General features: G+C 39.6%; 3 protein-coding genes and 1 long non-coding RNA gene across 9 annotated transcripts in view; 1 reads left to right on the top strand and 3 right to left on the bottom strand.

Moving 5' to 3' along the window:
* Positions 1 to 2,366, bottom strand: part of OPN5 (opsin 5) — a 36,895-nt gene extending 34,529 nt beyond the window's left edge. For 3 of the 4 annotated variants that reach the window (XM_083830406.1, XM_083830407.1, XM_083830408.1), the window contains exon 1: positions 2,334 to 2,366. The gene's annotated coding sequence lies outside the window, so the exon portion shown is untranslated. The remainder of the gene's footprint in view (positions 1 to 2,333) is intronic. The other variant, XM_083830409.1, reaches the window with a different exon arrangement.
* A 20,897-nt stretch (positions 2,367 to 23,263) lies between these two features.
* On the bottom strand, positions 23,264 to 36,772 carry ADGRF4 (adhesion G protein-coupled receptor F4). 3 transcript variants are annotated; one of them, XM_083828252.1, is made up of 11 exons: positions 34,847 to 36,772; positions 34,522 to 34,750; positions 32,533 to 32,618; positions 31,988 to 32,089; positions 30,648 to 30,684; positions 30,348 to 30,508; positions 29,442 to 29,732; positions 27,308 to 28,672; positions 26,575 to 26,616; positions 26,416 to 26,475; positions 23,264 to 24,223 (listed from the first exon to the last, which is right to left on the bottom strand). In XM_083828252.1, exons 2-11 carry the CDS (start codon positions 34,607 to 34,609, stop codon positions 24,218 to 24,220), a joined length of 2,238 nt encoding a protein of 745 aa, XP_083684378.1. In that variant the 5' UTR covers positions 34,610 to 34,750; positions 34,847 to 36,772; the 3' UTR covers positions 23,264 to 24,217. The 3 variants fall into 3 exon arrangements, with proteins under 3 accessions (XP_083684378.1, XP_083684379.1, XP_083684380.1); XM_083828253.1 differs by lacking the exon at positions 26,416 to 26,475 and having other exon boundaries at positions 34,522 to 36,772; XM_083828254.1 differs by lacking the exon at positions 32,533 to 32,618 and having other exon boundaries at positions 34,522 to 36,772.
* Positions 36,773 to 36,925: 153 nt separating this feature from the next.
* Positions 36,926 to 112,377, bottom strand: CD2AP (CD2 associated protein). The gene is made up of 18 exons (XM_083828255.1): positions 112,141 to 112,377; positions 90,397 to 90,557; positions 72,936 to 73,089; positions 70,241 to 70,341; positions 65,541 to 65,661; positions 63,702 to 63,886; positions 60,426 to 60,534; positions 57,007 to 57,098; positions 56,160 to 56,264; positions 54,602 to 54,638; positions 54,156 to 54,215; positions 52,279 to 52,438; positions 49,971 to 50,113; positions 43,181 to 43,296; positions 42,331 to 42,420; positions 41,489 to 41,679; positions 40,328 to 40,391; positions 36,926 to 39,264 (listed from the first exon to the last, which is right to left on the bottom strand). Exons 1-18 carry the CDS (start codon positions 112,142 to 112,144, stop codon positions 39,223 to 39,225), a joined length of 1,935 nt encoding a protein of 644 aa, XP_083684381.1. The 5' UTR covers positions 112,145 to 112,377; the 3' UTR covers positions 36,926 to 39,222.
* A 2,578-nt stretch (positions 112,378 to 114,955) lies between these two features.
* LOC310896221 lies at positions 114,956 to 123,949 on the top strand. The gene is made up of 3 exons (XR_014581291.1): positions 114,956 to 115,662; positions 116,675 to 116,763; positions 120,232 to 123,949. It is a non-coding gene; the product is annotated as an uncharacterized lncRNA (long non-coding RNA).
* Positions 123,950 to 144,179: the final 20,230 nt, after the last annotated feature.

The raw sequence follows: 144,179 nt of genomic DNA, 5'->3' as shown, positions 1-144,179 counted from the left end.
TAGGATGTGGTACCAATGCAAATGTTGTGAACTGACTGATGAACTACTTTAGCAGGACTTAGTGAAGGTGTAAGACTTACAGTTTCAAGCTGTGGGACAATTTTTTCCAGGAACCTTGGGGGAAAAAAAAAAAAAAAAAAAGACATAGCTGGAAGATAAGTAATCAGGTATGTTCTATTGGCTGGAGAGAACCAAGACGCTGCTGGTCTTCCTAAGCTTGGAAGAACCCAGTTAGCATATTACCTTTCATGTCAAGACTGTCATGAACAGAGAGACGAAAGTCAAAAAGTCAATAATGAGCACGCTTGTAATAACACAAGACTGAATAGTTGATTTAAAAAGGGAAGGGAAGGGAAGGGAAGGGAAGGGAAGGGAAGGGAAGGGAAGGGAAGGGAAGGGAAGGGAAGGGAAGGGAAGGGAAGGGAAGGGAAGGGAAGGGAAGGGAAGGGAAGGGAAGGGAAGGGAAGGGAAGGGAAGGGAAGGGAAGGGAAGGGAAGGGAAGGGAAGGGAAGGGAAGGGAAGGGAAGGGAAGGGAAGGGAAGGGAAGGGAAGGGAAGGGAAGGGAAGGGAAGGAAAACATCATTCAGCTTACCAGTACATAGAAATTTTCTATTTCTAGAGCAGCCTTTTAATGAATTAATAATTTAATACAAAACCCTCAAAAATATTATCAGAATAGAAGGACTTCAGTTACTGGTACACACCAGCACTGTAACGTACTTTTTCAACAAACAGCACGAAGCACAGTGCAGCCCCTGTGAACTGAATCATTTCCAGCACTGTGCAGTGTTCTTGGTGCAGCACATGGAACATCGGTTCAAAGTAACTGTGGCCATGTGCCAAATTCAGGTTGCCTTGCAAGCCTGTTCATTCACATGGTTGTAAAAAAAAAAAAAAAGCGTGCCTTGATGTTTAACATCACACTGATCAGCTGACATAAAACTTAAGTAACTCTGCTCTGCTTATGTAGTTTCAGCTTGGCTACACACAATGGCTTGAGAGAGGAGAATGTGAGTAAAAGAGCCTCATCCATCAGGATGTGTCCATCCTAATTACTCTTAGGGCACTCACACTCTCTCATTGAGAAGTAAATGCCAGGGCTCATTAAAGGGCAAGGCTGTGCGAACCTCCAAGTCATGCATCATGACATGTGACAGAATTAATTAATCCAATGCCAGTGCAGAGCTTAAGGCACAGAAGAGCTCAGTGGTGGTGGGTGCCATTCTCTCTTGGGGCCTCATCTTCTAGCTGCCAAAACACGTTAACTGAGTCATTGACTATGCTAAAGCTACTAGTACCACTCTGGGTGATATTTTAAATATTAATTCTTGGACGCAATTTGTCAAGTGGAGCAATTGTGCACATGTCCAACCCTTCCCTGTTGACGTGTCACTTGGATGAGCTCTAACGCTCCTGACATTGAGATCTTCCCCACAATGACCAACCCACTGAGACACCTTGCACTGCAAAGGATGGTGATGCAAGTGCATCAGTCAGTCTGCTGCTATCAAAATGAAAGCTCTTGAGAGGTTACAGATTTCTGGGAAGGAGCAGATACAGAGTTTTAAAACAATGCACAATAATTTTGCAGAAGGATTTGTATAGGTTGAGAAGACATGGCAAGCAACTCATGACTATATGCAGTGTCCAGTAACAAATTTAAGACACATCCAAAAATTCCTCATCTCCAGAGAGCAGAAAACTTCTGATCTCAAAACTACCCATGAAGTCCTCTCTTGGGAAAGGTGAAGTGTGGAAGACACTAGTCTAAATAAAGAATCATGAAATTAGAGAAAGAGAGAAGGGAGGTGACATTCCCTCCATTTAGAAATACTGTTGAGATTTTTTTTTTGATGAAGAGAAGATCTGAATGGCTAAGCAAACAGAGAAGTGGGAAAAGAGTATGTTTACATTAACAGTCCTAATCAGGAAAAGAATCCACACTCATAAGTAAAAAGGAACAGACTATGTGTATGATAGGAGTAGTGCATCCTTACTGCACCAAAACCCCACAGTTAATTTTCATCCACAGATTTCAGATTAGAACAGCAATATACCACCAAAATCCAATTCTTCATTCATTTGGGATACCCATCTTTCAAATTGTCCCTGTGTTGTGGTTTAACCCGGCTGGCAGCTAAACACCACACAGCCATTCACTCACCCTCCCCCCTCCCTCTCTGGGATGGGGAAGAGAAACGGGAAAGTGAAGCCTGTGAGTTGAGATAAAGACAGTTTATTAAGACAGGAAAATAATAATAACAATAATAATAATAATAGTACTAATAATAATAATGTGTAGGAAACAAGTGATGCACAATGCAATTGCTCACCACCCGCTGACCGATGCCCAGCCTATTCCCGAGCAGCCGGCCCCCCCACCCCAGCCAGCCACCCCTATATATTGTTTAGCATGACGTCAGATGGTATGGAATACCCCTTTGGCCAGTTTGGGTCAGCTGTCCTGGGTCTGTCCCCTCCCAGCTCCTGCTGCACCCCCAGCCTGCTCGCTGGCAGGACAGAGCGAGAAGCCGAAAAGTCCTTGGCCTGGTGTAAACACTGCTCTGCAACAATTAAAACATCAGCATGTTATCAGCGCTCTTCTCATACTAATCCAAAACATAGCACCCTACCAGCTACTAGGAGGAAAATTAACTCTGTCCTAACTGAAACCAGGACACCCTGTGCTGCGCAATTCTCAGCTGAGCATTCAAGTGAACGGTAGGGCTCAAGTCACAGTCCAAAGAAAGTAGACAAAAAAATCAGAATTTGTTCTTTTGGCCTCTAAGGCAAGTTCACACTTCTTTAACAGCCTGTCTTCACCTGCTCATTATATTTTAGCTGCAAGTTTCTTGGTGCAGAAGCTTTTCTTCAAGATTTGAAAATTTGTATCCAAACTACCACTATTATTTGTCAATACACAAACTAAACTCAGATTTCTCACTAATAAACAATCTGACCTTCAAGTTATGAATTGGTCACCTGTAAGTTCTTGAAAAGTTACAAGGGAACTGATAGCATGAAAACTTCAATAAGTTTTGTTCGTCAAAACTGAACTCTCTCCCTCTACTTGTAGGTAACTGCATGTAGTGCCAATTCTTCTGGACAAATAGCTTAAGTCAGATAGAAAGGGAAACTATGTTCTTATTCTTCCATCACCTCAAAAAAATAATATAATATATATATTATTCTTAATACATAATCCTCAAGTGAAGCAAAATATTTTCTATGTGAAAAGAAATTGTATGGATATGATATGGATATATGATTTTCTCCTAACTTGTGCACAGTAGCTATCTCCACTGCTCCACAATCAGCTGAGACTACAGGGGTGCATGTTCCACCACATCTAGCTATGGAGGATTCCTTAATTCCTTTCTTTCTTTCACCTAGAACAACTTTTCTCAGATGTCTTGTCCAAAAATCTCTCAGGCACCTTGCTATGCCTTGAGATGGAACCTACGTACAATGAGCTCATATCAATTACTGCAGATAAACAGATAGTTTAGGTCTCACTACTGCCAAAAGCCATTTCATCTCACTACAAAATCCATGCCTGTCAGGCAAACTGTTTTCTAAACTCTCCGTTTTCCTAGGAGTGGAGAACAAGGTGTAAAACTGGACCTAATTCAAACTTGTTCCATACACATCCCTGCAAAACAACTTGTAGCAACCTCTTCTGCAAATGTGAGCAATGTCTGCTTTAGCATGCCCATCGGAATATTTTTTTCAACTTACTGCATACAAAAATTATGTGATCAATCAAGCCATTAATTCTGTCCCCTGGGCCTGCAGAACTTACCGAAGGTAATGCTTTAAACTAGGCCACTTGCTGACAGTTCACTCTGACCATCTGGTATGTCTCACTTCAACAAAGCCTGTCTCAGCCAAGGACAGCACCTTGGGATCTTCTGATTTTGGCCTGTGGTCCCAAGTCTCCAAAGAAGAGGTACAAAGCAAATAACTAAATAAAAAAGTAACAGCACATCATGCACAGGCAAGCAGACTTCTGGAGTTAATTATATCATATGAAGATGTCATATATGAAGGCTAAGATTCATCTCACCTAGCACGAGTTCATGAAATATTAAATATCTGAATTTTGAACACCTATATGGTTTTTATATTTAAGCATGAGACAAATAAACAGAATATAGCACTTTCATCATGGAAGCATTCAAAAGAGGAAATAGGTTAAAAAAGAAAAATGGAAAAACAAAGTTTTCTCAACATTTTGAAAATAAAATTTCTGAAGTGAAAGGCCTCCTCAGTACTCATTTCTAATCTTTTTATCCCTGAGAATATACACTACTTCAGAAAATCTAATGAAAATTAGGCAGTTGAACTAGTTTCTTGGTCTCTTAAGGAAAAGACGACTACCAATTGCACTGCCCAAGTTTCCCCCAATAAATTTTGAACTTATTAATTCCCTTCAAAATATAAATTAGTAGAAATCTATGATATAAGTATATCCCTTTCAACATTTTGAAAAATGAGTAGGAACATTGATAAAAGACATGCAGAACCACAACTCCCAGGAAAGAAAGGAGGCAAAACCATCACTCGTGTCATTGATAGAGGCTAACGTGGTATCAGCTTTTGTTTAGTGTCCTCACTCTGAGACATTAAACATCTCAGGCAGTAGAAACTCCAATATTTCTGCATACAGGATCTCTCTTTCAACATCTGCTAAGGTTAAGAAGCATGGACAGAAGAAGCAAGATTTGTTTAGAAGGAAGACGTTATGGATAAACAATAATAAGAAATCAAGCTTCACCAATTCCCCTGCCCATGTTAAAAATGGTCAAAAGAAAACATACCGAATGACAAACTGTACTTATCACCTATTTGGGTTGTTTGGCTGGTAGACCCTATTTGTGTTGGTAGGGTTGTAAATGTGGGCAGACCCCCACATATAAAATGAGAGAATAATTCACTGAAGAGTCTAGGAAAAAAAAAAAATAAAAAAAAAATAAAAAGCAACAAGACGAGCAGAGTTGCAGAAAAATACAAGACAGTAAAATAAGAAAAAAAAAGAAGTTGTTAAATCTGAAATGGAAACTATACAAGACAGACCACTGACCAGTGCCAAAATGCATTGAAAAGTGAATAATATTGCTCCCTGCCTGTGCTAGAGAGGACAAGAAGGCAATGAGGATAACATTGCCACAAAAGAGGTTCATACTAGACATCTAAAAACATCTAGTAAACATCTAGTAGAAATAGTTTCAGAAGAGTTAGGGCCAGAGATGGACTCTATGATTTCTCAGATTCCCTACTCTTGTTTTTTTGTGTGTGTTTTTGTTTGTTTGTTTTAATAACACAACATAACTATAACCATTTATGAAAAAAAAAAGAAAAAAAAAAAAAGAAAACAGGGCATATGAAATATTGATGTGACCACCACAGAGAAAGGGGTTGCCTGTCTAAACAAGGAGAGCAAAATTCTGAAATGGATTTTGAAATGTTTTAAATAGCGGAATAGAAAGAACAGGGAACAGTATTTGATTGATCTGTGTCTACTTGCATTTCTCTACTACGTACCATCAGTTTAAGAACGCTTTCAAACACGTGTTGGCAGAGATTAGCCTCACGCGGGCTGTATGTTAGTGAACTAAATGCAGTTCTGGATGGATTTGAAACAAGAAACTTCCTGTTCGAATCTTGACTGCTCAGACTTGGTTTGGACTCCCTCCTCTGCAAATAAATAAAATGTTCCCTTTAAATGTTTCCTTTAATAGAAGGATTTGATCTGAATTTGAAAGCAGACACCCTCCAGCAATTTCAGCAATGATTTTATCTTTTAATTGCTAGAAAGTGTAGCATCTTCGTACTATATTTAGTTTCCCTAGATACAAAAGTGGATTCCAAACACTTAATTCTGCCTACATGGAATTATTAAAGACACTGGTGATAGTCTGATGAGGTGGAAAATCACAACACACCTCAGTTCATAACTGTCCCACATAGACTCTCACCTTCTTCATTGCAAATAAAAATAAAATAAAATAAATCATAGAATCATAACATATCCTGAGTTGGAAGGGACCCACAAAGATCAAGGAGTCCAACTCCTGGCTCCGCACAGCACCACCCAAAACCAGACCCTATGTCTGAGAACGTTTTGCTACCATCTTCCTGAAGATACATCATCTCAGTAAGCTTCTTTGATCTGTTTTCAAATAACTCTGCTGGTCCAGCCTCAATCATATTAAACACAATAGGATTATTCCACTGGTCTTGTTTGCTCATGCGAGTGCACACACACACACACACACACACTTCTCTGCTCTGAGGTTCTCCATGAGTGCATGATTTCGCATCACTCATAACAGGGCACAGAGCTGCTAATTACTGTGCTGTAAAGGTTACACAGCACAGTTAATCCACTGCAAAGTGATCAACAGCAACTATTTGACCTCCTTTCCCATAAGCACAGACAAGCTGGTAGTCAAGTATGTCTTGAACAAAGTTCTGAACTTAAAGGAATATAAACTGTACTTATTACATGAACAACAACAACAAAAAAGAACAAAACCAAAAACAAACAAATGAAAACAAAACAAAATAAAACAAACAAACAAAAAAAAGAATCAAACAAAAGCTCCTTATTCTCAGTTCCCAGGCTCTTTACCAAGTTGCATCACAAAAATCCTCTCCGTGTCTTTTCTCCAAAATACTCACTGTTTCCTCATCACAGAGAACCTCCAAATTTCCAGTCTAAAATGGCTCCAGTCTGTGACAGCAAACCTATGCATCTTTCACTGGAGATAATGTACTTGGGTTTGTACCTGCCATTATTTCAGCTACAAACTTCCCTGTTATTCCTGTATGTTTTTGTTTGTTTGGTTAAGCTAATCTAACTTACACCATGATTTTAGTGAGTAGTTTTGGTAAGATTTCACCCAACATATCACAGTAGGTGTAATTAGGAGAAATAAGTCTCTGCTTGTGCATTGACCACCTCTCCAACACTATCCTTTAGATATAATAAGACTTCAAATTTGTGGTTCTCAGTTTTGCTCCCGCTTGCTTAGTTTTTGAACACATTGGTAACCTGTTGGTATTTGTGTGCCCACACATACAGCTGCATCCTTTTGAGTTGGTAGAGAGGGATTGACAAAAACTTGATGTTACTGATGGAGCCCGATATCACACTGTGTTGTGTCTTCACACATGGGTCCCTGTTTTCCTCAAGTCCACAATACCAGGACTTATCCCCCATCATACAGCATTATAACCAGTTGTACGACACATGTAGAGAACGCAACAATAAGTATACCTCAAAGTTAGCCTTGCTGACAGAAAAAAAAAAAAAAAAAGGAAAAAGTTATCTGGAGCTGTAGCCTAACATACAGAAACCTGTGCAAAAGCAAAGATTTCTCTTGCAACCACAGAGAAAGGGGACAGTCTATTATGCACCTCATTACCAGGTCATTCATACTGTGTGGATGGATTCGTACTGTGTGGATGGATTATTAAAGCTGTTATAACAACTGCTATTGGCTAAACTATAATCACTACTAAAACACTCTGTGATAAACTCTTGATGATTTAAATTTCTTGATGGTAGAAAGCTGGGGAAAAGGAGGAAGGACCTGTCTGTGGAAGAGTTTGTCTGACCTGCACCAATTCACCTAGAATTAAAGGGTCTGGTCACTGGCACTTCCCAGAAGGATTTTGCCCCATTGTGTGCTTCCCTGTCACAGATGAAAGAGTGCATCTTCTTTATATATATACTATATACATTCAAACATTTATATAAGATGTATATATTGAGATCATGTACAGATATTAATATTAATGTATTTAATATGTGATTTATAGAGCTATATAAATATCCAGATGAAGAGGGAACACAGCATTAGAGAGAAAGTTTGGAGCTAGATGATCTCAGCACCCAGCACTTCAGGCAACTAGTATGCAAACTGATGGCAGTCCTTTTTCTGTTGTACAGCTTAGATATTTGTTCCTTTTGCTTTTTCCATGGGCTTTTTCCTGATTCTTACTCAGTGATGAATAGAAATCCTTCTCTAATAACCAATCTGAGTATATACCTGTTTGTTATTACGCTCAATCTGTCCTGTAGATCAGATAACTCTTTCCCCATTCCAGCATTTATTTCCCCAGTGTATTACAGGATCTGATACCATTTCAGCCTTTCTTTTTGCCTTCCAAATAAATGAAGTACCTTCTCTTTCTTTTTGAAGAAAGTCACAGTTCATCACTCTCAGGATCAGCTTTAGTTTATCCATCTTCATTTGGTGTGAGACACTACATCCGAGATGAGTTGCTACATATATCACGTACCTGGGGGATTCATGTTCCCTGTGATTTTTGAAAGACTTCTCTGGCACAATTTAGGAGCACATTCAGCTTTTTGACAGCAGTGGAATGAGGGTCTATATCCAGCTTGTAATGGGTCAGTCCTTCATTCAAGATAAGCTGGGCTTAAACAACGTAATAGCAGTTCCTTGGTGTTATTTCCTAAGGGCATACCTTGCACTTCATACTTATCTACCTCCACCCTCTCCCATCTTTTCAGACTTCATGGTGACTGTTTCCATCAGCCACATTCCTACTAGGAAATTCTTCACCTAAACTTAAGCTGACTGCGTGGACCCCAGAACATTTTCAACCAAGGCAAACTAGAACCCCACCAACAATTTCCAACCATTGTCCAGAAACCATTCCCGGAAAGTACTTTGGATGTGGCCATGCTGTTCTGGAGACCAGATGATCCTCATAGCACCCATGTACTGGATGACATCTGGACCTACAAGCTATCTGCGATCCTGCAGATTTTCCTAGTACCGATGCACTCAACTTGTGATGTTTCAACATCTTTCAGGTGAAGCGCTATCACTGAGAATAGATACAGCCCTGGCTTATTGCTGGTGGCTTAAATCAGATGAAAGCAATATATTTGTCTTTGGACTATGGCCAATTTTTGTCTCTGTAACAATCAGGTATGGACATGAAGAACTATGACAGTCTGTCAGTCCTGAGATAATATTGACAACTAATTTTTAATTTCCCTGTCAATGTGTTTTATGAGAAATGGCTTATGTTAGATGACTGAATACAAATTATTGCAGCATGGCACTGAGGTTGCCCAGAGAAGCTGTGGATGTCCCCTCCCTGGAAGGGGCTGGATGGGGCTTTGGGCAACCTGGTCTGGTGGGAGATGTCCCTGTCCATGGCAGGGGCCTTGGAATTGGTTGATTTTAAGGTCCTTTCCAACCCAAACCTCTCTATTAATCTAGGAAATACACCCACAATAGACCGTATTTAATAAAAGACATAGACCAAAGAAGAGAACCGAGTGACTGCAACACATATAGAAACATACATACACACATAACCAGAAATCATGCCCAAAGAACAGACCCAATGTTCTTTTTTTTTTTTTCCTAAGCCTTTCTTTTATGAGGTTCCAACTGCAGTATAAGTTATACTACCAGAGGGATGTTGAAAACTTCTGTGCAAATAGGAGGGCCCTCTCCACTCAGTGGATTAATTTTACAGTCTTCACACTGTGGTAGCCTAATGTCCCACATCACAACTGAGTAGAGCTTCAGCAAAAACGTGTAACCTGAAGTGTTATCCTCCAAAAATATTTTCTTCCTAAAGGAATAAAAGATTTGGAAACACGCACACCCATGATGTTTTATAAACCTTCATCTTAACAATTCCCAGTATTCAGAAGAGGTCTGTTTATGTATTTGAAATCCCTTGCTGTTCACAATCTCTCTCTCTAAATGGTGATGCATTCATGTTATGATCTCTACTGGGGTATGGGCAGCTCCCAGACAGAGGGCTGGACCTTATAACGCAAAGAAAAACTCAAAATAAAATCTATCCAAGAAGCAGAAAATGATTTAACAGATAGATAAACTCTTCTTAATTGCAAATGCACCATTTTAAGATAGCATCCTCTGGAAGGCACAGAAGGAAAAATGAAAATTAGTGGAAGTTTATCTGGAGCTTTCCCAACTTTGAGAACAAATCCCTTAAGGCTAACATCTTCATACTGAAGCAAAGAGAGTAGGGAAAGACTCAGGTGTTTCATGGCAGGGAATAAGATGCTAACCAGCCATTGCTGAACTTGTTTAGATTATTTCAAGGTCATGAACATAAATGATATATACACTGCATATCTGCACACATGTATGCTGGTAGGAGCTGATGTGATCCGTATTTCCAAAGTCACTGCGCTCTTCTCTAGGAAAAAGTGTTTTGCCATTAAAGTTTGGAGTGAAAAAGGAAAGAAAACATGAGCAAATTCCCTCTCTTATATCAAACCCAGTAAAAACTTGGAATGAATATCAAACTGATCAGAATGGCATGTTGGAATTTCTCTTAGAAACAAAAAAGTTTTCTAATTCTACCAAGCAATATATTTTTTTTCCCCTTTAATGTTCTTAGCAAAAGTGAAGTATACAGACAGAATCATAAAACTACTGGAAAGAGACAAAGCCATGCTTGAATCAAGCATTCAGGAGATATTTTCCTCCACTCCTAAGAAGTGAACCTGAAGAATGTGAACTCAACTTAGTGGTTCAGAGCTGAGACGAGAAGCAATGCCACCAAGGAGAAAACTGAGAAGTGTCCAAATGCCCCACAAAATGCAATAGCAAGACCATGTGTTCATCCTATATTGCCTCAAGGGAGGGAAAATATGCTCAATTGCCCTTCGAGAGAGGCAGGCTCCTCCATATCTTGAATTCAGTAGCATCACTAATGCCTTCCAGCTGCTGAGAATCTTGAGAAAAGTTTGTAGTAGATTTCTGAATACATGCACGTGCATGAAAACACAGAAACCACAACGCAGACTTAGAGCAATATCACACAGAACATGGACAGTATATGTGATTCATTATCAAGGTAATACTAACAAGACAAGAATATTTAGCTGCTCTATTTTGGAAAATGATTGAAATGTCCATTACATTATGAAATACATTGCAATTTTCTATGCACAGCCCTTTTGTCCTCAGCTTGAGCTGGCAGCTTGGGGACAAACAACAAAATTTCCCTGGGGGCTGTGGTGCCCAAATTGGAGTAAAAGCAATCGAACACAATTCATGGGGAGGCACCACTACCACCCCTGCCTCTGTGTGCTAGCATGTGCCACAGTATACAAAAACACATGAAGGGTAAGGAAGTGGACCAACTTCCCTCAAACTTAGTGCTCCAGAAGTTAGGCATCCCGTCCAAGATAGTGCATAATCTCCATAGATAAGGCTGACACAAAGGTACCTCCAGACTGAGGTTTAATACCAACTCAATAGGGAACTACACCAAGATATCCAAAGAGAGAGAGATTTTCCCAAGATTACAGTTCATAAATAAGGTACCATGACACAGGGGGCTCTTGGATGAGCTTGTAAGGAATGCAAACCATTTAAAATATGGAAATATTTTGCTTGTCGTGCAAATGCAATTCCTGCCTCACAAACTCATTAGCTAGGAGGTAGGAATTCATGCAACAATAATTACGTACAGGTACTTCACTGACCTTTTCTTAAATGTGCTTTGATGTGCTTTCTTAATTGTGATTTAATTAAAGACTCACAGACGTTGAAGAAAAATGTTATCTTCTTATAGCCCAAATTAATTTTGAAATTATTTAAGTAATAATTTACTATACTCAAGATAACATCCATTTAATTACAGGCTGCCTGCTTCCCATTTCAATCTCCTCGAGTTTTTTGGAGCCCTGAAATACAGATGAAATATTTCTACATTTCCAAGTCATTGTAGAGAATACTACAGAAGGTGGTATTTGTCTACACTCTTGTGATTGCACTTGGGTTTTCATGATTTTGCTAAACATAATTAAGGTTTGTTTAATTAACAATTTGCCAGCAAAATTAGTGCATGCCAAATTTATGCTAAAGTTCAAGATGATCAGTACATATGGATGATTTTTTGGAGAAAAGTTCACAGTCAGAAATGTTGCCTCGAGAATGTTAATTTAATCAAGTCACACTGACATTTTCCCCTAAAGAGAAATCAGATAATAATAGGAAAAGTCACATCACCTCATATTTCAAAAGAAAACAAATAAAACCCTTCTAATAAAACACTTCTAATACTTTTTAATATAAAAGACTTGGCTGCGCAATACCACCAACATAAAATGTTTAGATGATGCAGCCATTTTACACAACTGTAAAAGTGAAATCATGCATTAACTTGCTAAGACAAAAAGATGTTTCGATTATTCTCTCTGAAGAATTTCTTTAAACATTTTTCCTTAATATGCGATGACATCCTACACCACAACGGACACCCCAATGAAAAAGGATTTCATAAAATCCCAAATAGCACAGAAAACCTAGGGGAAAAAAAATAAGATGGGTGATTATCAGAGAGTATATTTATTCCCAGAAGCAAATCACCAAAATCATGTCTTGATGTAGAAAGAGAGGAGAATGTGACAAGTCTGGAGAGGAGGAACACTAAGGATTAATTAGGAAACATGCAAATTTGTTCAGCTTAGACATACTTTGACTAATGCCTTCATTCAGATACAAAATTTTATGTGGGAAGGGTCTGGAACTAATATAGCTGTCTAGGAAAAAAATGGAACAAAAGAGGAACAGCTGATCAACTGGCTCTCTAAACATCTGTTCTCTGTCCGTAACAGAGAACAAAAGTGGAGGTGACTTTTTTTTTTCCACAAAAGATTGTTTCCATGAAACTGAGCAGGGTCTCAATTTTATCCAGTCAACCTTTTTGTTCTGTCGGATTTTAAAATTTTAATTGTCAATGAACATATAGAAAGAAGACTCATTGGTCTGGTGTTGGACGACATCCACACCAAAAATGAATGAATCCGTATGTGCCAACAGTGTACCTTCTTGTGCAAATGACCCAGGGCTTTCTTCCACTTCCCTCTCCCTGTCTATCATGCAGCGCACTCTGTGGTATCATCAGAGGTACACAGTGAGTATGAACGCCCATGGGAACAAACCGCAGCTACAGCCTGGAGCAAGACCAGGCTCGTTCCGGCAGTAGGACAAGACAGACATGCATTTTTTTTTCTAGGGCAACTGCATTTGGCTTGTATACTGCTGCACAATCACTCATACAGCTGAGGAAGGGAAAGAAGAGCCCTTGACAAAAGAGAGGAAAGCACTCAGCTGCAAATTTCTTCATTTCCTCCAAATTTCCCCATGGGAAAAGGTGATAGCCTTTATGAGAGAGTCCCAGGGAAGAGGATGGCGAGATGCAGAGTGGAGACCAAGTGATTTTTTTTTTTCTTGAGCTGGATGTGGCTTGGGTTTTCGTCTTGCAACCCCTGCTCTAAACAGTTCGGTCAATATTTACATAAATATGTAAACAAAAAGCCAATTTCAGGCATCAGAATTTTGTGGAAGTTGCCAGTAAAACACATCTAAATTTACACAATATACATTTCATACCAACAGTATCAAAATGCTGTATATGAAATTAAAAGTGATCGCCTGTACTTTTGGATAAGTTTGTTGTTTGTTTTTTGTTTTTTTGTTTTTTTGTTTTTTTAATAAATTAATTGGAAGTTATGCTGAAGGGGTGACTATTAAAGACTTTGCAGTGATGAAAATCCTGACATCTTGGTTGAGGATTTGTTCAATAAAGAGGACAAGTTTGGGGAGGGAAGCAGCGTTATCCCTTCAAATATGTATTTTTGTAGCTTGGAAAAAGTACCTTTTGGATTTCCTCGATGCAGACGATAACTGAGGTGGGGGAGCTGCTTTGCAGGAGGGAGATCTCAGAGTTTGCACTACGCATTCCCCATGGGTCTGTGCTAACACTGATGAAAAAAAGGGGAAAATCTATGACATTAAGATGACAGATTCCATTATATTTGCACCTTCAGTGGCTGTCTGGTCAGGAAAAAGAAAGTGTGAATGTGCTGAGCAAGATGACTTTGACTTTTAAAAATTGCTTTTATCAAGGTCATGCAAGCAGCCCAAACTTTTAATTACCACGGGGAAGGTTTCCATGCCTGTAGCTCAACACTGGTTTTACCTGGGAACGACACCAGAGCGTTAGCGAGGTGCTCTCAACGTGATGGAGAGACAGGCTGGCCATTTCCAGAGGTGCTCAGCTCACAACCCAGCTGGGAAATCGTAGAATCAGAGAACGGTTTGGTCAGAAGGGACCTTAAAGCCCATCCAGTTCCAACCCCCTGCCATAGCCAGGGACACCTTCCACCAGACCAGGTTGCTCAAAGCCCCATCCAACCTGGCCTTGGGCACTTCCAGTGTTTTTTATCAACATGATTTTTTGTAAGGAAAATGCTTTAGGTATTTGTTTTCTGTATTGTTTCAATATTTTCACCCTTCCACTTGGTTTCCATTTTAAAAATCCTTCAGTCAACCTTTGGGAACAAATTTTTGTCTTCATCTCGGCCTCTCTGAGAAGATACTGTCTGTTACTCTGATGACAAAAAATTAGAACACGGTAATTCATTTGCACATCTCCTCATCTTTCTCTCACATGAATGCAGGAAGCAAATAGCCTCATTAGTCTGCAGCCCCAGACATGCGTGCTTTAACAGATATCACAAATTTGCCACTGGCCACATATCGGTGAATTTTAATCCTACCAGAGATATTTCACTTCATTGGGTTGGTTGTTTATTTTTAATAGCTCTGTATACCTAGCGCCCTATAAAGCTGTTAAACAGTAGAACTTATTCTATGCACAGCCTCTATTGATATTGCATGGACAGATTTACCCTTTTTTTCCACATATAAAGGTTATATAATGTATTTTGATACATGCACATACATATACTGTTCCTTAAGTCTGGTGATAAAGCCAATGACATACCTTTCATCCATAAATCAATCTAACACTTCCTATCGTTAGAGCATCTTTGTAAAAAAAAAAATAAAGTTAACACATTGGGAAATGTGTTATTTGAGAAAATAAAATCATATGCTGTATCTGAAAGATGCTGCAAAGGTATGCAGCCAGGGACAGCATATTCAAGGTTACTCTTTGGGTGGGAAAAACCTAAACCAGTACTCAGTGAGTATTTCTGAGTGCCTAATCAAATAGCCCTACAACATTGGCTCAGAAGCGAATGTCAATGTGCAGTCAGAACAACTCTGCCCAGGATACTTTGTGGGCCAAAACTTCCTCAAAACTAGCTAAATTGATGACTCTCAATTATCTTTCAATGGCAAAGCAACAGCACAGGAAAAAGGCTAAATCATTACATGGACATCAACTCTGCAAGAAAGGCTCTAGGTTCACTGGGTAGCCCAGGAAAAGACTACAAAACAAGTTGAAATCCAGAAGGAACTTGCCTCAAATATTATTTTCCAAATCAATAATTTGTTACACTGAAATTGTCTTTGTTTTTAACTTACACAGAAACTGGGTCGAACACACACCAAGACAACCTCGATAATAAAAGCAAGATGACTAAGTTTCAGACTTCAGCAGGGCAAAGAAAATATTCTACAAGTGCCCAAGTTTTTCCTTCAAATTTAGAGTTTTTATTTACTTATTAATATGATTGCAACTGTGTACAAATAAAAGAACTGAAGAAAGCCTGTTACTATTTTTTTCTATTTTTGATGTTTACTTGGTTAATATTCATTGCACCAATAAAATAACCTTGTTTTAAAAAATGGAAACAAGTACCACTGAACCCACTTTGTCCGACATTTGTAGACACACTGATGAAAATGAACTTCTTTTCTAGATGTTCACCCAAACATACCTCTCAGCAGTGCTACTTTTAGAAAGTCTTAGCAGTTCAGCCTTCTGGAGTCAGATCTCCAGACAATAATTTAAGAAAAAAAAAAAAAAAAGACTTGCAGATACTAACTATATTTCAAATGTCTCCCTTTATGGTTCTCTACTGCTGTTAACATTTCTATTAGATTGTTGTTTTTTTTCTAAATACATAAGAATTTTGGTGAATAGAAAATCTTGGAAAATCATTTCTGCTGTGAAATATGTTAAGGATGTTGATTTACAATGTATCTTCTTTCTAATGATGACAGGAATTTATTTTGGAAATCATGGGTTTACCCCTAAGAATTATCCAATAACTCATTTCATACTATCTGCTTTTATTTACGTTGTCATAAGATCTGTATCAGACCACATGACTTGTTTTAATACACTGGAAACAATGATTTAGTTACACCAAATCTTATTGAGTTAACCTGAATTCAAGCCCAGATTTCACCAGTTGAAAATAACACAATTTTAACAAAGTTTCTTTCATAAAAATGCATGACTTCAGAGGCAATAAATTGCCCTTTTCCCCTTGCATCAGCAAAATTAACACCTTCCTAAGAGTTAAGAATTTTGGTAAATGATTGTTAATTACCTGATTTCCTGCAGTGAGAGATGACTTCCTTATGGTACTAAACCGCATCACTTCTACTTAGAACTGCACAAGGCAAAGACTTTTTATTAGCAGGTACATATCTGCAAATATGTTTGTCTTACCTGTCACCAACATATTTCAGAGTGTAATTTCATAAACACATGCATAACAAAATATTCAAGAGGAAGCCTTCAGTGTCACTGGCACTACTGTTATTCTGTTATTCACCTATTTTCTGGCATCTTGCAGGATCTTGAGCCATAGTCCAGGACTCCAGCATGCCGAGCTATGTGCAGTAATAGCATGAAAGAAAAACGAATAGCTCATATTCTCAATATTCAAATTTGGTATTTAGGTCAGGGTTGTGTTGCACTGTTTCACCAAGGGAGAATTTAATCAAGGTCAGAAAAATATTGTTCCCAGCGTTGAGACTTTCAGGAAAGAAAAGGCAAGGTTAGGTATGGCATGCCTCAAGTAATCATCCACATCAGTGATTGGACCGACCAACTTTTATGAAAATCAAGTTATCACCAACTTTCACTAATGTAAAATATAAATAGCATGTGTGGATTTTATTTTCAACAGAAGAAAAACAAAATCAATCATATGTAAATGCCTCTAAAAAATATGTAGGTAGATACACACTTGAAAGCATCAATGTCTTGCTACAAAAACAATTAGATTAATTAAAACATTAAGAGTCTGAATGGAGTTAGTATGAGCGGTGGATTGTCCCAGCCCTGGTTGCATGGAGCCTGATGTGGCATTTTCACAATCAGTAAAATGTTTTGTCTTCTTTCCGAAACACTGCCTCCTGACCAGGTGGATACACAGCGTGACAGGACTTGCAGACCAGCATTGGACCTTCCCCATAGCAGTCTGTGGTTGTTGTTGTTTTATCTGCAATATTTTTAGAAAAGGAGGATTCAGGCTTATGTCCCACTCACTTCTTGGGGTGGCCCAAGAGAATTTACACATTGGGAGAAATTAGGACTGACTGACAGCAGTTCAGGTAACCTACGGGGAGAGCTGACTACTCCATCATTGGATCAATTACATTTGGGGCATATTTCAGCTGAAAGTCATGCTGATTGTACTTACAAAACTTTCCTGTATATTTTTCACCTCCCTACGAACTAGTCATAGAAGAGCTGGAAGGAACAACAGTGCTTCTCACACAACACATCTCCTTTCTCCCCTCTGGCTCAATTTCCATTTCCATTTCCATAAAGCACATTATTTTTAAGAATCTTGTGGTAGCTCACGTGATCAGGAACACATGCCAGCTATTTATTCAGCTTTGTAATTTATATATCCAGGCCTGCGTCCAGCAAGAAGGGCAACTAACATTCCTTTAGATGGAAGCGATCATGCATGCATCAGGCGCATCCTATCTTGCATATGCAAATGACACTTAATTGCAAAAATGCCCTCAAGGAAATAAATTCCATAATTCCTTGCAAACCCTCAGTGGTAAAGTGTCCTACAAACAGACTGCCTTCTGCTGCTGATAAACCGCAGAGCTCCAGATAACTGGGAGAGCAGCCTTTGGACATCTCATCAACTTCTGCTCCGAGTTTTTGGCAGCTGTTATCTCCCATTGCCACATACTAAACCCTAGATGTCGCAAATGCCTTGGGACAAAGACCATGTGAAGATCTCCATGGCAGTACTTGCTAATGGGCTTTCCACCCCCGCCCCACACCTTCACACCAGTGCAACCTCTGTAGGTCTCACCATAAAATGGGTCTGGCGCAGTAAGAACTGCAGTGCTGTAGGAGGAACCACACGACACGACGTGGGTCAGAACAGCCCAACGGGGAGCTGCATGATGGCACGTACTCATGCGAAGCCACCTGACGGCTAAAGCCTGGTGTCCAGCTACTATTTGGCTATTAGCAGGACCCAGATGGGGCTTGAAGGGCTGGTTGCTGAACCACAAAGTCTCCAATGAGGTAGTAAATAAATAAATAATAATAATAGTTTTGCAGCCATTTTCTTTATCACCATCACAACTAAGTTGTCTTGTGTCTGTTTCAGATGACAGTCACTAATTTTTACGGGTTTCATTCCTGTATTTGCAGCTTAATGCCCATTAACCAAAAGTCTTTTTCTTTTTTTTTGGTGGGTTTTCACACATGTTCATTAAAGGAAGCAGACCCATATAACTATAACTAAATAACTATTAGTTCAACACAGCTTGTAACCTGACGGATGCATCCGTGTACTAAATTAGTTCTTCCACCTACTAGCAAGAAAAAAAAAAAAGAAATCAATACAAATTTAATACTATGACTCCTCTTCTGAAAGGAAAAAGGCAGGTCAATCTATCTTGGTTGCACAAAAAAAGGTGGAAAGCTTATTTGATCACATCTGAGGGAAAGCTCTAGTCAGCCTCAACAGTTTCTTCTAGATTAAAAATATTAATAAAAGCTGATTATATATATATATATATAAGTGAAACTTTTCCCAAGAACAGGTACTTCCAAGACATTTATTGCTTGGCAGCTCATTGTAAGTCAGTGAGAATTTTACTACTAATGAGCACGCTGCCAAGTCAGCCTTCAAATCTTGTCTTCAGCAGATCTTTGGGCAGATCCTGACACATTATGCTCAAGTAGCTTGACAGCTTTTTGATAAAAAGGTCAAAATCCTCTGTTCTACTGTCCTATTCCTGTTATGCACAGCAGCACTTACCTTGCAGTACAGGAGATAAAGGGAGATTTTCTGCCATATCTCTCCGACTGCCAGAGATTAACATAACATTTTGTAATAACGCAGAAGCTAAGCTGGAAATCCAGGCTGCCCCAGAACTCCCAAGCCAACCATCCCAGCAATGTGAGAGATTTTCAGCCACCCCACGACAGAAACGAAGGTTGCATGAGTAAGCGTCATTAACTAGAAGAAATGAATCCTCAGTGGTGGAAATAGCAATTACTCAGAGACACTCATCAGTGTTACGGATCTAACATGATTTAGACAGGCGAGGGGTACCCCACCTCTGCTCTCTCGTACCATTGGGGGTCAGGATTAACTACTGACGTCAGGGGAGTATTTCTGGAAGGAAAACACTCCAAGATGTGATGTGGACCAAAGCTACTACTAACAAATAGCAGGGTTTATTAAGAAGGTTGGCACTGATATGAGTACACTGGTGCAATTATCCCACCTTATTTTTCGTAGGACTGCCATAAAGGTGCCAGCTAAAGCAGAGAGCTCTGCCTGGGGATACCTACAATACCAGGTATTCACATCTGGCTACTGATACCAATGCAAAGGAAAGAAAGGCCTAGGATGATTACCAAGCATTAAGGCCAGAAGGAACTGCTTTACAGGCTGGAGAACTGCTTTTCACACCACTGTTCTTATCGCAATAATTAGAGTTTACCAAAAGCCTGATGTAGCAACACCAGAGAAAGGAAAATCCTCTGCTTCTCAAAATACTTTGTTCCACTACTAACTTACCCTTCTTACAGAAGACTAGTCGAAGCCAGATAAATTCAAGCTAAATATAGCTTGATCTTCCAAGAGCCCACTAATTGGAACAGTCTGCCTGTTCCCTGACCAGGGACACTGCAGCATGAATAAGAAGTAAATTATAAACCTCGACTTGCATTCCCAAGGGTTGGAATGGTCCTTCTGATCAACCCATTGTTCAACACAATCTTCAAATTGCCCAAATAGATGACTTATTATTGGTCTCAACCTGAAACAAAAGTATCCAAAGGATACACATATATCTTTCATGGGGGCTGAAGGACTGTAATTAAACACTGATGCTTAAGCAAACAGGAGAGCACTTGGGCTTCTCAAGTTTAGCACTGCTGAAAATAAAAGTGAAAAATCCATTTACCAGCTGTAGCTAAGTAAATAAATTAGCAGATGACGACTTTTTCCAGTTGTGAAAGAGAATGACCACAGCACATGGCTGCAGCAATTAGCGACAGATGAGCTAGTTTTGTAGAATCAGAACAGAGCCGACCAAGCCCCAAGTGAGAAGGCATTACTAAAGTTGGGCTGGGCTTCCCATACAATGGGAGCTGGAAGGACCCAAAGGGGCACAGTGACCAACCAAATTTGACCTGCAATGAAGATTACACATAAACAAGCTTGCAAACCTTACACCATTAGAAAGTTTTTTCTTTGTTAAATAGAGATGGAAGCCATTAAAAACAAACAAAATCTTTAACTACAGAAAAACCACGGAAAGAGTTGATTATGTCAACAGATAAGAGAAAAGCTAAAATTATATACAACCCCAATGGCAAATCAATATTATTTATATCCTCCTTAAGAGAATGAATAAATAAAAAGCTGTCTGATAGTGCAGAATATATAGGAAATGGTAAACTAAATCAACTGATGCGACACTGCTTGCATCACTGCCTACAGGACACAAATGGGACATCTGACCTGGAAGCCAGGGAAAGGAAATACTGTCCTTTTTAGGATTTTGACCAGATCACAGACAGGCTGAAAACACATTCACAGGTGAGTATAGGAAAAGGAAAAAAAAAAAAAAAAAGGAAAAAGGGAAAAGGAAAAAGGAAAAAAAAAGAAAGAAAAGGAAAAAAGGAAAAAAAAAGAAAGAAAAAAAGGAAAAGGAAAAAAGGAAAGAAAAAAAAGAAAAAAGAAAAAAAGGAAAAAGGAAAAAGAATAAAGAGGTCTTAAGAAAAGTTCATTTTTATCAGATTCCCATCCAAAGTTGTAATACAAAGTGCGAAGGAAGGAGTTTTTCTGATTTCAGCATGACCCTCCCACCTGCGGGCAGTCTCTCTGATCCAAAAGACAAGAAGTCCGGACCTTGCGTTTGTGGATCTTTCCCCAGAAAAAAAGCAAATCTCGGCACACAAGCCTCGCTCCGGTATTTTTCTGTCATCTGTCCAGGGTGAGGCTGCAATTGCCATCATTGCAGCTACCTGCTGCCACACTGCACAAGGCAGAAGGTCACAAGGGGACCATGTCTCAGCCTTCAAAAAAATGGAAGATGGGCAGGAGCAAAAGACAGACAGACGGACAGTAGGAAAATGAAAGGGAAGAAAACCCAGAGAGATAGAAAGCGGCAAATTTTGCAGTGGAAAGAAGGTTGTGAGAGGAAACTCCAATCACTGGGAAGGTAAGAAAGAAAGAGTTGAAGAAATGTTGCGCATCCAAAACTGTGCTTCTTTCCATAGCCTGAAACATGAACTAACTTCAGGAAGGATATTATCCTACTACCCCTACTTGTCTAGGGAAACATACTGTTGACATTGAAATCCAAGCAAACCACAAGGCAGCATCCGAATGCATCTTTGCCAAGTGACATTTCCACAATTAAATCACTTCCTGATGCCCTGCAGAGCATGACTGCCTAGATGCTTTTGTAGGCAGCAGAGGGACTTCTCCGCAATGTGGATAAATTAAGATTCTGCCCAATAACTTGTTTTGGCTTCAAGCTTGATGCAAGAGAATTCAATTTGACCTACCCAGCCAATGAGCTCTGGTATTTGCCTATACTTGGCCGTGCAATCAACATTGCAGGTCCAGGGGAAACTATGGTTTGTCCTATTAATTGCAACACCTGGTGAAGAAGAACACTTCAGGTTTTCAAGTCTGACCACATTGGCAGGCCTGCTGAAACAGCTCCAAAACAAACTGCTGTACATTAATGGGTCTATCTCATAATAATTGGCATGACATTAATCTGTTAAAACAGAATTTCAACTCTAGTGGTTTTTCTTCCCCCTCCAGCTAGGATTAGAACTTAGCCATCAGCTCACAACACTTACAAAAAATTACCATTTCACAATGCTTAGAGGACAGCTACAGCTTTCACCTCTCAAAAAACATTCATGAAATGTCCTTGGTCAGTTTAATTTGGGGGCATAAAAAATAAATCTTCAGTCCTTACCCTCCTCCTGTACCATTAACTGGTTCTCTATAAAACCCCAGCTATTCTTAATTAGCTAAAGGATAATAAAACCCAGGGCAAAATATTCTGGTTTGTGCCATCTTCTGCAAATCCACAGCTGTAAAGAACTGTGGTCTGACACACACCTGGATGTACATATGAGGGAAGGGCAAGGTGTTCGGTTGAGGCAAGTCCTGTTGTGTTTGCAGGTACTATAAAAATCCCAATGTTTCATTAATAAAATTTCACTGTTAACAGGAAAACAAACAAGTGAAAACAAAACAACCAAAAAAAAATCTGAGTTAAATGCAGCCCTGGAAAGAAAGCCAACAGGAAAGAGAGGTGTTTTTAAATATATTGCACAACTCCATAACACATGCAACTTGCAGGGGGGGAAGAGGGGAGGTAGGCAAGGAGTAAGTTCTATAATTGCTTCAAGAAGAGAAATGTCAAGCACAGAAGATGCTGCTTGACACTAAGAAGTGGACTTTGGGGGCAATAGTCTTTTTAAATTTACGTTACACAGGATCCCAATTTTATCTCGATTTAATCAAAGCTCTCCAGCATGCAGATACAATGTAAAAAAAAAAAAAAAAAGGAGCAGGGGTAGCCTCTTATAATGAGTCTATGTACAGACAACACAGGAGTGGAAAATGCAAAGCAGCAACTGATTCCTGGGAACAAGAGCAACCATCTCACGGCCCAGACCAGGGCTCTGCCCTACAGATCACCATCTTCACTGTCCCAGCTTCTCTCTGTGATGCTAGCTGTGGGTTTTTCATAGTATTTTATCACATGCCCCACAACCCACAGTTCATCTGCCAGGATATTTTTCTCCCTCTTCAGTAAAAGGGTGCTGATGACATAAGCCAGCAGTATGCTAATTAAATCAGCTATATTTCAAACGTATATGAAGAACTGTAGAAGTCAGAATAGGAAGAGACATTTTTGGTTTGAGTAATATTAGCTAATTATAAAGGGTGTTTGTCTACATCTTTTGATAGAGGAAGATAAGGACCACTTACTAGAAACAATGACAACATTTCAACTTTATTTCCATTTGAAAGCATCAACTTGTCCTGACAAGAGACAACAACGTTTCTATCAGTCTTCATTATTAAAGGTTTCTTTCCAAGGACTTTTATTTCTTTCTAATAAAACCAGATATACAATCATCTATGGATGAACTGTTTCCTTGGTTAGTACACCACATGTGATATGGGAGATCTCCATCTACCTGATTCAACTCCGAATCATATTCAAAGCTTGCTTTCCCATATCTGAAGAGGGAAGCTAGATATTTGCAGAGGGCTTTTCCTTCTTCATCTGTCCATTTGTTGCAGGACTAGAAAAAGAATGAAAATTCTGTCCTGAAAGACTAAAAAAAAATGTTTTCTACATTTCCTCTGACATAGAGGTACTGAGATGGAGAACAGAGCTGTAACACAGAAACAGAGTTATGCTATCCCTCAGCCTGAGAGTACAGACATCGGATGAATACAGTGCCCACCTAACAGAATTACTTGTGGTCAAGGACAAACAAAAATAGCTATATAACACTCAAAGTTATTTCATTTTTAATGTGATGTACAAACGTTCGAACAGCCCCACATGCTGTACAGCTCCTTATTGCACTGATGTGGAGAAAAAACAAAACAGGAAGAACTTGAAGCACTGAAATGGCAAATGAGGACAAACTCTCCTCACAGCAGTTTTCACAAAGGTGAGAAACAACTTTTACATGTCACCGTGCTTTCTCTGAGGGTTGCAGCAACGCTGATGGTTTCTTGCTCCTGACAGCAGGTTCAGGACCTTTTCTCTTCTGGTTTTCACGATGCTTCCTGTGGTCATGCTCCAAGACAGTGCTGTCCACACTCTGAACTGGTCACCACTAAGGCTCATCTCAAACCAGAATTTCTCTGCAAGAGTTGCTCCTTGTCCTCTCACTGGTCAGATCCACTGAAGACAACCGTCCACTGCTAGGACTAGGAGAAAAGAAATCAGCAGCTCAGATTAGATGTATCTTCCTTATAGGTAGAAGCTCCACTTCAAACAGGAGGTGCCTTAAAATCCTCTGAGAAACACCACAGTTAGCTTAAAATCTGAACCAAAAGAAATGAAACGCTAGAAGACCTGAAGTAAGTCTGGGGTGCATCAAGCACAGCACTGCTAGTCGGCTGAGGGAAGTGACTAACTCACTCTACGCTGGTGTGGCCTCACCTCAAGTACTTTGTACAGTTCTGGGCACCGCAATAAAAGGAGGACATAAAACTATTAGGGAGTGTCCAAGGGAGGGCTACGAAGGTAGTGAAGGGTCTGGAGGGGAAGGTGTGTGAGGAGCAGCTGAGGTCCCTGGGTTTGTTCAGCCCAGAGCAGAGCAGGCCGAGGGGAGGCCTCATGGCGGCCTGCAGCTCCCTCACGAGGGGAGCGGAGGGGCAGGCGCTGAGCTCTGCTCTCTGGGGACAGCGACAGGACCCGAGGGAACGGCATGGAGCTGGGACAGGGGAGGGTCAGGCTGGGTGTCAGGGAAAGGTTCTGCACCCAGAGGGTGGTCGGGCACTGGGACAGGCTCCCCAGGGCAGTGGTCACAGCAGTGAGCTGCCGGAGTTCAAGAAGTGTTGGGACAACGCACTCAGTTTAGGGTCTGGTTTTGGGTGGTGCTGTGTGGAGCCAGGAGCTGGACTCCATGGTCCTTGTGGGTCCCTTCCAACTTGCCATATTCTTTGTTTCTACAGGAGTCTGCATAACCCTAGACGTTTTAAATATTCACCACTAAGACTCCAGATATGTAGTCCCATTCTGAAGCTCTCTGAAGCGTCTTAGAAGAAAAAAAAATAGAGAGAGAAATGTACCATGACAAACTTTTCCAGCTTTGGTGAGTCAAGCTCCATACTCACAAACAACTTTACAAGTGAGTAACTAACATTTTCCACCCCTCTCTGTTATGCAATGGTAAATATTTACATGCGGTCTCTTCCACCAAAGTGAGTGACAGCATCAAACCAAGTGCTTAGCCAAATGCAGTTACGGCTTCCACAACCAGTTTTGCTCAATGAGATAACACCTTTAGCAAGTGTTGCTCAGTCATGGGATTAGTGTTATTTCCACCTCTTTTTTCCAGAATATTGTTGGTGGTGACTTGAGTGGAATTTTAACTTTCAAACCTGACCTAAAGCCTCATAGGAGGATTTACATCATCAGTTATTCAGATCCTGGGACTGAAAAGCAGGAATTGTAATCTGAGTTTATTAAATAAGGAGCAAATCAGGCATTTCCCTTCTTTTTCTTGTTAGACAGGGAAATAGTTAACTTTAGCAGAACTATTTTATTTTTTCTTTTTAAAAGGGGACCTTCTGCACTGCATTTAAACTTAGCACATAACAGCAAAGCTGGATGCAAGCGAAGACTACATTGCAGAGGAAGGATGCAGTGAAGTCCCAAGTTGCACAATCAGCTTCTCTAACACCAAATGACCCAAAGCACACCAGCAACGCTAGTAGCATGAAGGAAGTATTATCTTTAGTGCCTCTAAAGCCTTCATAACGGAAGGTCTCTATTTAACAACAGACAAAAGTTTTCCAGCAGAGGTAGGAAATACTAACTCAATGATGTCAACACATCTATTCTGTCAACATTTTCTTAGGAAGCTACTGAAACACAGTTGTTTCCTTTGGGTTTAAACATTTCCTTTAAATAAATTGCCTTGATACTAACAACATTAATTAGCACCAGATATGCTGGCTGAGCTCTGAGTGGTTTCCTGAACTGACATTCAGCTGGAAGCAGAACAACCTTCTTGACACACTAGAGATGCTGTCATAGAGATATTTTTGTGAAGAAAGCAAACAGGTCGTTACATAAGGATTTTGGATTCCTAATTCTATATCTTACTTTGTAACCTCAAGATAGATCCATTCTACTGAAGGGAAAAGTCATACATATTCTCTTTCTAAAGCACTTTGGTATCTACGTGTGAAGAGAGAAAACCAAAATACTACTTTTAATTTTGTAAAAACAACAGGAGGTTATGTAGAGGTCACAGATTGCCACATCTACTGTTTAATACCTTTACCTGCAAAATACCTTCCATGTACAAATGAGCAGGTGATATAAATTCTACTTATAGAATTGGCATAAATCCTAAATTAAGCCTCTAAGGGGTGGAAAAAAAAATTACCTTTGCTAGACTACACTTCCGCTTTGATGAAAGGCAGTTTTTCTTTAAGGCTTCTCTGGTCTGTAAATTAAAAACAACCCCCTAAAATTAGAGGTTACAGTTTCTAAGTGTAGAAAATATTCATATAATCCAGGATTAGAGTCGAAATGACCCAAGTACCTTTCTGTCCAGAAGTGTCCCAAACAACAGGATGAAGAATCCCTAAAAAAATTGGAGATAAAAAACAGTTACAAAACACCATAACCACATGAAGTTTCTTAAATACTTCTTATAGCATAGATAAAATAATGCTTTTATCAGTGCAGAACATCTCATCATCTATGACAATGACAGCAATGCCCCACATGAGTTTACCCACCCAGGTCACATGGACTATCCAGGAATGCCAAGAATGGATATATAATTCATGCTAATTCTCATTACAAACTGGACTGATGGGTTACATACCAGAACTTTTTCAACATACTTAATAGCAGCATTAGCCAAGAAGAACCAAGGCAGTATGGATATACAATGGTATGTCAGGTAACATTAGACTTTGACACTGGTGAGTTAAACGAAACTATCCTTAATGGCAAGTAAGATTTTCTGAGTATTTGTTGGGTGATAAGGATTAGATATCTTTGCAGTTACTCGACATTAACCCATGTATTTTAATGTAAATTCTTCCTCTTAATTTTTCATTAGACTTTGTATCAACTCGTTTGTTCTATTGCCCATCTGCATCCATGTCAACGCAGAATACCTAGTGCAGCTACTGCGTTAAATAGATAAGATGCAAGGAAAGCCTGCTTTTCAAGCACAGCACATGCTGCCAGCCCCTCTTCAATCTGCTACCTTTTCCCAAGGTCAAAGTTTGAGAGGGCACTATGCCCAGACTTGCTGGGTTTACCTGGAAGGCGTTCAGTAGTGCGAACGTAACATGGAATGCCAGAGAGTGACTATCAATGATTATTGCTAATCCAAACCCCCAGGTGAGGCCCAGAAGAGGTGTCAAAAGGGCAACGTTTTTGCTAATTCGGATCATGTTGCTCAAATCTTGTGACTTGCAGCCATCTCCAATAGAGGGTCTTCCCATCTTCACCACAACCACCACCACCACCGCCAAATTGACAACAATGATGCCCAGAGCAGGTACGACAAAGGCCAAAAGGGCTTTCGTCTCATACCAGTTGAGCCAGCAGGCTCCACTCCTTAAATATCCATTTTTAGGTTCAGTAATAGCAACAGTGAGGATAGATATGAGTAATGGACATCCATATCCAATAGAGAATGCTGTAGCTATGAACGCAGATCTTGTTATCTTAAAAAAAACTAGTAACAATCCATAGAGAATCAAGAGACCCAGGGTAAACATCCAAAAAAACAAGGCAAGATAGAAAAAGTGAAGGAAAAAAGTGGCTGCTACACACAGCCGGTAGTTTAGGGCTGTGTTGTGCACAATAGCTGCTACGATGAATAAAATATCAGCAATAAGAAGTGACGTAGCTATGTTCACCAAACAAAAATGGCGCATGTAGGTTATCTCAGTTTTTGTAACGTGATGCCAGACAACAGTCTCGATGGTAAGGCACAGAACCAAGCTGAAAATAGAAAGGCCTAACCCCACACACGTAATGTAATCCAACACCACGTTTCGCAGCATGGTGGGGGACATCAAAATGGAGAAGGATTTGAACGTCCGGCGGTGGTGCTTGCACATACAAACAACGCTGCTGATGTTGTCTGACTTCATTTTGCATGCCTTGCTATCCCATCTCCTCTCAGCAGAGTGCCATCCAACGCACTGAGCCTTGACGTTCTCCAGTTTATTCACCTTTTCAAAGGTGAGCAAAATATGCTGAAGCTCTTCTGGAAGAGACACAGATAAAACCATTCCGTTCACAAAAACAGGGTCCGAGCGGCTGGTTTCTATAATGGCTCCAAGTGTGGGAAATGCAATGCTGATTGCTTTGGAAGTCCTAGGCAACTTCAAAAGTTCTTCTTCTGGAATGGCCACGCGCCCACTTACATTGCTTGTCTTATTTAACTCCATAGAAAAATCAAAGCTCTTCCCTGAAGTATTTTTATATATGCTGTAGCCTTTAGTAGAGATGAAGTGTTCCTGTATACTTTCCGACCCATTCCTTAGAAGAAGTTTGCCAGCAAATAAGTTCACTGAGTCCAGTAATGTTGAACTGGCATTTCTGTCCCTGACAAAAGCCCAATTGGAAATGATGGAGCTGTTCAGAATATGGTTTGCTATCCTGCTATAACTCTGAAACAAAGAAGAAAAATAAGTTAATTTTCATGTTAAAAGAAAAGTTCTATTATTCCATTGGCACAGTCTGCAAGAAAAAAAAAAGCTAATTTAAATTCAAGATTAATTTCTACAAAGTAAATATATGTCTTTGTCAATAAACAGGTTCACATGACCCATCTCAGTCAAGCCCAAACATCTCACTGGCATGAGTCACCAACAGAATTGTACTATCCTCTTCACATCAAAGCTCAAAAGGTACTGGGAAGAACGATAAAAAATAAAAAAATAAAAATAAATATGACACCACTTCTGTTTCAGATTTTGACCTGCAATGTGGCTCTGTTTACATCTCCCTCTGCACAGTTCTTCCCCCACCTCTCTGATTTCTGAGTTCGTCAGGGAAAGATTTCAGTTTTTATCGTGCAACGTGTGAAAACACAATCGTGATCAGCATCTCCAACACTGCTTTTTCTGCCATGTAATACTTTAAAAATGAAGTCTTCCTTGTACTGCTCTCCCAAGTCTATAAAACTGTTGCTGCAAACATTTGCTTTTAAAGAAAACAAATTCCGCCAATGGGAACTGGAGGATTTCTGCCATACGTGAACAGATGAAACATTTTCTCTGACAGCAAAACATGGCCCCCCTTTGGAAACTCGTTCCAGGTGATCTCCATGTGTGACTTGCAGCTACCACTTCTTTGGAGAGTGCCTGCAAAGTAAGAAACTGCACGGCTGCTCTGGCAAGCTCAGATCCAACTCTTCAAACCCATAAAAGTAAATACCTGCATTTTTCCTCTATTGACATTTTCTGACAACATCAGGGAAATATTCTTTAGCAGTTCCACTATATCAGCAATGTTTCCTGGAATTGCTGGTGAAGACAGGATATCTGGGATGATGCATGAAAAATCAGCTTGGCAGTTGCTATTCCCATGGTCATCAGCACCAAAATGTTTTGCTTCATCTCCTGGCTTCCCGTGCACTGGTTTTCCTCCTCCTACAAAGGGCAGGTGTCCTCCAGCAACACTAACATGTCCTCCAGAACTTGGAAGAGGTTCATGTTCAGAAATCCTCTAGAGGGAGAAAAATAAATTTTGGAGAATTAATGAACAGAATCAAAATGATGCTACTGCTACAACCTGCAAACTGTACAGTGCTGGTGTGTTTAACTAACATGCAGAAAGACCTGAAAACCAGGACCAAAGCTCCACTGAGAAAAGTTTCTTTCTTGCACAATGCATTTGGAGGAAGGGGCAAGAACTGAATATATTGCCTTACTCTTCAAGTGACTTGGAAAAAAAGTTTTTTATTTTGTAGTTGGGGAAGAATTTACTAGAAATCATCTAATTATTATAGGCCTTTGTAGTAATTAGAATTTGGAAGCGCTTTTGTACAGCTGTTCTCTCAGGTTCATCCTAGAGTATCATTGTCTTGGTTTAGATCTGTGTGAAAAACATTAATCAGGTGAAGAAGATAAGTTCATTTCTGAACTGTTTCAACATTGGAAGTGAATTTGGGAAATTCCTATTACTTAATTTAAGATGAAGTCAAAGCTTCACAGTAATTTGGTTTCTAGGATCCCATCTTCTTCCCTTTGCTCAAAATTTAAAGTTTGCATGGGAGGGAAATGTGTCTTCACAACAAATTATGACCACAGGGGAAAGTAGATGCGTAACTGTTAATATTACCTGAAAAAGTGACTGAACATCCAGATTTGCACAGGCATCTATGAACATTTGCCACTTTCTATCTTTGCAGACAAAACTCATCTCTCCATGGAAGGAGGGAGAACAAGGCTGAATACAGATAGCTCCGCTAACTTCACAGGGAATCAGATTTATACACCCATCTGGAAAAGAAATCAAGCAGATATTGTTCTAATGCGCATGACAGCATACTACGATCCATGAGGCGAGTATCGGGGGCGTAAATACTGATAATGGATAACATTTCAAAAAAATTACAAGACACGTAGCTATTCACTGTACCTTGCAGATTGCCAGTTTTTGACTCCTTGCTGAGAACCTGAAAAATAAGGTAAAGTGGAATGTATATTGAATGTGAAAATAAATAAAAGGCGACTACCTGGAACAAACTAGAAAGGTGACTTCAATGGTAGAGTGGTCCTTCTGAGGTCCAGAAGACTTTTTAAGATACAGAATAGATTGTTTATGGCCCATCAATCATACAGAACAATTCAGAACTCTCTATTAATGTTTTGTCTCTACATTAAGCCTTCACAGTTGTACTTTTCTACTAAAGTGACAATACCGAGCTAGTGGTGAAGATCATACATGCCTCCAGTAGTTATCTCTGAGTGAAAAAGCCTGTATTGATTTTAAGGTCTCCAGCATTCTCACACTGATGTACAAGGATCTGTGTGATTTGTGCCATAAGATGCAGCTACAGCTGTACAGAATACCACCACCAAAGCCTCTTTGTTCCAGTCCTGATTGGAAAGCAACACCAAGGCAGACATGCCATGCTCAGCTTAAGGACACTCGCTGGGACTGCGTGTTGTACAGGCAGACTCAATCCAGAGCAGTTGCTCAGATCTGGCTTTCACTTCTCGGTCAAACGGCTTATCTGCCATCAGCCAAACGCCGTCTGGAAAGAAACGTTGGCTGTGTGATGCATTAGAAATCACACTGCTACTGCTATCTAACAGTCCGAGAGTTGTGCCGGGGGCTGCTTGGCACATTGAGTGTATTGAATATTGTAATGTTTCCTCCCAGACCTACTGATTTGACTAATTCTCTCACTGCAGGCATCTCTGCTTTGCCACCCTGAAAGCCAGCAAGGAACTTTTACCAGGAGAGCTCTCCAAGACCTTACAGCCTCTAGTCCTCAGGGAGAGGCATCTCTTGTCATCTCATGCTTTGAGGTCCCAAAGCAACAACCGTGTTCCTTGCCTACAGGTGTCTGTACAGAAAGAACAACCCGTAAAAAAAGTGGAGAGGAAGGTATTTTATGTTTCCATCAACTATCATAAATCCTTGGAAGAGATTTGTATCTCACTGGCTCAGATCTACTTTGAATAAGCACAGTACAACCAGACCAGAAAAATTCTGGATGCATTATCCAGACTGCCTAGTAGATCCATGGGAATTCTGGTGATAAATAAGATAAATATAAGCTGTAGCATTCCTGATATGAAAGAAGAGATTTTTTCCTTTTACTGGTACGTAAAACTCAATTCTGAATAACTCAAGTGAACAGGTGATTCCCCCCCCATTAAAATCAAATGTTGCAGGTTTCTGTGCCAGAAAGCTCTGGAGTCCACGGCCTCTCACGGACGCAAGGTCACCAACTTCGCTCACCAACTCACCCTGGGAGCAACGCGTGGTGCAGCCGGGAAGAAGTGCACAGCCCAAAGGAGCAGGCAGTGGGCCACCCTCACATCCATTGCCTCGCATTTGCTGCTTTTCTCCTGGAAGAAAGATATGCTGAAGATGGCAACATCTGTTTTCCCTTCTTGAACATAGTCCAGTTGCTAGTACGTGAGCAGCTAAACCCATTTCAAGCACTGTCCTCGCTGGGCATGCAAAGTGATTTTCAGACATTTATCAACTTTTTACTGAAAATGATTTGTGCACTTTTATTTAAAACAAACAAAAAAAACTGTTCAATATTAGAAGTTACTGCATTAATATTTACTGTAAACTGCAAGGTGAAGAGCTTAAAGCATTTCAGCCTGTGGGTGCCTTTTGAAGCAGTTTCACACAACCTCGTCTCTACGGAGTCTAACTTTTGCTACTCTCCTCGGGCAGGCCCTGATGAGAATTGCCATGTGAGATGGAAAACTCAGGCCCTTGGGCCTCAGATATCCAATTATGAGCACTGAGAGCAGATGCTGCCTTCAGCAGGCGCTACCTTTGATTCAGCACATGGCAAACTGTCCAGAGGTGGCAGCCAGCCTTGGCAGAGCACACAGCCGTTATCATCAACATCATAGGACGCTGAAAAATATATATTAAACAGTTTTAAAGTTAGGTTTAAAGCTAGTGACCATTAGCTCTTCTAAGGACCAAAACTGATAAAGATAAGCGAACCACAAGACTCAGATCAACACTGCTGAGGAACAGGAGATGACCAGGAAACACCTAAAGATATTAGGTAAAGGATTGTACCAACTTCTTTTCAGATTTCTGCAGTCATTAAATAATATTTATTGTATGCTCTTAGCCCTAATTCCATTTCGCATTTGGGAATCCTTGAGTTCGTCATGTTTCATTATTAGTTCATATCCACTTTGTATTTATACACTTATGGAACTCCACCTAGGGCTGTTACCTCTAGGTGAGGTAACAGCCTGGGACAGCTCCAGGTATCTGAGGCTCATGGAGATAATGAGCCATGTTACTGGTGAAGCACAGATCTCGTTCAGTCGCATTGCTTCACTCATCATGGAAACTACCCAGCCTCAGCACTGCAAGAACATGCCAAGGTTACTACTACACATCAACAGAAACATAAAGCAAGGCAAGTAATACAGCAAGAAGTCAGTCACTTTCGGGAAAGAATATGGATATGCTTATAGAAGTACATAGGCTTGCAGGTATCTCCTGCCCAGCTCAGGAGATGGTCACCAGATGCTGTATCTCCTCCTCCAACTAATTTCATTTGGTCATAGCACCCCAGGAGGGCAAAGGTCCCAGCAGAAGGAAAAGAAGAGCGAGGAATGAATGTCTGGACAATGGTTAAAAGAAGAGGAAAAAAAACTCTTAAAATAGTAGAAAAGGTAAACTGATAATCTATTTAAGAAGTAATTCAAATTTAAGGTAACCAGTTTATGAAGTCCTTATCTCTGATTTCTGCTAGTTTATAATGGAAGCATTCTGTAGAACCTACAAAACTTTCCCTCCTTACTCCATGCCCAAGGACTCATCGCGAGGCAATCTGACCTTGCATGATCACAGCTATAAGAGGACCCCACTTGAAAAACAACAACATTGGGAACTACACCCTCAGACTGGTGGACCCAAGGTTTCTGGCCAAAGGGTTCTCCATCACCTTAGGTTACAGCTTTCCCCTCTCTGCTACCCCAGAAGCAGAACTAGAGAGACATACCTATTCCTTTATAGGAATTCCTTAATAGGAATATCCTTTATAGACATACCTATTCCTTTATAGGAATAGGTATCCAGCACAGAAATTCCAAGCACATATTGTGCAAAAAGACATTTTACATTAGGCTTGTCTATTCAGCTATACAATTTTATTTCCCCAAACATTCACTGCAGACTTGTGCTACGTGTATGCAATATCTGAAAAAAAAATATTAAATCCTTAGTTATGGAACTGAATTCTTTATTTGGGGCTTGAATGCCTACATGTTTATGTTAAAATCCAAGCGGTTCACAAGCCACCATATGATCACTCATACTGCTAACTGTTGCATGGTATGTTAAAAAGGCTACAGCAAGAGTCCTCAACGTGGTCATTTAAGGAAAAAAAATAAGGCTCTTACTTATACAGAGGCTTGGTTGGTATTAATTACTTTTATAAAGGGACACAGGTGGAAAAGGTGAATTTAAGTAAAGCAATTTAAGTAAAGCAAGTTCCAAGAGGAGAGTGATCTTTACAATAACTTCATAAGAAAATCTGAATTTTTCTGAGAAGTGACAACATTGTGACTAGAGACCAATCACAAAACTCCAAGCAAAAATCAGAGGTTAATTAAGATGTCTAATTACTTCCACAGACACAAGGAGCAAATATAAAACTGAGCAAACAAGTGCAAAGTTAAAATAGCCTAAAGCAGTTAGATTTAGTTTAGTCATCTGATTTCACAGATGACTTCAGTTCCCTCACTGATAGTTTTCGAACAGTTCTGGCAAAATGTTTCGTGATGGTACTCACCGTTTTCAGGAGTCTGGGTTAAACTGTAAGCAAAATTAACAGAGCCAGAGATCCTCCAGATATGACGGGTTAGCATCCAACCACTCATCTGCCGCCATCTTGCCCCAGTCTCGCTATTATGGCCTTACCCTGAGTTGCTTCTTTGCTCTGATTCATTCATCCCATGAGGAAATAACCTTTGGCATCGGCCTGCTTTTTTTCTTGTCTGACTGGATCAACGGCGAGGAACCTGCAGATGACGATACAGGTATTGCACTGAAAAATGCCAAAACAAGTTGCAAACGCCCACAAAACTGCTGGATTGCCACCTGTCAGGAGTCCTCACCAGTGAGTCATGCCTGTGTGGTTTGCACCTTCCATCCCAGAGGAGGAGGCACCGTCTGCTCTGCTGTATTTAACAGGTCTTCTTCAAAGATGAAAAGAATTCACAATCAAAACTTAGCCAAGTTAACGCATTATGCTTCGTAAATCAAAAATGACACTACTGATAATACTCTGTGCAGCTAAAAAGCTGTGACCAAGTGATCTTTTCCTTATGGACTGCACAGAGAGGGGGCTACAGCTGCCTGCTGAAGTTTGTGCCATGTTCAGCGTTAGCTCTCTTAATATTGGCTCACCATCATTCCTGCTTTTCTGAGGATTGCCAACAGCCAGTAATGTACAGCATGCAGTTTCTCATAACAAAGACCACTTCCCACTGCTCTACCCATGGGACTGTTTCAGATGAACTTCGGCCAAAAAAAAAAAAAAGTTCTTGAATCCTGCAATATGTTTGTCATGAGTTTTTAGGGTTTCCAAGTCATTTTGTTTGCTACCACAACTTAAGCCAATCACCAGCCACAAGACAGGTCTCATTTTAGCCCAGAGGTACGCATGATTTATTGTGCTATTTTGATACAGACAGCATTGCATCTCATGTTGGTATCAAGCGGGAATTAAGCCAAGCACAATTAAACAGCCAACATAACCGACCTGGGGACGTTAAATGATTTGCACTTGATACAGTACCGGGTAAAGAAGAATTAAAAGGTGGCTCCTTAGCTCGCCTTTAAGTCAAAAGTAAAGGGGTGAATACCAGATCACATCAAAGTATGGGCAAGTTTTTAAGACACTTTTTCTTGGTACCTGGAGTTATCCTTCTACACACACCCAGAACCTTTGCTGTGGTGACAACTGAACACCCCTCAATTCTCAACCCCCCTCAACCTAAGCATCTGTCCTCTGAAAGACACGAAGGCTGACATTTCAGCACAGACATACATGCACACTTCTCCCAGAAACAAAGAGGTATAAGTCTGTGCTCCCTGGGGCTTAGAAAGACACTCAGATCATGACTTTCCACAACCAGGGCAAGTGCTCTGAACGTTAAATGAGCAGCATCAGTCTCACCCTTCACAAGTTGGTCGAGGCTGTTTGGATCTTCAAGATGGGAGGTATGTGCCTGGACATCCCAAAGGGAGTGGTTTGTCTTTTCAGCTCTTGCAAAACCCAATTTCCCAAGATAGATGAGCAGCTGTTTTGACACTGCTCTGAGAAAGCGATCAGGAACATCTTAGAGAACTTTAGTAACAGACAAAAGTAAGGCAGCTACAAAAACCTGTTTTCATCATTTCCTTTGGAAAAAGATGAGAGACTTCTGCTAAATTATGACTTTAAATAAACGCCTTCTATTCATTAAAGTTCACCGTGTTTTTTTTTTTGCTAAACAATTCAAAAATCAAACCTTGCAATACGTTAAAGTTTTTCACCAGACTTCATTCCTTTAAAGCAACATTCATGAAAAATGTTATCTTCTTCATGATTATTTGAATAAAAAAAGCAGACATGGACCTGTAAGTTTTTCCAAAACTGTATGCAGACAAAAGCTTTTTACAGAATATGAAAATGGAATAAAATATTGCATTTTTAAAATGCTCTTCTGTTGTTCTGTTCTTCATTTGCCTTTTTCCTTCATCCATAACCCTTTTAGATGTTGTAATCTCAGTCTTTAGTTCTCCACTTTGTATTTAAGAAGAGACTCAAACATACATTTATCCATGTTACTGGGTGGCATCAGGATCTTAAAAATAAACTGAAGATGCACAGAAAGGTCAGTTTGGACCAACAAAAAATGAAAAAAGAAAGGAATAAGAGTTACTAAAAAGTTGAGGCTTCCAGTCACAATTAAAAACAAAACAAAACACCAACAGTAAGCTTTCCAACTGTTGGGATAACTATCCTGTAAGTCAGGAACCAGAGTATCCTAGTGAGTAAATTCAAATACGAAAGATGAAAGTCTCCAGGGGTGAGCTATATGAATGATAATGAATACACGTTTTCCACCCAATCTCCTTCTGCAAAGTTGTTTTGTTTGGTTTTTTTTAACGTATAATATGAAACATTTCTGAACATAACCGAGCAGACATTTCAACAGTTTTAAATTATTTTATTTACTGAGTTTGGATAGCATGCATCATTTTACAGCACCAGTAAACAAGTCAGAGAAGCATACTGCTTTTAGGAACTTGTACTGTGGAATGTCTTCAAAACCATTACTCTCTTCTCATCCACTCTAGTACGTAACACTAGCTGAAGACAAGACAGACATTTATTAGGGTAACTTCCTTATGGCTAAAAATACTAATAGCAGCGACTTTTAAAAGAGGGTTTTATTAAATCAAGTCATTGCACTTGGGTCATTTATTGCTATAGCGAACAAAGGCCATTAAATAATTAACACCTTTCATTTGTGGTTTTAACTGATTGTCTTGTTCTGTTTGTCTGCTACAAGCTTATATGCAGACTATTTCTGTAGAGCAATCCATTACAAGGTTTGTTTCATGCTCTAATCATGGTGAAGAGCTTGTATAATGAAATCTGCTATTCCACTAGGCTCAATTCTTGCTCTTCATCATCTGACTTAGAAGTATGAATTCTAAGTAAGAGCTTAGTGTCTGACAAAAAGCACTACTGCTGCACATTAGTCCTCAACATAAAGATCAGGTTCAAGTCTTCATTTGTGATGCATCTAGGCAATTAGAAGTTAAAAGCATTAATATCAAATCAGCTTATTAGTGATACGACTAGCAAATATTACCTAATACCTGCATAGTATATTAATGAAATCTTACAGAAACTTTGATCAGCAACCAAGAAACAGAATCCAACTGAATTTTTGACATTTGCTTTTTATGATGCATCAACTGTGGAGAAAGCATATTCTTAAGAATATATCTCACTTCCGTATCTCTTGCTCGAGTGACATAGTAAATAATTACTATATTTATGGCTATTCCCATGAATAGAAATTTAATTCTTTCTCTTATTGGTGAAGTTGTCAACTAATATGGTATGTTTTTGTCATTTAAATTCTAGTAGACCAAAAGGAGATAAGGTTGTTCCTAACAGAAGTAACACATTTGACTGGCTTTTTAAAACCGTTTTTCATTCTTTTATCAAGTGAATAGAGCAATAAGTATAATTGTCTCCCACAACTTTGAATATTATTTGTATATTATTCTGGTGCACAGTGTTGAGCTCAGGGGTTAAAGATAATGGCAGTCCACAAGATTTCAACCATTTTCTATAAAAAAAAGTGAAAGATGCTGTCTTAGATGCCAGCACAGTGCTGTCAAAGCAATCATTCCAATCACTCGTTAAATACAAAGATGTAATTAAATTTAGAAGTACACAATATACTGAGAAAGTTTATAGCATAAATATATAAATATTGAGACATTTTGAGAGTAGCAAAGTTCCAAAGTGATTTATTTGGAGCCATATTATAAACAAAAACTGACTATTGTAAAAACAGATCAAAATTCATACTTAACCAATAGAAAGAGTGATGACTTCAGTTTAGGTACACACAAGCACAGACACTGTGAGTTAAGGTTTACTTTTTCACGTTGTGTTCTGCAGTATTTTAGGCACAACAGGTTCAGTTAAGACTGGATTCTAGCCTTGTTTCTGTGTTTCTTGCATTTTGTAGTATTAAGAGTTACTTTTGTTGTAACTTTGTGATGCAGTCCTAAATCCCTTTTTAATCCAATAGTGCAAGTGACAAAATGTTCTGCTAAACTACTCTGATTAGGTCATCCTTTCTTACTACAATGCATAGGTGTGTCATCCGATTCACTGCATTAACAAATTCCTATCTCATTGCTCAACTTATAAACAGCATATTATTAGTATTCTCACTGCAGACAGGCACAACAGCATAACCCTGGGTAAGACTGCCAAAATTAAAAAATATACAAATATTCCCTTTTTGCATGTAGGGGAAAAATAGTGACTACAATTATGACACAGCTATTCCGTCCCTCCCAATAGATTATTTTACAGATTACTTGTAAAGATAGATCACCCTATTTATAGTATAGATCTCTTTAAAAATTAAGCTACAGGTATTTAATAAAAATCTATTAAGAATTCCCTCTCCTTTTTATACAGATTCAGTAGTATTTTCAAGCAAACCAAAAAATAAAGGTCTGCAATTCCAGCACAGTAAGAAATAAGGCCTCTTTTATATTGGCAAAAAAATTACACCATTATTCTCTTTTGTTTTCTTATCTCTGAATAAAAGACTATATTCCTCTGTTACTATATTTTTCTTTAAGACTGTAGAACACCAGCATTCATTATTACAAAATAAAAGAGTCAGTTCTGCTTGTGTTCAGCTTGAATTCCTGGCAAGTTAAAGATAGCAAGTCCATGGGTGTCTCATGTAGACATCACTGCTTTCTTCAATTTTTCTATTTCAACCTGGAAAACAGATATTTTGAAAAGTCAGTAGAGTAGCAATAATCTAAAGTTTCCAGAGCTTTCACCAAAATTATAACCTTGAAATCTCAGATGTTTAAGCAAACAAAATGGAAGCATTTGACAGCTCAATATTTACAGCTGATTTTATGTTAGTATGTTGCTTAATAAACAAGAATTTATTGGATAATCTCACTCTGAATAGTCATTTAACAAAACTGAGTTGAGGAATCATTTAACAAGTCTCTGCATAACAATGCATCATCTCAGACTAACTTCCTGAGGCAGCCCTCATGCAAAATATTATGACATGATTAATCTTTATTTCTTCAAATGGATTTTGAAGATACTAGGAAGTACTTTTCATTCCCAGCACATATTCCAGGCAACTTCATAGATTGCTTTAGAGATGCCTTAAAAAGAGAACTTGCCAGAAGTTGTTCTCAAGTTTTTAAAGTAGCTTTGAAGTCAGTAAAAAGTACTCTTTCACAAATATAATGCACTTTTGTATCCAACTCGAATATTTTTCTATAATGAGTTCAACTTATTAACCACTTAACAGCATTATACAATAATGCAGGTAGCCTTCATGAAGAAACTAAGGGGGTGGCTTTCGTCGTGAAGAAAACTTCAGATGCGTTCTATTCTTTTTGACTTTATTTAGACAGATCATAGAGAATTAAAGAAAGATGACTTTCTTCCTATTTTTCTTTTGATTACAAAAACTAAATTTGTCCTTTAAAATCCACAAAAGCAAAATATTCATCATCTCTCGTAGTAAATCCAGTTGTGACATATTTCTAGTACAACGCAGAATCTAGCAACACTAAACTGACATCCCAACACACATATAACTAAAAATAATTATTTTGCAGGTAAACAGAACTGAACTAAGATGAACTGTGAATATTCTTAATACTTGCCTTATGAGGCATTCATTCAACTACACAAAGCAGTACAAAAAAGATTGAGTATGTCCATTAAGACTTTCCTTTAACATCAAGTTCTTGAACACTATATATATATGCTTCTAATTTTTTTTCTCCTTGTAAGTTGCTAATATTACCTCCAGAATACTTCGCTTCAGCTTTTCTTCTTCCAAATCCTTTCTTATTTTTTCCAGTTCTCTCCTGACAGTTGTTAAGATAGCAGAAATCCAAGTTAGAGAAGAAAAATATATTACTGAGAACAGGAAGCATAGGCCTTCTTTAAATTTTACAAGAGGGATGAACGTAAATCTAATACTACATCTTATAAAGAAAACATAAAATTACAGGCCCACTAGCGGACTGGTATTTAAATTTGTTGGACCAGAAGCTTCCAACAACTCTCAACACCTCTTAGCAATCACCATGCAACTATCCCTAACTTTTAATCACAATTTTTAGTAGTGTAGTTAAGAAATGTTTTTACAGTTATCCTCTACTTGGAGAGAGAAATTCAAAGTAACCCAGCAACTTCTATGTATAGAACAAATTCTTTAGAATAGGAATTTCCTATTCTGTTTTACTTCATAACTGGGGTCAGATAAGAAAATATTAAGAATGATCATCATGTCACTGAAAAATTAATACATTAATCTCCTGAACTCATAATTTACTAGTTTACTGTGGAAGCCAACTGATCCAGATGCTTTACAGCCTCTCACCTGGTTTAGCTAGCACCAGACATCATTCAAATAGTACAAGAATGAATGCCTGTGCTCTACAACCAAAGACAGAAAAATACAATTTCTGCAGATTGGTCTTTACTGTGTTTAGGCAAATACCAATTTTCTTTTACATCTGCCAAACACAATCCTGCCCACATGCACACATGATGGGGACATCATGACTGAATTTAAAAGGCTCAGTAATCTTTTCCCTCCTACCAGTCATGTCAGTGCTGCAATTATTACAGTGCAGTTATTACACAATGCCAGCACATGTACTTACACTACATACCACAAGAATTATCTAATTTTCCTTACAATGATAGTACCAACTGCTTAAGAAATATTTTCAAAAAGCAGTAATGAACGAAGGAGCACAAGGTAGAATAGAAAAAGGGTTACAAATTCCAAAAATACTTTGACAACAAATCGGTATATATTTAGGTCATTTAGTTGGATCAACTTCTAGAGGAAGAAGTTCTGAACGTTAGTATTAATACACGATAGCTTTATCTTTGTTTGTCATTAAAGATGTTAGTGTATATCCATTTGCAGATTGAGAAGAAAAATATTTACCCATGTTCTTTTTTCAGTGCGTCTACTAAACTCATCAAATCATGAATCTGAGTCCTGAGCTCTTCCACAGAAGTTTGTATTTGTGTATTCTCTGTTTCTCCTTTAAGTTGGACTTCTCCCGGAAAAAAGTTGAGTATAACAGAACTTGGTCTCTGAGATGAAGATGGAATCGGTGGACTCAACACAGATGGCTGAAAAAGTAAGTCAGTAGAAGGCTAAGAAATGCAATCTTTATGAACCGACCACTTACAGTATACAAGTTGTACTGGTGTAGTATCTTCTTGTATATGCTTTTTAGCTATTAACATTTAACTATACATATACAACTTTCCTTTATTTTCTACCCCAAAGATTAAAAGGAATGTCCAGTTCAAATGGACTACTGTAGTATGTAAGATACAGTTATTTTCAAAGCTGTTCATTTAGCACTGCACTGAGGTTCCTGTAGCCATTAAAAGAAACACACTGCAGTTCTCTACACTTTAAAAAAACACTTTGATTTAATCAAAAACCTTAGTTCACTATAAACAATCATTCACGTGCCCTTCTGATCTGTTATTTTACATGTCAGAAGATTATTAATCAGACGTTAAACTTATGTGAGAAATGATACCATAGTTTCGTGCTACCTGATTATCAGAAATGAAAAACAAAACTTTATACTGAGGTATAAATGAACTTTACATTACAAATTCTAATATGAACTCTATACCAAATGACAAGGCTCACTTGCATTTAAATACAATCAGTTGTATTTAGATGGTTGCATCAATCTAAACTGGAAATACAAGCAAGATGAACAGAAAACTAGCTGCCTGGTACCCAGCTCCTTGGTGACATACCTTTTTCGTTTCAACTGGCTTTGGTTTGGCACTTTCTTCTTCTTCCTTCTGCACCTTCAGTTTTTTTTCTGCACCGTCATTTTCACTTAACTGGTAAATAAACAATTCAAAAATACCAAAAACAAAAAGGGTTTTCAGAACAAGGAAGAAAAAAAGTTACATATTTCTAAAAACGTGATAGATAAAAGCTTGAACTGAAACTACGGGTTTCTTTCCTTGCTACTCAGAACTTTCCTTCCCTATGATATTCATTTATCTGAATTTAAATCAGATAGGAAGTTTGGGCAGGATTTGCCATCATCTCTACAGTACTTAAATACTTGATGCTTTTGGGAACCTGTAGGTACCTCCATAATACAAGGCAGTAACAGTATATAGTAGCTGACATGACTGAACTATAAAACACATGATTATATATTTATACACATATAAATATATTTATATGTAAAATAAAGAAGGATTCTGCACTACCTTGTTCTGTCTCATGCCTTGGCACATATGATCACTTCCCAAAACGTAACATTAAATTACAACTTTGTTGAAGTGAAAGACTACATACCATTAGTATATGATTGGTGCTACTGGAAGATTTGGGGATTTATCACAGTAATACCACACAGAGCAGGAAGACTCCCTTGGCTGCAACACAGTTGTGTTGTTTTTCTTATGTACACTTTCTTCTACTTGCAAACAGATATCCCTATAGATAACCTATACAAACTGAACCTCTGGGCATTTTGCATTTCACTCTCTGATAAATGGTTCATAAGACTGCTTCTGAGTGCAACTCTGTTTCCTGGGAATTTAGTTCTTAGTTCACATCTGCAAAAAAACACACCGATATACTCACAGAAATACCACCACTGAAACGTGCAGGCAGCCTTCTACCAGGCATCTTGGGTCGACTTGCAGTAGGGTGTGATAGATTATCTGAGGTAGCTATTACGTCATCAAAGCTTAATAGATCTAGGGAAAGATGAAAACAGACCACCATCAAAACCAGAAGGTTTTGCTATGATCCTTTTTATCATTTTTTTTCATAAAAAGGAATAAAAATAGTAATTTTCAGAATTCTTAGTGTTTCAAAGATTTTTCAGCATATACGACAACAAGCCATGTAAAACTACATGACTTTGACCCATCTGGGAAGTCACATCTTCCCCCTTGAAAAAACTACGACTTGATTCAACTAGCACTTGAATTCAAGTTCTCAACAGAAGTGGTGTCAACATGGCAGCATAAAAGAGACCTAGTGTGTTTGGAGAAAAAATGCATCTTTAACTGTTTTCTGAGACGACTTAAAATCATTTTTGAGATTTGCTGTCTTAAATAGTTGAAAACGGCTTTTTTTTTTTACTGCTCAACTCATGAAAAACATCAAAATCCAAGTTTACCAACTGAGAGAAAAATAAATATGGTAAAGTGTGTCCAGAGGTTTATGTATGTTAACAATACATTAACCGCAAATATTTTTGTACAGTGCAGTTTTTCATATGCAATACTTTTTGTCTGCAGAAAATACATGACTGCATCAAGTCTATAATAAAACATTTTAGAATTTAGAACCCTATTTGCATACTTTAAGGCACACTGATCTCTTTGCTGATTATTCTCTTTATGCTCTTAGATCTAGGTAAACCCTCCTAGATGAAGTGTTGCTTTATTCCACAAAATATTTCCTCCTTATGACCCCTGATCAGTAGAAATTCTTTACACCCCATGCGAAGATACAACCTTATGAAAAATCTATTAATGTGTAGAGCAGAACATCAGTAATTCATCTAGTTAACGACTGGGTTTCTTATCACAAAAAAAAAAAAAAAAATACTTACCTGCCAACAGTTATACAATGTAATTTATTTATTTCTCTTATTTAAGCAGTGACATAAGATTACGGATATTACATACGGTTTTACAACACAAAATCATTAATTTGTTCTTTAGACTCTAAATGTTTAACTAAAATGCCAGAAAGCATTACTATGGACACCAGAAGTAACATTCAAACTTGGGGGGTTTGGTTTGTTGGTTTTGTTTGTTTGTTTTGCAACCTCTCAGTTTTACATTGCATCATGATTTATCAAGCAGAAACCATAACACTTCTTTCCCTACTTTCTCACTCATTTTGACACTACAGCAAGAGGTCAGTATAGGAAAAAGCCATAGGAATACTGGGCCAGACCATTCATACCACTTCAAAGTTAATATGAATTAAAATCATCTGATTAATTCAAGTTTTATTCATTCATTGTCAAAGTTAATTTATACCTGTAGGAATAAATTCAGTAGAAGCTTTCTACTGAAAGTTTTAACTAATTTTAATGTCTACTACTGTACAATACTGTCTTTTAAGTCCTTAAAATATTCACATCTTTCAAAGCTATCTGGACTTACGTACTTCATTATCTGTTGCCGTGTTGAAATACAAGCATTTGCAACACTATCAGTTACCAATCAGTTTTGCTGCTTTTCAATTTTATTAAAGAAAATGTAAAGATGGTCTTTCATAAATATGTAACCATATTTGCAATTTAACAAAAAGCAGGGAAGAACAAAGTAGGAAGAAACAGAAGAGTGATGAATGGCAAGGGGCTGACGGAAGAGAGGATGACGGGGAAATGACTATTAAGGGTATTTATCTTACAGTCTTTGCCAATAAAGCATTTAGCTTGTTAGAAATCATGCAGCAGTGATCTAGGAGTGTATATTAATGTTTTTTACTCAATCTTCAGTAAGCTCAGAGCACTAACCAAAGTCCTGATTCACATTTTGACGTATGTTGGTTAGGTATTTAATGTAAAGCTAACAAGAAGGCAGGAAAAATTCAGACATATTTCCTCCCCCATCACAACAATTTTTGCATTTCTGTGATCCTCCTTCTGCAGGAACAACAAAAATTTAAATAAGAATCATAAATTGAATTACTATTACAATTGCAATGCTAGCCCTGTCTCCATGAGCAAAGTAAACATCAGTAACTGACACCTTAAGGGTAACACGTACCTCCAGAACTTCACAGAGCTTGAGCACATAGATAAAATTCAAGGCTGTAGCAGTTTATGATTTAAAATATAGTGGGATGGCACAAAAGCCTGGTTTCCCTGACCCCTTAAGTAGCTTTTACCAATAGAAACTGGTACACCTCACTCAACAGCTCAGCCCTAAAATATTACCAGTACATTACAGCCATAAGGGGTGGAAGCGGGTGACTGTTTATTATTATCTTTTTAAAACAACTTTCCTAGGTATCTTAGGAGAAATCTTGGCCCCACTGAAACCAATATGGATACTGATGAAACACACCACAATTTCACAATTTACACCCACTTCAGTGAATTAACTTTATTAAGGACAGTCGCAAATAATCATTACAGGGAACCCCCTCACTGTGATAGAAGAGCAATACCATACATCTGGAGATAATTTGAGTCCAGAAGTTATTTTAAGGCTGAGATAGAACAAGTTTTTCATGAGGAAGATAAGCTAACCTGGAACAGTTACTTAGGACAGACTACTAGAAACATCTCTTCTGCAAGCTTAACCTGGATAAACACATTATAGAATTGTTAGGAGCTTTAAGAGATATAGTTAGGTGAGAGGCTTTGTTAAAATTTGTGAATGTTTTAGTGTGTTCGTATCAGTTTCTCTTAAAAAGCCTTCACAAAAAGAAGCAAAGCTGAAGGGGTTCATATACCTCATCTCGCTGGGATTTAAAAACCCACAGTACAAGCGAAATGTACCCAGTATTTCAGAAGACAAGACCTCATGTTAATCTGCAGAGTGAAAAAGCTGGCAGACCTTTTTCCTATTACTCATTCTGCAGAGATTGAACCGCAAAACTTCGGGGAAAGATGTAAGCTTTAAAATATTGAAGTTTGAAGTCAAGCAACGATAAAATATTTGCTATAATTAAGCATTTATTTGCCAAATATGTAACTTTCATAAATGCTATTTTACAAGACTCACAATAATAAATAGCCAACACTAGAGAATTCAGTGCCAAAAAAGTTCACGGTAACATAATGTGTGTGCGCACAGAAAGATAAAGACATTCAACCTAAATCTAAGTGCTATAAATATTGAATACATCATACTATAAATACTATGCTTGGCTTATCAGTAGCTAAACTGAGAAAAGGGTGTGGTTTTGGTTGTGTTGGGTTTTTTTTTGTCTTTTTTGTTCCTTCCCTACCTGTACACGCTCCTAATTGTAAAATATATTTAAAGTAACTTCTTGTTTAACGGCTAAGGAAAACAAGCATTCAAATAAACAAAAAAGCATTTTAAATTGAAACCCAAATAACTGCAACTGAAAATTATGCTTATGAAGTTAAGAAGAGGCTATGTGTATGGCATAAAGCATTTGGATTTCCTTATAGATTGTTATCTTACCAAAATGGAGAAGGGTAGGGTAATTTCCTGACACGTAAGAAGGGAAACATGGCAAACAGGATAGGAAACAAAATCTGGAAAGAAAAGTCAAGGAGAGGAATGTCTAGAAAAAGATTCTGAACAAAAAAATTATTTTTACAAAGCAGGAAAAAGAAACATTTGTAGAAGAAACAGAATCGCTTTAAATGTTCAGCATGCAAGTATTACAGCTTTAGGTCTTTTACAGAATGTCAATTCTAATAAAACAAAGAAACATTTATGCAATTTTTGAAATTATGCTTCAAGAGAAGGAATTTCAACATGATCAACGTTTCAGATATTTTAGAGTATTTGTCCCTTCCTATCTGATGGTTGGAACCTAGGTTATTTGTTGTCTTTTTATTGTCTTTTTTTTCCCCCCACATGTTCCCTCCTCTCCTAAATATAGAGAATATCTACAGCTACTCCTTAACCTAAATTTGAAGTGACCGAACAAACTTCATTGTCAAACTAACCTGCAAAAAAAACATACTTAAAAAACTGGTCTACTAAAAATTCATCCATTTCAGATGAAAAAGAAAGCCTGTTAGTAACTTCTACATCTTCAACAATATCCAAAATTGCCAACGCCAGCCATATGTTTTCCCCCATATTTTAATATCTGTTTAATCTTACAAGAACTAGAAGTCTTAAATTTAATATCCCAAATACCTTCAGAGCTTTGCATGCCATTAGCTGCTGCATTGAGTATTATGTCTTTAGCAGCAGAGCGGATGCAGAGACAAAGCATGAGGTTCCTTATGTTTTACTGACAGGAGCTTAGTCCCTTTTCACAAGAGCAGTAAAACCTAAACCAACTTAAGCAGATCATTTTTAAACAAGGGTGGTTTTACTTTTGAAACTTTCCTCAAATAGCAGCTCCTTGACTTTGCCTGTGCTGCATCCCCAGGTGGGCTGCCCGAACCTCCTGTGCTCGCTCTGCACCAACCAAGGAGTGCAACAGACCTCACCCATCTGCTTCAAGCAAACTGAACATATCTGTAGGTCTTTCCTAGAACATACAAATTGCAGGGAATTATCACTACTTCAGATAAACTTCACCAGTAATCACACAAGCAAGCCCTGTTACTTGCTGCTCTGCAAGTAATCCCTTGCCAGAATATCAGAGTCTGCACAGAGTCTGCCACAGGACTGGTGCAAACTCTCCCCAGCATCTCTGGGTTTTGAAAGATTCTGTCTTCCATCCTTGCTAAATGCTGCAAGCTAGTCTGATAGTAAAGCCTTTAACATTCACTGTCATTTCTCCCAGATCTGGAATTAACCCGTTTTGGATTTAAACTTCTCAGATTATTAGAAACAGTGCTGATGACTGCAAATGACAGGCTACGTTCTGTCAGCCACTGTATGCTGTGTTTTTTTTTTTTTTTTTCCTCTTCTATCTAGGCATTTAAATATTAAATTTCTCTTTGAGCTTGTAAAACCTTATGTCAGCAAATAAGATCAAATAGTTTTGTGTTTTGTTTTGCCCCCCACCCCTTTTTTTAAAAAAAAATCTGTAAAAAAAATTTTGCTTTTCTATATATGAATACCTAGCATGACAGCTACTACATTGCCAATCCGGTTATTAAAGGTGTTAAGATAATTGCACCTGGTGAAAAAAGACATTCCATCTTTTTTCACAGAGCTTTCTCCTGGGGATAAATCGTACTGTGCAACATGGTAATACAGCTAGCATAACCCTAGGGCTAAACCTCTGAGCAACAGGACAAAGCTTATGTTTTTAAGGCTAGGTGAGGCATCAATCTTTCATCTCAAAGCTTACTGTGGCCTGAAAGTGTTTCCTCTATACCCTCACTCAAACTCCATGTTTGAATGACAGAGGCAGTAATTAAACTGCCAATTAAAAACCTCTAAAACAAGGTATAGCATAATATTTGTATGTTTGACTAGGGAATAAACAAAGGACCTTATAAATACTTTAGAGAACATTCAGTGGTAATACTGATATATATATATGTATATATAAACCATACATACACACTGAAATCCAACTTTCTGTGGCTCAGGAAAATATAGCTTCATTTTTAATTAATGAAATATGTTTTAATTAATACATCATTAATCATTATTCATGTGGGGTCAACCCATAGCAATTAAAAGCATACTTGAATTAGCCTTTCCTCATACAGAGCACTTCAGCTTGGAAACATATTTTAAATGCCACGAGTCTTAATGAACAAGTCAGAAAAACTCCTTCCTATTCATAAATTGCTTCATTTGTTTGATGAATGATTTATTTCATGGGTGAACTTAATTATCATTTAGGTCAAGCTATTCTACATCCTGGATATCGTAATTGTCCTTAGAAGATCAGCTTACACTAAAATTTCAAAATGTATTATTAATAAAACCTTTTTTTTTTTTGATAAGAAAGGTTGTATTGAGATATACGAGCCATACACTGCAGGTACAATACAATAAAGCTTCTTCCGCAGTGCCTAATCACACAATCAAAACAATTCAGAGCTTAAAAAAATTATGCCCACAGCAGACACTCTGCACAAGATGGACACAGATGAGAGAAATCAGTTGTACTGTCAGAAAAGGACATGATACAACTATATTACGATCAGGCTATGTGAATTATTAATGTTGGTACTCTAACTGCTATCAATGTTTTTACTAGATAAATTTAGATTTAAAAAGATACCAGATTTGGTTCAAGATGCATTACACAAAACCGTAAATATGAAATTCAAACATAGAATATACCACTCGGGCCCAAACGTAAGGTATGATAAAGGTGTAATCTATTGTAGCTATGAATTTAATTACAGAATGCTGAAGTTAATGGCATTACTGAAAATAGGCAAGTTAGCTAAAAATGCAAAAGTTACCTAAAATGCAAGAGCAGAAGAACAGAACCAGTTGGTAAGGGAAACAATTTCATAAAAACGCAAGATAAAAGTGATAGCAAAAAAAACATGCTTTCAAATTGGAAGAACAAGCCATTACCTATGTTCCTTCCTATCAGCTATTATAACACTGAGCTTAACCACTTCCAAATACCCTACTGGCACCTGTACACCATTTGCTAACTCTTACCCTGAGCTACCTACAGCTACTCTTAAAAAAAATTATATATTTTCTACTCAACAGGCATAATTACACTGTGCTATTTTGTGTAAATTAAAGACCTTATTCTAACCCTGTAAAATACCACAATCCGAACAGAAAGACCCAGAAAAAATTTTTTGTTCTTTTCTTACCTGATTCTCGAGAGCTCTTTACCACAAGTGAATCTACCTCTACTGATTTTGGTCTAAGTGGTAACTGTTCAGAGTCTAACTTGGGTTTTGCTACTGGCTCAATTTCAGATTTTGGTCGAAGAGAAACGACTTCTCCGTTAGATCTGTAACAAGAAAAGTGGCAAAAATATACCTAGTAATACATAGTAACATTAAACAGTTTGCATATTAACATTAAATAGTTTACCAAAAAACAAAACACATCAAGAATAAGAATTAAAAGGAAAAAGACACCCCCCCCCCCCAGAAACAGCTTTTACTGTTTTTTAAATCCTTGCTTAAAAGTTTTTCAGAGAGAAATTCTAGTATTATAAAAGTCAGCTCATTTGTTGCAGCTTTTGTAGAGCTGTCAGACATGTACAATCCCCTTGGAAAAGTATCCAAAATTTTTAGTGCATTTACTACAGAGCATATTTTGGCACTTAACCTAAAATATCACACTTCACTGCAAGAGAAAACAAGATAGCTGAATAGCACCTTCCGTAATCTCTCCTGAAATATTCAGAAACAAATACTCAGATTCCTTCACATCAAAATTGTTCTGTAAAGAAAAAAGTTATCAAGAACAAATGATTTTTTTCTGGGTACAGGATAAAGTGTCTTGTACGTCTGGTATGTCTGGCTGTGCTTCTACCATGCATCCTTCATGCCTAGTCACATCATTCAAGGACCAAAAAAAACGAAGAGATGACCTTTTCCCTTACAATTTGTGCCATCGTTTGTCACTGTAAAAAGACACAGTATGTAGACAGACCAGTTGTCAGCTTCAGTGTGTCCCTTTCATAAACTCATCGCCCATATTCTTTTTTCAAAATTCATTACAGCAGAAAAAGCGCTAACAGCCTAATCTCCCTAGAGCAATGTTAAACTTTCAGACGTTTAAACCTATTTTAAAAACCCTCTATATTTTTAAAGTTTGCAATTATTAAAGGACCACAGTTTACTACAGCCTCTGTTTTAGCTGCACACACATACCCCTTCATATCCTTAACTATGCGGGAGGGAGAACACTGTTTTGGTTAAAGATCAGAAAATCTCTACATGGGAAACATTCCAAGATGTCAAGTGATAAAACATGATTACAAACTGGAAACCTAACCAGAAAGAAAACTGCAACAGTCTAACTCTCCAGTCAAGCACCCAAAGTTTCCAGGGCTGTGCAGGGTGTGATGAGAGACAGCTGCCTAGATTGCCCTCTGGTAGCTGGCTGTTGAAGGTCAACCCTCCAAAGTCTGCACCTTTCCTCACTGCCCTCCTGTTTTCTCCCTTTACTCCTGTTGGCTCACGATATACAGGACTTGCTGGAGGAAAAAGATAAAACTCAAAGAATGTTTGATGCCACCCTGTATATTTGCAGGTATTTATGGTGCAAGCTCTTTGAGGTAGCAGCTGTCTGCTCTTTTATTGGTAGAAGGCCAAGTTCATCATGATCTCACTTTCTCGTGGTTCTTTCAAGTCAGCTGAACATCCCACAGGGACAGTTACTTGTCAACATGGATCTGCAGTTGTTGGTAAGAATCTGGCAAACTGTTGGATGGAGGCAGAAAGGAGGGAAACCGCACCATGGGTTGGGTACAAGGAGGGATTGTATTGATGCAAAGTTGGTGAAACACTAAAAAAATTTCACACTTGTGAGAAAGAAAGAACTTTAGAGAACTGAACCTAACAGTGAGCAACTGCTTGCTATCCTTTTTCCTACTTGTCCAGTAAACTCAACTGAGAATACTCGAGACAGATCCAAGAACCACCTCCAGTTTCTGCACGAAGTGTTTTCTTCCCCATGAAAGAGGACATGAGCCACGCTGAGCACCTTTAGCATGGATACTAACTATGCTCAACTCTTCCTCTTCTTCTGGTTTACTCTGAAACACTGAACTTTGACTCTACTCAAATCTTTTCCAACACAATAACATTTTTCTCAAGTACAACATCCAGAGATTCTTTTATACCATATTGCTACTTTAACTAGAACTTCTTCATTTTGGGGGCAGGTTTAAAGCAAAGCAGACTAGACTCATAACTTAATCTGCTTTATGGTTACCCTGTAATACTTTCTCCGAAATGGATTCAGCATCTTAAAGAATTAGGAAGTTTTAAGTTCATATTGATAATACCTGAAGAAAAGAAAAACTGGTAGGTGCAGTGCAAAGCTTATCCTTATATCCTCTTTGCCTTTCAAACACACGTCTTTTCCCACCTCAGTCATGAAGGAAGATAGAAAAACAAGCCATATAAAATATTTGTTAAATACGATTACAGGTATACTGACTTGGATGCAGATGATGGCAAAGCAGGTTTTTCTGGACGTTTTGGGTGCTGAAACCCTGCTCTCAAAAAGCTGTTAGTCTTGCTTGGAGGAATGGGCTTCTTGGGTGGTACTTGAGGAGCTTGTGGCTTCAAAGGCTTCTGATCCAAAGCTCCTTTTTCATCTGATAAAGTAAGTCACCAAAACATTAAAAAACACATTGTCTAGGTTTCCTTCAATGCTAATCAATTAGAAAGCAACTGCTGTCAGAAACACTTTCTCTGAAGTTCAGATAACAGTGAAAAATAGGTATGTTAAGCGATACATTATCAAAACATACAAGCTATTTAACTGAACTTAAAAAACATTACATTAAAGCAAACGGAAGTTCTTTCTATTGACATTAAATACTAGTAAGAAATTCTGGATTGACGTTATTGCACTGCAAGTAACACCTAACAAACAAGAATCTCTCTGTACTGCTACTGCTTTGCCCTTACTGTGAATTCACCATAACTCCTTTCAAAAAGTCAGGGGGCTTTTGTTTTAAATACTGCCTGTATATGGCTAACTGCCTTTGGAGAAGTTCAGCAACCCTTGTGTGTCACCTCCCCCACTGTAAAATGGGGAAATCCTGATTTTCTTTCCCAGGAATACTCTGAAAAACAGATCATAGAGGTTTCAACAAAAAAGCATCATCCAGGACGGAATCGTATTCTTGCTTTGGGACCTTTGAATGTTAGGACGTGCACACAAAACCAAAACAAAGTAGTTGGCGTTCCTTTGCAGTCTTTCTTAATACGGTGTTAAAAAATGAATAAATACAGCTCTGAAGTAGCAGGACAGTACATGATTTTGCCGCTTGGTGGTGCTGACTATCCTGTGTAAAACACCCTGTTCACGGGGCTCGCTTCTCCTGTCTACTGATCCTATATATAAGATTTCAATTCTTAAATGCTCAGTGGTAGTGTTACTGAAGATCAGTTGCCTACATTTTAGTGCAAAAAGAATTCAAGAATCATGCATTTTTATTTGTAAGAAGTTGCAAGTTCATAAGTAGGACAAAAAATGCTGCCATCAGATTGTATTCCTGAATTATCATCAGTCAGGTTTCTCTTCAATTGCTCCCACTCAAAATCTGAATATAAAAACTGTCCACAGTTAAGTGGATGAAGGTAATACTAAAGGCCAAGATTCCTGATGAGGCCAGAAATCAGCCATTTCTGCTATACAAAATGGCATGGCACTTTTTTGGCTTTTATAACACAATGAAATAAGGGTTGACTCAAAACGAGTGCAGAGTAAATGTAATAAAAATACCAGCCTTAGCCACTGATATTGGACAAAATTACTACATGATATCAACAAGTGCCCTTCACTGTAAATACAGAAATAGTTATAGGAGCATTGCTTTTACCTTTTGATCAGTCAATTTTTGATTGCAATTAAAGGCAAGATTAATATGTATAAAAAATTACATGCTTGGATAGGTTGAGATTAGAGCTGCTCAATTATTGAATTAAAAAAATAATTATATTAAAATTTCTTACTTAATCAGTTTGATTGCTAGTAACAACAAGGTTATCGTTCACCAGTAAAACACTGCACTGATAGATGGCCATTTTTTCTAGTAAAACACTACTGCTATCTAAATAAGTAACTGTTAAGGCCAGAAGAGACCACATATAATTAATTATTCAGCCTGACCTTCAACAGAATACAAGAGAAAGTTTTCCTGCATTATTTCTTCTACCACAGAAAAGGACTGTTCTTTATCACACTTAATTTTTCAGAAGCTTTCATGTTCCTAAGCATGGTACCTATTACGTAGAGCAGCTAAACTTCTTAACTTACTTTTAGGAATATATTCTGAAATTCACTATAAAGTAAACGGGTCTCACCTTTTTCTTCAGACCTCAAAGGGAATTTCTTCTCTCCAGTTGGCAATTCAGGTTTAGGAGCTGTGTGTAAAACCAAATCATAGGTATTTCTGAAAGAGCTTTAATTATCATAGTCACTATCTAAAAATATGATATACAACAATTTGTGTTTGTATTTTTTTTCCTTTGCGAGGAGTGTAATGCCATTTATAAACATTTATTTGAGCCCAGCAAACTGTAAGCCCGTATTAAAATGTGTCCAAAGTAGTCTCCATCATAATCTGGGAAAATATATAGCAGCAGCAAAATACATAAGGCATAAAAAAGTAACCTCTAACTAAGGGCGGCTGCATTGCTAGGAAATACAAAGCTACTTCTGAATTTTACTTTTATTTTTTTGAAGACATGCACTGTTTCTGAAGTTCAATACTTCCTCAGACACCTATCAGCAGGCATATCTTACATACCTGGACTTTTTACTGGAGGTGGAGGTTTCTTCGGCTTCTGTAAAATAAGAACATAAACAAAACAGATTATCAAAACACAAACATATTTGCCTTCTCTTTTGCATAGGGTAGTGTCCAGCTTATTTATAGCTCATTTCAAAGCATTTCATAAAGGAGGCAATCAATTCACACAGACAGGAAACAAAGAGACATAGAACTGGAAGAATGCATCTGATATTTCCCAGCCAACCCACTACAAAAACATGAACAAAATGCAAGGTTTCTTCAAATCTCAGATCAGCATTTCAGCAGCAAGCATAAGCAGTAGAGGTGCAAACAAAATTTAAGAATTACATCTTTTCTAGTTCAAGGAATTGCTCCAGTCACACCCATTTTAATTTCAGTTTCAGTAAGTAAACCTCAATCTTTGTTAGTACAACAGAAGTATCAAAAAGTAATCATGTAAACATTTCAATTAAAAAAAGATCACTTTCACTGAACAAGGATTCTAAACTAAATATCATGAAGCTATTTAACTTTGCAACAAACACTTCATTTATACAAAAAACATTGGTCTGAGTTTCTTCATCTTATATTGAAGCGGAGAAAGATGAGTGAACTACTCTAGCCATTAAAAACTTACACAATATTTGTCACAGGTTGTACATTGAAAATAAGACAACTCTATGAGGCAGCCACTTTCTTATTACTTTCCTAGAACTGTTAAAAATGAGTTTGAATTTCCCCCATCATGGAGTTCTGGCTTACTTCAAAGCACACATCTCAAACCACCTCACCCTCAGAGTCCAAGTAATGAAAATGCTCTAGGACACCCATCTTTGTGGTTGTACCAAGGACAATGCTCACTAATAAAATGGTCACAAAAACCTACTAACCCACAGATGTTTATAAAAACGTTGCTGAAGTTGTATGGGCTCAGTCCAACACACTGCCACTAGAGTACATGTGTTAACTTGACCATCTTTGCTACACAAACTTGTCAGAACCAAAACATCATACTAATCTTGTCAAAACATGGATTAAGAATTACAAGAACAAGTAGTACCACATGAAAATATGGATTTCTTTAAGTCAACACAAGAGACAATAGAGAGAAAAAAAGCTATTTCTAAATCCCATCCAAAGATTACACACTGCAACCTACTGCCAAGTCCTAACAACAGAAAAATCCCAGTCGGTCCCACAGGGGTCATCAGCATTTTGTTCTTATATTTACTTACAGGACTACAGACGGAACAGGACTCACTGCTTGCCTCCTTTCAAAAGGTTTAGGGTTTAATTCAGTCACCAGTTACACACATCACCACATTATCGGAACTATATCTTTTTCTATGTGACCTAATCATCCTCATTAATTACGGTTAATCTGAAAAGGCAGGTTTCAATTAAATATTTAAAAAAGTTTAACCTTTAGATCTTTCTTCTTGGTTATCAAGACAGAGTTAAAAGCTGACAATTGTATTAATATTTTAAGAAGCAGTATGTGCTGAAGTCTTTTATTCCTTGCATTTCTGTCAATTCATTTTTGTGACACTAGGTGAAATACATAGGAACTTACAGGGAAGTCTTTATCATGTTCTTGTATTTGAACAGCAAAATTATCAGGGAAGACTCCTTCTTTACCATTGAGTTCTCCTCTCCACCAGCCTGGCTCTCCAGTATCCTAAAACAAACAGTAAGATATTTCAATTAATCTTTACTTTTTTTCCCAGAATTTTTTCCCAGATAGACTGAAAGTGCTGTTCCTGTAGCTGTTTCTCACAATATAACTGTTTTTCCAAAACTATTCCATTCCTTAGAAGAATACTTTAGCTACCTTTGCAAGGGGAAAGAGCTAAAGATCAGACTAGGTTTGGTCACTTTGTTTTCTAAAATACAGGATATGAAATTATATTTCCTCATTTATACAAGGCTAACATCTGCAAATGGGAGAGAAATACATAAAACCAACTATGATCCAATGCACAATATTTAATGTTCGCAACTTCCTCCACTAGATTTAATGTTCTCAGCTTCCTCAACCAGAAACACATTCAGTAAATACTTTCTGTAGTTGGAATAACACAATTCTACTAAATGAAAGTGATTCTGATGTGACTGATCAGGCTCACTAGTCTGAAAAGCATGAAGTAAGAGAAAATACACTTCTGAGGAAAAAATAACCAAGTTAAGACATAAGGAAAAAAACAAAGAATTAATTCTGTATCATAGAAATCCATCACATGATCTAACTGGATAGAAACTTTAGTTTGTCTGTAACAGAAGTATGTGTATTAACATACTAAATCATTTAAATATTTTAGCAAATATTTTTGTCAACCCAGTAAACTCTCCTGTCTATATTCTACTTACCTGTGCATAACTTACAAAAGCTACAAATGTTCCAAGCGGACTGAACATCTCACCTTAGTGATAATTTGAATAATCTCGCCTTCTTTAAAACTCAGTTCATCATTTGTGCCTTCATAGGGAAATACTGTCCTGCAATATTCCTTGGCTGGAACGACACAGCATAATTACTACACTTGCATACCATGGGTAGTAAAGTACATAAAAGCTTACTTGTGCTATCCAAAAGGAGAGCTCAGAAATTAATACTATAATCATCCTTCCCTTCTGGACCAGCCACCTGACACTGCGTTACAAAGCGTTCACTATGTCATTCACATCATGAGAAAATCAAGTTCATAGCAATATTTACAGAGCAAGGGAAATAAATCTTCATGGAGTCAGGAGATAATGCCCTAAAATATTTTTATCCACAGCAGACTGCTCACTTAAAATTGTAACAGCTTATCTAACATATCTAATCCCCACTGCCTCATATATTCAGTTCTGCTGCTTTAGACCAAAGAGTGATTCATGATTTTTATTGCGAGTTTATATGAGATTTTTATAATAAGCCTAATTTAATATACACAATTGTTTCACGGTGACTTATAGTTACAGGAACTTCAAATACCCGAGCAGCACATTTGCTGAAATTCTGCAATGAAAACAAGTAATTGAAGCAAAGGAAGTCCTTGGCTATAACCACCTGAAACCACAGCTCAAATGAATGACTAACTGACAGTCACAGCCTCTTCTGTAAAAGCAGAAAGAATAATTCCTTTCTTCCTATTTGGTACAGGCAATAACTAATCCATTTAAAATTGTGAGAATTGTTTCAGTTGAAAAAGATGGAGAATTTGTTTTCCTTTCCCACGCTAGAATAAAAACAACATGAGAAAGGCCAAAATATGTTAGTGTAGAAGTCTTAATTGGAAAGCATTTCTCACATCTTTTTTAAACACAGCACACCTAAAATTTATTTAGCAGCTAAAAAGGCCAGGTTTCTGTATCTGATAGATCAAGGAAGCCAAAGAAAATAGAAAGGACTCCATCATGCTGCCACAACATACCAGGACTTGGACAACACACACAGGTGAGCAGCTGCAGAAACCCCTGCTCGGAGGGCAGCACAGCATTAAGCCATCTCCTGTATACATCCCGATTCTGTAACAAGGCACGCATTTCCTCACTGCTGGGAGTCGGTCAGCACAGCTGAACTACACACGCCTTTGTTCCTTTCCTTCCCCATGCACTTCTCCTGCCCTGGATACACCAAGTCCCACGGCACACAAAAACCACATCAGGAAAGACTTTCCTCTGCACCAGCTGCTAGGAAGAGAGGAGACAGCAAGTGCTGCACCCCGCAGACTGTATCCATCTGCCCATCCTGGAGGCAGCTCCACCCAAAAAATCTACCCACCTACATTAAGGGCACATACAATTTGCCACTTCACCATCTTACTTTGTGAGCCTGATATTCTCTAAGTCATTAAGATAAAGAAGTCCAGCTTCACTTTCTAACACTTTCATACGGTGCTTACAAAGTAATAAATCTGAACTTTGAACTACCTCTTATTAAAACATTTACTAAATTTTATCCTTTCCAAGGACTCGGGGGTGACCGTGCAGTAGCAGGAATCACAGATGATGTCCTCTAACATAATGGGGGAAGGAGAGGCCAAATAGTGATTTCTATTTTATTTTTTAAACAAAATATTTTTTAAATATTTGCACCGGAGGCCAAAACAAGCTTCCCAGAAATAGCTGAGGCAAGCCAAAATAAGGAACACAAGCCTAAATATTTTAGGAGACCTCTATTTATTTGTTAACATACTGAACACAGATTATTTTAAACTCTTTCAAAACTGAGGATTCATAAACAGTGCAGTCTATATTAAAATAAAAACATTAAGAAAGAAAACCAAAACCTAGCTCTTTCAAAAGTTACAAGATACTTTAAAATGATTTCTATAGGTATTAACTACTAATAATCTCCTACAATTTTATATCTACCAAACTTAATTTCCTTTCAGATGTATTTATCTGGGGAGCAGAAACTCAGCATGGCTAACTAGATTAGCCCAATTTCTATACTTTTAGCATGAAAAGCACTTGAAATTATGAAAGGAGATACATACTGAATGCTTTAAATGTTTGGTATTGAATACTCAGATTTTTCAGACAGACTTGGGTTAATTTTTATGCAAAGTTTAAGACAAGCCAAATTTCGCAATGCTCCAGGCTGCACACTGTCTTGCTGGCTCTGCAAGAAAAGCACTTCCAGCAATAGCACTGGAACAGTTTAAAAGCTGAAAATTTTAATTTACTAAAACCTCTAATAGACCTCAAAATCAGGATAAAGTTCAAGTAAGCATCGATTTCCAAGCATCATACACAAACTTATTTCGATATATGCTTTGGAATGGCAGAACTTAAGTATTAACTACTCTTACCCCACTACATTAAACACTCCTAAACTGGAATCAGCTATTTTCTAAAGACGGCCATGCATACATCTATCCAATGAAATAAAGCAACGTATGGCTCAAGTGGCACAGATGCCCTATTTGCTGTTATAGCTACAGCCAAATCAGGGCTTTGGCTAACAAACCCACCATTCCAAGTGCTCTGTTCTGCTAGATTACACAACCCCTACAGACAGGCAAAAAGCCAGCTGTTTGTTGAAGTTTTCGTAATTCTGCAAATGCAGAACGCACTCCATGTAAAATAACCCATTTATGCCAAAATAAGTGATTTCTGCATACAAGAAAAGTACACTTGAAATTCTAATACAGGAGCTGAAAAAGCATTGTTTCTGGAACTAGGCAAAATGAGCTGTCCACACATCAGTTAATTTTTTTATGGGGTTGGCACTCCCAAAAGAAGTTTTGAGTTGGCTTTAAAAAAAATCTCTCTAGATAAAGCCAGGCAATTTAGTAGTTAAAGTCATAAACTGTCAGAGAAAAAAAATAATCTTTTTTTTGTTCTTTTTTATTACTATAAGTGGAACCAGGCTACCTGGAGAACAGATTTCAAGAGAACAGTAACTTTCTGATGCAAGAAACCCAGCATACAACCATGGACAGCATGCACACGAGCAACTCCAGATGAAATACAGCATCATTCCTATCAGGAACAGAAACTGAGCTGGGGGGCTGCTCTGCAACAACAGATTTCCAGCTGACCACTAAAAGCCAGGCAGAATGAAAGCCAATTTAAGCACATCAACACGAATTAACACAAACTTAATACCCCTGCCTTATTTGCTTCTGGGAGACAACCCTACAATTGATTTCTGACTGAAATGCAAACAAAAACTCTTTCAGACACTTTTGCATTTGAATAACTCCTCAAAGATAAAGAACATTATGCACAAAAAGCAGTGTACACAGAAGTATAATACCAACAAGGGGAAAACAAATCAGTTTTGACAACCAAATACTTCTCCACAGAGGATTATCAAGCAACAGAAGCATATTTCCATTAGCCTTACCTTTTGGTTTACTTTCACCTTCTGATTTTGTTCCTTCTGACGAGTTTTCCATTTTTGTTACGCAAGGAAAATGGATTGGCTTTGCTCCAGGGGGATGGTGAGGTGAGGACTACAGAAAGGAAAGAGAACTTTGTTAACAGAAAATTGTGTTTTCAGTAGCTGAGATGATGTGAAATTATCATCTCCAAGAGATTCACTGAATTTTTTTTAAGCACTTAACTTACTGTAGTTACTTCATTATGGCCACCACAACAAAAATTTTGTGACTAAAGACGAAGCACACAGCTTTATATCTGGCAACGTCCAGCTCAATTTTTGCAATCGTATTTCAATCTTCCCAAGCGTTACTGTTCCATTACCCTGAAATTGCCTTCTCTGGCACAGAAGTGGTCATTTAACAGCTCTGCTGAAAGTAACTCTGACCATATTTACCCAGCACTGGAATAACACAGGAATATTCAGTGACCATAAACCATCTCAGCTGAAGAGGTAATCAGTTTTTCATTACTTAGGCAAACATAAAAGCATGTGAAAGCCTGTCCCAGCTTCTCTTTGCTCTTGGCGATTCAAACAGAACAGAACCCAAACAGACACTTGCTCACCAGACACTTTCTCCTGCACCAAAAAAACCATGGAGGCATCACAAGTGGTATACAGAGTTAACATTAACCAAAATAATTGCTCCAGTTTTCATTTCAAGACATTTATTGAGCTGTCAGGAAGACTGAGACAGCTTCAGCTGCATTCATTTCTTCGCAGTCATAAGAGCTACAAACGTTAGTCAGTGCTTACCTGAGCAACCCTAGCAGTGTTACTGACGAGAAAAATCCCGTTGCTTTTACTTATTCTGTTCATTTCCCTTTACAACTAGACTTCGCAGACCTGCTGATGCCACAGAAACCAGCCTTAGTCTCTTTAAGAACGGATGGTGTCTGTGGGCTGGTGTTTGGTACCTCTAACATACCATAGAGGAAGCTATGGTCATTTGGGATGTTCTCAGAGTGCATATGCAATTTAACTCACTCCAGAACGCTACATAAAGGAAGCACTAAAATAACCCACCTAGGAGATTAAAGAAGTCCGGTATGGAAAGTTTTCTACATTCTCTCCTTCCAAAAAAAGATGCAATTAGAAGTGCGAGAGGAAGTTTACGCAGGCAGGGTATAAATAACCTGAACCCATGCAGGATGCTGGAGCTGACTGAAATCTATCTTACAAAAGCAAATAAACATTTGAATTGCTCACGAGTCTAAGTGCTCAGTCTTCCTGTGCTGAGCAGTCCTTGAATTCCCAGAGGGAAAAAAAAAGCCCTCTCTGCTCTAGAGCTTCCTGAGGACAGTTTTTATTTCTTTACCAGCTTAAGGATGGAGAATGCCCTTCCAGCATCCCTCCATTTAAATCTGAAGTGAGTTGAGCCCATATCTGAAGAAACTATCTGTTTTAGCAAAACCTTCATAAGAATTTTCTCCATAGGGATCTTCATGTTGTTCTCTAAGCCTATCTGCCTTTGGGATGACTTTGGCAATAAGCACAAGTGGAATATTAAATGCAAACCTCAACTGTTTATTTCATTGTCTTCAAACTATGAGAAGCTTGTTTTCTCACTTCATTTCCCATCTTGCTGAGAAGCTGCCTACAACAACTTAGCAGGCTAGCCAACAAACAAAATACAGTGCCAACATATCTTAGTATTTGTGCACAAAGAACAGTTCGAAATGACTGAGCAGACTTCCTATCAACTCAATACATTTTAGACAGGATCCTACCACTCCCAAGTTATAAGAGGGAAAGTGGGGAAGCATGCCTTTGAACAAACAATCTCATAACAAGAAGGCAAATTGAAGAAAGCTAGCTCCTGAAAGCCTCCTCTGACAGCATTGACACAAAGATGCAGTGGCTCCCATGGACTCCTGCACTGAGGGATAAACCTGGAGAGAACAGAGGGAAACGCATGTGCCCTCCCTGGGACTTTACAATCAATACCCCAGCTACAAACAACAACACTTTGATAATTTTGGTTTTCTGATTCATCTGAAGTTTTGATCAAATCAGGAAAAAAAAAAAAAGGATGCACACAACATCTACAGTTGGATAAGCATCTCTCAGCTTTGCTACTGGGGTGGGGGAGAACCAACACATTAAAAGAAGTGTCTGTCCCTGCGCTCTTCCTGAGGACTCACTCCTTCCTGCCCTCATGTCACTTTTTGCCCTGCACCAGCACAATTACTTCTGGACAGGCAGAGGAAAACAAATCAGTCAGAATTGCCTTTTCCAAAAACAGTCGTAACCACAGCCCCCCCCCCCAAAAAAAATAATTTGGACAAAGATTGAAAAGCTTTCTTGAATCGATCTATTCTATAAAAAACTGAAACACTGAATTACCTCAGCTGTCAAAAACTGGAAAGACATACAAAGGTTCTTGGTATACACTATGCATAATTTCAAGATAAATGCCTTGCTGCTGTACTTATGAGGGGTAAGAGCTTCCTTGAGTTCAGATCACACCAGAACCAAATTAAAGTAAGTAAATAACGTGATGCTCTCTAATACCTCCTAACTTTTAAGTTAGATTTGGAGAACAAGAGTACCCCTTTCACCATTCACTCAAACAAAAGGGGAGAACAAAAGAGGATGCAAAACTGTTAAATGGTACTTTTTAGGCTTGTACAATCTGCAGGTTATGGAGACACCACTGAAGCCAAGAGCTTGGCAGCATTCACTGAAGGACATTCCCATTAGTAATGAAGCCTGACATCCAGTACAGCAATCTCAACATCCACCAAAACACGAAGGGAAAAAAAAAAAAAAGCAAAACCCAAAATATTCCTTGATTTAAAGGCTACACTCAACTAGACTCAACAGTCCTGCCCCAGATTAGATACAAAGTCTGTTACAGAAAAAAGAACTGCCAGAAACTACAGTAGGTATGTATCCTACTATATCTTAAACCCCCTGGCTTTTGAAAGGACAATTTTCATGTTAGATTGATTTTCCCTCTTTTAAAGAAAAAAAAGTCAAAGCATTTGACTAGACATTTTGGCATCCATGGTAGATAACTTACTGTGAAAGACGTTTGAGGGGTTTTGCTTTGTTTTATAGGCAAGACCCTCTTCTTGCCTTGTCTTTGGTATCCGATGAGATGATTACAGCCTGATTACTGAACAACACTGACAAATTTTATAAGCTGCCAGCATCTATAAGATTATGTTTTCAGTTTCCACACTTTCTTTTTTAAATACAGGAAACCCCAGAATAACAACATGAACCCCTACATACTTTATCTTGCTTTTTATCTTCTGGTTCACCACTGGATAATCTTGTCTTAAGTTTAACCGAGCCTTCTTTAAAGATATCTCCAAACCCAACACCTCGTATTTTCTTTGGCTGTGCTGGTCCAGATCCAGGTTCAGCTCCGTTCCCTGGAGAAGCCACAGGTGAGGTAGGACCACTGAAAACAGACTCTGAAAGTGAAAAGAAAAAAAACAGTTGTTTTAATAGCTGAAATTATTTCTTTGCTCTTCAGAGGAAAAAAAAATGGAAGAGACAGAGCTGAGTGCATTGCTCTTACAAACGGCTTATTGCAGCTACAATACCTCCCATTTTGTTCTAGCTGTATGGTTAACATAAGATCATTTGAAACAACACTCCGGCAACTAAGTCATTAGATCATTAGTATTTCTTGCCATTTCAAACATCATCCAGGCTCCACAGTCTGTTATCATCAGCATCATGTTCTACATTAGATTTTATGAAGCACTGCTTAAGTAGTATAAAGCCATGGGTTTTGTCCAACATTTAAAAGCTTGTCACATGCAGCAGAGCTATAGCTGCCAAAGGCTATAATCAATAAAGGGCCATCATGACCCCAAAATGAGTTCACTTGTTTCAACAGCCACAACAAAGAAAACTGTGGTGCAGCAGCAGAGATTGGTGTCTCTCAAGGCATCAAGTGAAGTTTTCCTATGGCTCAAAGTACCAAAAAATACCTGAAAACAGTTTCTTGTGAATTTATTTGTTTTGGTAAAACTGTGAAGTTGTGTTGCTACTTCAGTTTCTGAACTATATTACTCTTCGCTCAGTTGTTTTCCTTTTAGTTCTCTAAACGGATAGCTACAAATTTCATTGACGAGAAAATTACAGAAGACCACAGTTCAGTGAACAGAGAATTTACTTGTTCTCAGGAGTAAAGAAATATAGCAGATACTTGAGACCTTGACTGTGAAAGTAGTGAGCATTAAATATAACCCTCAGGCAGGAGGGTGGGTGGTGGTGCTGCTGAAAATCATAACTTGTTAGATACTGACAGAAAATACAATCACTTCAGATTACTGTTGTTCAGTCTCTCTGGATCTCAGTATTCCTGAAATAAGATGGACGCATACCCATTTATACACTCATCTCACCAGATACCATTAATATCAGCAAAACTGAACTCTAAACAGCTGTTGAAATATTTGGGACTGCTCAAATCAAACAACTCTTGGCTTACACTACTGAAATTATTTCCAGAATTTACAAAAAAAACAATTATTTTTTTCTTTCCCATCTCTGAGCAAACCCTTAGTAGGAACAATTTCTACAGAACATCTTGCAAATGTGGACGCACATTACTGAAAAAAATTTAAAGAAGCTTTTTAGCCTTGAATATTACAATAGACTTCTTTAAGCACTGACTAACTCCCTTCAGGGCACTGCTCCCAGAGAATGCTCCCATTTCAGCAATATCATATCAAAGTTCCCCAGTCTTCAAACAAGTCTTCAAAAACATAAGACCTCAGAAATACAGTTTCAAGGCAACAGACTAAATAATTGCCTGTAAAACATGAACCTGCCTGGAACCCCTCAGCATTTAAACTCCTGTTCAGCTACAGTCTACTTCTGTCTTAGCTACACAGCCAGAGCCACAAAGGAGTGGCTAAATTTAAAAACTGCCTTAAAAACAACCCAAGGAATATATGTTTGATCTAGTGTCCATTTTAGTATTTGTTAGACAGCACATGAAAAATATTTTATTCTTAGAATCAAATATAATAAGATGGTAGTACAACCACAATGTTCCAAATTATGAGATTTAAAATGATTTTGCTAAGTGCTTACAACAAAACAGAATACCACCTGCGTCATCCAGAGCGTCCTGTGTTTCTCCATCATCCGTCGATTCCAATTCTTTCACAAAGTTAGAAGGAAACAGCCCTGACTTGCCATTTAGTGTTCCACTCCACCAGCCTTCTTCTACCTGTACAGAAGTATTTTGCACGTTACTAATTAAGCAAAAAGGAAACTAAAATACAACACCTGTTGCAACATTTAAATACAGCAATCTAAGCAATTTAAGAAATTTAAAAAGTTTATATCTATTGAATTCATTTTTAAAACTCTACGAACAATTTTGCGAAAGCTCAAATGAACAGTTTCCCTTTAAAGAAACTACCAAAGACATGGAAACAGTAGGCAAAAAGAACAAGAAAATCATTTATTGTCACTTCCACCTCCACAGCAATGATCCCAGAACATTAAGTCTTATGCCACTTAACCAAGAGCAGCAAAACGTCCATCAACTTTCTCAAGAGCAGAGGGAATAACAAGCATCAGCTATTTAATAGAAGAAAATATTAACTTGTTTATGAAATAAAGACAATTTTCAGCCTAGCTTTCTAAGGCAATCTGTTGTTGCCAAACTGTCCTGTCCGGTTTCCACCAGTCACACTTCCATTAGTCCTGTATCTATTGACCAACTTCAACCAATTTTGAAACTGGTGTCTTCTGATCAAAGATAATTTCTACAGATGACGTTGAGTAGAAAAGAGAAAAGTCCTTAGGGACATCACAGCTTAGTTTTCCATGAGTCTGTTATCCATTCCTTCTGTCAGGAAACAGCTGGCGGAAGAGCAGATGCCTAGCTCTAGGTCAGCTAGAAGATATGGAAACTTTCCCATCTGAGCTGGCTGACCAACGAAGGTAGCCAAGATGCCTGAGTTTTGTGGTCCTAAGGGTACAAGTCTGTTGGATGATAAATTGTTAGCTTTGCTATTCACAAACCAACTCACTTTTGTACTAGAAATAAAGCCGTTCAGGTTTGTTTTAAGGACTCTGTGATGCTCTGTTAAGTGCTTGGATGCCTGGTGTTATTCACTCTAAAATATTTAATGAAAGGCTCATTGGGAATACGACACTATTCAAAACACAGGGAAAAGCTGGGCGCACGTAGGTGATGGTGTAAAAATACGATGTCAGAAGACTGAATAATAGTGGGTTTTGTTTTTTGTTTTTTGTTTTTTTTTTATGAACATATTTGAAGATATCTGGAATGATGTGAAGGTAATTTGCCCAATGAGCAATATTTAAAATTGAGACAAAATCAACTGAAATGAAATATTTTGAAATTTTTCTGCTTTAAGGTGGAAAGCTGTTTTTAGAACAGAAAAAAAAGCAACAGAATAAAACAGCAGCTGTTTACGTAATCTTTTTATAGCCTTGCTTTGTAGGACACTACGCCTGACACACAGACATAATTTTTAAACCCTAGCTTACCTCCAGGCAGGCAGAACGCATGCAAAGCCTGGCAGCTACAGAGACAGACAGGCAGTGGAAAAAAACGTTTTTCTTTTTAAAGACATCCTAGCTATCAAATATAGCTTCGTTGTGGATGGTTTAAATATGGAGACTGGTCCAGCAAATCAAATTTCAAGCATAGATTCCTGACAGATGCTGATCAGGCTCCAGCACCTCATGCTTTACATAATACATGACAAAAAAACTAAAATTAAGATGCTCTGAATCACACATACTACCAAAGAGCCATGAGAAAGGGTCTTTTCATGCTTGTGATACAGAAAGAGATTGAAGCATCCCTTTATTTTCTGCCATGAGAAAAGGTCAGCAAAGCACTTTACAGACTTGCAAGGCAAAGCAATGCCAGTTCAGAGACAAGCTGGAATAGATTAAACGTTTTCTGAGCATATGTCAGTCTCCTCACCATGCTGTCCTTAAAAAAGTGATGACATACAAGCCAGTGTTACCAGCGAATGCATCTTTAATCGACATTAAAGAACAGATGAAGAAAATAAAAAGGTTCTATGTGGCTTGGTGAAGAGCAACTGTGTATTTCTGAATGCTAACACTAATGATGACAATTTCAGGACATCTTCCATTTCAAAACCCTACTACAGGATACAATTTCCACAAGAGGGAGATACAGCTCTGGTACAGCATCAGTACTTTTTTTGAATTCCATCTAGTTGCTGCTATAAAAAGATGAACACTCAGACTTCTGAGCAAAGGGGGAAAAAATGACTGAAACGAACACTTTTACCAGTCTGAACTATAAAAAAAAAAAATCAGTTGTTGAGCCTCATGAACTTAGATTATGCAATACAAATACAATACTATTTAAAAAAAAGCATTTTTTGAACTGGTATTTAGTTCTGCATCTGACAGGAATATGGAAAAAGATATGAAGGAGAAACAAAAGGTTTAGAGAAATTATACAGTTATGTGCACTCTGTGTATCCTGTATGCATAACCCACAAGTTCTGTAAACAAAAGGCCCTGATGATTCAACCACGTAGCACAAAGGCCTTCTTCCCTGCTGCTGAACCTTGTAACCTGCTCTCTTCAAAATTAGTCATTTATCTTCTGAAGCCATGACCTCCACTTTTAATTTCACGATCATTCCTGTAAATGACTAACTATTCAATTTAGGAAAACAATTGCAAGTGCTACAACTGATAACACTGCTCTGTTATCAGGCGTAGCTGGTAGAACTTGTTCCTCTGAGCAGGTGATTTTGCTTTATTATTTTCTCCAAAGAAATGACCAAGTGCTCTCTCAAAGTAATAATCCTAAATTATCTGTAAATTTAAGTTACCTGTTATATAAATAGCACCTTTTATATATAAATGAAAGCAAGAATCACTTCACAGCAGTGAAGACAAGTTATCCACAACTGATAGTATTTTCTATGATTCTTCACATTTCTGGCCATAGAATCACAGAATGGTTTGGGTTTGAAGGCACCTTAAAGCCCATTCAGTTCCAGCCTGGAACTACAAATACTACAAATACATATTTTCATATCATTGTTTTTGTTGTCCTTGTTGTTTTTAAACAAAGATGTGTTCCTTGCACCCATTCTGAGAGATTACTGCACAAAACTGTCCTAGGCCACCTGTTTTCACAAAGTTCTGTGGAAACACACCAATTTCAAGAAGTTTACTTTTTTTTTTGAAAGCCAGGTGAGGTATATGAAAGGAAGGAGCTCAGGCACAGAAATAACATGAGAACAGAAACAACAAACCATGTCCCCAAAAAAATCGTTTCTATCTAGGAAACCAGATGAATAATTGCCTTGATCTTTTTGTTTTGATTAGCTATTTGGTCTTCTCTGATACATCATACTGAGCACCCCTCCCAAAATAATTCTGAAAGTTAACATGTGAGACTCAAAACAGCAGCTCCCAAAGCAGTTTACTGCTTGAATGGTATCCAGTGATATCATTCTGCCTATTGACTGGTGCAATGTAAGCATTTATGAAGCCAGGACTGCTGCATACAGGTGCTATCCACAAATTAAATTGATGAATGAGGTTACCCAGGAGTACTCCTTTAAAAAAAACGCTCTCACACAATGAAATCTGAGACTGATTTTGGTGAGCAGGTTTAACAAGTCACTTGGTTTTATTCAAAGCTAACAGAACAAATTCTACCATTCATTAGTTCAACTGCATCTGAAAGCATAATTATCTGAAAGTATAATTATTTCCTTGCTATGAGAACGGAAAAATCATTCCTGGCAAGTATCAGAATCCTGGAGAGTTAGCACTCTCTTCAAATGAAGTTATCCGAGTAAAAGATGCAATCTCAAAGCTACTTTAAGAGCACCAACAGACACATGGCTAGAAAGAAATATTAAATCTTTTTCCTTTCTTGGATTCTCAAGGAAACAGCAAGGAGGGGCTGTACCAATAGAGGCCAGAGTATGCTGTGCAGAAGTTTTTCATCCAGTTCTGAAAGGATCCTTCCATGATCACTCTGGTCTTTTCTACAGGTTCTCTGACAGATTTAGCTCTTGTAAGAGATACTCTTCCCACATATTCAAGCCTCCCACAACACAAGTTGCTATTGAATGGAACAGGTATCAAGGAGGTGTATAGTTAGGAAAAAGAAAATAACTCCCCCACAAAGCCCCTCTCAGATGCACAGGGTGATTGCCATCGAGTTCTGAACATCAATACCAAGCTTTAATTGTATTCTTACTCAGTGGAAAATTAAATGGAAATAACACATTGCCAACTGCATTTGTAAGTTGCCTATTTTTGTGCAAGTTGTTAGAAGTATATCATACAACAGGCACAGTTTGTTGTACTGAATGCTGTTACTATTAGTTCAAAGTTTAAATGATGAAAGACTTTGTACAAAAGCACCAAACTGGAAAATCAGGTCAAATAGCATTTTTCACCTAAACCAAGTTAGGGTATGTCATGTTAAAGGCAAATGGTCAAAGAATTTTAGTACAAGCATCCTAAAAGCAAGGATCACATTGACAGAGCCAAGGAACTGTGGAAGTCTTTTGAAAAAGAAATCAGTGTACTGAATTACAATTTATTGCTGTGAAGATGAAATACTTCCCCTAGTATTTGTTGATTTAGGGTTAGAACGTGGGAGAAAGAACTCCTAAACTATTAGCTTTACCCTCTGATATACCAACTCCTTTGCTATTTTCCAAAATTCTTTTATTTCAAACATTACAAAATAAATTTAAAAAAGAGTCACTTTTGACCACATGAAGACACAACCAGCTCTGTGAAATGGCTTACCTCTTCACTGATGTCGATCACATCCCCCACCTTGAGTTCCAGCTCATCCTCATTCTGCGGGACGTATTCAAAGAGCACTTTACATTGCCTCTTCTTGGACTCTGATACAAAGGAAACGGAAAAAGTAATATTTTAAAATGAAAACTCATTTTTCCTTAGCTTCCAAGTATCAAATCTGACCAGAACACCTGTAAACCACCCCAAAAAGCTATGTAAGCTTCTGCTTCTGTTTTTCCAGTTCATTTGTGTCACTTCAGCCTAACAAAGTTATACCTTAAATGTAACTTGAAAGCCATCAAGTGTCTCACACTATGAGTTACAAATAAGCAAACACTAGACAGACAATTACTAACTGCTATAAAAAAAAGACATGTTGACTCAAGCAAGTCCCCAGTACAATGATTTTCAAGCTATTTCCTGACTGAAATCTGCAAAGATGACAATAGCTGCCAGCTGCAGTGTTAGCACCTGCTTGGAAGAAAATCTGCAAGTTTTAGCCTCCAGTCTTTAAGCAATCCTGCCCCTGTTGAAGCAAAAACATGTATCAAAGGCTTGATATACATCACACTGTTTTCTTAAAGTGTTAAGTCTTACAGGAGCTATTCTCCTGTGATTTCTGTACTCCCTCTTACATTTTGCACTCCGTCCATACTCAAGCTTCAACAGATAAGATTAGCTGCGTAAAAATAATGCAAACATAGGTACAGATTGATCCTTGTCTTCTTACAGCAGTGTTGAAATTCCGAAGTCAGAAGTTTAGAAGATGGCCACACCCAGCATCCTCAGTACAGAACAAGCCAGACATTTGAGTAATACGTAACATCTAAAATTTCTGAGAGGGATCACTAAATTAAGACTTTTCTACGTGCTGCTATATGGCCTCTGCTTTGGAAAGCTTAAAGTCAAGAAGCAGAAACATGAAGCTCTACAGGTTATTTCTAATAACGTGTAATAGTTCACATAATACACTCTTCTTTCAAGTCAACAGAAGTTTATACAGCAGCCAAGAAGGACTATTATGTAAACAGTAATTGAAATAAACAGTTCACTGGCCTCTACTACTGCCTACAATGCTTTTGGAGTTCCTCCTTTGAATAAGATATATACCAAAAAGAATAAACTAAGGAGTCACTTGGTCACTTGGTATACATCTGATTTCAGCTTTCCTTTTCATAATGTAGTTCTCTCTAAAATAGGGTAAAAAAAAAAAACAGATTCATTTTGCATCTAGAACTCTCCCTCCCCTGCAAGCTGTTTTCAGTGGTATCTACTTTATAAAGTTCCAGTTTTGAAAATCCCTAGATTAACCAAAGAAGCTAACTGATCGGTTCAGAAAACAATACTGCAGCCTCACGCAATACCGGGACTGCTGGGCTGGCAGCTGCCAGGCAGTTCAGTCCTTTTCCAAAAAAAACTTGTCTCCCATTACATTTTGTTTTCTACAGAGTAAACTAAATTTAGCCCTTTGTTACACAATTTAGTACACCTCCTGTATTTTCATCTTCCTGAATAAACGCAGCAATCTAACTGATAGGAATATCGCCTGTAGCTTTTCCCACCTGATAGAAAATACACGTGTTCAGTGTGAGCTGCATGAGACCAACACATGGGGCTTTCTAGACAGAGAAAACCTACCTTGTCACACACGGGAAACTTGCTACTAGTTTTAAAGAAGCTTAACTTTTATTTTTGATGTTGTAAACCTCATTTTGCCAGGTTAGGAACTAGAAACTGAAAGATGACTAAATGCTCCAAAAACTTTCTGAAGAGAGTGAGTGATTGCCCAGGCAAAGGCAAAAGAAAACAGCAAACAGAATCTGCAGAAGCTGTTTAAACAGCCTTCCCAGAAAGAGGGAACAGCAAGCAAAATGGAAATGCAGACACTGCCCTTATGCCAAGTAAACATTTGTGTGCTTCAAGGAAGGTTCCTGAACACCATTTTGTACTAGAAAAATGAGTCTAGCCATAGCACTGGTAATTTTGAGATCAAATTGTATGCACCGTACTGATCATGGCTACACAGCAATCAGCATGAGGCAAAGAGCCCTGCTGAACACAGGATTATTCCAAGATTACAGACATCAGAACAGGTAGCTGATATCTGAACTGGTATCAGAGGAAGTTGTTTCCCTTTTAGGGCCTGGTTGTGTTAATCTAGGAAAAAAGACTAACCTTCTGGACTAGATTTTCAAAGGCTTAATAATGAAAGCACCTAATGGGCACACATGCTGTTGTCAGGAACTGTATTCAGATTCAGTCATTCAAAAGTCATTTTGAGAATAATATCATTAGTTGTCTAGAAAGCAAAACTTTTCTAGATGGAAGAAGTGACCGCAGGAAAATTTTTGATTACCATGAACAGGCCTGCAGTTCTCATTCAGGTACTTTGCAATACAAGCAGAGCTCACACAAAATTAAACAGCAACAGTTCCTTTCCATTGCCTTCTACGCTGATCAAAAAAGCAAGGCAATATTCTCCAGAATCGGGGTCTAAATTCTGCTCCCATCTGAATTCATCCCTACTGCTGCTAACTGTATCATCCAGGAGCATGGTTTGGCTTAGAACAAAAAGTTTTGGCTCCTCTATCTCTAGTTTTCTGTACATCCTTAAAACTGACAGGCATTAGATAATTAATGTTTATTAAAATGCTCAACAGCAGTTTATGCAAGTGAAAGAATTGTAAATGCTACGTACTCTTCTTGAAGCTTTTGGGTGGTGGATGGGGCTGAAATCCTCCTGCTGGAAGCCCACAGATATTCATACGCTGAACGAGGCTTGCTACATTGCCAGATTTCTCCTTCTTGGCTGGTAGGGCATCATCCTTGGGCTCTACATCCTTCTTAACTTCCTGAAACAAGAGGTTAAATTACCTGAGAGGTCAGTGTTGTTAACAAGGCACTGTACAGGCTAATAGATTTGGGATACTTACCATTTGGTTTGTAATTATGTACTATACTCAAAAAACATGGCCTTCTGCATCTAAACTTACTAAAGGCCTTTATAAACGTGACCCTTCCATAAAATTAGAAGTCAGGTGAGCTGATGTGCCAAGAAAACTCAGAAACAAGGGCAGTATTTTAGGCATCTATTCAAACTCTATGAAAAGTAGCTTCAAGGCCGGAGAAGTCCCATATAACAAGTCTTAAGCTCATATTGAAAACCCAAGCAAAATATGAGACAAATAAATAATGACAGAACCATAGTGCAGGACACTAAAGAAAATCAATATTCAAGTATAAGAAGCTGTGTTAGGTGATCATCTCAACCTTACAGCTCAAAAGTTGCTTACAGACAAGATGGAATGATACTGCTGAAAAAAACAAATGGAAAAGAAAGCAAGATACTGAGAGTAACTGAGAGTATTTTGCCAATAACATGGAATTGATGGGAAGGCAGACAACAGTTAACACCTTAATTTAGGAAAGATTTGCCAACTGAAATAAAGAAACCTATAAACAAGAAAGAATCCGCTGCTGATGGAAGAAGCCGTCTATTTAAGCAATTACTCCACTGCAACAGCTCATTTAATGAGACTCTACCTGAGAATTAATATTCTGAGACAAGAATACAATCATTCAACGTAAAAAGAAACCCATAAGGTGTGGTCAGCAGTCCCTCTCCTGCAGAACGCAGCTCACAACAGCAGCAATCCAGAGCTAGCACACAACCCTGGGCAATTTCTGCTGTCCAATCTCCCACATTCCCCGATCAGCCATTGGGGTTTCATTAGGAAGGTACATTCCCCCAGTCCCTTTGATGTCTGGGGATCAATTTGTCTAATTCCTTTCCGAATCCACGATCCTGCCTGACACTGCTTGCTTGGTGATAAATACCAAATACTTTTTGCTAATGCAAAGAAGTCCCCTTCACGCTCTCATCTACTTTAACCTGGCACCTTCACACTCCCAGTACTTGCTCCTACAATCACATTTACCACTGCCTTCACGCTCATGCAAACCTTGAGCATATCCCCTCAGCTGGAGCCCCAGTCTTGTCAGCCCCCATGTCACAGGGCAGCTGCTCCATCCCCTTGACCACCTGCCTAGCTGCCTGTCCCCATCCTGCTCAGCAGCTTTCCCGATGAGCCCCGGCACCCTGTTGGTGTTTTGGCTGTCGCTGCCCCCAGAGCTGAGGATTTTGGAGAACTCAGAGTGACACCACCAAATATTCCCGAGCTGATGATCATCTCAGCTGGCATTTTCGCATCACCACAGTACAGATTACATTTTTTTTTTTTTAAATACAGACATGACTTGACATTTACCTACTGCCAAGCTCAGCTGCCACCTTTTTCACTGCTCGACTCCACACCATCAGCACAACATTTAAAAACTAACAGCTCTTGCAAAATGGGAGTTTCCACTGTTAGGTCCCCTCTCCCCATAGCTGGAGATGCTGAATAAAGCTGGTATCACAACCAGCTCCTAGGAGATCCCTCTGACACACCACCCTGGCAAGTCACCAGTAAGTTCTTGGCTTCTTATTCTTTAACCAACTTTCAGTCCATAAAAGAATTTTTCCTCCAGTATCAGAGCAGCTGCATTTCTTCAATAACTTGATGCAAAAATGTTTTCCAAGATTCTCTGAAAATCTAAATATGTTGCATCCACTGGGTCTTATTCACCTGTGTACTTAACAAGAGCCTCAAAGCTCCTCAGCGCTGCCACTGGCTGCTCCTTTTCTGGGGAATGCAAACATCCACAAGTAATTTGCAGCTTTTTGTGATCCACTTGTTATTTCAGCTACAATTGCAATAGAACATTAAATATATGAAAACAATGGTTTCACTACATTTATACTTATGATTTGAGGACTTAAAAAGAGCTTTAAGGCAGTAAAACCCACACATGGATAAAACAACAAAAAAAAAGTATGAGAAATGTATTCACTAGGATATATCTCGTGCTTTTTGGAACATTAAAGCTCTTAAAGCTACTTACTGCAGCTGTCCAGCTGGAAAACTAAACAGGTCTGGAAAGCTCCTGGTGCTTTCAAACATGCCACGAACCTCAAGTAAAACAGTTCAAGGCACCTTCCTATTTCCCCAACGGACAGAGGAAGTAGAATAAGCAAGACTACAGACAGCACAATTTTTCCTCCCACTCATTTCCATTACATAAAGAGGCTTTTCAGCAAACAGGCAAGCCATTCTTGCTTTTACTCTCCTTCATTCACAGGGAATTCAGCCCTGGAGATCTCGAGCTCTGCAGAGATCCTATGTTCCAAGCCAAAAAAAAAAAAAAGAGGGCTCCAGAAAAGCAAAGCATCGTGACCATCTCCTCCCTATAAGTAGGCATTCCAAAGACATTGCCATTTTCAGTCTATCAACAGTTTTTTGGCCAGTCACTGGCGAGTCTGATAAACCATAAGGAATCCAAGTTGGCCATAGCTAAATAGTTTGCCACCCCCAAAAACCTGTCTCTAGTTGCCTTCCTGACAAGGGCACTCTGCTCAACAAAGAAACATGCTGGCACTTGAAAACTTGCCTATTGCAGATATACCCCTGGATTTTAAAATAAGTCTTTTACTACTTAACTTTTACAACCTCCAACGCTGCCAGCTGCCCTAGGAACGAACACTTCTCCAGGTAAGCTGTTTCTCACCCATAACACTACTCCCCACTGAGGAGTCAGCTGCAGGCTCACTCTCCAGGCTTGCACTAATGCTGCACCTTGCGCAGAGCTTCAGAAGCAGCAGGGATTTTGTGAAATGCACCGAGATGAGAAAGAGAAGTGGGGAAGACACACACAGGCAGCCTGTGTATATGGGCAAAAGTAAGACCAGCTACTTCTAAGAAACAAAATTAAAAACTACAGACACAGAACCATTTCCAAATTTTAAGGTAGGCACCAGCTTTATCAGTAATCAAAGGTAAATAGACAACATGCTTTTAAGCCAAAAGGTAGCATAACAGGCAGCAAAGTAATTGATAGATTACAAACAAGAGAAAGATGGAGACAAAAGCAGTGACCACAACAGAAAACCAAGAACTCTAAAACGAAAGGAGGAACACTTGAGAGACTTTCTTGCCTGGGCTGAGTCAGTAATTGATATGGTCACAGGCAGGAAATACTCAAAGTCTAACACAAAACCAGCAATGGCATATTTAACAGAAAATCTAGCAGAATGAGATTTATTTTTTTTAAAATAAGATCTAAAATAATTACACGAGCAACAGTTGCACAAAGAAAAAGCTTGAAGCCAGTTTCAAAGGCTGCAAGTTTGTTGAAGAAGAGTTCCTTCAGCAGAAACCAGGAAGAATGATCCGGCACGTACAGACTGGTACCATGGGACCTTCCTAACGTGACCAAGCTCTGCAAGTAGAATACTTGAGCATACAGTTCAAACACTTCCTCATCTAAGGCAGATAAAAGAAAGTGCAAGGAGAAGACCAAAAAGATTAGAGTAAAAACAAGAGCAGAGTGGTATGAAACAATCAGAAAAGATTTGCAAGGAATAGATGGAAGTAAAATACTGATGTCGGTGACATGTGAATCCAAGAGTGGGTAGTGACGTGTCTGTGTATCAGGAAGCACGCTGCAAACACAGCATCATCTAAAGCTGCTTTGCATGAAGGGGAGGAACAATAACCACACAGGGGCCTACCACTACAGCAGCTACTGATAATCTAGTTCAGACAAAAAAACAACAACAGAAGGGGCTAGTAAGCAGCCCGTGGATAAGCCAACAACTGCTTTCTCAGTATTTTACCTACTAACCTTTAGAACATCCTTGTAAAGCAAGGACTTGGTTGTTGGCAGTGACAAGGAACTGAAGCATTAATTATCCTTCCCCAGGGCATTAAAGACACACTAAAATCAAACCAAGGTAAAGCAAGTTCTGGAATACCTGGCTTCCACACCTGCGTGCAGTCCACCATACCACAAACCTGTATTTCCTATGACTCCTACAGCAGGAAACTGCTCTAGATCCATTTTCAAAAGCACGCTGGGATCCTCTCCCACCTACCACTCACCACTTCCAGCAACTTCATCCCGAATATAAATCGTTATGACTCTGACCTTTGGGACGTATGAAGATTTTACAAAGGAAAATTCCTAACCACGACACACACCAATGCAGACCACTGAAAACTGACAGTAATTGATTCAAGCACTAATAAATGCCCCTGTGAAATCTGCAATACTTACATCTCCACCAAAACAACTGGCCCAAGCTTCAGTGGTCAGAAAACAATACTGCATGCAGGTCTGATCTCTGCACCCAAAGCAAAATAAAACATCCCAGTTACTGTTATATCTAACCTGAACATGCCCAACACTCCTAATCAGCGGCTTCAGAGCAAGTAAGGGGTTTTGCTTTGTTTTTGCTGTTGCTTTTTTAAGTCAGACCTGTATATTTAAATAGGGTCTGTATTAGGACAATACCAACAAAAACTTTCCAGGACACTTCAGTTTGTTCTGAGATGAGGCCACCAATCGTTGCCAGCCAGCAAAAAAAAAAAAAAATACAAAATAAGAGTCAGACATTAACTGCAGCTGGAAATTTTAATATTTTTATTATGCCAGTCCACTACAGTTCGAGCCTTGTCAGTGTTTCCATTAGCAACACATATTTTATGCATTTATGACTTGGCAGTGCAAGTTCAGTACAGACTCTCTTGGCATAAAATGCTCAACTTGGAAGCAACCACCCACTCTTTCTGGTGCAAACCACAGCCCTAGTCATAAAGGTTTTAGGTTTTTATAATCTCTGTTAAACACATATGTCACATCACTTACAAACTGCTGATATCACTACAGGCTGAAATGTGAAACTGTGTACAAGTCTAACTCAATAGCAAAAAAGATCAGGGTAATCCTAAGAGGGTTTTGTTTTCATTGCACCTGTCATGGTTTAACAATTCCTTAGGGGAAAAAAAAAAAGATATTTTATATAAGTAAAATAGTATCAAAGTCATCTGGGTACATCAACGTGTGAAACAAATTATTCTGCTTTATACACGGACAGAAATCCAACATGTCTGAATTTCCCTGCAGCCTCCATGATGCCCATGCAAATGAGCAAACAACCAGGCGGTTTTGACCTACTTTTAAGCAAGTAAGCAGCAGCAAATGGTCTCAGCATCTAAAAAGAGAGAGATGAAAAGTACACAAACCTAGAAATCTGAGCCTCCACAGAGGATTGTCTCAGCCTTTTTCTTCCCCATCAGAACAGCAATAATGGTATTGTCTATTGATATTCTTGCAAATTAAGTTTGGTTCTTATTTTACTGAGCAGAAAATAAGGAGATGAGAGTCAAACCTGCCGCTCATTTTATGGAAGAGGGAGGAACTGGAAGCTTACGGTAAACCTAAAGGCAATAGTTTTGTAACACAAGCTTATCTCTTTGCCATACAGCCTGCAAAACTCCTTCACTGAAGAATAATGCATACATACACATGTGACTGTGTACGTATATAAACATATATAAGATATAGAGCTGGAATAGTCAGCCAAAATCTCTGTTCAAGTACCATGAAACGTGATAATTTCTAGAATACAGAAAGCTTCACATACCTAACTAATATCCCATTACCTCTTGCATTTATAGTCTTAGTTACAGCAGCAGACAGGCAGGCGCAGGGCAGCTGTGACACCTTCAGCCTCTTAAATCAAAGATATCCCAGGTCCTTTCATTTGGTCAGCCACTGTCTCCTCCTTGAATAAGGAACATGTTTTCTCATCCTAAATGCAGGCGCCCACAGAACAGCAGAGGTGGATGAATAATCTACCCCATTCTTCCATCATACTTGCCATGAACTAAAAGGACAGATCTAGACAATTTATGAACCAAAATAGCGGAGAAGCTGCCTGAACTCTGTCCCTGGAGCAATTACCATCACCCAGCAGAGGAGCTCAACTGGCAGATGTCACAAGCAGCCCTGCAACTCTCCAGGGAATTAAAAGTTATTCCTGAAAATAGAAACCAACCGCTTTAAAGATGAAAGTGGTTACAGTCCCCTGAAGCACTGAGGAATGCACAAAGTCGATAACTTTTGTTTTCTCAGACAAATTACCTCATGGGCAGTTTAATATGTGTCACTGGTGTAGATTTTTTTCCCCTAATTTATGGCTGAAGCAGGAACTGTTTAACACTTTAAATACTGACCCAAGATAAGGCTGAACCACCTGTAAGGCAGCGTCAACTCTTCATCTTCATGTCTTCCAAAGCTGAAATGGCTTCGTATTCTGACATCTGTACACACCTGTCAATGCATTTCAGTTCAAGACTGTGAAATTAGAAGAAAAGTTTCTAGCTGACACTAATCTCCAATGACTTTTACAATAGTTACAGAAACACGTGAGCAAACAGTGCTGTAGGTTCTCAACTCCAGTGCGTGCCGATTTCCTAGCACGCAGCAAACTGCTTATTTAAAGGCCATTATCACCTGGGCATGGCTCTGGAAAGTCCCATTTCTTACAGCAAGTTTACACAGAGCTATCCGCTTACATCTAAAGCTTCCCTGTGCTTCAAAGAAGACAGTACAGGAAGAAAGGTTACAAAGTCCTGGTAGAGAAACGTATCCACTGTCAAGTGATGCCAGAACACATTTGTAGACTCTCTCTGTGTAGCAGTTTCACAAAGTGGTTTGAGAAGTATTTTCAGAAAGCTGAATTATTATATTTTGTGCTCGCTGCAGATTCAGATTACAATTTGCAACTTTTTCCCCAAGAATAAAATATAACTAGCTGCAGAGGTGACTCAGTGAGGACAGGCTCACACCTCTGCAGTTTTCAAACAGAACCCCGAGATTTCCTTCTACCGAGACACACCTGTATCAAGCCACTGAGCATCAATTTTAAGATTACATCAATGTTTTTGCATCTGCTATAATCTGTGCTAAATATAGACTGTGCAGAGTGCCTCCCTGCTAGGAAGAAAGGGAGCATTAATCAGGAAAGGTATCGCTTCTTTCTCACAACACCTGACACATAAAACAAGCAGGATCTCTGGAAAGCATAAAAAATTACTGAGTCACTGGGAGCAGCTGAATAAATTCAACGTTTGAAACTGAAGAACAGGCAAATATCTGGACTTTCCTAAATGAGGAAAGCTCACCTCTACAGAGGGAGTACAGAAGTAGGCTTGGAGTTTCATATATAGATGCATTGATCTATATATGCGTCAAAAACCGGACTATACTATTTTGGAGAACTGGATGTCTAAAGTATGCACAAAACATACATGTCAGAACGGATTCTGATCTGAGGTCTTCTTAATATTTGCAAAGTACAAGAGACCTAAACATTTGTCATGTCTTAGCATAGGTTTTTATGGGTGTTAAAACAGCTTCAGCCGCTTTCAAAGACCAAAGACAGACCCAGAGAAGCACGGCAGCACAATGCCAGCACAATGGCCAGCCCTCACAATAGCAGAACAGAGAACCCAAACTACTAGGAATAATTAGAGGAAGCACAGATGTTTACATTAATTTCCCAACCATTTAATTAAAAAAAAAATAACCGTAAAATATTATTTTAGGTATTAGATATAGAAGTATTTTATGGCGTTGCCACATTGACAGCCAAATAAAAACATCTTCAAACGTTAACTGAATTTCTTTTCTATTCCACTTGCTTATGCAGACGAAAATTTAATTGTATTTCTTGTAATTGCTCTCACAGACTAACAGCTAATGTCCCGTAAACCACCAGCCACGGAATAGGGCTTTAGATCAATGAAACCAGGAATCACACGTGGCAAGACCTGGATCTGGCTTCCACAGAACTCGGTGTTTTATCAGGCTCCCCAGGAGGGAAGACAGGAAGACACATTTCTTTTCCTTGCCCGGATTAAGTGCCTGAATTGCTGGCCCAGGGCAATGTGCGATCCATTAACCACCACAGGGCCACTTTGATGTTTAACTGGGAACATCCTTTGTTCCTTCTCACCATCACCCAGGCTTCCTGTACCTGTTAGCAGTACCGTTGTCTTCTTCCGTGCATCCCTTTTCCAAAGCACCCAGCTCTTCCCATTCCCTGTAAAACTTTCAGCACTTCACTTGGGGTCGCTTCCTCAAAGGTTACAAAAAAGCTAACAAACAACACCACCTTTAAGTCCCACCACAACTGCTGCCCATGACACAAACCTGAACATGTGCTGAATCAGGGCTAAAAAATGTAAATCCCAAAATTCCAGAGATATTAAAAGGTGTTGAAGATTACATTTTAACCAAAGTTCCACAGATTAATCAAGATTTTTAATTTAAAATGACTCTTGCTTTCTGCTTCTTTTTCACGAGTGGTTAGAGATGACAGGATGCTTAATCAGCATTGTCATCAGTTCCTGGCAGTTTGAAAGCTTATTACACCAAGTAAAAACTAATGAACACACATACGCCAAAATCAGATTTTTAGGGATTGAAAAGTATCCAAAATGATTGTTAAGCCTAGAAAACACCACATTAATTTTGAGATCATTTCCTATCATTAGACAGAACTCAAGGAAGAACTCAAGTGCTCAAGGAAGCAAAATGCATACAAAAAAAAAAGTAATGCTGAAAACACTACAGCAGAGCACAGCTAACTGCCTGTCCAAAATGACTATATATCCAAAAAAATTCACAAGTGCTCTAAACATTACAAGATGACAGTTGGGTGTATACACACCTTGATTTATTAGACATGTGACAAAGTCCTAAAAATACAGTTCTGGGATGCATATCCAGAGTCTCCCAGGATATAACAAGCATTACGTACATTATCTGGATATTATCTCTTTCGTGTCATTACATACGATAATTGCAGAGTACATATTTATGGCAGTACTTTGGATTTCTGTATAATGAAAAGGTCTAAACTTAACCTAAGTTTTCTGTACACGTCCTGTCAATTATTTCTGACCAAGACAGGAGATATATTTTGCGGAGTTTCCTTAATTACAGTTGCAATCACCACCTGATGCAACCTACTCTGCAAACTTCCAGTGAGAGAACTGTTACCCTTCTCCACTGCCTGGAAAGGAAGTTACGAAATTCTGCACAATGAAGTTTAAAAACTAAATAAGGAAGGGCAAAAGTGCAGAGTGCTTCACGTGGCTACAGGAGTAACTATTTGTAGATACCGGTTTTCCTTTCTGGACTCTGTTGAGCAACAAACAGCTACACTTGAGTGGAGCAGCACTACAGATATCCTGGAGTACGTGGTTGCAACAGAATAACACTGCAAGCAGACAGACCTTTTAGGAAAGCAAGCCAGGCAGAATAATTGGCAGCTTTAGCGGTATTCAAGTCAACAATCACATTTTCTCCTGCCATCCTTGGGAACAATACCCCAAGATCCTTTCCACAGCAGTACTGCTACTGGTGCAAAATTTAGGAGCTCTCTCCATTTCCTCACATACTCAAGCAGTGCTTTGAAATACTAAATATTCACATCCAGCCACGGAAAACTTCAGGATCCTAAAGATTTACTCTTAGAATGGAACAACAATCTGCAAATGTAAACTGAAACCTTCTTGAGAGGTGATTCCCTGCCCCCCAAAAAAAATTTAGAGCATGAGTGCTTGTCTAGAACAGGGGAGTTGTCAACTCGTTCCACCAAATCTTCTGCACTTGAATAGTGCAGAATGTTTGAGGAAAGCATCTGTGACATTTCAGATCTATAAATTACTTTTATTTACCGTGACAGAATACTACAGTCATATAAATTTCTCATCCTGTATCTGTGCAGTCAGCATAGCTACACTGCATTGCAATGTGAAATAATTCACACATCTTCGGCTGATACCGATAAGGCAATAAAATCCCAGTGTGGACACAGCGATGGTGTTAAGAGACAACATCTGCCGAGCTTCTCCCACTCATGATCAGAGCACAAGAGCTCCCGCAGATATCCTGCTAGCACACATCGCCCACAAGCAGCAGTGCTGGCATAGCTCAGGCTGCAGCAGGCTGAAACTGCACTGCGGAGCTCCCATCTGTAAATCCAAACCAACCTCAAGACTCTGCTTTTTCACTCCACATCAGACAGGTTAGTTTACAGAGGGAACTTGTGAGGTCAAGACCCTATTGGTATAAACCCAAGCAGTTAACTCAGTGATTCCACTTTAATATATCTCCACAGAAACAAGAATAATCAAAGATAAGCTCTAAATCCTAGGATAAACTACTACACGACTACGTAAGAATGTCATTGGCATTATCTGTCAATGTTTTCAGATTTTTAATTCATTTTATGAAACAAAGGTTGCCTCCCCTCATAAGCAAGGTGCACCCGAGCTATTTATCCTGACATTTGGGTTGGAAGAAACCTGTTTCACTGTTTGTTCAGGCAGGACAAAATAGCTGGATAGTCGAGAACTCTCTCTCACCCCATAAACGTGGAAATCGCTATCACCTTTCCCATGCTGATAGAGGGGATTAATGAGAACAGCTTGGGCAACCACACACGGGCACTCCCCAAGAACAAATAACAGCACTGCTGACCAGGCTCACTTGTGAAGGGTGCCCTCAGCAGCGGCACCATTTACTCTAAAAGCCAGAAGAAAATCAGCAGGGACCATGGATTGCACCATGGTATCAGCATGAACTCTCAGCTCCACTTCTTCTCGGGACAAAAAGAGTCAGCTTCTACCCATCACTGTTCTCATACACATAACAGGGCTTGTTTTACCTATTCCCTTAATTTCTGAAAAAAAAAGAAGTGTCAGCTTCAAAGCAAGAATTGCTTTCAAATCAGAAGGGCTGACTTATTGGGAAGCTAAAGAAACCTCCATGCTCCAAAGTCCCTCATCCCCTAGCAAACCACTTCTCTGAAAATTTCCTCCAAACAACCAGAAAAGAAAGGAAGAAGCCACAAAAAAAAATAAATATCCGTTGACTGATAGGATTGATTTATAGCTAATTTTCTCCAAGCATTATGTGAATGCAAAGAATTCGGACAGAACAGGTGTCAAAACACACAGCCTGGTACAACACCTCGCAGAAGAGCAAATCTGAAGACTCTGGAAATAGACAGGCATTTTATTCCGTTACATAAATGAAGACATACCTGCTTCCTAATAACCAGTACGGCTTATCATGGGACTATAAGCTTTGATACTTTATGGTTATTAATCTGTTTTTTCAATTGTTACTACACTAATTGTAACTGAGTTAGGATTTGAAATGAGCCAGCAGAGAGCAAGCCGATCTCGCCTGCAGTCCCCTCCCGACACCACAATTCCTGTTTAGAGTTCTGGGCAAGGTCAATTTGCTATTTTTGAAAAGGAATTACAGAAGATGCTACGTTTGAAAGAGCTTCAGCCAAAGTTTCTCTCATCGGTTCACAGCATGCTCAGGACTCAACATCACATGAGCAAGAAACGGAGGAAGGAGGCAGCAGGAATACAGCTGGAAAGAACTAGGTCAGCTGTGCTAATACTGCAACTTTTTCAATGAAAAAGTTTTGGTCTGGGGTGCTTTTATGGGAAGGAAAGGGGCTCAGGTTTTGTTTTCTTTACATTGACAAACACACAGACCAGGAAGTTGAACTTGAAAGTAACCCCTAAAACCGAATCACCCTGGTTTAAAAGAAATCCTTCACACAAGCACTGTAGCTGACTAAAATTCCTACCTGCCTCCACACAAAGAAGAAGTTAACATAAATCAAAACCAAATAATTTTGTTATACAAACAGCTCTAGGACCAAGAATTTACAAAGTATATTAACTAAAATCAAAAAAATCATACAGCAACCACAACTTTTTAAAGTTGCCGTTCCGTTCACGTTCATTACCCCGAAACACAAAGTCAGTTTACAACACAATGTTTGATTTTAAGAACGGATAGAAAATAAAGCAAGCTTACCACTTCCACGGACATATCTGCTTGAACACACCCTGTGTTGTGCTTTTTTTTTTTTTATTTAAGGGGAGGAAGAAAAAAACGTCGTAGCGAGCAAAGTTCACGAGTTAACCTGAAAAGGATTCTGGCTCAGTGTTAAGCAAAGCAGGAGCAGCTGCACACACCTGTGCAGGCAAAAAGTTTTCTCTGAACCAGCTCTATGACAGAGAGAGCTTCTGCTGAGCAAGCGACTGAGGTGGTGCGTATCCAAAATGTGCTTTTTGAATGCCCCGAAGATCATCGGCAAGCCCTTAACTGATGAAAAGTCCTAATTAATCTATCTGCTGCTCCTCCCTCCTCTGACTTACTGCCTGTAGTTTATGATAGAACTAGTTTTACTACCATGAAAAGCAGGCTAACAGCCTAGCACGTTACAAAGCTAAGATAGAAATAACTGAAATAATAGTAATAGCTGAGCAACCTGTAAGATCCTAAATACTAGCTATACCTTTAGCTATGCATGGAGAAAAAAACTTTCTAAAACAAGCAGAATGAATATAAATCATCACTTTCAGCTGTCACGATAGTTGGTCGGAAAGTGAATAGAACTAATAAAAAAGATAAAAACACGCAAAGCACACCACACACTGCAAATGTTACTATCTCAAAACACACAGGTGCAATTATTCAATTTAGCAGCATTACACACTGCTCTAACCCATTGTGGTTATGAATGGCTGTGTGCACATTTCACACTGATAAATTTTAGAAAGGATAAGACACTGTCAAGGAAAACAATACAAGTCTGCTAGATTTCCACTAACTCCTTTCAGGAACTTACGAAGTTGTTTATTTTAAATTGTCCATATAGGAAGAAGGAAGAGAAATGATGTCAGGAACAAGACCTCCAATTCAAATACTACAGACTCACTAAAAGAGTATATGCACACAGTCCAAGCTGGAATTTTAAATCAGGATTTGTTGATTAAATTGGAAACCCACGTGCCTGCAGAACTATACAACGTCAAGAGAAAAAGGCAGTTTATTCTAACAAAGAATGTATAAACCATGAGTAAGAAACAAAACTGAAAATATACATTTTGTTATCGGGCAAGCAGGAAAACCAAACTTCATTCTCAAAGCACTCTAAAATCCAACACTGCAATATAGACAGGACATTTTTCAAAAGACCTACTACTGAAAAATTAATTCAAGGAAATTAGCTTCACAAGCAAGCAATATAATTGTTTATACCTTTTATAGACATTTGCTTGCAACTATACACTCACTGCAAGCTCCTCCACCAGCTCTGAGTTCTCATTTCAGGACTGCTTTGGACAAACCCAACCACCCCCAACTTCCCTCCCAACCTTTACAGTTACCTTCCACTTTCCGTTCAAACACTTGCCAACTCTATCACCCGAGGACACCATGCAGGCTTTACAGACTCTGCTGAAGAGAGCCAGGTGCCCTACCTCTTCTCTTAACGCAAAATCCCGAGGCTTTAAGTCAGCATGAAGAACTGTATCGTTAGACACAGTGCCTCAGACTGCAGTTTGACCTGTTGAGCAGTTGTCATGCAAAAAATGCCCTGTCCCATCTGGTACCAGGAGCCAGGCACCACCAGCCTCCAATTCTTCTATGGATGCTACATAAACATGCAAAAAAATGTGTAGAAGCCAAAAAAAAAACAAGCAAGCAAGCAAAAACAGCATTTGGCAACATTTAGAAGATTGTCTTCGTTTTATCTCAAGTGAAAAATGTTTTCCTGCAAGACTTATCATAACTCAAAATGAAGCTGACAGCACTCAGTCATGCTCTCAGAGAAGATGCATTTGTCCCATGCACAAGTCAAAGCCTGAGGAGTGGCATAAAACGTCAGTAAATCCTACATATTGGCAAAGCTCAGCAGCAGGGAACAAAACAGGACTGGGATCCACTTGAGCTGTGATGGTGCAGTCTGGATCTGGGGCACCCAACACACCAATAAGGCAGGCAGCCCTACTCCTCCTACTGACATTTGGGTTGTCCTTCAAACAGGCTAGAGGCAGTTGCATGCTGCCTGGCAGCCAAGGACACTTTGCAGCTGCCACCTGGCAACAAGCTTTTCAGCAGTCAGACACGATTAAGAAGAAAAGAGCAAAACTAGCAAAAAACAAATGAGCTGGAGTTACCGCCTTCCCCCCTCAACACTCTTGCAGTTGTCTGACAAAAATCCAAGGCTTCTTTTAAAGAGCTAACTTATCTTCTCAGAAAACATCTAGGATTTGAAATCAAAGAATGTGCACCTACTTTTGCATAATTTAAACTATAATGTATTTATTATGCTTTAAAATATTTTATATGGGACAAGACCAGGCAAATCTAGTTGATAACGTGTACGCTTTCAACTTCAAATGCTAGTGCTATTCAGGTGAGCAGAGATTGACACCCAAACTCTGCACGGAGAGGTTATACATCAGCTTCAATTAAATTCTTAACAAATCAGAATAGACAGACATAGATATTACACAAAAGCACAATAAATTAGGCATATGATGAGTTTGAGCCAAATCCCTACCTAATGCATGGCAGGAAAAGACAGAGATCCTTTCAGAAAGGAATAAAAATTCAAGTTCAGAGCCCCAGAATCTCACATTAAAATGTGCAAAACTTGATATAAGTCTTAGTCCTGTCCACACTGATCTGTTCCCTCCAGTTGTGCTTTCCACTGACCTGATACGGTAGATCCACCTCATACTCTCTCGTCCCCGCACAGAGGGAAAGACACTTGGGCACCTGGACCAGGTGCATCCCAGGTCCCCCAATCCTCCTAGCCTGGCTTCCTACCAGCTGTTTCCTGCTCACTGTGTCACTCACAGCTTCACTCTCCTCTCTCTTTCACACAGGCAATGAGTAGTTAGCAAGAGATGGCCCTCTCCAGCATCCCTCTTGTCATTACCCCATCCCACCAACTCGTTACACCTCTCCACTGTCAGCCCCAGACCCTCTTGCAGGCGCTGTAGGGTGCTCCTGCTCGGAGCAGTAACACGCCCCTTTCCATAGGAAGCCCAGAGGACACACCAGCCACCGCCTCGTTTAGAGTTTGAACAGCTGATGGGTGAGGTGGCAAATGAGCAAACTCATTTCTCAAAGGACCTTCCTTGTTCACGAGGCCAAAGTACAGCCCTACTTCAGCTCATTTCCACCTCCCTCTTGCAGTTCATCAACCCCTTAATGTGTCACACCTGCCCAAGCTGTCAAGCTGGATCCTTCAAGTCTAATTTTTAGGCCTGACGTTTGTAGTGGTCTGGTCACAACAGCATTTCACAGATCTTGCACTATCAAGTAGCCCACAGCAGCAGCAGCAAATGCAATCTGAGAGAGCTGAGGTGAAGAGGGGAGGGAAGAAAAAAAAAAAGCCTTTCTGCACCAACAAAATTCTCTCTTGAACTACCACTACCTGTGCGTTAAGATTACATTTTTAAGAAGGAACTATAATCAAAAGGGAAATGAAAAAAAACATGACCTAATACTTTTTTTTAATGCTTTCCCATCATCTAATCAATGCAAGACACGTTTTTCAACCTGTGCAGTCTTTACAAAAAAATTAATCATGAAATCAACCTCATAACTGAACTCCTCAAACAACTTGTCCCCGTTAACATTCACCAAACATTAAACCAAAGAGGGTTTTCTTCTACAGTTTCCTTTTCAATTCTCCAAATTCTTATGGTTTCTAGGAAATAGGTCCTGTAATCCAGAGTATCCAACCACACCATACACATGCTAAACAGCTGTACAATTACAAGTAATTGGAGCTGAGATGCAAAAAGATGAAAGCAATTTAAATCAAAGTTTGTAAAAAGTCCTCCTGCAGCTGCAGGCAGGCAAAAAAATATCCAAAAAAAATAGTTTTTAATGTACAAACAAGTCAATTCTGACCCCTCTGTGCTGTTCAGTGAAAATATGATCTTGGTGACCCACCATCTGGAGAACCACTGTGTCTGACACTTTCTTCCTACGTGGCACTTAAGTGCTAGACAAATCAGTATAATCATCATCAAAACAACACTTAATTTTACCTTAAGTTATTAGTCATACAGGGGCCTAAACCTGAAATGGATTTTTGCACTGAACTACAAACAAGTTAAAAATATTAGACAAGTGAAAGGCAATCTTACAAACTTTTCCTTGGTAGCAGGCCTTCACTAGGAAGCAACTGGATTATTTCCACCAGTATTAAAAGATATATTGTTGAATGATTTAGGTATCTATAAAAATGAATGATTTCACTTTTTCATAAAGTGAAACAGAAATATTGTCAAATTCAACGTAAGCAAGTGTAAAATGTCTATAACACTGGACAAATTCCCTCTTACGGCTTACCAATATGAAAATATCACAGTAAGATATATTAGAGAATTTCTGTTTTGCAAAGAATAATTTTACTTCAGAAAGACAGGAATATCTAAATTCTCTTTGATTATACTTTATGGTATGGAAGTTACACCAAGGAATCTTTGGAAGTTATTCAAAAGGAGAAGAAAGCATAAAGAAGCTAAGTATATAACATCTCAGTAACAGATGAGTAGTTTAGATGAGAAAGTATCTGGCAGCTCAGCAAACTCTTCAGACATGACACATGGAACAGCACAGCTAGATTCTCCACAGGTTTCTTCATTGTAAGTGATTAATAGATAGCTGCATACTCAGTACTAGATTTAGAAAGCTTCCAGAGAAAACAGAAAGCACATCTGCTTTGTAAGCAGATGTTTTCAGAGAAAAGTAGGACACAAACACAGTAAATACAAAAAGTTGTATGATTTCACAGTTTCAGTTACCCTTAAGCAGGACCCATCCCTGTCCTGGCCCTTTGCACAGCCACAAAAAGGCAGTACCAGAAGGAGGGAGTTCAGGGTAGCAAGTGCAGGAGCATCCTTCGAACAGTACAGCTGTAATCCAGGCTGAAGCATCCACATAACCACAGCCTGAGGATGCAGTTTTTCATTACAGCTGAGCTGACTGGGCCATGACCCTAATTTCCCAAGTCTCTCTTGACCTGATGTCTTCTGTAAGGGTAGATTTTGATTTTAAAGTCAACCTGTCTCACTAAAGCAGGTCACCAACACTGCAGACAACTGCTCATGCACCGAAGCAGTAGCAAGGAGACAGGATACACAGTGCAAGGGCACAGATCAATGCTGAACTGAGCAAGAACAGAAGCAGAACTTACTAAGAAGATAAAAACTTTCAAAAACATACTAAAATATTTTAATCAGCTGAAAGGTCTTGCAATTAAAAATTCATTCCATTATAAATATAACTGGTATGAAACTCTTAACATTTCGGTAATAACTAGGCTGCTGTATGATCACAGCAGAAACAATTCAATGGAGAAAACTCACCTTCACAAAGTTGTCAGGGAACATACCCCTCTTGCCATTTAGCTCCCCTTCTAGCCATCCTTCTTCTTCCAGTTTTTTCACATTCCTGATTATTTCCCCAACTTGAATCGTTAACTCGTCGTCATGCACTGCGTCATAGTCATACTCCACGATATAGTCCACTGAAGGAAAAAAAAAACCACAGTGAGTGCGACTCAGAAATGCGGAAATGGAACTTTAAAGCCATGCATGAACAAAAAGGCAGACCTAACAACAAATGCTTGTTTGTGAGTTGTAGTGTCCCCATCCATTTTAGAAAGGAAAAATAGAAGCGTCACTTATTCGAGGAAAACCAGGAATATGGCATATTTTGGTGGCGGTGGTTTTCGTTGTGTGCACATGTGGTAAAAGGGGCTAAGGGGGAGCTGTCCAAAATCCGAGTCCCAGCCTAAGACTTAACAACCATGAACCACTGCCCACAGGGAAGGCATTTGTTATTCAATGCATATTTGGGGGTCAAATAGAAGGTTTCAAATTGTGCAGGTATGGTAATGCTTTCTTAATTTTCATACTTATATCTGCTTTTATGCCTACAAAAGAAAAAGATTCAATACTTTTGCAAGTTTGAGCCAAGAAATTTAATACAAGCAAGCCAGAAAGAGCATGACTGACAGTATCAAACAACTCAATATGCACAGATATTTAAAAGACACCCTCCTTCAGAATCATCTGGTTTTGTAGAAAGATGAATAAGCAAGCAAGCTTTAATTTTGACATAATTAAGTTTACTCAGAGGAGCCTAGCAATATATTTATGTACTTGTCCATCTGTTGCACAAGATCCACTGGAGTTGCTTACTGGCAGCTGAAGGCTTGTTTGGCAATAAGAGCTCGTTTGTTCATCGAGAAATTCTGTTTATGACAGGACTTTCCACAAACCTGCAGTAATCAAATAATTTTCCCTCTCACAAATCCAGTGAGGACAATCAGGTGCTACAAGACATAACGCTACGCTCACCAAAACCTCCCTCTAATCTACAGATCACAACATACACGTGCAAAGACAAGACCACAGGAGTGTTGAAAAGACAGAAATCTTGAATAGCTGTAGAGGTTTTTTTGTCCTTTTTTTTTTTTTTAAACCCAGATTAGCCCTTATTTTATCAATGCATGATAATGTACAAGAATTACTTCATAATTAAGGAATCAAACTGGCAAAAGTCACATCATGTGTCCCGTCCCCACCCCAGCATTGAACTTACAGCTCCATTAAATCCATTAAATTAATGCACAGTTCTTATCCATGGGCAGTTGTTTTTTTTTTTTTTTTTTAAATCAGGAATGCTGCTGCATGTTTTGAAATGCAGCTTTTATCCCTCTGCTGCCTACAGATGAAGTCAGAAAACCAGCCTGGTAAAAATCAAAACTACAGGATTGTACCACAAATCCACGAGAAGCTAGGATGATCTGTCTGGCAAACTCTGTTCTGAATAGACCAACTAACAAAGGAGACAGCTGAAAATAAATCATGGATCATAAAGACAACAGCTATTCATCACCTGCAGCTTGGAAATCAAAATGTCACGTTCCAACCAACTCAACTCAGCCACTGGGGAAACCAAGATACATAAAAACATAAGAAATAGCCGTGTTATGTATTTGTCTTGGGACAAACTCGATTTTGAAGCACATCAGCAGCTATTATATCTCAAAATACACAATATAGGACCAGGTTGCGAAGTTAAATATGGAAAATGGATCAGAACACAAAGTCAGTCATTGTAACTGCATAAAACATCACTCTCTGTGACTCGACCTGCCGAACACCTGGGCCTTTTTCCCCAGGACAGTCTGAAGTAGGCAATCACAGCCACGCTATGTCAATATGAACTAATTCTTTTGAAAGCCTCTTTATTTCCTTGGGGGAATTTTCTGTATTTGCTCTTGAAATACACAGCACATTCATTTTGGTCACCTCCCCAGACTGTAAAACATGGACATGGTTGTGCCAACAGCTGAAGTTGGACCTCGAGAACCTCCCAGTCATCATCCAAGAGTTCCAAAGAAAAATTGCAGCAAACACAAATATCAGCTTTTTATTCTTGGAATTTACACGTTGAATTTCCTCTTGTATCTGTCAATGATGTTTAATGCCATCCTCTTTCTCATATGTAGACAAGCCAGATCTAAATTCTACTACCCTGCCTGGAAAGTAGGAGGGATGACATGGGGAATGTCAAAATGGTTTCATCCCATGTATTTTTCATGTGATGACACAAACAAGTTACAAATCTCTTTACTGCTTAGTCTTCATGAGGAAGATTTACCAGTTTTGCTTTTCAACATCAGCAAGTAGCATTAGTTGAACTGTTCAGGTGGTTCAGACCGCAGCACAACGGGCAGGAAATCTTTCGACTGCCAAAAGAGCCCAGTTACTGGAAGACATAAGCTGCTGAAAGCTCTTGGAATTATTCTATTTTCCCAAGCAAAACACTGCTCAGTAGTGACAGAAAATGTTTTAAGAAATCGCAGCTCCTTAGAATAATGAGGAGTCGTGTCAGTCCATGGAACGTACTTCTAAATATTTCAAACACTGCGCTCTCATTTAAAAGCTTTACTCAAGAACAGACCTGATACTGAAAGTGTCAGCAACAAGTGTAGTAATAGAAGCTGGTCAAAGCTTTCAGAAAAAAAAAAAATCAGAGTGCCAACCAGCAGAATATCTCAGCAGCATAAACCATCAAAAAATATCTATTTCACCTTCCTTTTGCTTTTTACACAGCTTTCTCCATTTCAAACTCAACTCAAATCGACGATCTGTAGCTTAAGAGTCCACAGTGACCAACTCTTGGACTCGAAATAATCTTCTCAAGCTGTAGCACGAACACTGTGAGGTTTAACACACTTTTTTTGTGCATCCAGCAGGACCAAAGCTCCCCAAGAAGGGAGACAACATTCTGCTGAAGGAACAAGAAGCGATGGGCACCACCTGAAGCCAAACAAATCCCCCTTAAACCCATACATACACGTACACCACCCGCCATGAGGATGATCAACCTCTCTGGGAAGCAGTGGTGTCTCCTTGGAGGTGCTCAGGGCCCAGCTGGATGCGGCCGTGTGCTGAAGCTGAGCAGGTGTGAGCTGGACCAGACAACCAGAGGTGCCTTCCAGCCTCAGATGTTCTGCGATTGATTTGAGGGAAAGTTTCACCTTCGTTGGCAGCTCTCGGTCATCCAACCGCATCATCGAACCATGACAGCTTTCAATGTCACTGCAGAACCTTCCCAGAGAGTGTTGAGGGGTCCGACCTGATTTTGGGTCAAAATTAAATCAATGGTGCTAAGTGAAAAAAAAAATAATCAACTTTTGGGGAAACGTGGTTATAGTAGGCTTTGTGGGACTTGTCTGTTCAGGTCTTCGTTTCCAGTAAGATGACAGCTTATTAATAAAATAGACCAAATATGTCAAAGCCAGTCAGCCCCATCAACAACCACTGACTGCATTGTTTCCCCATGGCAGATGGGAAAAGCGTCCTATTTAACAGCACTGCCTCTTGGATAAAATAGTGAGCATTACTGGCCAACACAGCTACATTACCCAAACAAATCATCCCAATTCTGCTGGCAGAGGTGACCCCTTCACTTCTCTAAAACTTACACAATCAGTTCTTCTGTGTTGGCACCGGGACGTGGCAGAAGGCAAGCCTCCTGATAAGCACAACTGCCTAACGCCCATCTTCACTGCTTTTAAACAAAGGGAGCCTTCAGCTGCACAGGCTCTTCCTGGAGTCACCTGTTACAGGAGCCTACAGTACAGGTCCCTCTGGGAACCTACAAATATCAACAAAAAAATAATGGGAAAGACTGGAAAATATACTGACATTCAAGCCTGTCTGCGTCTTGAGTAGAAATAGCCAATGTCACACACACACACAGCAAGAAGCACATTTTCACATTCCTGGTCCCTTGTTTAGGATATTACAGTACCATCAGAATTTGGAGACCTTTCTGTAGTAGCCAGAAGACGACAGAAACCAGACAAAGTAAATCCCTCGCAAAACACATATAATAGCTTATAAAACAACAACAACAGCAACATTGGTGGGATAACTGAAATCCTCTCGAGCTATTCAGGAAGCCTTGCTGAAAGCTGCTGCAGGCCTGGAGGGGCAAGCCCGGCACTGAGCCGCAAGAACTCAAGTTGTGTGCCACGCTCCATCGAGGTCTCCTCAGGCAGGGTTTAGGTCAGTCCAGCTGAAAAGTCATTTATTGGAACCTCGAGCCTGGAAAGTTGTCTGGCCTCCAGAAGCGCCTTGCCAGAAAAGCTGCAGTTAAGTCAGAACAGAGAGTTGCTAGAAGCCTGAAATAAACCTCGTTAGCTGTGTAAGTGCTGTTTATCCTGACAATCTCAGAAAACAAAGTTTAGGCTCTTATAAAATTAAGCTAACTCTTTGGTCATTATGTGGGAATACAAACACACAATGCTACAAAGGTGCTCACTTTTATCACAGACAAAGCTTAGGTTAGAGACAAAAGATAAACCACAATCCTATCCTTTTACTATGCCACATTTCTTCACAACTATCCCAAAATCAGGTGTTAATCTGAAGGAGAACGTTCCTTTACAGTTGTTTTTCCCCAGAAACATTCCTACAGTTTCTAAGATGACTACAACGAGTTGAAGCCCTTCGAGTCCAAAGAAAAAAAAACAAAACTGGTGAAGGGTCTAGGAAACAAGTATGGCAATACCATAGCATATGATCAGCCACCAAAGACAGATCTTTACACTGAAAGAAGCTCTTCAGATGCTGGACACTGAAAACCCACCCATAAACGCTAAACATAAGCAGTGCTATAAGAGCCTTTTTCCCCACCTCAGCATCACATAATTCACTGTCACGCTGACTTGAGTCACCCATGACTATCCATATGCTCAAATAAAGAGACCTGGTAGACTCTCCATTGCCCATGAAATTCTAGCCCCTGCTTCCAAAACTTATTAATTTTGTCCAACAAAGCTCTCCTGGTAAGACACATGCACAAAGTGAGCACCTGGCTTTGGACAGCCCCAGCCAAAAGCCTCAGCCAGGCTCCCTCTTCTGGGCTCTGCACCTGCCCCCATGATTCACTCTCCTCTTTAAAGAGTGACCCTAAAAGACCACGATAACCAGTTCCCCAAAGGTTAAAGTATCCTCTTGGGGTACAGACGTGGGTTCAGTCTTCCTCACGCTGAGCAGGTAAGCAGCCCAAATTTCCCACTGCTGGGGAGATGTCTCTGCCCACTGATCCTGTTCAAGGAGGCAGGTACTTCCTTTCCTTTCACGCTCCAGTAAGCATGACAGACTGAAGCTTGGAGAGATGGAAACACAGAATTTCCTTCTTTCCTTCTCATGGTGCCCAAGATAGCTATATCATTAATGGAAAGAGGGGAAACTGCAAATCTGTGTTTTCAAGACAACTCAATGCAGGGATGCTGTGATCCCATGCTCATCTGCATGGTCCCTTCCTCCTGCTTAGTGCTGAAATCAGTACTTGTTTGTACTTCTGGTAAATCAGATAAAGAAAATAGCCCAAGCAAAGACTGCCAACTTTCCACACGTTAATCTCCTTAAGATGACTCACTGCAGGGTCAGAGGAGCAAGACTGCATCACAGCCAACTTAGACCCATGTCTGTATCATTGCTGCAGTCCAGATCAGGGGCACGCTCCTCAGTGAAACTCCAACCCCCTCACTGATCGTGCTTCAGCTCACAGCGTGGAGCCATCTCACAGCAGGCAAGTCGGATGTCTTCTCACTGAAACTAAATCTGAGACAGGCATCCCAGGACTGCATCCCTCATTGCACATTAATCACTAATAAGCACTAAGTCCGTGGGGTGAGACTAAAACCAGGACGATATGGAAGTGTCGAAAGCATGCAGGTCCCTAAAACCGGGGGTTTTCCCCTACAAGTCCACTTTCCTTGCCCCTCCCCGCATACTGCTTCACACGTTGCCAAAAGCTGCCCTAAAACCACACCTTAGCATAATGCACAAATGAGCAAAGCCACTGGATTCCTGTCAACTCTCACCTTAGGGATGTGGTTCCGAGCTGTTAAGAACTGAACGTGGAAAGAGCACATTTGGCTAAGAGACCACGCAGCCTACCCACACTTTACAGTCCCACTCATCACAGCCTTCGAGAAGCCAACGGGTTTACGTGATGGCACAAGGAACAGCGGCTGGTCCCACCGAGCTCAGCTGTGCAGCCGCTGCATTCACGCTCCACGTGAAGGACTTGCAAAACAGCTGTGTCACCGCAACTTACCTCAACACTAAGCATCACAAGCGAGATCACCAGCCTTCATTCCAGCCCAGAAGGAAGGTGGGTGCCTTGTGTACAGCCTCAGAAGCGCCAGTGACATAACAGGGCCATTGCAACACATGCCTGCTTCCAGAGGAGCTATCCCAGCCACGCCAGCTTCATTCTCCATCAGCATCCCTACACCGAGGCAGTCACACTGCTTCCTGCTGCTGCAGCTCTCCTCACCCACACGTACCCACCACAAGGAAAGGATGGGGCAGACGAGATGGTATTCAGCTTAAGGTGATGCTGGCCTCATATTTCAATACTCCAAGTTTTGTTTAAAGCAAAGTGCTCTCAGCTATGAGGATTCTTTACTAATTTATAATAAAAACCACCATGCCAATGGAATTGAAAGATTTTTGTGCCACTCTATACACATTTTCTTTTAAGCATATACAACTGAATATACAACTGAATCCCAATTAGCTGTCAAAGGATTATTCCAGTTGTGGCTTATTTCCTAGGTAGAGAACCTACATCTGTAGGATTTATTAGCCCCTATGCTGGACAAATAAATACTGCTTTCCAGCAGCAGAGGTCCCCTCCATACAAACAACTACACACTGTTGGATCCAAACAGATTCTACGTAACACCAGCTCAGCCACGTCCACCCAGACTCTGGAAGCACCACAACGACCATGGTGCCATCCGCCAGGGACTGGGTTTGGATCCTGACAGGGTCTGCTCCATTTGGAGAGACAGCCTTTTGTACTCACTCCAACACAGCCCGCAGCTCGGCAGGCTAATTAGGTTCGGCGCAACATTAGACGAGCACGGAGCCGCCACGCTGCAGGGCCAGGCCAAATTCTCAACAAGTCCCAGGAGATCCTCCAGCGTAGGAGCTCAGGCAGAGCACAGCCCCAGCCTGAGCTCCCGTTCACACAGTACAGTGCCTGGACACCTCAGCCTTCCAGTGCTGTCCCTCCTTCCATCAGATTAAGAAAAAAAGTCTTTAATTTAGAGAGGAATTTAAAAATCAAGTCCTTCCAATCAAAAAACATAATAATTGTTGTAAAAAATGTATCATTTTTCAGGTATACAAAACATCTTTTTTCTATCACAAGCCGTTAATGTATGTGACGGTTTGCAAGACCAGTTAGAAACTCAATGAGTACTTTTCAGTGCTAACAGTAAGGGTATTTTATACTGGTCTACTGTTTTTAGAATGAAAATAAATTAAAATAAGCACACACACATACAAAAGTTTTAAAACATATTATGCAAGTCTCACATTATCCAGTATCACCCCTGGGCCTTTATTTGTCCCGATCTCAGCATCAGCTGTCCAGCTACTGTCAGCTTACCATTTCAATTAAATACTTCAAGCTTCAAGGCAAAAAAAATAAAAGAGGGGAAGGAAAGAGCCAGACTAAAAAGTAGTTCTGTTCTTTTTCTAAAGCATGGAGTCCCAAAACATTTCACTCTTTCTAACGGTAAACACACAAAATTTTTGTAATGCAATTTTACCCGAATGTCAGATATATACAAAGAGAAATACGTATCAGCAACTGGCTTTAACACGCCTTCTTTCAGAGACATCCTGTGGCTGATAGGCGACCCACAAGATCTCTTAATGAAGTTTCTCACACTCCCAATTTCACTTCTACAACCGATGTGCCACTCTGCAGAAGTCGGCCAAGCTGAATGCAAATCGACTTCTACCAGGGGACAGTTCTCCAAAAAATACCTTCCCAGTGCTACGCCACTGACACCCCAGTCCCTATCTCTAGCCGACATGATTCCCAGCCAGCTCTAGTCGCTGCTGAAACCATTGACAAAGCAAAATTTGAGTAAAGTTCTGCTTTTTCCTTCTTCTTTCCTTTCCACACGGGCCCCCGCAAGCGTCTGATAGTCTTCATTACACTCCGCAACTTGCCCTACGCCGCACCACCACCACCAAAAACACTTTGTGTAGACCAGTAATCCTGCTACTGCAATACCTTCCCTAAAAAAACAGGAAAATCAAACCAGCAGTCTACCTGTGAGACAGCTAAAAGCCAGGAGCCTTGGTTCTGCCTGTACAGAGCTGCTCCATCTAGAAGGCACCCTGGATTCACCTGGCATTTGGCACAGGTCTGGTAAGTCAATGGTAGGTTCCTCAAGAAATGACTCGACACATATTTACATGAGATTCTATCTAATTTTACAGACCGTGAATGCTGAAGGAATTAGGAAAACGCACAGCTGAAAACTACGGAAAACGGTAACAAGAAGTTCATTTGCATTCTAACAGTAAATCTCAAATGACGGCTTCTCAAGCTGGCTCCAGTACAATTAGCAAGAAACTTTGTGAAGGAAATTAAACACAAACACTGCAGCAGAAATCCTGCCTAGCAGCCTGCCCCGAAGCACCAAAGATGCAAACACCACACGCCTCATTTTCCTACTCTATTCTCCCTTAGCTTTCTGGAGTGTCTACCACTGCATATGAGCAGATAGAACACGCTTTAAAAATAAGAGTATGGTTTTGTATGTTTGTTTCCCCCTCAATTCCCCTAAGCTCTCTGAGCAAGAATTATCAGGCTCTCCCCACCCCTCATTACAAGAATGTGTCAAGAGGAGACAGGAAGCATCAGAGGAAAACCGGTACTAACTGCAGTTATCACAGGCTAACTGTGAAAACACGCAAGGGCAAAGTGTTTTACCTGAGAAAAAATTATGTTGAACAGAAAGCGATGTTTTATGTTACTTGCTGTTTCTTTCACTGTGTCCGAGTAGAGCTCACTGTAAGAAACCAGCATGGAAATGAGCGAGGTGACACCTGCAGGAAAGGCAGCAAACGTCTTCACAAGTACAGCTGAAGAATTGCTGCTAAGCTGATAAGCACAGAAAACCACGGATCTCAAAGGGCACAGGGGAATGTGCTGAGAAATAAAAAATCCTCAAGCCATGACTCAGATACTGTTCTGTATACAGACTTGCACCTCTTCCTCTATCCCTTCCCTTAATTTTATAACATCTATTTAGTAAAACATTCAACATCCAAGGTGAGTCACAAAACATCTGCCTACAAAAAAAAAACTGCCAAGAAGCTCTGAGCAAGAAAATAAGCATATCTCTTTTGGCTCAAATCCAAAGCACCAAATAAGCAGAAGCACCACAGGGTCAGCAAAGGGGTCAGGCCGCATTTACAGGTTCGTTAGCATTTTTCCCTCCAAACCTCCACTAGATAATTAGCAGACAGAAATACATGTGAAGGCTCTGTTGTTTATCTTAGCCAGAAATCTTTTTACAAAGTTACCAAAAAAATCTGTATTTGAGTTACACAAAGGTTTCCTTCCTTCTGTACCAGGGCTCCACATTGCTACAAAAGCTTCAGCTCCTCCTGCAGACTGTTGTGAGGACTCCTGTAGCCAAAAAGGATGGAATGATCAGAGCTCCATGTTACGAATACATAAATGACAAAAACAAGAAAGTCTCTGAAAGCTTTCTGAGTTTAAACCAAAAGAAAACTCCTTTTGCACTACCCAAAAAAATGCAAAAATGCTTTGATATATAGCCCACAACTTGGCACGTATCTCATTCAGAATAACAATTTGTATTTCTGCAAACATGGCAAGAAGCTGGCTTTGAAATAAATTTATGGAAACTTAAAAGCATCATTAGGAGCATGCACAAAGTGTTCTCTTCAGCTTTAAAAACAGAAATGATGCAATAGGCTGAGTGGTCCCAGGCTGGGATCTTTCAAAAACCACAAAATATGCTTAGCATTAGAACAGAGGCAAGTGCTCCTATCTGACTTCACACTGTCAGGATGGCCCACACTAATTATTGCATTAATGAAGTTAATTTACTTTCTAGTGCAGACACTTAAGTCAATGCAAAAACTGAACTGTTGACTGAAAAGCACAGTTAGAGATCCTTATGCAATGGATTTTTACAAAAGCCAGTCAAAACCACAAACGCTCAAGGGCACCCTGCAACCCCAATCAGATATTTTTAAAGGAGATGAAGTTGCTTCGTTAGCTCAATTAGGTTCTAAAATTCAGGAAATCAAGTCCTTTAAACATTCGTTTGTAACCTCAATTTTGAAGGGATTTAACCATATCTTATTAAGAGTATGATTTAAGTCAGCGTGGTTTGCAACACTTGGAATCACAGAGGGAATTAAAAGGTTTGAAAGGACCTCTGGAAGGCGCTTACTCCAAATTGGTCACAGCAAGGCTGACCTCAGAGTCAAAACAAGTCACTCGAGGCATTGTCCAGCTCAATCTTGAGACTTCAAAGGACGGAGGTAACACAAACACGCCCAGGTGCCTTTCTGAGATGAGTCTGTTGGCATCCCTCTTGCATTTGAGAGGAAAGGGGACCAAAACTGGACACGGTATTTTAGATACAGCTTTGCAAGTGCCAGATAATAGAATCAGCGAGGTTGGAAAAGACCTCTATGATCATGACATCCAAGCACCAACTTGAACCTCCAAGTCCCACCACGAACTGGTGTCCCTTAGCGCCCCAAGCACGATTAGCAGGGACTTCCAGCTACTCCCCTGTAAAAGCCACCTGCCATGCAGCGAGGCCGGTCCCCATCGGTACTGGATTTTCTCTTTCACTCATTTCTAGGATTTACAGGAGGCTCCTGTTGGCCCAGTGCCCCTGCAGCACGCCAGCCATCCCCTCCTCGCTCAGCGTGTGGGGAGGACGCACCGTCCCATCGTCTGGGCGGCTGGATATCATCACCAGCCCTGTACCAGCCCCAGGAACACCTCGTCGACCACTGCCAGTTTGGCCTTGAACCGTTGACTGGTTGGCTTGGGTTCCAGCCTCCCTCCCACCTTGCAGTCTACCCACCTAGCCTATTTCTCCTCCCTTTGGCAAAATGCCACAGGCAACAATGTCAAAAGCCTTGCCTGTATATAAGAGCTCATTCTCCCCTTGTCCACAGAACTGGTCGGGTTATCATAGAAAGCAACCACGCTATTTAAGTCATTTGTTCTCTGGAAACCCATGCTGGCTGCCCTGTCACCTCCTTGCCCTTTGCGTACCTTCAAGCAGTTTTCCCAGAGGTCTGCTCCCTCACTTTGCCAAGGAGCGAGGTGAGACTGACTGCCCATACCCCCGGGTCCTCCTCCTCACCTCTGATCAAGAAAGGAGGAGTAACCCCAGGATGTAACGAAGACGTAACATTGAACTAGAAAGCAAATATAAAATCTTGCTAGGTATCCACAGGGTGTGTTTTACAGAACACAAGTTTCATCTTGCTCTTATATCCAGTCTTCTGCTAGGCACTCAGAATGGAGAAGCTAGGACTGCCCCCCGTCCTTCTGTACTTGAATATGATCTCACACACCTTGGAGAAAACCAAGCTCACGTGAACATGCCTCTCAGCCTGTCTCCCCACTCTACTCTAATTTTCCCCCTGTACACCCATTCGGTTGAAACATGTCAGATTAATGTCTCTAAATAAGTGTTATACCTTTTTTTTTTTTTCCCTACCCTAACACTCCTACTCCTTTAACCTGCTGGTTGGCTAACCGTCAAATATGCAGCCTGGAAACAGCTACAGCATGTGCTGTGTCTTGCGTAGCTAATTGATAGTAACACAGAACTGCAGGTATTTAAGGAATTTAGGGAGGGAACAGAGACATTACAGAAGGTTATGAAAAACTGTCTGGGGCTCAGGATAGTGCTCATTGCAGACAGGAGAGAACTGAACACAAGTTCATAGAAAGCTCACCATCATCTCCACTCTTCTCACCACATTCTCTTGAAGCAGCAGTTCCGATTCCAAAAACCACAGGAAATCCCTTTAGTCTGTCCCCGTGTATTTCATAACTACCGAGCACAACCCTGGTGACCCAATTACACACACAGACAATAAATAATAATAATAATAATAATACACGTATACACATGGAGAGAATGAACAATATAACTTCGGCTTTTTTTTTTTTTTTAAATTAGGTCAGGATTTACCACTTCAGCCACTACACAGAACTGCAATACAGCAAGACACAACTCAGCCTGGGTAGGAAATCAGTATGGGCTTCTTGCCACACGGGCACGGCAGATGGTCTCACTCTGACAGCACGTTTTGTGTTTTATAAATAGATTTACTTCACCTGCTATTCATCAAGCCAGAGTCTTCCTGCTACTAGTTATCTACTAAGATATGTTTTCCTCTAATACATACATTACAAGCCATTTACATTACATCCATGTATTTAATGATTTTATTTCATAAAAATACAGTATTAAGATTGAAAGATCTTTCCACTTCACAGACTCTCCTTCTCTGTGCTGAAGGAGGCAGTGTATTTTCAGAACCACGTGTAATTTGGCTCAAGCATATAAAGCACTGTATTTGCTTTTTGAGAGCAAGAGAACATAGTTTATAATAATTTATGCTTCATAAAAATACTTTATTCTGCTGTTTGCAAACACTTTTGGAGATCTGCTGTCTCCTTATCTACCATACCTATGACAGTATGGGATTAACACACTCATCTTCTTCCTAATGTCTCCTTACTCCCTTCAGCATTTCTACTGCCCCTATTTCCAAACAGAATCTCATTTTACCTCACTTCAGAAAAGCTCTAATTCACTTGGGACACTGAAGTTCCCAAAGAAGAACCTATGTCCCACTCTCCCAATGATTATCTGGAACTGTAGACGCTCCCAGGCACCTTGTAAATACAGCTAAATTTGTGAAGTTTCACGTAAAAATCCCTGAACAAGAGAATTAACCACTTACAAGACCAAACACATGGGGGTCTGCTTTTCAGGAACAGTTGCTTCAGTCATTTTTCAGAGAGCATACTTTCTTACAACTAGACCAACGATATTTGATGATGAAGGAGTGATCCTGCATGTTTTCTGTCCCTACATCTCACACTGCTGACTCTCCCCTTGCACTGGTCTCACGCTGTTGGAGGGTATGCCGGCTTGATTTGCTGCCAAACCAGCCAGTTGGTTCTCTTCCAGTTGGATTCAACTCTGGCCAGTTTCTTCTACTAGATCGTCCCAGGGACACATGATCACTAAAATCTGCCAGAAGGGAAGATTAAAGAATGCATTGATAAAGTCATCAGGCAGGGAATGACCATATCTAGAAATGACGGATCCAGCACTTCCCTTGGCAATGTGTTCTAGTAGTTAATAGCTTCACTGATAGAAACATTGGGATGGTAAGATAAAACATGTGCAAACAGCAGTATAATTTAAGTCTTAGGTGGGCTTACTCAAGTTAATATTACATTTATCCATTTATGACAGCACTAAATAAGCCAACTTCCAGAAAAGCATTCAAATGATGCGGATGTTCAAACAATGGGAGTTCAAAAAAACGTTCAAATAATGGGAGTTCGGCCCAGCTGAGGAGATTCAAAATACAAAAGGACAGAGGTATACTGTCACAAACCACACTCAGGCTGCTTCTCAATACAGACAGACTACTGAGGACAACAAAAACCAAACCCACAGAAACACAAAAAACACCTCAACAATGAGGTCCAGCTGTTTATGAAGTATTTTCCCTTTAAAGCCATCACAAAGTCGATAAAGACACAGGCATAGCTTAAAAATGGCTAACATGGATGGAGGAAGACGACAAGAAGTTTTAGAACAGCCTTCTAAAAATCAAGTACAAGAGAGCTATGAAATAATCAGCCTGCTGGATCACAGACGTTACAGAGAGTGATTAAGATAGACTCTGAGGAGAAATTAAAAGTTTCAGCTTGAATCAAGTGCAAAGTAACCACAGGCTAAACTGTACAAGGTGAGATTCTCTCCCTTCCCTGGCCCCCTGAAATGCATTCCCACCCCCTCTCTCGCACAGGAGGTAACGACTGCGCAGTCGGAGCAAGGCCATTCGGCCTGCCGGCAGGGCAGTAAACCAGGCAGAGCAGTTTCCCCCACATCAGGCAGCTTATCAGCTCTCACCACAGCCTCATAACCTCCAGAGCCAAAGCAAGACAGGGAGAGTAACCGCAAAGCTTCGGCCCCTTGTGGCAGCAGCCTGAAGTTATCTCCAACGAGGCACAGAGCGAAACTGTACCCACAGGATGACTTTCAGAGCAAGTCAGATTACATGCCAGTCAGCCCTACAACAAAGCCTTTCCCAACTAGAGATACAACTTCAGAGTTAAATGATGTGATTCGCCTTTACCAAGAGTGAAAGCTTTATGAAACTAGCGGTTTCATTTCTCAGAGCAGCAAAGATGAAGACTTTTCTCTCCCCGGTCCCAAAAACACATTGCATGGGAATGACTCAAACCATTCTGACAAGTTTGCTCATTGTTCTGTTTTTGCATTTTTCCTGAAAAAAAAAAAAAGCAGAAACAATGCAGCTTAGGAAAAAGAAAAATGGGCTAAGTTAAGGTATACCAGTACATTTCCAATAAATCCAACTGAACTAAAGTTGTAAGAATCCTTTCCACCAGGCTTTATTTCAGCTAATGCTCTAAATGCACTCCAACTGACGCTGCTTTAAGTAACAACCTCACCTTCCTCTTGCTTCCATCCCGTTTTTTTGCAGCCATGAGCTTCCTCTCAATTCCTGCAGAGCCAGCCTGGCTGAAAGCTATTTCAGGAAGACAGGGAAGTTTCAGATGATTCAGCTTGTATAAACAAGGAAAGAGGACAACAATCACTGGCCAGAGCTAAGTGAAGGGTGAGACTTAATTTCAGCACCAGCTTAAAATGCTCAAGCTTCATATACAGTCAAAAACATGTGACTAAGGCTGACCACTTAATAATTTTCTCCAAAAGGTAAAAATTGATGACTTAGAGTCTTCTTTAGATGGTAAATCAGGCAAATTTCCAGGAACTCTGGAAAAACTGCTTTCTTAATTTAAAATAAAAAAATAATAATTCCAGTCCAGAAAAAATCTATTTACAGTCGCTGAGATGTGGCTGCTGCAGAAGCAGCAACAAAAAGAATAAAGAGAGCGCTCAGTGCTGCTTCATTCCAAAGCCATTTGCATATTTCTCTGCTATCAGAAAGTATCACATTCATGGTGATTTCAGTCCTATTCAGAAAACAGCATGAGTTTAAGCTATTCAAATAACTTAAAATAATACTTTACCTGGTTGAACCAACATAGGTGATAACACTGATTCTGAATTTCTTAAACAGTAATGTCAAATTTAAACTCTAAAGTTCTACGTTCACAAAGCTATTCTGTGCTAAGACATGAGCATACAGATCGCTGCTTCGTCCTCCAGTCAGAGCTCCAGCTGCAAGCTTCTCCTGTAACATCACAAGTCAGTGCTGTCCAAACTGATTAAATGACAGCAAAATGGCTTATTTTGGTTTTGAACATTCTCAAGCCAAAGATTTTTAGCAACAACCAACAGAAAAAAATAATATATCATTTTTCAAATATCAGGTTGCAGAGGTTTTTAATATTTTAAGATTAATATTAGACTCAAAGTTATTGCACTGAAAGCAATCCTGACTAACAGCTTGTTATACCTTGATTGTTTTATATGTACTAGACGTTCCTTTAAGAAAAGTTAACTTAATATTCTAGGTGACCTTGCATGATATTCACTTCAGTGCATATCATCCAGGAGTGGAAAGATTGAACTCATTTGGAAGACACATACTGTGACGCTTCCTTTAGTCTGATTTAGGACTCTGGCAGTAGCACGCCCTAACTATTTCAGGAAATGCAGATATGCTGCTCAAAAATGTCTACAATCCTTTGTTTTAGTCGTTCAGGTTTCCTGAAAAAGCAACATTTCCTATTGACTTTATATGAAATCAATTCTGCATACGGCTGGAGCAATAAAACTGAATCCAAGCCCAAAATAGTTGTTGCTATTAGTCAGAGAAAGTAAATATTTGTGCTGGCCTTACAACATTATTCAAATAAATTAAAGTTTATGCCAAGAATCACAGAAAAAATTAGGCTGACAGGAACCTATGGAGGTCACCTAGGTGAACATCCTGCTCAAAACAAGGCTGGCTTCAAAATCATGGTACACTTTTATTTAACATAGCAAGCAATCACTCTAGAAAGTAGGTGACTGAACAGATAGTTTTAGTACTTCAGCCCTGCTAAAAATCCTTGCGACAAGAAGCTGAGGGCAATGCAGGAGCAGGTTTAAGCTCACACCATCACAGGGACAAAGCTGCATGGAGCTATTTCTCATCACTGCATGGCTAGGGAGACTGCAAAGGCACAAAGTTAACCTTCGTGGAGCGTGTGGAACTTTTTAGATCACTCACGATCTGACAGCTTGGAGTAGAAGAGAAAAAGCAATGCTTACAGACCGGAAAGAAAAAGCTGAATATAATTTAACTACACTGCAGGAGGCTATTTCAAATCTTTTAAAAAGGAACAGAGACAGCTCAGGCAGTGTTTTAAGTGCCCAGGTTGCAAACACGGATCAGACACCCTCTCTTAGCTACAGGTCAGCCACTCTCAGCCACCAGCTTTCTGCTAAAAATAGCTACACACCAGAACCACTAGCAAAAAAATATATATATATCATTTGATCATCATACCTACTTCTGTCAAGTTGACCTGAGTCACTTTAGGCACTTCTACTGCTCTTCTTTCCTAATAAGTCACTTTTATGAAACTGGGTTAGGGAACTACTGTGCAAGCAGTCACATGCGATAGCGTATCTGCGGAAATAGAACTGACAGACAAGCTCAGCACCAACGGCCAGACAGGGACGGACTGGGGCAATCACCCAGCTTAGCCCCAGACAGCACGGCATACCCAACCACTTATTTTGTGTGTGCATGCAACCAAAAGACACTAAAAAGCTAAAGCAGGGAGACCACAGAGCGAAGGAGGTCAGCAAAGGTGAAGAGGCATCAAAGGCAAGATGCTATCTAACTGAAACAAAACACTAAGAACTGCTGGGAAAACAAAAGAAAACCGAGGCAGCAAATATAATTACATCCCTGTGTGGAGTTAGTCTTGAACAAAACATCTCTAACGACTCTTCACAACAAGATTAAAGTGGCATCAAAACTTAAAAATAAAAATTAAAATTAAAAAACACACAAAGATGACCAGCACGTGGAACGGCTCACACACGAGGAAAGTAAACACATGAAGATTTCTCAGTCTGAAAGACAAACGGCTACAGGAGATCAAAACGAAACCTGCAAGGTAATAACTACAAGGAAGTCAGCAAGTAAAAAATCTGCAATTTCTAAGAAATACAGAGACATCAGGCTGAGCAAGCAGCTTTAGGGGAGAGGGGAGGGAAAATGCACACAGACAGGAAGCATTCCCTCACACACACACCCCATTCATGTTAAATGCTCTCACTGCCACAGGAAGCTGTGGAGGGCACGAGCCGCATTCCTCCCAGCCCCACTTGTACAAGTCCCTGACGGTCTGTCACTATCGATTAAAAGATTCAGTCAAACTCCAAACACCTTTCAAAAAGTCCCAAAGTTACCGATTGCTTGCAAACACCTTAGAGAAAGTCCATAAATTACTAATTGCCCGGCAATGGGTGATGAGAGAAAATAGAGACGATCCCATGGCTGACCTGCTTTACATATCCTTTTCATAAACCTACCACGGACAGTGCATCAGCTCTTTCGTTTTCTTTCTTTTGGGGGATAGGGGGAAGCAAGCATGAACCAAGCTGACAGCCTTCAGCATGCTTTCACAGGATTTCTCCTCCACCTTGACCCAAACCCAGTATCCACCAACTCCTTCCAGCCACAGGGCTGTAGTAGCTTAGGTATTGCTCTTCCAAAGGTCAACTTTCCCTCATTTTCCCTTATGGTTTTGTCTAGAATACAAAAAATGATAAGAAAGCACTTTGCTCAACATTGCCAGCCAGCCTGTCACAGCCAGCAACAACCCTAATACAGACGAGCTGCTTCATTTAGCAATATCTTGGACTTCTGATTAAGTCATTTTATTCTTCAGTAGCTTACTGTAAATAAAGTTCAACTGCACACTGCATCTGACATATTTCTCGGTAAAAAGGACTCGTATGAAGTCCTTCTCGCTGAAGGACTCGTATTCTTTTTTCTTGACCAGTTACAAGAACAAGCGTTGTAGTAACGTTTCATTAATTCTTGTAATGCTACTAGTGAATATTCAACCTCTCACTGTCCCTGTGATAACACATTAAAAGCATTCAGTCTACTTAAAAAAAAAAAAAGACTTCTAGATTTTTTTTTGTTGCAACAGGAAGGTGAAGAAAGCAAAAGACTTCATGCAAGTTTAATGCTCAATGAAATTATAAATATATTTGGTCTACAGAAATTGTTTCATATTTGTACTCATTCTGTTAGCAGAGAAGAAGCGTGTCCAGCCTCTTAAAGTATTACACAATTTTTTCCAAAGATGAAACATACCAAATTCAGATACATTAACTCTTGGGAACCACAAATCTGTCAGCACTGATTTTTGCAAATGAAGTAAAGGAAAAAAAGGGTAACACAGCATGTAGAAAGAGTCCGTGAAATTTCAATGTATCACTGTGGTAGTGTATCAACTGTTGCTATAGTATTTCATTCTTAGTTGTGAAGAGACACAAAAATTATTTGTACACTGCAAATTCAGCTCAATCTCCTTGATAATGCCCAAGTTAAACAATCATATCGTTTCTCAACTATAATTAGGAAAATTGCCTGCTATGCAGCTATAAAAATAAACAGGAAAGGTGTCATAATGCAACTCTACCTCCCTCTAAATGGTTATCAACCCCGGGTAGCAAACAGACGATTCAATCAATAAAAACATCTTTCCCCAGAACGTCTGAATGTGTTTTTCCCTTAGATTCATCTACTTTCCATCTATTTGTAGAACCACATATCGAATCCCCATGATTAATGCAGTACAGAAGGCAAAGAATTATAATGACAGCATAATCACATAACAGGGCATCATCAGTGACTTTACACAGTCTGTGTTTGTCACCACCGATAACTTCCTCCTCCTCACCATTGTTCACGTGCTCCTGCAACATTCATTTCCAACATTATAAGAACATAAAAGTCCCTGTTCCGAGGCACTTGGTATTTCTGTCCTTCCACTTTTGGTTCCCCCCGAATCATATTGCCCCTCTGGTACTTCCCCATGAATCTTAGAAATCCATGCATTTGTCAAGTACCTCCACAATTTCCTCCAAGCCATCCCTGACATACAAAACCTCCTTCAGAGGCTGGCATAAAAGACAAACAATCTCTTATCAAGAGCTAGCTCTACCATGACGTCAGTAATAAAGTAATTAAATAATGGCTTCTCAGAATAAACGCAAAGCCATCATTAAATATAGCTAGCGTAGTGCCAACTGAAGTTAGGTCTTTTTCACTCTTATCTTTAGAGACGTTTTACTGTATATTCTTCCCCACTTTTCAGTCGGAAGAACGTAAGGCTTGAAAATTTGAATAAAGGATGAGACCTTGATAGAAAACCCTATTTAAAAGGCTCTGGGATCCTCCTATAATCATTTGCAGACATTTGCCAGCGTTCTGGCAGAAGCACTTCTAACGTAATTGCACAGGCACACAAATTGTTATGGTTATAATAACCCACTCAGTAACAATACTTGACACAGCTTATGGACCCACTCAATTCAGCCACCTATGGAGCAGTAATAACATGCTCGCTACTGTAATCAGTAAAGACAGAGAAAGACCACTTACTTAAGGAAGAGTAAAGAAAAAAAACATCAAACAAGGTTATAAAGTGATCATAGCCTGGAAACCAGACCAAGACCTTTATTAAAAGTCTTGGACAATATTCCTAACTGCATACTAATACTTTTAATAATTCAGACCTACTCTACGGAAACCCCCAGGTATTTCACATTTCACCATTACACGGGGTTCAAGACGTTTAATTAGCATACTAAATCTTTACATTATAGGCAGTGTCACCACTGGCCACCGCAATGACCAACGTAAACACTTCTTGCAAGTATGACAACGCAGCTCAGAAAGTACAAAATAGTAATTTCTACCTATTCTGAACCATCAAAAAGTGATTTATTAAAGCTCTGTTTATGTCAGAGCCTGTGATAACGATCTCATTTTACATTTTCAGACCTCATTTTAAGCATGCTTTGAATACTAGATTACTATGCATTAAAAAATTAAATCACTTCCTTATAATCCCAAGAAACGCAGGTCAGGAGGAGCGCGTATCACTTCACTAACCGCACATTTGATTTGCACGCCATGCGCTTCTTCCCCTCTTTTTATGCATAAGGAGGAGGAAGAAAAGCTACACAAAAACAAGTTTGCTTCCACTTAAAAAGCTTAAACCGTGCTCGTCAATGTGGCAGACTTTTACGCACAGCAGCAGACAAACACACACACCTCTGGCACAGAACAAGCAAGCTACCACTGTGCACCACCACCCCCCCCAAGTACGTTCAGTGGCTAAAATCATACAGGGCAGTGCAATGAGCAATTAATATCATACAAGTGAGGGTAACCGAGACAGAGAGGACAGACAATGGCAACTGGGGGGTGTTGGAATAAAAATACGGGAGTCTGATGAGCAGCATTTAAATCACCCCTTCACTTGTCCCTGTGCAAACACTCCTAAGTTACGGGTTCAGCTGAGCGCAACCGATTGTTTCCAGCACAAACCTGAGCTGGCACATGACAAAAATACATACATCTCAAGCAGCTGCACCTTTTTTTTTTTAAATGAACACCTTGGTGGAAAAATGGGTGAAGTTGAAACCTAGCTAGGGGGAAAAAAAAAACAACAAAACCCTACCACCTCGGAGGGGCTGGATTTGACCAGAGCCGCTTTTACTCTTCGCCTGCTTCCTCCACCGAGCAGCCGGTGGCAGTGCAGGGCTCTGCGGCTCCACAGCCCCCCATAAACTTCAGGAAACCCCCATTTCCCTCAGGACTCCCCCATTTCCCTCATGAACTCCCCAGGGTCCCCCCCCTTCCCCTCGAGGTCCCCTCATGACCTCCCCGTTCCCCTCAGAGACCCTACAGGACCCCAGGCTCCCCTCAGGGCCACTCACTCCCCTCAAAGGCTCCCGCCGTTCCCCTCAGGACCCCCAGGATCCCCAGGACCCCCTGCTCCCCTAGGGCTGTCCCTGCTCCCCTCAGGGCTCCCCCAGGACCCCAGACCCCCCTCAGGGCCCCCCCCAAGACGCCTCACGACGCCCCCATTCCCCTCAGGGCCCCTTCAGGACCCCCCGCTCCCCTCAGCCCCTCCCCCAGGACCCCTCAGGACCCCCCTGTTCCCCTCACGGCCCCCCCGGGACCCCCTCAGAGCCCCCCCCAGCCCAAAAGCCGCTCGTTCTCCCACCTGCCGCCGAGCCAGCCCCACACAAACCCACCTCTCCGCGGGCATTCCCCCGCCCCAACACGGAGCCGTGCTCCGTTTCCACCTCACCGACCCCCAGCTAGCTCCTCTCCCCTTTATTTTTTTGGGGGGGGAAATCCCAACGCCTCCCCAGACAAAGCGAGGCAGGGAGCAGGCACCCGGTGCGTGTCCCCCCCCTCCCCCGCCGCGCTCACCCATGCTGCGCCCGCCCGCCCGCCCGGCGGGGCTCGGCGGCTGCGGGTCCCGCCGTACTCGCTCAAACCGGGCACGGCGGCTCCATGCGGGCCGCTGAGGGCGCTGTGGGGCTGCTGCGGGGCCGGGGGGGGCGGATCGGACCCGTCCCGTCCCGTCCCGTCGCCGCCTTCGCCCCCCCCCCCTTCCCCGCCGCCCGCCTCAGGCGAGCTCCGCCACCGGCGGCACCGCCCCCCCCCTCCCCGCCCACCCTCGACGGGGGGGGGGGGGGGGGGCGCCAAATCTCGCGAGAACTCCTCCCCGCGCCGTGCTGCGGTTGCCGGGCAGGATGACGTCACCGCCGCCCTCCCCGCTGTTGCCAGGCGCGGTGACGTCACCGCCGCTGTCCCCTCCACAGGGCCTGCCCCCCCCCAGTTCTTACCCCAAAAAACAGCGGTTTTGGGCAACCCCCACACACAGCGAGGGGCAGGCTGTGGGGTCGTAGGGTTGAGGTCTTTCCTCCAGGCCCCCTGGGGGTACAGCCCGCTCCCATCCCAGGCTGCTCCTCGCTTTTTGGGGGTGAACGTCCCCTTTCTTAGCTTGGAGTGTGTGTGGGTTCGGGCATTGGTTTCGAGAGGTTTAGGGTGGTTTGTTTTTAGTAAGATGTATTTGTAGAAAGGAGGGAAGAAGATGTATTTCTAGAAAGAAGTATTCAAAGCGGCATCAGGCTGCCACTGTTTAGGGTTTGTTTTTTTGTGGGAAGCACAGGAAGGGTGAAAACAACTACTTAGAGCTGAGCCGATTTAAAGAAAAACCAGTGACCCCAAGGCCGAAAGGACAAGTAAACACGGTGTGGTTTTGGTGAAAATCAGGGAGTAGAATGCAGCAGGGCTCTCCGAAATGGATATTCTCCATCTTCCCTGCCACAGACATCCTTGTGTGAATGGCTCAAGAGCCCTTGGAGCCAAGCTGGTGCCAAAATTAGCCTAAAAAGAATGCCAAGTATTTCCAGGAGTCAGCCCTTGCTTAGCATCTCCCTCATGGAATACAACCAGAAAGTGAGTCAGATGAGTACTGAAGCGCAATGGGAAGTATACGGGTGTAAACGAGCCTGTACCGTATCGTAGTGGGATGTTTTATCTCCTTTACTGTGTTTTGATGCAGACTGTGCTTCCATTTCTTCCAACAGCAGAAATGGAAATGTACAAGTGATGGTGAGATTTTCCCTCACGCAGGTACAGTGTTTAAGTCTGATACGTGGTTGCATCATGCTCCCTTTAAAAGCAGAATCTGTTTTCCAATAAAAATACAACTCTCCTTTCCCCTGTAGATTTCTGATAGTAATAGCAAGAGGAGAATTGGGACAGGAAGGAAATGTCATCCTTAGAGTCTGACATCACTTCCAACAAAAATTTAGAAAATTCATGGGGGTGAATTATCCTCATCTGTCTTCTCTTTAGGTCGTTGGTCTTTTTTTTGGTTTGTTTCTTTGTTTGTTTTTTCCACTTCTGAAGAATCACATGCTAAAGAAGGATAAAGGACAAGATGAATTGTAAATTCGATCCCATATAGCAATCTTTAACTTTTTGAGACCCGCCTCAAGGCTCAGTGTGACTGTACAAGAGGTGATAAATAAAATATTCATTACATACACTGTTTCAGAGAGTTGAAGAAGCTCTGTGTACCCTCCTTTCTGGAAGCTCTTTCCAATTAATTTAAGGTTCACTTTTCCCTTTGGATCAGCCCTGAATACTCACGCTGATATAATGCCACCTTTGCCCTTCTCACTTCAGCCTAGAACATGCTGTGAGGTGAAAGCACTGGTTTTCAGTCCATGCTCTGTGGACAAGCAGGATGCTGGCTTTCTGAAGTTCTCTTTATTTATGTGTCCATGTCTTGATTACTGTGGCCAGGGCTGGCTTAAAGCTTTTTAGCTGCTTGATTGCAAAACTGAAATTTCTTCAGTGCCCAGCTACTCTGACCATAGCGCACCAGCATCCAGCCAGCCCTCTGTTTCTAGACTCGTCTCCTTTCCAGTAGCACTGAGAAGGAAAAGGGATGGCTGCTGAAGGAGCCGCTGTGTTTGCTGAGCCCAAAAGTCTCCTTTTCTGCCCAGTCCATCATCTGCAACCCAGCGCAGTTTTCTGTTTTAGCAGTGCCTACATACAGCCAGCGCTTCGCTGTGGCAGTAGTCCTGAGTTACGTGGTGCTGAACGGTTGTGTCTGGTCATGCTTCGTTGAGTTTGTCAAGACTTTATTGTTGCTAGTTTTGCAAAAAACACAAGAATTTGCTCATGTGTAACTTCAAACAGCATCAGGGGCCTATATTTAGTGTTCCTATATGAGTTGGCAATTATAGTACATATAAGGAAAATACATCTGTGCTAGGCTAGTAACTGCTATCACAGCTCAACCGTTAAGCAATACTTATTTACCAATAATTACCTTCTAATTCACCTACACTGATTTTTTTTCCTCACTTTCCAATTTTATAAAGGCTGAAAGCATAAAACTAGCCATTTTCACTGGATATTATGGAATGATCGGTATTTATGCTGTCCTTTGAAAATACAGTCTTGGTGTTAAATTGATAGACCTAGAGCTAGTTCTTCCTTTTTATTCAGTCGTTTCTTTCAGTTCAAGAAGAATGTAGAGCCCCGGTATTCTGACTCTGGGGAATTCAATATACATAAAAACGTATTTGTTTCAGATTATTTTTCCAATGCAATAAGGTTCCCCAAAATAACTTATTATTTTCTTCCTAGGTGGAATTTATTCAACAAAACTTTTGAAACAAATGAAGGAACAGCATTTTAAATTCTTTGTGGTTGAGTTTAGTGGAATATCAGAACATATTGCTTGAATTTGAAAGAGGAATTGTTGTGACATTCACAGATCAAGAAAATATTTATTTACGTACATAGTAACTACCATAATTTTATTTTACAAGAGAGATTATTGCATAGAGGTTGTTATGTAAACTTATGAAATAAAATAAGAATGATACAGTCTGTCATCACTAGAAATGTTTAGTTTTTCCCTTAAAAAAAAAAAAAACTAGGAATATATAACAGTAGGCTCTCTTCCTAGTGCCACAGTGAACGTTTCACTTGAAATATTTTTTGCCACTGTGGGAATCCTAAAATTACTCCATTGCTTCCAGATTAAGAAACCTGAACTTGGAACTTTCAAAACTTCTCCCTAAAGGGCAAGGAATTACAGGAACTGGTTTTTTTGTTTGTTTGTTTGTTTGTTTGTGAACAATATCATGTCAGTTGCTATCAAGTTAATGTCCTATGCCCATCTGAATAGCACATGTACTGCAATAGTTTTGCACTCCCCTTTAACCAAATAGTTTGTTCCCAAACAGTCCAGACTGGTCAATTTTTTATGCTTTTAACACCATTGCATTTTTCATGACAACAACGTCTTGCATAACTATACCCATAAAAATTGCATGGGAGCATACAGCCTGTAGCACTAAGGAGTTAAACAGTCTTGACTGTAAAATTTCACCTTTCATCTTCTGTAACAGTTTTTATGAGGTAAGATAACATTACTAAAAAAAAAAAAACAGTTTTCTGTTTCAGAAGTTAAAAAATTATTTAGATGAGAAAACTCCCTCTGCTGGTTTGAAGAAGAAGCAGACGCATTTCATTTCCAAAAATACAGATTGTGGGAAAATATTCATTCAGCATGCACACAGTATTTTTCCTTCATTTCATAATCATTAGAGATTGAACCTGCCTGTTCAATCTGCCTGTTTTGAAGGAGAGAAAGAAAGAAAAAGAACAAGAGGGAGAACGAGAGAAGAAAGAGAGAGAAAAAAGGAAAGGAAAGGAAAGGAAAGGAAAGGAAAGGAAAGGAAAGGAAAGGAAAGGAAAGGAAAGGAAAGGAAAGGAAAGGAAAGGAAAGGAAAGGAAAGGAAAGGAAAGGAAAGGAAAGGAAAGGAAAGGAAAGGAAAGGAAAGGAAAGGAAAGGAAAGGAAAGGAAAGGAAAGGAAAGGAAAGGAAAGGAAAGGAAAGGAAAGGAAAGGAAAGGAAAGGAAAGGAAAGGAAAGGAAAGGAAAGGAAAGGAAAGGAAAGGAAAGGAAAGGAAAGAAAAAGAAAAGAAAAGAAAAGAAAAGAAAAGAAAAGAAAAGAAAAGAAAAGAAAAGAAAAGAAAAGAAAAGAAAAGAAAAGAGAAGAGAAGAGAAGAGAAGAGAAGAGAAGAGAAGAGAAGAGAAGAGAAGAGAAGAGAAGAGAAGAGAAGAGAAGAGAAGAGAAAAGAAAAGAAAAGAAAAGAAAAGAAAAGAAAAGAAAAGAAAAGAAAAGAAAAGAAAAGAAAAGAAAAGAAAAGAAAAGAAAAAAGAAAAGAAAAAAGAAAAACAGAGCATTTGCTGTACATAAAAACTGTAACAATTTCTATTTTCAAAGAGGGGAAAAAATAAGGTTGCATAGTAACATTTAAGCCTATTAATTCTATTATTTCATTTACCTTTGCGTGTGTGTGTTTCTCTTTTTTCATTAAAGAAGCAAAGCCAACTTTCTCTTTCTTTTCTTCTTACCCCCCTAACAGATACTCCCTTATGTGGAATCTTAACAGTTACGCAGGGTCCCTAGAAAGGCTGGAACCTTTGCAGCTATGGCACAGCTCCCTCCATCCAGGTAAAGAGCAACTAGTCATGGTCTATCTTGTGTGGAACATTGCTAAGGGAGGAGAAAAATACTGTGTTACTGCAAATAGCTGGTGATATTAAGGAATTTTGGGTGGCATTTCCCCCGCAATCAAGATAATTATTCAGTAGAACTGTATTTTTCAAACCACGTGGATCACTGATGATCTATGAGAACTCAGGAACTGGTCTGGAAAATAACTGAAAATGGCTTTGTGAGCTATCTGCCACCACATCATCACACACTGAACAAGCAAGCAACCAAACCGGAGGAAATAACATGACCACTGGAAGATTATCCTAATTCTAATTGTCTATAAGTGGATGTTGTTGTGGCAATACCACAAAAATGGTTTGTTAGTTATTGGTCAAGTTCTTGGTTGGAAAAGGCTGAGGAACATCAGAAGGTGTAAACAAACTCTTCTGTCCTCGGTTTGAAATTTAACTTCTTTTAACCTATTTCCTCCATTATCATTAACGTTGTGAATCAATCCCATTCTCTTCTCTATAATCAGTTCTAGTCTTGACTAGTAAGTACTGTTTTAAACTGTCTTATTCATTTGCTTCATGGCAAATATTCCTATGCCTTGCTCCACTTTGCTGGGCTAAGCACAAGGCAGGAAGCCTGGACAAGTTTCAGTTTTGTGGCCTCAATTTGTCGGTGCAAAAATGCTTCCTACAAACTGATTTGTTGTCGATGACAGCTCGTTCAGGTACTAAATACTTTTAAAATTCTGAATTAAGAAATGTCACTTTTGTTTAACAGGTATGAAGTAAAATACTTGTAACTGTGAAATCTTGAAGGAAGAGAATTAGGGCGAAGGTATACTTGAAATTCAGGCTAAGTATGGGCAACAATTAATCATGTTTCTGCCACAAGGCCATTATAACAGTAAACTGAAAGACTAGATACCCTGATGGTAGCTACATTTTTCTTCCATATCTCTTTGGAGGATTTGATTCATTTACATTGGGCAATTGCAACCAATTAATACAAAGCTGCAAACAGCAGGGAGTTTCTGGAGAGGCTCCATCTCCAGTCATCCTGATAAAAACCATTACACATGGACACATAGTCATAAACAGTGTAACCATGTGTATAACCATTCATGTAGTTTCAAAGATATTCTTTTTGATTTAAATACAGGGGAGTTTTCATCTCCGCAGTTTGGTTGTAGTGCATCACACTGTACTTAAAAAGTCGGGGGGAAAAAAAAAAGCTGTGCTTTTTTTTCACTTTTTTTTTTTTCCTCTAATAAGCAGCCACTTCCCTCCTTCCCTTTCAGGTACATTTGGCATTTTGCATTTGTATTAAGTTCCTTTGGCAGGCACTGCTTGCAATTTCCTTATATTAACATCTAGCACAAAGAAATCTCATCTTCAGGGTTCAGCGGGCTAATGGTTTCCTTAGGCATTTGAATAAATCAACAACTGTGGCCTTCAGCCATTTTGTCTTACCAAAATAAAAGTAGCTGAAAAACTGCTTGTTATTGTGGCAGTTCTCACATAAGCTCCGAGAGAGGGATAAAGAAGCCTTTTCTCTGCAGAGAATGCTTCACACACAACATAGAGTATTACAGACGTAATTCTTTCACTCCATTGGTAGTAGCAATGTAGTTCTAATTGCAGGGATATGAAGAAAGTGTGCTCAAGAGGTAGTAAGTTTTATTAAACCATTTGAAACATCATAATGAAGACTTATATCACTGTAATTCACACATTATTATTAAATATTATTAATATTATTATTAAATATCATGCATAATATATTAAAGTACATTTCTGTGCCACAGATAAGACACAATGTCAACAGAAAGGGTTCATGTATTCAAATACAAATACAGTGATATGTACACGACTCCTTTGTGCTATAAGCATGGTGCCAAGAGCAGCTGGGTTGAACAGCTCGCTGCCACCGTAAATGGCAAGTGTCACTCCTTGACATGAAACTTCTGCTCCTGTCCCTCTTGCTCTTGTGCTACTTCTGGTGCTTTCTGAGGTTTTTACTCAGCCAGTTCAGCTTGCAAACCCAGCAGGAAACTTTTAAGGCAGTGATTTGTTCAGTCTTCAGAGCAGGTTGAACTTGCAATTAAACTGTGTTCAATTATAATTTTAACAATTACAAATCAAACCAGCCTATCACCAACAAGACTGATCAGGTGCAGAAACTCTGCACGTGTTACTTGTGTTAGGGGAACTATTTTTAATATGATTGTCTTGTTCTCTTGTTGTTGTTTTATTTTTGTTTTCTTTTTAATGGAAGTGCAGAAAAGCTCCACCCTGCAAGCTCCAGGACATGAAAACAATATTCTCTATAGTGATCTGCTATAGAGGACTCCAGGGAGCCTTTTGGAGAAAGGGATGTGGAATTATCTGTACGTTTACATTTTCCGTATTGATTTTTCTAAGCTGACAATGCAATGAGTAGTGCATTTTCATCAATACCACAATCTGTGACAGAGAGGTCAGGACAAAGGAGTGCAAACATAATTGTCTATTGCTTCGTGTTTAAGCTTAACTCAGTGCCTCTTCTCTCTTCATCAGCAAACAATGTAAGATTATCATTAATTTTCGTGAAAGTGACAAGCCTTTTTGTGAGTGCTCTTCAGCCTCTTTTGAGTTTATAAATAGCATTCCCAAGGGACAGCTGTGAAATGACCCAAACTGGCCAAATACACGGTGTTTAGAAAATTCTATACTAAAATACCACTTCCCCTGACAATTACACATCCTCGCCTTATTACACTAAATGAACTCTGGGATGTGCTCTTATAATCAGTAGATGTTTTTGTAAGAATCTATAACTATTTCCAGAATGCTAAGAAATTTCACAAAAAAAAAAAAAAGTTTCCTGCATTTTTTGGTTCTGAAAGTTATCGACTAAACTGCAATTGACAAAAACATTGGGCATTAACATGGAAAGAATGACCATGTCAAGAAAGGACACATATTTCCCCATCCCCAGACAAGCCAAAACATATCAAACAAAGGGTCGAAAACCAAACAAACGGTCAAATAAAAACAGAATTCTGGCTAGATCTAAAAAATATGAAATATTTTCAGTTAGCTCTTCTCTTAGTGAGGTACTTGTGGCTGTGAAGATCTTTATTTTGTGGGGTTCCCTTGTTAGAGCTTTGGAGGGTTTCACTGTTTCATTTATTTATTTATTTATTTATTAAGTTGTCATGCAGAGTAGGAACTTTGATATTTATCTACATTCCTGCAGGCTTGTATATCCTCTCCCCTGGGACACAGGTGCCTGCTGCCAACAATGCACATCAGGTTTTCTAGTGAGACAGCAAGCTCTGCCTAACAGACTGAGCACTTCAGAAGCACCTTATTGCTTTATATCTTCCCTCCTAATAAGCATTGGGGATTATTCGTTTTAACAGAAAATGGGTTTTCTGCTTCACTCGCTTGCTGCAAGTGGAAAATGTTGACTCTATTTCTGTTTTAACAGTTATCAACGTTTCAGCCCAAAGGAGAAAAAACAGCCCCATTCTGCTTTCAGAGACAGTGAAGTTGCAGAAGCAAAGAGTTTGGATTTATGTCTTGACAAGTACAATGATTTTCAGTTCCAATTTTAGTGGGACCATGAACTGAGATTTTTTTCTGCTTTTCCCAATTAAAACGTGAAGAATTGTAGGCTTTATGTGTACAGTCAGAGAAAAATATTTATATATATATATATAAAAAAAGAATTATAAGGAGTAATTTTTATTGTATTGTTTGAAATTGCCCTTGCTCATCAGAAGATGCGGAAGGGGAAGTGTGACAGAAATTGGGAGTATTCTCAAGCCACAATATCTCAGTCACCAAAAATGTATCACCAGATATACTTACAAAACTGATTATTATTATTTTTTCCCCAAGGAAACATTTAACTAACTAATCGGCCAATTTGCGAGTCAATTACTCATAGATAGGGCTGAGGATAATTCACACTCTTCCTACGAAAAATTGAATCCTTTAGCTGGCACCCTCCCAAAAACACCCACTCAGAGGACAGGCTGCAGACACGATGTTTTCTATTCTTTCTCACTTCCCCGTCTGTTTTATTTCCAGCCCAGACTACTTGAAAGTCAGCGTACCTTCTTGAATCTAATTAATCCTTCTGTCTTGGCCCTTCCCATCAAATTCCTTCCTTTTTAGAAATTCCAGTTTTAATTTGTTCCAGAGCTCCTCCTGTTCTCAGGAACTCCCAATCCCTCTTCATGACCTTGTGTGACAAACAAGCAGAAAAACAATAGTATTGTTTAGCCCCACCAATCTGCTAAAAGACCATATTTTTTCAGTGCGAGGTGTTACACAACAGGATCGGTCTGATATAAGGACAGATGGTAATGTAGGATTGGCCAGAGGCAATTTCCCACCTCAGAGGGCCATTTTCGACATCAGTTAATCAGATCTCTCTCTTGTAGGAAATCAGAATTCCCAAACTTACTCTTGTTCCTGCTTGAAATTACAGCAACGTTTGTAAGGAACATTCTGGAAAACACGTGCTTCTGGAAAAAAAAATAAAAAGTTTCAAATGCTCTATGTTTTTCTATCAGTGCTGAACTTTGTCTCATGGCATGAGTTATATTAGAGCTGGTGGTCAAATGGATGCAGGAACATCCATGTATGAAATCCACTCTTGTTGTAATTGTCAGAAAAGTGCTAATATCTATGCAGAAATTTCAGAAAAGTGCAGCATGTTATCCTTCGTGTACCCAGCCATTTCAGTCACTGACGGGAATATTGTTTGGAATTTTGAAACACAGCAAATAAAGGCTCATTTCACCTGATTTTAACTGTATGCTTTGGGGCTAATCTGCTCATGTGGTTCCATTTGATAATCCGTGGTAAGGAAGAAGCAGGCACTGATAGGAAACACTTCACTGGATCCTAAAATAAGTGCCTAAAACATGAGTGATACGTTGTCCTGGAGAGGTGCCAGCATCTCTCTGGCAGTTGTATAGGGAACCCACACAACTAGCTCAGACTTAAATGACTGAAGTTTGACAAAATGAATGCCATTATTAGAGCAGATGGATACATATTCCTCTTACGTCATCTCTGTATTATTTTTGCCTTATTCTGCTAATAAAATATTTTCTGTGCAAACAAAATCAGTACTGCATTTTGGACAATTTATACTTAGATTTAGTTCGAGTTTTTGGAGATTGCTTCATGTACCCACAAGTGAGACAAGACCTAGACACAGCTGCTTAAAGAGGAAGTCTTAAAGTGGAAAGAACACAATAAAATACTGGCCTAATCCAACCACTCTCATGCTATTTTAAGCTTCTTGGTGTGACAGTGAATAGTTTGAAGTGCAAGGTCCTGCACCTGTCCTGCATTTAAGCCAATGGTGAGAATTTACTAGTTTGAAATAATAAATAATGAGAAGAAAAATCTGAGAGATGTGATTGGTATACCCACTAATATAATGCAGCCACCAAAATGACAAATATGGTTTATGTACAGTTACAGGCTGATCTTTTTCTTTATACTTCATGGGCTTCTCTATCACATTTGCCTTTGACAATTGAATCCAAATATTCAGGAGTGACTGCAATATAGCACAAAGATGCCTGAGCAACCTTAACATTTCCAAATCTGAGTATTGGTGGCAGCAGCGTAAAGATCAGAATGAGCTAGATAACTGCTGTCTCCAACGGTTTCTCATCATCCCACTTTCACCCTGTTCCTCTCCTTTTCAGGAAGGACAGTCTTCAGACTGTCAGAAGGGCATCCCTAAAGAGGCAGGTAGAGGTGCAGACCAGTGTTAAGGAGTGAAGCTCTTTTTCCCTAAAGCAAAAAGAAAAAAAAAAAAGGAAAAGAAAAAAGAAATTACAAAAAAAAAGGAAGAAAAAAAAAAGAAATAAAGAAATGAAATCTTGTATCAGCTTTGGCTGTATTCCCATGATATGAAGCAGGCGAATTACCACCCCAGCTCAGAAGAAATCCTTGAACAGTGCTATTTGACAGCTGCTGATTAACCTGTGTGGTCTAGCAGCAAAGTGATAGGTGCCATACAGAAGCCAGACACTTGAACTGTCACCACTTATGCAGGCTGGTGGCCTGGAGTATCTGTTTCTGTGGGGCTGCCAATCCAGCATCTGTCAGTAGCATGTAGTTCATAGAGGAAACAAAGTGACACATCGTCCAGCTGCAGTCCCAAAGAAGTGTCATAGGAGGGCAAGAGAATGCCTCTTCTGTAATGAAAAAGTGGGTATTATTACAAGGCACATAAAATATGCACGGGGCTGAATTTCACCTCTACCAAAGACAGCGGACACTGTATATATATATATATGTAACTGAAGGAAGCTCTGGAGTTTTGCTCTGCAAGTCCCGTGAAGAAAGCAGTAGTAGGATAAGTGCCACGGCTGCATGTCATAACAGCACTGTAGCTTCATTAGAAACGATGATGCATTAGATGTAGTAATCTCATTCTTTTCCACTCCCAGGCTGTGTTTGCTATCTCCAGGGAGGGAGATAGGAAAAACACGAGCCGTGATGTCATTTTTGTGTGATAACTTCTTGTCTTAGAACAGGAGAAGCTCCTTGTTCCTTCCATTTCCTTATCTCTGTAATTAAAACAGCACTGCCTTATACAGTCTTCCATTTCTTATTCCTGAACTTCATCTCTATGTCTCTTGTCATGTGTTCGATGTTTTTGTAAACAGATCTTATTCTCTGTCAGCTCATGCCACATTCTCTCCTCCTCTTCATTTCCACATACACTATTTGATTTTGTTTAAATTTTGTAATCATTTTATTAACTCCATAAAATCGTTCAAAGGGATCAGTTTGCCAAAGAGACGGTATTTAATCCACAGGATTTTTCTGTGTGGCTTGCCTATTTGTAGGGGATGACGATAACCTTTGTAAAATGTCTTAAGTTGTTATTTGGTTTTGAAGGACTGGTTTTACCCCTCTTGCTTTAAAAACCCACTGAAGTAATTTCCCTGAAGAGGTTATAACAGTCACAAATATAGCTTAGTAGCCTCTGGTTTTGGCCACCTAACTGGTTACTTTATAAATCACCTGGTTTTCATATCCTAACTTCAGCAGCCTACTTCAGATATTGCAGATATTGGATCCGATCACTGCAGCAGAGGGGCAGTACCAGAGTAGAAGAGTAGAAAGTCCATGGTCTGCGAAGAGAAAGGAGCTCCAGGCACAAAGGGAAACCTGTGAGAACGTGAAAAGACAGGTCAGAAGAAGGAGAAGGCTGTTAAGGAGTTATAGCCAATACAGCAAGCACAAGGCAGGCAAAAAAAATGTCTTTTCCAGGAAATGAGCACAAGTATTCAAGAGGAAACTTACCCCACACATGGTCTTTGTACCAGTTAGATCTGACATAAGGCACTGATCCATAACCCTGATGCGTGAGGCTTAAAGAAGAAGGGGAACCCTGTTTCCTTGCAGTGAAATCAGATAGGAAGACTTTAAATTGTTTGACTTTGTTTATTGTTTGACTTTGGGAAAGGTACGCCCAGTTATTACATGCTACTCTGTTTTTCTTTTCTTCTCCACCTTTAATAAGTTGCTATCCCCTTCAACACTGTGATTCATTATTGTGACGGGAAAGGAAATATTCCCAGGTGTCTGGGCTGGAGCTCAAACTGAGCCTCAGAGATCATCAAAGCCAGACCTTATGGCTGCCACTTAGGTCGTTCCAGAAGCATTGCAGACAAGCTGATAATACTTTTATACCTTGTATTTACTTGGGTGTAGGCAAATGCTGCAAGCTGTGCTAAACACTGTGAAAGCAACACCTCTCCCTCCAAAACTTTGTGTCCAAATAGTGGGAAATGGCATGGGGCAGCAATTCTTCATTCCAAGAGGTACAACAAACCAGTCCTAATTCAGCCCAGGTACAGAACGCAAAGGAGTTTATGAAAAAGAGGGAGCCAGCCACAGACATAGTTTAGAAAAGCAGAGGAGTTTAGCCCACTAGGATCTAGAGGCTGTAATTTCCTCCTTCAAAGCACAAAACAACAGCCCCAGAGTGTAGTTTATCTGCAAAGTCTAGTAACGTTATTTCCCTGTGACAAAACATATCATTGTTATACTGACAAAGTTTCTTTTGTGCCCCTGTGTTTTTTCTACAACAGATATTTATAGAAATTATAGCCACAAAGCTGCCAAAAGCACTTCCTTTAAATTACGTAATTTGCCTATCTCCCTTCCAGTATCACGAGGACCTACTCACACGCTTCCCATTCCTTTTGAGACCTTTATTTCACAAGTTAGAAGAGCTCTGTTACCATACGCTGCACATGTGCTCAAAGAAAACATTGCAGTTGCGAGAAGACTGGCACAGAAACTAACAGACAGAGATTAATTAAAATGATAACTGTGATTCACATCATCAAGGGTGTTGTGTTTTTTTTTTTCAGATCTTTAAAATGTTTTCTTGTGCACGTTTGTCTCCTAACAATGTCACGAGCACGCATGTTCTGTGCTATAGGTTTGTCACAGGGCAGAAGTGTACGTGACTGTAGCCTCTCTTTACAAAATGGTTTATGCACCCACCTCACGCAACATTTTCACGTTAAAGCAGCTGTGTAGTTTTCCCATTTAGGCCTGGGTTATGCTCACCCTTACTGATGAGGCAAAGCAGCCAGGAGGCCTGGGTGTATTCCCAGCAAAATTAGCTAGTTCAGAATACACACCACTCTGAAATAAAGCTAATTTGCCGGAGTGAATTTTATATCCAACTAAGCATGAAGTGGTTGATTACAGTACTCAAGAGGAAAACCTGTGAGATAAAAAGTTGTTCTAATCTGCATCGTAGTTATTAAGAAAACATCCACTCATTTTAGGGGGAATGGGTTTAGCACTTAAGTGTGCACGTTGTCTGGAGTCCAAAGGAAATTGAGATACAAGCAAAAGGTAAAAAAAAAAACGTGGAGAGCGTGTTATATAGTAAGCAATCTCAGGAGCTCCTGCTGTGCCCTTTCCTTGCCTGCCTTTGATGTTGGATCTTCCATTTTATTTGTACAGACTTGATCCCGCTGCCATTGAATTCAGTGGAAAACTTCTCATTGACTTTGATATTGCAAGAACTGACTTTATGTTATTACATGGCCTTTTGGAAGCAGTTTGATACTTCTGTTGTGTGATAGGATCTCGAGGCTCTTCCAGTGAAGGAAGAAAACAGAACCAGGACCGTGTTACTTGCGCTAGCTTTCTGCTCCAGCCAGGTGCAGGGACAGGAGGGGAGCTGCACTCCCATTTCCCTTTTGATGGCCTTTCTCCTCTTTCCACCAAAATGCCAAAAAAGATTAGAACAATGGTGGCTTTAACACATCCCACATTCTGCTAGCCTGCAGCCTACTCTGCCTGGTCCCGAGTCCCCTTTGGGAGTCTGAGTCACCCGCAGGGGGATGTTAATGAGAGAGAGGAACCCAAAATCACACTGGCCCACATATTTAACGCGGTCACAGAGTATGGCAGTAGCACAGTATTTTTGATGGGGAAAGGGATAGTGCCTCACAAAGTTCAGGCAATATCACCCATTGCACGTATAAGGCAGCATCCTGCTACTTCACAAAGAGGTGATATTACTTCTTGTGCAGATAGCCACAGACACAAGATATGACACATGATTTGCAATTTATAATTGCTAGAGAAGAAACTTGTCACCATTCTTCCCCGGAGTAAGGAAGAAAAAACCCTTCATCCTGGGGGAAAAAATAATAATAATAATAACAGTAATAATTTATTACGTCCAGCTTGCACAATCCTCAGCTCTCACAAAGAAAAGAACAACCTTCCTTGAATTTGGTGGACAGTGGTGGCCTACAGGGGTGGCCTCCCCAAAATGAGCAATCACATCACCGTCATTAGAGCCCAGGGTGGTGATTAACCGAGGACTGAGTCCTGCTGAGTCCACTCACAAAAGCAAAGTGAGATTTGGCCCTAATCTGTACAGCTCTTTCCTGAGTGAGGTTTACAGAGCTATAGCAAGGACTGGAAGTGCCAGCGGAGCCTGGCGTGTCCCAGCCCCAGCTGTGGCTGCTGCCATTGCTGTCCCACAGGGGATAGAAAGCTGTTAAAAACATCCAGTTGTGGCTTTGGGACTTTCTAGCAACATCAAACACTTCTAATTTAATTTGGAACCGAGGTGATTTCCCAACACAAATATTCTGGGCTTGAAACCTCTCCCTTAATTCCTCTTTCGTTAATTCATTATCAAATTAGGGTGTTTTTTGTAGCAGATGAAGCAGCTTACATTCACAACTGCACAACACCGATTTAAAAATAGTAAGAAGAAATGTGATAGCCTGAATACAGGGTGTCTGCTTGGAGAATAAACATGTCTCCAGTGTTAGCTCAGCTTTTAAAACAAACTAATAATTGCTTCCAGAGATAAAATATTTGCAAGCTATTATTCCAGCACTGTTTCATTAGAGAGAAGGAAACACAGCTGTCTCTGGAGCAGGCAGATGGCAACGGAGAAAGTTGTGCTCCATAATTAGGCTTCAAGAACTGTCAGGTACCTGCTTCCCCTCTGACAGCTCAATATGAAAACCACATCAGCTGGGCATTCATCCATGCTGCTGTTGCCCAAGCCATCCAAAAGGGGATGTGAATTCGGTAATTAATTTCTGAGAAACACCCTGCTTCTGTCTCTGAAAGTGAATAACCTGGAGAGACAGAGTGTCTTGGATGGAGAACACAAGCTTGCAAGTTATTTAATTTTATATATTTATATTTGAAGATTGTGCCTTCTTCAAGAGAAGCTGAAGGGGAGGGACAGTGTTTCCTAGCTCATGTCCTTACGCAGGGCCTTGGTACTTCTTGAAAGCGGTTGCATCTCTTCAAAGCACCTGGTCCTGTAGCTGCTAAAATTACAGCCAGTGGAGCTGCTTCAACCCAGGACAGGTCCTTGACTGGGGACTATCTGAAGATAGGAGTTAGCACGTTGCTTTCTAGAGACTTCTCTAGGATTATGCAATACAACGTATTACTGACCCTTGCTGTCTACAGAAACAGCCCTCACACACAGCAGCATTTCCAGTCGTGGTTTTAGTCCAGTTTCTCCTGTTCTCAACATAATTTGGAACAATTTCACACTAAAAATAACCTGGCAGGAAAAAATAACCAAAACAAAGAACTCAAGCAAGTCATAAATCTACATCGTTTCCCTCCCGAGGGATAGTAATATTGTGATATGGCAACAGGCCGCAGCAGTCAATTGCCTCACGTCTACAATGCAAACACACCACATCAGAAGGGCACTTGTGTTCACAGTGGCACAGTCGAAAGTTGCCTACCAGAGCTCCATGCCAGAGCAAGCTGGGCAAAAATTATGTTTAAAAAATGAGCAGCTTCGTGGCCCTGAAGAGGACAGCAGAAGCACGTGGCCTGCTTCTCCATGTTTTCAGTGGCAACCTGGTGCATGTGATCCCAGGATTACTCACACACTTCACAATAAGCTCTTGTCTGGATTAAACCTCTAGGCACCTAATTTTTCACCAAGGGCTTATTTAGAATTTAGGAAATAAGCAACCTTGGCAGGGCCAATTCTCTACATCCATGTAACATAATGACAATGCTGTGTTCCCCTTAGGACACATACAAAGGCAATGTCTGCCTTTTGTAAGAACCCCACTGCCCAGATCTCGTGCCCAAAAGGAACATGTCATATTCCAGGTGCAGCTTTTTCCTGAAACGCTCTGAATTCCCACCTCACCCTGCCCTCAAGTAGATCATCTCAACAGAGACTCCTCCACCACCTCTGTTAAACTAAGGCCCTTATGCACGCATGTATGCACCATGCATGCATCTGGCAAGACAACAGGCAGAAAGGGAGAGAGAGAGAGAGAGAGGGAGAGAGAGAGAGAGAGAATCATAGAATCATTCAGGTTGGAAAAGACCTCCAAAATCATCTGGTCCAACCATCCCCCTACCACCAATGTCACCCACTAAACCATGTCCCTAAGCACCAGATCCAACCTTTCCTTGAACACCCCCAGGGACGGTGACTCCACCACCTCCCTGGGCAACCCGTCCCAATGCCCGACTGCTCTTTCTGAGGAGAAATGTCTCATTTCCAACCTGAACCTCCCCTGGCACAACTTGAGGCCATTCCCTCTAGTCCTATCACTGGTTACCTGTGAGAAGAGGCCGACCCCCAGCTCCCCACACCTTCCTGTCAGGCAGTTGCAGAGAGCAATAAGGTCTCCCCTGAGCCTCCTCTTCTCCAGACCAAACCCCCCCAGTTCCCTCAGCCGCTCCTCACAGGACTTGTGCTGCAGGCCCTTCACCAGCTTCGTAGCCCTGCTCTGGGCACGCCCCAGGGCCTCAATGTCCTTCTTGTACTGAGGGGCCCAAAACTGAACACAGTACATATGCGGCCTCACCAGAGCAGAATACAAGGGGACAATCATCTCCCTGGTCCATTTAAAGGGATGGTCCTTACTGGTGGTCTTAGGAGCCTGTCTGCTGTGTTTTATGTGAATCCATAAAGCCATCACTTGGTAAAGAGCAAAGAGGCCTTCAGGCATCTCTTATACTTATTGTGAGTCCTGCTGGTGGTTACCATCCCAGCGTTGATCTGGAACCTTCCCCATGTTGGACGAGGCTCTGGGCAACCTGGTCTAGTGGGTGGCATCCCTGTCCATAGCAGGGGGTTGGAATTGGATGGGCTTTAAGGTCCCTTCCAACCCAAACCATTCTGTGATACTATGATTCTATGATCTAGCACACAGATAATTTGGGCATTGTGAATTCCGCTCCTAAAACGCCAGTTGCTGCAACTTGCTTTTCCAGATGTGTCTTAGGAACTTGCAGTGGAACGCAAGCCAAGTCCTTTAGATTCCTAAACTACTGCCTTACCCCTGTTCCTGCCGTCTTGTACCCTCTCATACACAGGCTCAAAGAAAATAGCTTTTCTGCAGACGGTGGAGTGCTGGAATAAATGTGTTCACCAGGAGCAATATGGACGGTTGTCCTGGTTCTGTACCCCTCCTTGTTGTTCAGGAGGAGCCTTTGTACAGTGGAAGGAAGTTTTTTAATGATTGTCTGCAAGGAATTCAGCAATCAGAACTCGTGATCTGCAGGGATTATTTGTAGTTTATTGTGACCATGGTCTCATTTGTTCTCCTAAAGAGGAAGCTCAGTGGCTCACCGTTTGAAGGATAACATAATGATTTTTGCCAGATAAACTTCCAAGAAAGGAGAACATTTAGTGTAAACAAATCAGTTATTGTAGAACAGGTCTTTGGCTAATTTTTAATGTGAAATAGGACGGGATTTAGTACACTGAACACAAACTGAAATGGTTCGGTCACTTGGAACTTCAAAGCATGACTGCAAGTATAATTTCTGTAATTGAGGTTGATTGTTTTATTCCCCTTTGTACTGTACAGGAAAAATAGTTATTTTCCTCTTTCCAGAAGTCTTTTAAAGTATATAAAGGCTGTTATCATCTTACCCACCAGTTCTCTTTTCTAGCCTTGCCTGGAATTTTCTAGAAATGAATGAATTGTTATGAGAAAAATCCCAATAACTTTTTTCAGACAGGGTCTTCTGTGAAGCTATTTTATTTGTGATTGCAATGGTGGGCATCCTGCAAGCAGGAGCACACAGTAAAAGTTTATTATAACTTTATATTCCCTATTACCCAACACGTGATTTCTCCTGTTTCCTCATTGACTGAGTACTACAGGTTCACAACCTACTCAACGCACTTCTATACCATATATGTACGATTTGATTTGACCAACCATTAATTTCTCCTTTTCCTTTTTTTTTCTTCTTCTCTCGTGACTAGAGGGCCCATGATTTTTGTTTTTACTGATTTCATACTGCTCATCCTGTTTTCCTTAGCTATCCTCCTTATTTTGGGACAGTGGGACCTTCCCCTTATCTGCTTAACATACTCCCCACTGCTATGCTGCACAATCACTTTTGAATATGCAAGGTTAGTGGAATTTTCCACTGCAAAAACACCTTCTATTGCAAAAACACAACTTTGTTTCTCCCATCAAACCAGCTGTGCTCTGTTTCTAGCCAAAGAGCAGATAGTGTTCAGTGAATCTTAATTCTTTCCAGCTTCTAATTTACTGAATAAATTCACACTGTGAAAACATCACTAATGATATCTACAACCAAAGAGTGTATGCAGCCTCATATTTGCTTTTCTATAATATCAGTATCTGTGGCCCAGCAGCAGAACAAAGGTGTGGTTTTTTTTTTTTTTTCTGGATGTACTTAATAAAACGTAATGTAATTTAAAGTAATTACTATGGTTATGTTCTGTAAGTACTATGTATTTTTATTGCATAAAGGGTAACACAGTTTATGCAAAGCTCAAGAGTGTTCTTATTTCCACCTGTTTTCTAGTGCCTTTGTGTCAAGTTCAGTCCTGATGTAAGTGTGACACAGCTCTGAAAAATATTCTCTTACACTTACATCAATGAGTGGCTCTTGTCATAATATATCACAATTTCATTTTGCACTGTTTGTATTTGGTCCCAAATTGATCAATGCTAGTTCCCCAATCGAAAGCTAAATGACTGCACAACTTCTGCATTGGAGAATATGCAGTTTGCTCAATTCCATCTCTATCTGTTGGAGCATTCAGCAGGAGAGCTAATTAAATGGCAGTCATTTTCCGCTAAAGTGAACTCACAAACAAGTGCAAATTGAATGTTTGCTTCAAGCAGATAGCCTTTCATTGCCCTGTATTCTCCGATTTTATGTGCAGATGAATTCAAAAGTGATGACTTCTACTGACTTTAAACTACCTCTGCATTCTAGGCTTATATGGTTTGGATTTGGTAGAATGAATTTTGATTTATTTATTTTTTTTAAAGTTATGTTCTACCTTAGAGCAGTTCCAGGTTCAGCGTATTCATGACTTTTCTGCTGTTTCCTTTACCTATTCAAAGATTTAGTGTTTATTCAACAGTGAGGTATCTCTGTAATATCATAGTTCACAATTCATTCTGAAGTCAAGTTTCTGTGTTATGTATGTTATGAGGGGATAATAAAAGCTTTTAAAAATAAATGAGGAGATTATATGAATATTTTTGAAGATGAAATCAATTTTTCAAATAAAAAGTTTGACATGTGTCAAAAAAGTATTAATTCTTCAGAATATTTATCTAATGCTATCTATTATTCTGTCTGAAAGCACAGCACACTTCTCTGTATTTCCTAACATTGCATTATGTCTCTTAAGTTTGTCTTCAGTTATAGCGTGGTGTATCATGAATAAGTCTGTGGAGGTCAATAAAAATAATTTAATTTGAATCTGCTTGATAAGAACCATGTTATTACACTTGTGTTTTAATGGGAAAAAAGTGAGAATACGCTAATTATTAAGAAACATTTGTAATGGTCACTCAATTTACTAACTATTCCTATGTTAATCTTGGAGTGAATATCTGCATAAATGCTTCATTTGCACAAAGGATTCCGATTAATAATATTTGCTGGTGTTGTGGAACTGAATAACCTTCATCAATAACCATTCATCTCACCTACTATGAGATTTGTGCAATGTGAATCTGCAGTCTCACCCTGTCATCCTATGTTTCTTTTTTAATCAATGGAGAGAGTCAGGAACTTTTATGGAATGGTGCATGTGACCTATTTTCAACATATTCGGTAAGATGCAATTAATTTCTTGTCTTAAATTCTACTGTCAATATTTACTAGAGATTCGTTGCATGTGTTCTTCTAAATGGGCAAAAAAAGAGTATCTCATCTACTTCTGTCAGATTCACTAGTCATTCAAGTGAGTTATCAGAGAACAAAGAAACAATTGTTCAAAGGAACAATGACACGCTACAATACTACTAATAAAAAAAGTTTTATATGGGTTCCAATAAGTACACACCTTATATGTAAAGCTAAGAATTTATCAGTAGCATAACTGAAGTCTTAACAATCTAAGGCAATAATTCTTAGTAGTTGAGATCTAGTTATCACAGAAAAAAGAAAGGATACTTCTATACAGAATAATTTTCAATAGCAGTAATAATACAATTAAAATTGTTATGCACACTAATTTTCTAACCCTCTTCCTGATGTTCCGCATGCCCTTTCGCTGCTCCTCTAGTCCTGTGGTCATTTCCTTCTGGTGATGGTGGTGGGAGGTATCATGGAAAGGTGTCAGCATCTGTTGTACTTTGCTAGGAGGAATATGATGCAGGTGTTGATGTTCTTCACTTCATGTTTTAGATCCATTTATGGTCTTTTTTAAGTGTTTGTTATCACGCTGTTATACCTTTGTTCTGCATTGATATGCAGCTCCACGTTACATGAAAATGTATCATATTTAGTGCCTTTTGCATATAAAATATTCTTTGTTCTCTTTCTTACTACTAAAATTTGCTTTTCTCTAGTTGCAGCTCTGCTTTTCTTTAACTGACTATTGGTGAGCAGCTTATAGCCATGGAGTTGCCACTGACAAGCCTGTCCCCTCTACTCTTGTACTATTCTGTGCCTGTATCCTACTAAGCTACCTCCTGGGTCTCCATTTCTCAAAGCCTTTGTTACTGTCCCAAGCCTTTATTTCTCTATACTACATCATGATAGCAAACACAGAGACAAAGACAAGTAAAACCTCAAATAATCATAGCCAACTGGCCACTGCTGTCACAGCCATACCAAGTAAAGCAGTTGCAGGGAAGTCAAAACTCTTCAGACAAAACAAACCTAACAAGCTCCTATCTTGAGGCCCTTCTGGCTTGACACACAGCCCGTGGCATGTTGCTAGCAATGACAGTACTGTATCACAGGGCTAAATGGCTACCCAAGCAAAAAAAGGCAGGAGGGAGCAGATGGGAAAAGATCCGTAGATTAAAGATGGTGCATTTTAGGGTGTTTAAAAAACAGGGTTTGTTTTTCACAGCTTTCCAATATAATTGGTGATTTTGTGACTCGAATGTAAGGAAGCAAAGGAGCAAGGGAAAGAAATTGAAAGGGTGCAAGTGACAGAGAAGTCATGGAATTTCAAGAACAATTCACAAAGAAACTGATATTTTTAAGACACAACTCATCACATGGTGAAACAGATGCTGGGAACACACCAGATGAAACATACTCAAAACTTTTCAATACATTATATTAAGTATAGAGAGAGTATAGAATATATTTTATATGCTAGCATCTACACTGTAGATGTTTAACGGAAAGGATATGCCCATACAAATTATTCTAAATTTGATTTAAAGGATGAACAAAATATATTTTTGATGCAATACATCATTGAAATATATATGTTGTATAAATAGAGAGGTTCAAACACACTATGAGGGAAAGGACTCTTATGGCAAAGTTTTGAATGGCCTGAAGTGAGAAGATGCATCATTAAGACTCTTTCATCTAAACCAATGAGACTCTTTCAGAGAGACTCTTCTCATTCATTGATTTATTTTACTAGCATTTATCCTCTTTGGGGATCATTCTGTAAGTGTCAAGTTACTTTTTGGATGAACAAATGGTATTTCTGTGTCTGTGTCATTGTTTTTCCTTTAAAAATCAGATTAATTACTATAGCCATATGAAAAGTGTGAGATGGGGTTGAGACATCATAGGTGAGATCCAAGTTAACTGTACGGTGTACAGTTTGGGTTACTCATACTCAAGAAACAAAAGTCAGCATGTAATTTACAAACACAGAAAAGAGGTTTGAGGATGGTTTGCATATGTAGAAAACTTGTCTTAGAAAATGTGCACTGGATAGATCTGATCTGCCTAATTTAGCTATTTAATATGCACCTAGGCTTTGGATAACTAATGAGTTAGTTACAAAGTGCCCTGAGACAGTGTGCGTATATAAAATATACGTATATTATATATGTGTATTTATATATACGTGTATATATATTAATATACGTGCGTATATTTTCTTAAAAGCAGTTTTGCTTTTCAAACCATGCAACAAGATCAGTTTAGTTGTGTGATGACATTAAATTTCAGAGCAGTTATGGTCAGAAGCTTGCAAAATTTCACAAATGCTGCATAAAAATACTTTTTCAAAAGATGTCATGTTCATTCCCATGAACCAAAGCATGTGTCGTGTTTGTTTTTTTTTCTGGGTAGGGTTAATCTTCTTCTAAGAGACTCATATGATACTGTGTTCTGGATTTTTGATGAAAGCAGCTGTGATGACATACCAGTATTTTAGTTGCTGCAGAGCAGTGCTCCACAGAGCCAAGGCCTTTTCTGTTCCTTGTGCTGCCCTGCCAGCAAGGAGGCTGCGGGTGCACCATAAACTGGGAGGGGACACAGCCAGTACAGGTGGCCCAGGCTGACCAAAGGGATATCCTATATCCATCTGTCATCCCATCATCATTGTCAGCAATAAAAGCTGGGGTAAAGCAGGGATTCCTTTAAGTAGGTCCCTGAAGAGGCCAAAGTTAGTTCTTCTGAAGTCCAGGATTGTGAGCCTGCTTCTTGCCCTGCTTCCTCCTCACAGGATCCTGAACTCCACCATCGCATTGTCACTGCAGCCAAGGCTGCCCCTGACCCTCACATCTCCAACCAGCCCTTCTCTGCAAGCACACGATCCAGCAGCATACCTCTCCTCATTGGCTCCTCGACCACCTCTGTCAAAAAGTTACCAAAAATGCTCTGAAGGAAGCACCTGGCCTGTTTGCGCCTAGCTGTATAGTCTTTCCAGCAGACATCAGGGTGATTGAAATCCCCCATGAGCACAAGGGCCTGTGATTGTGAGGCTACTTCCAGATAAGGCTTCATCTACTTCCTCTACCTGATAAGGTGGCCTGTAGCAAACACCCACAACGGTGTCAGCCATGGTAGCCTTTCCTTTAATCCTTACCCATAAGCTCTCAACTTGCTCTTCATCCACCCCCAGGCAGAACTCGATCCGTTTGAGAAGCTCATATCCTCCTGGAAGACATGTTAAGGCATGCACGAGATAAAGAGGTAATCCGAGACAGCCAGCATGGCTTCATCAAAGGCAGATCTTGCCTAACCAATCTGGTGGCCTTCTGTGATGGAGTGACGGTATCGGTGGACAAAGGAGGGGCAACAAATATCATCTACCTGGACTTGAGGAAAGCCTTTTATATGGTCCCTCACCACATTCTTCTCTAAATCGGAGAGGTATGGATTTGAAGGATGGACTGTTAGGTGGATAAAGAGTTGGGTGGCTGATTGCAGCCAAAGGGTTGTGGTCAATGGTTCGATGTCTGGGTGGAGGCTGGTCACAAGTGGTGTCCCTCAGGGATTGGTCCTGGGACCGGTTGTCTTCAAAATCTTTATCAATGACATAGACAATGGAATCGAGTGCACCCTCAGCAAGTTTGCAGATGACACCAAGCTGAGCGGTGCAGTCGGGCCCATGAGAACCTAATGAGGTTCAACAAGGCCAAGTGCAAGGTGTTCCACTTGAGCTGGGGCAATCCCAGGTATTTATATGGACTGGGTGAAGAAGAACTTGAGAGCAGCGCTGAGGAGAAGGACTTGGGGGTCCTGATGGATGAGAAGCTGGACATGAGCCGGCAGTGAGCGCTTGCAGCCTGGAAGGCCCAACTATGTCCTGGGCTGCATCAAAAAAGGGGTGGCCAGGAGGGAGAGGGAGGTGATTGTCCCCCTCTGCTCTTGTGAGACCCTCACCTGGAATACCGTGTGCAGGCCTGGGGCCCCCAGCACAAGAATCTGTATCTGTACATATGAGGTAAGTTTTAAGAAACATATTTTTGTCCGTGCCTTTTTTTTAATAGAATTGATGAATTTTTGGCTAGACTAATATAAAATTACTTTGGACTGGGAGAATGCTGTATTGCTGCCCGAATATCTCATAGCATGCTGTTCATGTTTTCAGTCTTTTAAGACTATTCTTTATACATGTACATGTATCTGAAGTGAGATACATGAAAAAGAAAGGATTTTTTTTTAATGAACTCCAATTCTGGCGTAAGAACAAATAGGCAATGTTAATTCATGAAAATTAATCATAGATATACTTAGTTTGGAATTTGGAAAAAAAAGAAGTGGAGTTGTGGGGCAACCTCCCAGGAAAAAAAAAAAAAAAAAAAAGCCATGGCAAAACCTGAAAGTAGTGTTATGAAAGTCCTGACTGTGTTAATAACATCATACAGCATTCAGAGGTGAAGCTTTTTTCCATGCATGCATTTTATATGCCGTGCTTCATTTGTCTTGTTTCTGATATGCCTGTTTTTCCCTTCCTTTGCCTACTTTTGGGCAAGTAATGTATAGAAGGTTATGTATGGAAGAGGTTTGGGCGGTGGTTTTAAAGAGAAACTCAACAGAACTGAACTACACCTCCTGTGAGGGTTTTTGTTTGTTGGTTTGCTTTGCTGGGGGGGTGCGGGTGGCAGTTGTTTCTTTTTGCAGGAAACATGCCACCCTGTTTGGTACTGCTATTCTTTTGTTTTTGTGAGGGTTTCTTCCATTTTTCATAGGAAGCGGGAATCTGTAATTTAACTGTGTCTGCCAAAATTCCGAGGGTTTTTTTTTCAGTCTTTAAAACCCACGTCTGACAGGCACACATGCTGTCTCAGCATCACACCTGAAGAAGAATCTTGAAAACAAGTTTATGTTTGTAAACTTTAAAAGAAGTTTATATTTGTAAACATCTGCATAGCCTCCCCAGACAGCTCTCTTTTTTCACTAAGTCAAAAATATTCAAAGCAAAATTCATGGTTTCTGTCTTCACAACATTTTGTAAGTTAATGATAGTCATTTTAATTCTCTACGTGGATGGGAACTTATTAGAATAACATTTTCAACTAAATTGCAAGTACAGGTTCAAATAACTGATTGGTATGGGTTTGAAGCCACAACTGGAAACTACTGAATAAACATGTAAGTTTTGGATAGTACCAAGAATTCAAGGTGTGTGAACATGGGGAGTGTGGGTGAACTGCAGTTCTGCTTCCTCGCACTGTTTGTGTTTCGCATAGTGCTGCAGGAAGGTATCTGATGCACACTGTTTTGTTCAGCGGTACAATTCTCTGATTAGCTAAACCTGTGTTAAATCATTTAACCTATATGCATTTAATTTTGCAATGCCTGACAAGAACTGACATACTTGCACAGTATATAGACATCCTTAACCTCTTAGTTGCTTTATGTCAAAATAACCAATTTTAAAATGAATAACATATATGAATTCTTTTTACTAAGTTAGAAGAACTAGAAGAGCTGTGTGTCTCTTTCCCAACTCTTCTATTGGTCTTTAGGTTGCCTGGTGCATCACTGCATGCTTTTTCATAGAGCTTGTATATTCAAGCAGCAAGCAATGTGGAAGCCTCCAAGTCCCATTGCCACATCTCTGAAGCCACTCATCCCTCAAGCAATTTAATAAGCATCACGTTAAGAAAAGCCCATGATTCTCTTCTGCAAAGTACACAAAGCTTCAAACAAAACAAGACCTGAAATTATTATTTTTTTGGTCTCTTTAGTACAATACTATAAACTCTCATGCTTGCTTTATTATTTTTCTTAATACAGAAAAAGCTAAAGAGGGAAAAAGTACTTGTTATAAGTGTCCCAGAATATATTTTTTATGAAACTTGTATTTTGTCTGGCATGGATTGCGTCTTTAAAACAAAAGTGTCATAGGCACCAATAATTCTGAAATGTTATTAAAAAGTCTCTGGGTTTGTTCCCAGTTGTGCCTCTGAGTTTTTATTTGAGCTTTGACACTTCACCTGCTCTGTGATACCTTTTTCAGGACATTCTGATTCTCAGATTAATTTATGGAAGATTTGATTTGATTATTTCTTTTATATGTGTTCATTTTGTGGGGTTTTATTAGTAAATCACCTTCAAAAGCAATGCATAGACATACCGAAATTGAAGTTGCCTAAGCTTTTATTCTTTTAAAATGAAAACATATATTTTTACTCCAGGTTCTCTAAGCAACCTTATCAGCTTTGAAGATGAAGCAGCGCAAAATATTTATCTCCTGTCTTCATGATGAACAAAGAAACCTCATCTTTTAAATACAAAACAATTCATTCCCTTCTTTCTCTCATTAATTAATATATGTATACTATTTATTTTTATTACTACATATAAGAAATCACAGGAAATCTAAACGGGCAGAAGAGTGTTGTTTTTCTTCTTCCCACCCTTTATACAAAAGAGCTATAGAAAGCTATGAAATTCCTTTTGGAAACTTCATATTAGAATAAAAGTTTAAACTTAATTTATTCAAGGTGGGTTTTTTTGTCTGTTTTTTTAAAAAAGGAGAAATTCAGCTTTCCATACACCAGGATGAAGGATCTGTATAATCAACGAAGACCAACAACCCGAAAAGTTTCAAATCTCGCCTTACTAAAGAGGGTGGCAGCATACAGACTAACTACTGATGTCGATCTACTGAATGGGGGAATGCTACTTGGACTGGTCGAGCACTTGCTGGTGATCAGCCTCACAATTTAACTGTCCATTTGATGTAATTCCAGTGCTTGGAGTCCTCCTCTGAGGAGTCCTTCTTCTAAGATTTGTGTAGACAAAATATCTCTGCAGTTCTACAAGCCACAAATTCCATCCACCTACTCTCTCATAGTTACAGCTTGTAGGTGGACAGGTAAAAATTCTCTAGTTTCTGAATTTGAAAAACATTATCTCAGAGTATGTGACTGAGAGACACCAGCATATACTAGTTGATTCAGATTCACTCCATGAAAAAAAAAAAGAGGAAAAAGAAAATAAGAAAAAGAAAAAGAAAGAAAAAAAAAGAAAAAGAAGATAAAAAAGAAAAAGAAGAGAAAAAGAAGAAAGAGAAAAAGAAAGAGAAAAAGAAAAAAGAAAAAGGAAAAAGGAAAAGGAAAAAGAAAAAGAAAAAGAAAAAGAAAAAGAAAAAGAAAAAGAAAAAGAAAAAGAAAAAGAAAAAGAAAAAGAAAAAGAAAAAGAAAAAGAAAAAGAAAAAGAAAAAGAAAAAAAGAAAAATTAGTTTTTTTTCCCTTCCCTTCCCTTCCCTTCCCTTCCCTTCCCTTCCCTTCCCTTCCCTTCCCTTCCCTTCCCTTCCCTTCCCTTCCCTTCCCTTCCCTTCCCTTCCCTTCCCTTCCCTTCCCTTCCCTTCCCTTCCCTTCCCTTCCCTTCCCTTCCCTTCCCTTCCCTTCCCTTCCCTTCCCTTCCCTTCCCTTCCCTTCCTTTCCCTTCCCTTCCCTTCCCTTCCCTTCCCTCCCTCTCCCTCTCCCTCTCCCTCTCCCTCTCCCTCTCCCTCTCCCTCTCCCTCTCCCTCTCCCTCTCCCTTTCCTTCCCTCCCTCCTTCCTTGCTCGCTCCTTCCTCTTACCTTTAATGGGAAGAGAAACAATAAATGAGGAGGGAAGGAAAAAAATTAAAGAGAAAGAAAAAGACAAAGAGAAGGAGAAGGAGAAAAAGAAAGAAAAAGAAAAAAAAAAGAAAAGAAAAATTATTATTTGTTTAAACTCTATTTATGTTACTAAAAGTTTAGTAAATGTTCACGTTGTTCCCCTGAACAGTTTTTGAAGATTGTCTGTGAAGTTAGTTGGGAGAAACTTTGCTTTGTCTATGAGATGACACATCTGTGCTGTCTGTATAGTACAATGTACTCTTTAGTAGCCCCACATATACATTTAAGACTGCAGAGAATATTAGGAAAAAAACTATGGTAGAGTACAATGCACTTATTTGTTTTGAAATGGTTTCTCCATTCTTTAATTCTTTCAATGAGGCTGTGTATCTGTTATACATACAGGTGAACATAGAGATTCCCAGTTAAGGTTTGCAAAGTCTAAAAAAACTGGATGCATTTTCAGTGCCTAAATGACAATAAAAGGTATGAGTTTCGTAAGAAAGCTCTTGCTTTTACAAATCTTTTTGACACATCTTAAGCTGATAAGAAATACAGATACTAACATACTGTGTATGATGCCTACCAGTAAAACAAACAAACAAAAAAAGAACAACAAACCAGCAGCTTACTTAGAACTGTAAGACTATGAGAGCTTTCACATGGTTAATTTCTTCTCTGACATGTAAATTGTAAATTAACATATCCCTAAAACACTTAGCTACAGTAAAACATATCATAATGGCATATCCATTTTCCAGGAATGAAGGAGTAAGATGAAATTTTATTTAAGCTGATTTATTCAGAGAGCAGTAGACTATACTGAAGGCTTTTTAAACTTGACATGTTTCATTCGCATTTTCACAAACAGGCAGTGCCAGTTAAAACTGGAATACAGAGTCTCCTTGAATTGAAAGGAAATCGATGGGGTTGAGGGAAGAGTACTAGAGAATGTTTAGACATTTCATTTGTACTCGGTAATGACTTGTTAACCTCCGGGCTTATCTGGGGGCTTTCTGAAGAACAACACTCTGGAAAAAAAAAAAAAAACCTGCTGAGTTGATGCTTTGGTTTTGCTCAGATGAAGGTTGTTATTTTCATCCTGAGTTTAAAGTGGATTCAAGGGTACGTAACAAATAGCTGGTGCTTTTATTTCCACTGAGATAGCAAGTTCAAATGAAATGGTGTGTGCCTACAGCCTCTTTGGATGACTGCAAAGTTTGGAACTCCTAGAAGCTGGGCTATGTTTGCTACCTACAAAGGTCAGCTTGAAGAAGTGTTCTTGTCAAGCGTTGGAAAAAGACGTTTGCTAGCCTTATAAGAATGCTAGTGGAAACAAGACAGATGGTAGAGAGAAGACTAATAATCTAAAGTAATGGTACACTGTTAGCATTTACGATGCATTCATGCATGCAAAGAAATGCGATGTACGTACATGTACAGACAGGAATCAGAAACTGATTCTCAGGACACGCTCTTGGCCAGGGTCACCAGTTGCCCTGTCCATGAAACAGTCTGTGTGATAATGACTCTCTTTTAGTGATCTTCTCTTTCCTTTCCTTCTTGTACACTAGCTGCTTCTGAGTAGTTACTTTTACTTCCAGGGTGTTGTTCAGTTCTGTTCTAATCTTCATAATAACCTCCACCAAAAAGATTTATAAGTCTCCAGTTGACAAGGAGATGAACCATTGGGCCTAGCCAAACTCATTGTTCTCGCAAAGTACACTAGAAACAGGGAAGAGTAAGTGAATGATGAAAACTTCTGTGAAAGAAGAGGTAACTGAAGGGAATATGTGACAAAGAGAGATTAAAAATTGTTATTTGGAGAAATTAAGTAATGCTTGTCCACTCTTTCATCTAGTACACCACTGTAGGCATCAGAAGAAACAGTCAAACAAATACTTTGCCAAAAAAAAAAAAAAGAACAGAAATTTTATTATCCAAGACACAACTAGATATTGTAGAACTCACTGCTGCAGGATGCTGTGTGTTCCAAAAGTTTAAACAACTTATATTTAAAAATAGTCAGGCTAAGGTCTATTGAAACCTTAGTGCAAGCTCAGGTTCGGGACGTCCTTTTAAACTGAAGATTGTGCAGAATTGGGATATGTATATTTGGAAAATGTAGGGAAATTATAACTGGACATGTGCATTCTACCTAAATACTTCCAATTAGTCATGGGCAAAGATGGGATGCTGGTCTCATCTGTTACTGCATCTCAGCACCTACAGCCTTATATACAGTACAAGGAACTGTCTCCCTCCCACGTGTAGGTGAACTTCAGTGAACTTCTGCAGCCTCAGTTCTCTCAAAATCAGTTTCCAGCTCCCACTGAAATCCAGTTTGATGTCTTTATGAATATCCCATTAGCGCTTCCTAAGTTCCCAAACACTCTTCTACCAGATAATACATGAACAGAACTGCAAAGTGCTTTAGGAGGAACAAACTCTTGATGTTACAATTTCCCAAGATATAAAATGAAAGAGATCTACACTGCTGCATCTCTCATTGGAGCAAGGCCAGCCTTCAGACCCTTTTTATTAAATTTCCCCTCCCCTGCTTTTCATTAAATGTAAGATTTAATGGTAAGGTCTCTTCCATGCCGACAACCTGAAGAACTTAGGGGAGATGAAAGTTCATTAGCAAGTGAACACGACAAAAAGGGCGGGAGGGATGAAAATACTGAAAATTTTGAAATGGCAAGGTTGCTCTAGTACCTTTTTCTGCTATGCAGTCTTGTCTAGCATTGTTATACTGGCACGAGTTTGGTGCAAACAGGCATCATCAGGGTGTAAACGCAAATCCAAATGTTTGAAAAGAAGCTTATATCATTTACTACTTTTGGTCTCTGCCTCAAAACTGAATTCCCTAATTTAGAAGGAAAAAAAAAGAGAGAGAGAGAGAGAGAGAGAACTCTTCTGGCCTACTCAGAGAATCTATATATACTTAAAACAAGTTTGCAATACACATAATTTGTCTTTAAATTGATTTTGGTATTTATACTTCCAGTATAGGCAAAGCTTGCATACTGTTGGATACTGTCTGGAATATTGAGCTAAAAGCTGGGTGGAAGGGTTATCAGACTGGAATGAGTACGTAAAGTTCAAAAAGAGGAAAGCTAGGACTTGATACAGCACCTGCTAGACCTGATTCTGTTCCCAGACAACATTCTGTCAAGCATTGTAAATGCATGTGGATTATGTCTGCCTTTTACCAAATATAGGCAATATTTTTTTCCCTTTGCCTATTCAGTTGGAAAATATGTAGTATACAGTAGAGACAGGTTTTCAGCATCATGTAGAAACCATGTAGCTCAATCCCTGCTTTTCCCTGGTAATAATAACAATTTAAATTTTAATGGTTTATATAGAACAGTTAAATCAGAAACTAGATTGTGTGCCCTACTAAACAAGTTTTGGTTGGTTTGCTTTTCTCTAGGACATACTAAAAATTAAGCATCGGGATTTAAATATCAGCCCTGAAAATAAGTAGTTTAAATGCTAAAATATGATTATTATTTTTTTTTAATGCTGCTTGAATGGACTTTACGTTCACCAAATGAACAATGTTTGAAAATACATAAATAACTGAAATGAAATTATTTTTATGAATCTGAAGGTCCATAAACTTATAAAATTTACATTTTTACCTCAGTACAATGTATCCTTATGCTATTTTTATTATACTGAAATCAGGAAATTAGAGCTGTGATGAAACTCACAGTTCTGTAAAGGGGAACATCAAAACTCTGCAGTTTCCAGCCATGGAGACCATCAGCTATATCATTGCAACGAGCAACTAGTTAATCTGGAGTAAGTTCTTTGCTATCAACAAAACCTTACTGCTTGGGCATTGCAATTTTTAATCCAAATAAATACTTGTGTATTTCTGAAATGGAATAGATAAGAAATCATCCTTAATAAGACAGGAAAATAGGAATACAATTTTCTGAGAACTTTGGTAGTTGAATTCTCATCCCATGCTTGCTAATAAGGTAACAGTGAGACATTTCCAAATGTTTTAGGTAGGCCTTTGTGGAACAAAGACAGGAAAAGAAAGAAATTTTTACTCCCCAAAATGACCAATCTGGAATTAAAAACAAACACAGAGCAAGGGGCTTAAATATGAATCCTA

The sequence above is a fragment of the Anser anser genome (assembly GCF_964211835.1).
Source record: "Anser anser genome assembly, chromosome: 3".
Taxonomy (NCBI): domain Eukaryota; kingdom Metazoa; phylum Chordata; class Aves; order Anseriformes; family Anatidae; genus Anser; species Anser anser.
The sequence above is the reverse complement of the archived record's forward strand: the minus strand, read 5'-3'. Positions and strand labels throughout refer to the sequence as shown.

What these genes read in the sequence shown, in the direction of transcription:
- ADGRF4 (XM_083828252.1), bottom strand. Translation starts at nt 34,609, where the DNA reads ATGAGTGGTTGGATGCTAACCCGTCATATCTGGAGGATCTCTGGCTCT. An exon ending in AACCCAGACTCCTGAAAACG is followed by an intron (nt 32,619 to 34,521) that starts GTGAGTACCATC and finishes TATATTTTTCAG; the next exon opens with CGTCCTATGATGTTGATGAT. An exon ending in CACCACGCGTTGCTCCCAGG is followed by an intron (nt 30,685 to 31,987) that starts GTGAGTTGGTGA and finishes CTTATTTTTCAG; the next exon opens with GTTCTCAGCAAGGAGTCAAA.
- CD2AP (XM_083828255.1), bottom strand. An exon ending in TGATCGACATCAGTGAAGAG is followed by an intron (nt 65,662 to 70,240) that starts GTAAGCCATTTC and finishes ACTTCTGTACAG; the next exon opens with GTAGAAGAAGGCTGGTGGAG. An exon ending in GCACTGAAAAAAGAACATGG is followed by an intron (nt 40,392 to 41,488) that starts GTAAATATTTTT and finishes AACAACTGTCAG; the next exon opens with GAGAGAACTGGAAAAAATAA.